We start from the raw sequence: 144,179 nt of genomic DNA on the forward strand, positions 1-144,179 counted from the left end.
GTTTTTGGTAGGCTAGTGGCTGGTTGTAAGAACTTGTTCTCTGAGCCTTCTTACTGCAGATCCCTTAGAATGCCATATTAGTTCTAATGCTTCAGTAAGGCCCTCCTGTCCTATTGCCTCACCAATTTCTGAGTCCCACCCTTTGTGCTTGCTGGTGCTTGCTGTGTTCCCCCTCCCAGTCCAGTTCCCTGGCTACTGAAGTATCCTTCGTTGCTAGTATGGCCCTAGGTAGGCAAGATTATTAATCCTTCCCTGGATTAATTCTCTCTGCTTCCTTTGAGACCACTCTTGGGTGGTCTAGTTTCCCCTTCTCCATCCTATTTAGGCCATAGCCCTTTTCTGTCTTAGGAACTGCAGTTCCTTTTGTCTAGTCTACTTACCCTAGCATTTGAGCTTCCATCATCTGCTATATGGCATAGGGATAGCGATCTCCGAAGTAGAATGAGTTGGAGAAACACATGCCTCGTCTTGTCTATTCTCGTCGTCCAGCATGCTGCAATGGAACGTCATGCATGAGTCCAGAAAGTTGCGAGGAAGCGTTACGCATGTTGCGAGGGAGAGTCATGCTTGCGTGCTTCTAGCATACCTCTAGCATGCAGCGAGAAGCGTCAAAAATGCGTCCAGCATGCTGTGAGGGAACGTCCTGCTCGCATGCGTCCAGCATGCAGCGAGGGAGCATCAACTATGCATCCAGCATGCCGCGAGGGAGCGTCAAGAACCTTGCCGCCTCCCGTAACGCGTCCCGATCGCTGCGAGGGAGTGTCGATGAGCACTGAAGATTCTCGCTGGCTGATCTTGCCTTGGTCCGATCTTATTCCTTTCCTAGGTCTGTTGATGTCCTTAGGTTCTTTCTTGCGAGCTTCCCCTGTTTGTGACTTATAGGCATCAAACAGGGACGTAATTGACCGCTTAAGCTCTGATAGGCCTGTCGCTTGTGGCGCGTCCTGCATGCGTCCAGTCTGCTGTGAGGGAGCGTCATGATTTCTATTGCTTCCTGAACTCCGCTCTGATCGCTGCAAGGGAGCGTCTAAAGTTTCGGAAAACTTTGCTGGAGTCTTCTGGCCAAGAGGAGAAGAAGTCCCTTGCGACATCTCTCAATCCGGGGGAGGGGGAGAAGCGTGAACAGATGTAAAGTGCACGTCTTCTTCCTCCGACGAACTATGTGTCCTACACGACTGCTTAGGCGCGGACACGTTGTCTTTCTCTGACAGGAAGATTTCCGGCGAGCTCCAATTACTGCACGATGGTTGCTGGAACTTAGCATGGGACCTATCTCTTTTGAGAGGTCTCGAAAGAAGAGGTTGACACCAACCGCGTCTAGGTCTTGCGTCCTCCAACGAAGACGAACACTTCCTCATCTCGCCTTTCCTGCGGCGAGGGGGAGCGTCCTGGGATGCATCAACAGGATCGCTCGAGGGGACGTCCGTTCGTTGTTTAACATCTCTCACCTCCCTTAGCCTTTCGACTTTCCTTCTCCCAGGGGTTGAGGAGCATGGAAGAGGTCCAGGGCTAGGAGTATGACAGACACGAACGGACGCACCCTCCACTGCACTATCACTATCCCCAAACTTGCGTTGTAAACCACGCACTGCCCCCCACATCACTTCCTTTTCCGAAGTAAGGGATTGCACTTGTACACCCAAGGCCGAAATTGTAGCCAAAACATCCTTCAAAGAAGGCTCACTTACCTCCAACACTGTAGCGGGGTCTGGTACTACAGCCTTAGGATTAGGAAAAGGAATACTAGTTTCATGCAAATTAGAAGGGACATGACTATCGGAAGACCTATTAGAAAGAACACTTGATGATCTAGCTCTCCTAAGCCTGTCCTTCTCTAATCGCTTAACATAGCGATCAAACTCCTTCCACTCTCTATCAGATAAAGACTCACATTCATTGCATCTGTCATTAATAGAACACTCATGCCCTCTGCAATTCTTACATATTGAGTGGGGATCAAGCGTGGCCTTTGGAAGCGAGCCTTGCATCCCTTAACACACCTTCTAATCACAGAGTCAGCCATTCTGAAAACTAGAGAAAATAGTTAACTAACTGTCCAAAAGACAAACAAAGTCTATCTTAACAGAGTGAAAAGTCAAAAGGGAAAATCCAAAAAGCAGCGAAAGCCATCAACAATAAATCAAACAAAGGGTACTTCAACAAATTTGTAGATAAAGCAAACCCACAACGTAGCGAATTTCCGACGTGTTGTCTCGAACAACGGCAGAGAATTTCTAAGGAATGTTGGGAATGGTTCCAGTTACCTAGTTAGAGGGCGCACAGGTATGACCACCTGCTCACCTAGCAGTGATTGCCGGGAAATTTGAATTTCTGCCGTGCGGGCGACGAATCGGCAGGATTAAGCTATATATATATGTAACTACCAGGGAAGTTACATATTTAAAAATATATTTTCTGTTCAAAATGATACCCTCTAGACATGTAAAACATTACCCTGATCTGAATACTGATCTCTGGCACCATCATTCAATCATTTCTTTATGCATGCTGCCTATTTTTTTTTTCAAAATTCTAATTCTTCTATAATTCTGATCATCCCTGAACATTTTATGCTGTACGTAACTCCAGGCATGCAGTTAATTCTAAGACTTGAGTTCTCCAGTATTTCAGAAGTTTAATTCCAGCTGCGACCAGATTGTTGGAATAATCACAAACAAATTGGTGGAACTTTAGAAACTCAAACTTACAGCAAATTTTTTAAGTTGAGCAGGTTGACATGTCTCTCTTCATAGTTTATAAAATTATTACTTCTATTCAAAGTCTGTCACTGCTCTTAAAAGAATATATATTATTAATTAATTACTTTTCATACAGTTTATTTCCTTTCTTCACTGGGATATTTTCCCTGTTAAAGTCCTAGGCCTGGTAATATGCTTTCCAACTAGGGTTTTAGCTTAGCTAGTAATAATAGTAACGATGATGACAATAAAGGACGATGGTTTGTATTTATGTAGAAAACAAAAGTACAACCAGCAACTTCTACTGAATATGACATGGGTAATAGGCTTATCATGAGTACATAGTTTGTTGAATGTTTTTGAAGTGATATAATATGCAGGTCAGGTTAGGGAATTAGGGGGTAAATAGGGAGAAAGCCCACAATTAAGACAGAACCTGTATTCTATAATAATTTTTTTTTTTTAATGAGGCGCATTTGCACTGACTCGCAGGGGTGCCATTTTAGCTCGGAAAAGTATCCCTCACTCTGATTGATTGGAATTATCGGTATTATTGTACTGTATTACAGGGCAATGTAACCTAGGGAAAAACTACCTTTCTCTATAGAAAAAATTCCGCTCTCTTCGAAAATGACACTCGTTCACGTCACAAATGAATAGTTTCAGAAACATTTTTGGGCTCAAGCCATGTCGTCCTGATGGAAGGTTCCTATAAGTAGCTAAGTAGCTTCCTAAGGGATATTTGACTACAGTGATATTCCTAGAGAATTTACCTTTAGGTCTCCAGAATTCTAACTCCTGGCGCGAATATCCTTAAAATTTCTCTTAAGGAAATCGCATAAATCAGGGGACGTATATCTTGATACGACACAACAATCTTCACCCCGAATAGCGTTTTCGCTTCGGGGGGAAAGTGGCAAAAATAGAAGGGGAGCCGCTATCAAGTAGGTACCCTTTTCTCCCTTACTACTACGGAGTATCTAGATGGCGCTGTATGTCAAGCTAGCGCGCTATTCCTATTGTTGTAGCGGTTTCGCACGGTGATTTTCCCTGTTGCCCTATCGTAACGCTCCGGTTTTTTGGATTTATCATGCAATCTCCAGCCTCTTCTGCCTCTGGAAAGTTGAGTATTCGATCTTTACAGTGTATAAATTTTAGCTCCTGCCTCACAGTGAAATGAGAATAATTTTAAGTGTTGGAGCTTCGCCTTCACCGGAGGTGCCATGGGCGCTGTCGTTCATAACGCATGTTAGTCTGAACGACTTTCCCGGTCTTAATAGCATGGATATTTACGAAGCTATTCAGTTAAAATATTCTAGGAAGTTATATATTATGTCGATTGTATTCTTTAGTTTCGGCGAATTAGGTAACCGAACCTCGCCCGCACTAGGCTTCCTAGCCTACGCGCTTTAGTTTACCTTCATGCATGATACAGAACGACATTCCTAGTTGTAATAGCACTTAAATATGAAGCTATTTAGGCAATTTATAATTGTAAGATATATTGATTGCATATATTTCCTCTTCCTCATCGATCGTATACGAAAGTTTCGGCGATTAAGGTAACCGAATCTCGCCTGGCACTAGGCTACTAGTCTAGGTGCTTTAGTAAGCTTTCATACATGTTCCCTGTTTACCCTCGTGTATCGTTTCATCAATTCAGGTGGAGATAGATATCTCCTTGAATTATTATAAAAATCTATACAGTGAACCCTCGCTACTTCGCGGTTCGACAATCGCGGATTCACCACTTCGCGGGGTTTTCCCATAACCCATATATATATACATATCGCGGATTTTCCGGAAAATTCGAAAATACCGCGAAATCTGAAGACAACCAAATACGATATTTTGTTACCTGTAATTCCATTAATACTGTAATTAGTAATATCTGTTCTTACTGATTGTTCATTGCATTACATATGATATATAATTCAGCACAGAAAGAAATAAAACACGAAAAGAGAATGTGATCATACGATAATTCAGTACTGTATACAGTACGTAGTAAAATTAAATCGAACATGAAACGCAAATCAGATGCAGTCATAACATATTAGAATGGTGTGTACTGTAATGGATGTGCTTCTTTTCCATGAATCTTTTGTATGTATACGTACGTAGTACAGTACTGCATCCAATAATATTCTTTGTTGCAAAAATCACATTTCGAATAAGTGTACGAGAGAGAGAGAGAGAGAGAGAGAGAGAGAGAGAGAGAGAGAGAGAGAGGCGTAAAATAGCGTACGTAAAGCTGTATTATTATTATTGTTATTATTATTATTATTGTTGTTGTTGATGTTAATAAAATTATTATTGTTATTATTATCATTATTATTATTATTATTATTACTGTACAGTATTATTATCATTATTTATTATTATTACGGTATTTACTTAATCTACGTACGTTCGGTATGCGCGGGGCATCTTCTATGAGTAGGTAACCAACGCATCATAGTACTGTAGGACGGGTTGTGACTGGTTCAAGCGCTGATAGATGACGAATCAGAACTCAAGTTTTGTTATCTAGCCTGTGATTGGTGTTTTGCCTGCATCTCCTACCCGCAGCATCAAAGTTCTCGCGGTGCTGGATCGTCCACTCTCTGTTACCGCGTATCGCTGAGTAGACGTTCTTAAGTGTGTGAATCTGTGCTGTGTGCGAATTTTTTAAGTTGAACTTTTTGTTACTGTAAATCCTACTGTAATGGCTCCCAAGTGTTCTGCTTCTCTTAAGGCTGGTAGTGAGCCTAAACGCCACCGAAGGATGATGACGATAGCTGAGAAGGTTACGCTTCTCGACATGTTAAAAGATGGTAGAAGTTACGCGGCCGCTGGCCGCCATTTTGGCATCAACGAATCTACTGTTCGCTATATCAAGAAGGACGAGGCGAACATTAGAAAGACGGCTGCAATCACCTTTAGCAGATCAGCGAAGCGAGTCGTTACAACGCGTAATAAAACGATCGTACGCATGGAAGGTGCTTTAGCTGTGTGGATTGCCGATTGCCGGAAGAAGAACATAGCGTTGGATACGAACACCATCCAAACAAAGGCTTTGAGCTTACATGAGAATTTTGCTGCAAAGGAACCTAAAGACGACGACGGCAACCATGCTGAAGATGATGATGATGCAGATGATCCTCAACCAGGGACATCCACTGATTCCCAGCCTCAGAAACGTTTTTCTGCAAGCAAAGGATGGTTCGCGAAGTTTCAGAAACGCTTTGCCCTGAAAAGCGTTTCCCTGCATGGGGAGTCTGCTTCCGCTGACACTGCCGCTGCTGAAACTTACGTGAACCAGACGTTCAAGAATATTATCGCCGAAGGTGGATACAAGCCGGAACAAGTCTTTAATATAGATGAGACTGGCTTGTTTTGGAAGAGAATGCCGTCGCGAACTTTCCTGTTCAAAGAGGAAGCCAAAGCCTCTGGCTTTAAAGCATTCAAGGATTGCGTTACCCTCGTGATGTGTGGCAATGCTGCTGGATTTTTGTTAAAGCCGGGGCTTATTTATAAGTCGAAAAATCCTCGAGCTTTGAAAAATAAAAATAAGAATCTGCTTCCCGTGTACTGGATGCATAATCAAAAAGCATGGATTACGAAGATGCTGACCTCCAACTGGTTCCATCAGTGTTTTATCCCGCAAGTCAGCAAATATCTCTTAGAGAAGGGCTTGCCATTCAAGATCCTTCTCCTAATGGATAACGCTGGTGGACACGCAACTGACCTGTCGCATGAGGGCATTCAGGTTGAGTTCCTGCCACCCAACACCACGTCATTAATTCAACCGATGGACCAGGGGGTTATCAGGGCGTTCAAGGCCCTCTACACGAAAAATACCTTGGCGGACCTCGTTGCGTGTGTGGATGCTGCCCAAGATGACGAGGATGAAGATTTTAACTTGAAGGCGTACTGGCGGCAGTACACCATAGCCACGTGCCTGCAGAATATTCAGAAGGCACTTCAAGAGATGAAACCTGCAACCGTGAATGCGAGCTGGAAGAAGTTGTGGCCCGATATTGTTTACGACGACAAGGGATTTACTCCGTCGGAAATCCAACACTCTGCAATACGCAAATCTGTGCAGTTGGCTGCCATAATTGGAGGTGACGGGTTTGGCGACATGACGACTGAAGACGTCGACGAGTTGTTGGACTGCCATTCCCAGCCCCTAACTGACGCAGACCTCGAAGACCTGACGAAATCGGCAAGTGAGGAAGAGAGTGATACCCAGGAAGAGACCCAAGAAAATGTCGAAGAAACGGGCTTAACATTAGAACGGCTTGCCAAGGCCTGCAACCATGCGAAGGAGTTGAAAGAAATGTTGCAAGAGTGGGACGAGGATATGGTTCGCTCGATGCAATTCTGCAACAAGATCGATGAAGACATGACTCCCTACAAAATGCTCTTGGATCGAAAAAAGTAGCAGCGGCAACAACTTCCGATCACAATGTTCTTCCAGCCTCGCAAAAAAGAGCCAGTTCCTCCTGCTAGTACGCCTTCGGAAGAAATTGAAGAAGTTTCCCAGGAAGAAGTTGAAGAGGTGTCCCAGGAAAAGACACCTCCGTCTGAAGAGACGTAAAATACTATCATTGGCTGCACAGTAGAACACATCATCAGCTTCATCATCATCATTTCTACTGTGCAGCAAATTCATCGCCATCACCATTCAAGTTTTTCTTCAACTTCTTTCGTGGTGAGTACAGTAACAATCTTTATTTTTTACTTTAATATTCTTACTGTACATTCTAAAACTGTATTTGTGCCTGTTTTATAGTTTAGTACTGTACGTACTGTATGCATTAAGTTAAAGGGAAGGTTTTAAAAGTCTACATGTTGTAAACTATCATATTTTTTTTGTTTAAAATTTACATTTACGTACGTAAAACAATCTCTCTCTCTCTCTCTCTCTCTCTCTCTCTCTCTCTCTCTCTCTCTCTCTCTCTCTCTCTCTCTCTCTCGTAAATTGTTTTCCTGCTTTGCTACGTACAATACTGTATGATTTATATTTGTAAGGTAACATATTTTGTAAATGCTTTTACTATAAATACTGCATGTACTGTATCATTATTTATCACTATCATCATGCGCATTAAATGCCTTGTTTGTTCTGAGCGTGGTTGTTTACTGAGCGTACACGCCGTCGTTTCAGGCGGCGTCATAAAGAAAAACATTTCATTTGGAAGTCCTAAGAAAAAAACGTAAACTAAAACATTGGTAATAAAAAAATCAACATACAGTACTGTATAATCAATATAATCGATGCAAAAACTAACCTATACATATATGTGTACTGTACACTAAATGAGTTTGTTTCTTCATTATGATCAGAGATGAACGTAAACAAAACATTGGTTGCCATTTTTTATCGTGCTTTTTAGGTGTTTAGGAAACGCATGATATAAAATCGCCTTTAATATTTGTGCCTGTTTTAGTTTAGGGTGCTGTAGTACATGCATTAAGTGTTCTGTACATTAAAGGGTGGTTTGTTAACAGTACTACGTACAAGGGAAGGTTTTAAAAGTCCGAATATACATGTTAAATAAATAGGTAAATATGATGTCACTACTTCGCGGATTTTCACCTATCGCGCCCGCGTCTGAAACCTATCTACCGCGATAAACGAGGGTTCACTGTACTTGTCTCCAGTGGAGATTTGAGGGTATTCCTTCCTTCCCTCTGAGTGCAGCCATAGGCTACAACCCTATCTTGGTCTTGCTATAGAGCAGACACTCCGGCTTGACTAGGCTAGTGTTTTCTGTCTCTTTCCCTGGCCAGCAGATAGCTCACTTTGGGTTTTCAACAGAAACTCAGAGTATTCAGTCTTCTGCCGGTGGCCGGCCAGCAGGGTGAGTAGTCACTCCCCTGCCGGCTTCAGCTGCCGGAATAGGAGGCTAGACTTACCTAGGGAGCACTTGAAGTGGTTATATGATGCCGCCACCTTCTCCCATGCGGTCTAGAAGACTAGTCCTGTGCTGGCAGACCCTAGGCTGAAGAATAGACATTCTTCTGCCGCCTAGGATGGCGCCGGCACTAAAACGATGTTTCTCCCCTGTTGAGAGGTGGCGGCAAGCCTGCCGCCTCCCCTTGACTCTATTTTGGCAGACCCTAGGCTGAAGAATAGATATTCTTCTGCTGCCTAGGACGGCGCCAATATTGCCTAAGACAGGGTCGATATTGAAATAGAGTTTCTTCTTTGTGTGGTAGGGCCAGCAACCTTGCCGCCTCCTTCCACACTTTGTACAGGACCTTTTTCCCTGTCCCCTCTGTCCTTTAGTGATGGCCTAGCCATTGCAACCCTTTGGCCGTCGTCCTGCAATCTCACCGCTTGTTGGCGGGTTGTTGGGCCGGCTGGGCCTCCTACATAGCAGCTGTTTAGTCGCTCAGTCTTCCCTTATGGACGCAAGGCTCCGGGAAAAGCTGTGTCGGCTGCCATTGGGCGACTCCTATTCTGTAGTGTTCTTCAGTCCTCTCTTGGACTGCCACCCACATACCCGGGGTTGGCAGTGTCCCGCAACGGTTTGTGTGAATGGATGGAAGCCTGAATGAAACATTCTCCCCTTCCATTTGAACCCTCTTTCTGGAAGAAGACATCACAAATTTTAAGTAATTTGTATTTTTCCTAACATACTTACCTCGAACTACTTTCTTAGGAGAGTCTGAGGATCTCTCAATCACCGACCAAGAATTTTGCGTAGTTGCCCCCCTCTCCGCTGCCTCTCAAGGGCGTTCCAGGGCATAAGGATACTCGCCCAGGTGCAACCCAGGTCACGCGTGTGGCCATGCTTGATACCCAGTAAGTATGACAAATTCTAAGATAATTTGTATTTTTCCTAACCATACAAACCTTAGCTATTTACAGAGGGTTTACCTTTTAGCTCAGCTGAAATGACGAGCCAATAGTTTTAACGAGGGTTAATTACCCCCGCACTAGTTAGCGGGGGGTGGGGAAGGATAGCTTGCTACCCCTCCCCCCTTCACACACCGGTGACTTGCTTCACTTCACTTAGAGGTAGGACTTGACTTGGGGGTCAGGGATGGCGGGCACATATGTGTAAATAGCTAAGGTTTGTATGGTTAGGAAAAATACAAGTTATCTTCGAATTTGTCATTTGTTCCGTAACTGAAATATTTACAGAGGGTGACTTACCCCTTAGGAAGGGTGGAAAGTCCCCAGCCTTACTGACTTCGGCTTGCCCGGGGGCTCGATCCCTTAGTGAGCAGCACTAGAGAGAGGGAGCCCCTGTACCTCACAAGTTCCTAGCATCGCTAGGAACGAGTGGCCTACATAAGCAGTGTGAGGAGAGTGTGACTCGTCCTATGAAGTTGACCTTGAGACCTTCAGATAGGAATTCTAGGATAGGACGTTCCCCATACCACCTCGTCAGGGTATGGGAGACGCAACAGTATTAAGCTTAATACTAGGAGCACAAAGAAGCATGGGTTACCTGCAGAGGTCGAGGTCAGCTATGCGAGGACCAGGATGCTGCTTCCCCAAGAGAGGGGAGAATGAAGAAAGAAGTAAGGGTCAGACATACTCTTTCATTCATGCAGACTAAGACCGGGTAACAACTCCCTCAACCTACAGCTACTTGTCCAAAAGGAGCCTGAGGTTAGACCAGCTGTTGTGCAGCCACCACAGGGCCGATAGAAAACGTATCGAGGCTCCTGCGGGTCACGTCTTGCAGGTAGTGGGCTGTGAAGGTCGTTTGACGCTTCGAGACCCCAGCTTGAAGTACCTGAGTCACAGAGAAGTTTCTCTTGAAGGCCAGGGATGTAGCAATACCCCTGACATCGTGGGCCCGAGGGCGACGTGACGGAGGAGGGTCAGGATTCAGGGCATGGTGGATAACCCTTCGAATCCAAGCTGAGATGGTGTTCCTGGTGACCCTCCTCTTAGTCCTGCCTGTGCTCACAAACAAAGCTCGCACATGAGGACGGACTGCAGCCGTTCTCTTCAAGTAGTGCCTCAGACACCTCACTGGACATAGTACCAGCTGGTCTGGGTCGCTTGTTACAGAACGGAGACTCGCGATCCTGAAAGAGTCGAACCGAGGATCCGGCACTCCAGGATTCTGAGTCTTGGCAACAACTCAGGGACGAACCTGAACGTTACCTCCCCCCCATCCCCTTAAATGGGCGATGTCGTACGAGAGACCACGAAGTTCACTAACTCGCTTGGCCGAAGCCAAGGCGAGTAGGAAGGCCGTCTTCCAAGACAGGTGGCGATCGGAGGCCTGGCGTAACGGCTCGAAGGGAGGTCTCTTAAGAGACCTGAAGACTTGAACCACGTTCCAAGGAGGGGGTCTCACTTTCGACTGGGGGCAGGTAAGCTCATAGCTACGTATGAGTAAAGAGAGTTCTAGCGATGAAGAAATATCCACGCCCTTCAATCTGAAGGCCAAGCTTAAGGCTGAGCGATAGCCTTTCACTGCCGAGACAGAAAGGCGCATTTCTTCTCGCAGATACACGAGGAAGTCCGCTATTGCTGGAATAGTGGCATCGAGTGGAGAGATACCCCTTCCACGACACCAACCACAAAAGACACTCCACTTTGCTTGGTAGACTCCCTCAGAGGACCTTCGCAGGTGCCGAGACATTCTCTCCGCAACCTGTTGCGAAAAGCCTCTCTCCGCGAGGAGACGCTGGAGTGGGGTTGTCTGAGAAGCTCGTGTCGTGGAGGAAGCTCCCTTGGGAGCTCCGTCAGGAGTTGCAGAAGGTCCGGAAACCATTCCGCGTGATGCCATAGCGGAGCTACCAGAGTCATCGAACAGTTGACCAATAGTCTGGTCCTGTTGAGCACCCTTCTCATCAGACAGAACGGTGGGAAGGCGTACACGTCGATGTTGTCCCACCGTTGCTGGAAAGCATCTTGCCAGAGTGCCTTGGGGTCCGGGACTGGGGAGCAGTACAGGGGCAGCTTGAAGTTCAAGGCTGTCGCGAACAAGTCCACAGTCGGGGAACCCCACAAAGTCAGGACTTTGTTGGCTATCTGAGGATCCAAAGACCACTCGGTACTCACTATCTGCGAAGCCCTGCTCAGACTGTCGGCGAGCACATTCCTCTTGCCAGGAATGAAGCGAGCTGATGGTGTTATCGAGTGGGTTTCGGTCCACCTCAGAGTCTCTACTGCAAGATGGGATAGCTCTTGCGAAAAAGTGCCTCCCTGCTTGTTGATATAAGCCACTACCGTGGTGTTGTCGCTCATCACCACCACGGAGTGACCCGCCAGGGACCGTTGGAACTGCTGAAGAGCCAGAAAGACGGCCTTCAATTCTAGCAGGTTGATGTGTAGGCACTTTTCTGATTCTGACCAAAGGCCTGAGGCCCTCTGGTTCAGAACGTGCGCCCCCCACCCTTCTTTTGACGCGTCCGAAAACAGAGTCAATTCCGGGGGGAGGACGAGAAGACTCACTCCCTTCCGCAGGTTCTCATCGGCCAGCCACCACCGCAAGTCCGTCTGTTCCAGAGACCTCATTGGGATCAGAATGTCCGGGGAATCGGATCCTTGATTCCACCGGGACTTGAGCCGCCATTGAAGGGATCCCAACCTGAGGCGGCTGTTTGGAACCAGACGGGCCAGGGAGGATAGGTGGCCTAAGAGACACAACCACGATTGGGCGGGGAGTTCTTTTCGCCTGAGGAAGGGTTCCGCCACCCTCCTCAGTCTTGCTATCCGGTCGTCTGATGGAAAGGCTTTGTGGAGATTGGTGTTTATTAGCATGCCTAGATAAACTAGTCGTTGGGACGGCTGCAGAGGACTTCTCGAGGTTTACCACGATCCCCAGATCCTGGCAAAGATCCAGAAGCCTGTCTCGGTGCCGAAAAAGGGTCGACTCTGAGTCTGCTAGGATCAGCCAATCGTCCAGGTAACGAAGAAGACGAATGCCGTTCCAGTGCACCCAAGATGAAATCAGGGTGAACACTCTGGTGAACACCTGAGGAGCTGTGGAGAGACCGAAACACAGCACCTTGAACTGGTAGATCTTGATGTCTAGGCAAAATCTCAGGTACTTCCTGGAAGACGGATGGATTGGGATCTGGAAGTACGCGTCCTTTAGATCCAGTGTGCACATGAAGTCTTGTGGTCTCACCGCAAGTCTGACCGTGTCTGCTGTCTCCATGCTGAACCGGGTTTGTTTGACAAACCTGTTCAGAGCTGAGAGATCGATGACGGGTCTCCAGCCTCCAGTAGCCTTCTTTACAAGAAAGAGTTGACTGAAGAAGCCTGGGGAGCCGTCCACGACCTCCTGGAGAGCACCCTTCTTGAGCATGGTCTCGACTTCGGCCTGAAGGGCCAGCCCCTTTGCCGATCCCGTGGCATAGGAGCTCAACGACACTGGATTCGCTGTCAGGGGAGGTTGAGATGTTGAGAACGGGACGCGATAGCCTTGGCCGATCACTGAGACCGTCCAAGCATCGGCCCCGTGTTGCTGCCACCTGCGGACGCAACTCTGAAGGCATCCCCCCCACAGGTGGACATGCAGGGGGACTGCCACCCCTAGGGCTTGCGGCCGTAGCCGCCACCCCTAGGAGTCTTGCCTCCCCTGGAGGACTTACCGCCCCTCTTGACCTTGGCTGGAAAGGGCTGGGGCTTAGACACCACCTTCTTAGCAGAAGGGAAGCATGTCGGAGCCTACACACATCCACGGCGAGGACCTTCGGATGGAATCTCTCGGACACAGCATCGCGACGCTTTAACACCGAGTTGGCCCACAGGGTGGTAACCTGGTGCGCTAAAAACTCGATGGAGCGGGTGCCCGAGAGCAAGAAGGTCTCTAGGGCCTTCCTATTGGTCTCCTTGGACAAGTCCTCCGATCGCAATAGGATGCCCAGAGATCCTAGCCAAAAGTCCAGCCACGAAGTGGCCTGCATGGCACACTTAGCGACCTTCTCGTGGCTAAGGATCTCTGCCGCCGAGAACGACACCTGCCGGGCAGAGAGTTTCTCAAGGGGAACTCCCTTCGTCAGCTCCTCCACAGAGTGATGGAGAGGAAGAGCGAGGTTGTGCTCACCCAGGATCTCGAAATACCTCCTCTGCTGAAGACGAGGAGGAGGGATGAGCTTGTTCCCGGCAGTGGAACGACTGGAGGAGGCAAGAAGTGCGAGCTGAGCGTTGGCCCTAGCCCTGGCACTCTTCAGCCCCCGAGACCAGGGCAGAGCCGTACTGGTCTTAGGGGCCTTCCGAACGTCAAACACTTCATCCAAAATCGTGTCTTTGCCTTCACGGGGGGCGATGACTGGATCCATAAGCCCGTTAAGTTGCCTTATCAGGCTTAGGACCTGCCAGAAGGCATGTTCGGATTCTTGCTGTTCTCCTCCCTGCGGGCAGGCAGCTAAGTCTCCTGCCCCAGGGATCTCTTCCTGGGGTGACACGTGGACATTCCCCTGGGTAGTCGTGGGTTCCTGACGAATCCTTGCAGAGGATTTAGGGACAGTCTTGGAGTCCTTGGATTCCCTCCTGGGAGGGATACAGGATCCCAACAACGAGGTTCGAGGGGCCCCTTCCTCACGAATCGATTCTCCTGCATGAAGCGAAGTCTCCCCTCCTGGTGCCGAGGGGAAGACTACCGCCCCACTGGACTCACCTGAGGACGGAAAGGCCTCGTCCACGGGAGAAGGAGAGAGCACTCGTGCAGGAGAAAGGACCTTCGCGACCGACCTCTTGGGAACCAACTTCGCCCTGGGGGAAGTCACCACAAAGTCCACTCCTCTCTTTCTCTTCAGCGTAGGAGAGACAGCCGTTGGTTTGTTACCCTGGCCGGCTAGTGCTGGTTTCATAACCCTCACTAACGCCCGTGCCAGAGGACCAAGGACACAGAGTCCAAAATCCTCGCTAAAGGGAAAGGGATCGGGCGATCCTTTGGAGTGGACACCACGGTACCTGCCTGAAAAGAAGGTGGGGAAGAATGATGTACTAACCTCTCCTCGTCCTGCACTACCAACCTGTGTTTGGGTGGAGGTGATCCCGAGTGCCGTCTAGGAGCACGCGTTCCTGCTGCTACCACCAGCTGCGGAATTCGCCCCGAACGATGGTCGTGCGAGGGCGAATGGTCGCGCGGGAGCGCAGGTGGATGATCGCGCGGGCGCGCAGGCGAGTGGGCGCGAGGGTGGGCAGGTAAATGAACACGTGTCCGAGGCGACGAACGCAAGCGTTGGCGCGACGGCGAGGAAACGCGCTGCCGCGTGGGTGAGGAAGACCGCTGGCGATGTAGATCCACAGGCGATCGATGATGAACTGGTGAGTGCGGTCGCTCAGGCTGGCGATGGCGCGATGTGGCATGTCGACACGTTGGCGAACGATGGCGAGCAGCATGCGCAGGTTACTGACCGCGCAATGGCAAGCGATGGCGAGCAGCATGCGCAGGTGAATGATCGCGTGATGGTGAGCGATGGTGATCAGCATGCGCAGGAGGGCAATCGTGCAATGGCGAGCTATGGCGAGCATCATGCGCAGGTGGGCGATCGCGTGATGGGGTGCAATAGTGATTACCATGCGCAGGAGGGCGATCGTGCAATGGCGAGCGATGACGAGCAGCATGCGCAGGAGGGCGATCGCGTGATGGCGAGCTAGAAGCTGGCGAACCATGTTCCTTCAGGAGCGTTGGAGAACGTTGGCGCGCCGGCTGTCGCTGTTGAATAGGCGATACTAAGATCGCCTGTGCGCGCTGGCAAGCAGGTGAACGCTGACGAGGAGGTAATCGCTGGCGCGTAGGTGATCGCTGGCAAGCTGGAGATCACTGGCGAGCTGGAGATCACTGGCGAGCAGAAGGTCGACGCGTGTCATGTGAAAGGACAGGTGGTGCGGCAGGTGGTGCGGCGCGTTCACGAGCAGGAACTGGAAGATCGCTGGCGCGTTGGCGAACGTGTTTTTGACACACGCGCAGCACAATGTTGCGTAGCCACAGGACCAGGCAGATGGTGAGCAGGGAGCTCAGCAGGAACTATAGGGTGGTCAGAGACCGCAGGGCGATGGCCCTCAAATGAGCGCTGACGCTCAGAAGAGAGCTGACGAGCAGGAGAGCGCTGGCGAGTGGGGCGAACATCAGGAGAGAGCCGACGAGCAGGTGAGCGTCGGCGAGCAGGAGAGTCTTGGCGAGCAGGAGAGCGCTGAAGATCAAGAGAGCGCTGGCGAGCAGGAGAGCGCCTGTGCGCTAGCACTGCTCGAGGAAGGGAAGGATCCCTTAGCCCCGAAGGGACCGTTGCCCGTCGGGTGACGAGTTCTCCAGAAGGCGAAGATCTGGCAGGAGATGGTGAGCGGTCTGCAGAGAGGTTTAAGGAAGGCGGAGCTGTAGGTTGAGGCTGACGAGGAGAGTCCCCCCCGGAGGATGAAGACCCAAAAAGGCGCCTCTTAGTCCCCCTGTAAGGGGAAGGGAGGCCCTTGTGGCGTAGCGGACGGTGAGCCTTACGGCGGAGGCGGCCTCGGGGAAGATTGTCGGGACCATCGGTCCTCCGAAGGGGAGTCTCCGTCAAAGCACTTGCCTCAGAAGGAAGCTGACCAGCAGCAGAGACCGAAGGACTCACTTCCCCCTTCGAAGGATGTACGGAAGGGGGAGGAGAGCCTTTAGCACCATCATCCGCAACAGCACCTGCGGCGGATTGCCCAGCCACGTCGGAGGCCTCTGTCACCACGACGTCGACAATAGACAGAGGGTCTACCTCTGCTACTGCCGGCGACTGCTTAACAGCGGCCCCCAACGAGACAAGGTCAATAAAAGCGACCCTGGAGGGCAAGCCCTTAAGCCCCTGGGACGACCAAATCTGTAAAAGATCATCATTGGTTAAGGCATTATCAATAACCTCCCCCGGAGGAGGAGGGGGAACCACCTCGCTATGGGAGGCGACGCCCTCTCCCCCCAGCATTACACTTACGAAATCTAGGTACTTGTGAAGGGTCAGCCATTTTGAATTAGTCAAAGAAAGTCCAAAAAAAAAAAAACAATCCAAGTCATCAACAATTAATCTTATTCAATAAAGAGTTCAAGAGTTTATGTTGAGGAAAAACACCTGCACTGCGAAAGCTCAAACCAAAATGAAGTACTTCACCAAATATGTTGAGAAAACTCCAGGTTCTACAGCGAGTATTGATACGGCTTGTCGTCAAGGTCGACAGAGAAGAATTGAAGGGTTTGTTTACATGCAAGAGTGGTATCTGGCCGATAGTTGGCGCTGGTGGGCACACCCGCAACCTTCATAGCGATCGCTCGCGAGTTTTTTTAGTGTGTTTTCTGTCGAGCCGCTGAGTAGCTATTATATATTCACCGGCTAAGTTAAATATTTAAAATTGCTTCATCACTGAACTTTTTCCAGTATATGGATTTTGAGCGTCTTCGCTCATACACTTCCAGAGTGTTCTACAAGCATTATGCGAAGCAAGTGCATGAACTTAAGTGATACGTGGTGGCGGCAGGTAGTGTACTAAAACCTGTCGTCTAGTGCTGTGATGAACAGTGAATTGATTGGAACCATCAATGATACGGGTGAAGGTGTTGACACCTCTCAGTGCAATACTTTTGAAGTGAGTATCACCAAGGTGACACTAAGGACTGTTCTATTTAGTTGAGGTGAAGAAACATATAGATAACACTTGTGCCGTGTGTACTTACACAGTGTGAAAAGACATTCAACATCACAGAAATGCATATTAGTAAATTTAACAAATTTTCAGATTTATGGTGGCATTAATAAGCTTTCCCTTTCAGGTGAAAACAAATATTTTCTGTGCTTTGATTGTTCCATATGTCTCTTTATTACATTTATCAACATTTATGTTATAAAAGTTACTTTATGTTAGTCATTTATTGCCAATAAAATTATCAATATGTATTTGCGACTTATTTCGCCCTACAATTGATTTTCAATGAAAATATATCAGAGTTTTATTACCCTTTAATAAACTGCATATATTTACTTATGAACAGTATGTATAGCTAATACCTTTGTTCTTATACGTGATACATACATTATCTGGTAATGCTTGTTCCAATTCGTTATACATACAGTGAGACCTGTATGTAGTTGATGCTGTTTGTTCATATGTTATATGCAAACCTTGAGGCTCCTTTCCTATGTCTAGTATGACTCTTCCCTGCCCTGCAGGGGGCAGGAAGCACTAACATGGTTTATGTTTAGCAGTAATGACGTATAACGGTAACGTCATATGTCTCATGGTCTGGATGACCAAGGAAAAACGGTTAAGTCACTTGAAAAATCCACAGATACAGTTCTTTCTAGTAATTTTCTGGTAAGCTTCCATCAGGATGACATGGCTTGAGCCATAAAAACGGATTTTGAACGAAGCGAAAAATCCATTTTTGGGTGAGATAGCCATGTCGTCCTGATGGACCCGCCCTCCTTTTCTACAAGAAAAGGCCTTGGCAAGATCCCTCCCGAAACTACTATATCTGTAGCAACTTGCTCAACGCTACAAGGAATAGCGCGCTAGCTTGACATACAGCGCCATCTAGATACTCCGTAGTAGTAAGGGAGAAAAAGATACCTTGATAACAGTTCCCCTTCTATTTCTGCCACTTTACCCCTCGAAGCAAAAACGCTATTCGGGGTGAAGATTGCTGTGTCGTATCAAGATATACATCCTCTGATTTATGCGATATCCTTAAAAGAAATTTTAAGGATTTTCACGCCAGGAGTTAGAATTCTGGAGACCTAAAGGTAAATTCTCTGGGAATATCACTGTAGTCAAATATCCCTTGGGAAGCTACTTATAGGAATCTTCCATCAGGACGACATGGCTATATCACCAAAAAATAGATTTTTTGCTTCGCTCAAAATCCGTTATATATATCTATATCCAACGATAACGGGGAACCCCCACTGGGAACTCGGGGTTTTGAGTGGGGAAATGGTATATAATGGTAAAAGAAGCCTTTTCTTCTCTATACATTACCTTCTTGGATGTATAAGAAACCAATGAAAAAATACGGTAATATTGAGCTGCGCAATCTAACATTAGTAATGTTAGCGTAAAATGCTAACATTAGTAATGTTAGCGTAAAATGCTAACATTAGTAATGTTAGCGTAAAATGCTAACATTAGTAATGTTAGCGTAAAATGCTAACATTAGTAATGTTAGCGTAAAATGCTAACATTAGCAGTTTTTCATTCATTTTTTGTCTTTCTACTGGTGGGTTGTAGTCACTCTCATTCGTTCGTTTGAACATAGCAGGTTTCGACCTTCTGCGCATAAACTCCTTCCCCCTGCGCATAGACTCCTCCTCCGCCAAATTTAAATACTGTACAGTATTCGACTTCACCCGCTTTATTCAAGTATATGACTTGATCCTGCACAAATATACCATTCCTTTTATGTAATACCCTCGTATACATATTACGTTTGCCCCCAGTATTACTCGTTTTATTATCCAATATCTTATAAAATTACCTCATTTTATATTCCAATTAAATATTATTTATCATACACTCCATTTTATCTTGCTATATTACTTTTATACATTTTGCTATTACCTTGTCACGCCCCAATTTCACATAAATACTTGCTCTGGACAAGTTTCCCATTCTAGTTCATTTACGTTTAGTCTCTAGACTCCGTTGTTTATCCGTTAACCAATCACGAACCCATACGTACGGAAAGTTAGTACGTGGGGGTTAATATTTCCCTACCCCTTTCCCTTATTTCTTCAAGTGGTCTCTTCTTACACCTTCCAGCACATCCTTCTCCGTGGAAACCTTTGTCCTAGACAGGTCTTTGTTATTTCAAGTGAGGTTTTTTCCGTATTTTGTGATGGAAGTTATAGAAACTTGTAACGGCTGCAGTATTCCATACTTAAAAGCATTTGCTAATTTTCATGGGGAATTTTTTGATATGTCATCCAGTGTGGATAATTTCCTTAATTCACATAATGTAATACCCCAATGTTTACAGTGTCCCAAGTGCCGTTCATAGAACTTAAGACGTCACAGTCTCAAGTTTCGTCGCCAGGGTCATAAAAATAAAAGTAAGTCATTAATTTCTTTAATTTAAATGTTTTTAGCGTGCGCAGCTCAACATTACCACTTGCCAGTACAAGTTTGACCTGGGAAGGGGGTCTGGGGGCTTGTGACCTGAGAAGGGAGTCCGGAGGCTTGCCCAAGGGCTAGGGATTGTGACCTGGGAACTACTGGGTGAGGTTAGGTGAGTTTGTTAGGTTCTGTACCCTGTTATATATTGTGTAAAGGGTATATAGTTGGCGTAGCATTGCTAATGTTAGCAATGTCAGCGTGCGAAGTACATATGTTCTTGATGAGTGAAGTGAGGATGTTTTTCACCTTCATTTCATCCGCAACGAGTTCAGCTACTTGAAGTTAGTTGAACTGGTTGTTCTGATTGTTTGCGGTTGAAATGAAGGTCAAATTCGGTTAAATCACATCATTTACTACGGGAAAACATATTTTCTGTCGGAAATGAGAATCTGTAATACAATACAACTTAACCGAACTATCTTGTCCATCCAATCATCGATCAGGAAACTTTTCTGAGGTAAAGCGGCACCCCTGCGAGTCAGTGCAAATCTGCTTTTTTTTTAAGAATTGACTATAGATTAGGTGGGTGTGGTTGGGTTAGGTTGCATCCCTGTAACACTCATTATTTTATCACACCCCAAAATCCTCCAAAGTTCCACATATTCTAGACGTTAATTAGGTGGGCTCTATTATAAATGAAGCCTAAGCCTTGCAGTGTCATTGCTTAGACTGAGACGACACTACTCTAGACAGAAAATGTAGACTAAAATAGTGTTATCAGTCATAAATGAATAACAATTTCCTAAACAACCAACATTCATTAAGTGCAGTCGTTCCACGGTAATTTGTAATGACCGACATAACTGGCTTATGTGTTTTCATAAAATTTGGTTGTAAACAAATGACCAATTATTGGCTGTACATTTTTACAATCATTTTAAATACAATTCATTCTCGTTATATTTCGTCACGCCATTTCAGTCTGATGCATCTTGTCAGTTCAAAACATGAAGAATATAAAATTACCTGAATCCAAGAATTTCGATGTCAAATAACGTCCTATTTTAGAGAAAAACACTTTTCGCAATTGCACTCGACAACAATAGGATCCGAAGCATGATGTTTACTGGATATCGTACACTTGTTGAAAAACTCTCCGAGTATCGACAATCGACTCCGAGTCGAAGGAAGTGGATGTGCAAAACACATGCACGTACTGTACATACAAGGTACTCACACTCACACACATACATTATAGACATCATATTACTAGGGACCTATTCTGTTATTCTTCTTGCCCATCTGGTTACCTGCCATTCTCCTTATATGCCCATGTCTATTTCTTTTTCTTAGTTTTTAGAATATCCTCTAATCTAGTTTGCTGTCATAACCATATTGCCCTTTTCTATCTCTTAGAGATATTCTCATCATTATTCTTTCATTGCCTCTTTGACATATAAGTTAATAATGGTAGAACGATCGATTAAATACTTTTCGTTTAGAGAAAGTGTCATTTCATAATCTCGTCTTATCTACCAAAAGCTTTCCATCCCTTGCTTATCCTTCTTTTGATTTTGGTTTCTTTGCCCGGGGAAACAATAATTAACAATATAATACTATAAGTTTGTTCATAATCATTATTTATTGTCTCTTTACTTTCATTGGACAATACAGTATCACAGTAGGTGTCTTAGTTTTACTCATATATTTCTGCTATTTCTATTAAAAACTTCTATCATCTTTTGCAATTTGTCCCATGATTCACTAAAGAGAACTATGTTATCTACAAATCTTGTCAAGGTATTTCCTATTAATGTTAATTCCTATATTTTCCAAATTTAAATTCTTAAAAATTTCTAGGCAATGTGTGAATCATTTAGGGTTGTTGTAGGCCTACTTCCAATAGCCTTTAGTATATATTCAATTATTCTAACTTAAGATTCATCTACTAATGGTTTTTAAATGTCTTTCCTTAATGCTGAAGTTTTGACAAAATTAAAAGCTTTCACATAGAGATGTCATATGTAGTTGTTTGTCATACTCTGTTGAAGTTTTCATTACCTGGTTAATTAAGTGGATATAGTCAGTCATGGAATACCCATTTCTAAAGCCTGCCTGTTCTCTTGGTTGATTGAAGTCTAGTGTATTATATATATATATATATATATATATATATATATATATATATATATATATATATATATATATATATATATATATATATATATATATATATATATATATGTGTGTGTGTGTGTGTGTGTGTGTGTGTGTGTGTGTGTGTGTGTGTGTGTGTGTGTGTGTAGGACAGTCAACTTCCGGATGGATTACCGGTGTGTCCAAGGGTAATTCATTATTATTTTCTATTTCAACTTTAATTTAAAAGAAGGATGGAGATTGTTAAAAAACTAAAAAGTTATCAATATTAAGAGAACATGGAACAACAGCAAAAATATCATCAACATATCTCACCCATGTAATATCAAAATCTAAAATGTCAGGTAAAAGTTCTGATTCAAAAAATTCCATAAAAATATTTGCTAAAACAGGAGACAGAGGGGAACCCATGGGAAGACCATATATTTGAAAGAAAACTGATCGTTACAAGTAAAATAAGACTCAGAAACACATAATTCTACCAACTTTATAAAAATATCATTAGGTACAGGTAGGCCTATACTTAAATCTATTAATGTATCAATTTTGTTACTCAGGTACTAAAGACATTGTTGTACTGGGACTTTGGTAAATAAGGATTCAACATCAAAACTGACTACCCATGTGGTTCACGTGACAAGGTATACATAGGAGAGTCAGTAGATTTTGAAAGAAGAAAAAGAGAACATAGAAATTCCATTAGAAGAGGAGATGAAAATAGCGCAGTTTTTAAACACACGACAAAGGAAAATCATCCAATAGATTTTAAGAATATGGACAAATTGATATCAGTGCCTGATACACATAGACGGAAACTGTTGGCAGCTGTTTTAATTCAAAATTCTAATAATTTTAATATTAATCAAATTAATTTTAAATTGGATCTGTATATAAGTAATATTATATATAAAAAAAACAATGATATTATTGTTAAGGAATTGTTAAAAGAACTTTTAATGATTGTATGAGAGAAAAAAAATGGATTATCGTAACAGAAAAAATTGACTAAATGATTAACATTGAAATATACATTAGTCTCTGTAGCAAGACGTGGGGTTGAAGGCAGCCTCGTCGTCTAGACACGAGCATTGGTGGGCCACTACCTGAAACTTGAGAATTTTCATTTTGCAATTACAGGATGCCACCCTGGTAGCAGAGCCTGGGGGGTTCGACTGCGGTGGGCGGTCTTTTTGGACCGCGTTTGATCGGTTTCACTGTGGCTTCCTTCAGTTTGTATTGGGGAGGCACTCATGGGCGACGCCCTTGTCATCAGCTTTGTCAGTGTAAGAATGTTTCTATCTATCCACGGTTAACTAGTCTTCTGCTCCGTGGACCATGATTCTGAGGGCCTTCTTTGTTCTCTCCAGCATACGATAGGGCCCCTTGTAAGGTTATGTGAGTGGGGGGCAGTGGGCATCCTACCTTACGATGTAGGGGCGGGTATACAGGGCAGCTGGTCTGAAGTGTTTTGTCCTTTCTGTTCTGTGACAGAACGTGAACTTCCCTGCCCCCTCTCACAGTTGAGCAATGCTGACGTCGTTGGAGCCTTGGTTGGAGGGGAAGAACTCACCAGGGACAACGAGCGTCTCTTCATAAACTCTTGGCTGGAGAAGCATCGCCATTGGATTTTGAAGGGGTTTGTAGACCGAGGAGGACCCAGGGAAGTTGTTGGACCCAACGCTCGTCTGTGCATCGGGCCATTAAGGCCGCTTTCAAGGAACGAGGGCTTCTCTCAACCATGACATTGGCCATCAGGTTGTAGGCTGTCATGCTGTGTAGGTTAGTTCCCATGAGGCGGGAATGGGATGCCCACAAATCCGAAATGAAAGCGGGTCCCCTGTCGGTCGTCACCTTGTCAGGGACCCCTAATCGGCTGACCCAGCTGGAGAAAAGGGCCAGGGCACAAGCGTTTGTTGATGCCTCAGCCATAGGAGTTGTCTCTGGCCACCTTGATGAACAGTCAATGATGGTTGGCAGGTACCTGGCATTTCCTTAAGATAGTAAGGGACCCACTATGTCAACGTGGATGTGGCCAAATTGTTGCTTGGGCTGAGGAAAACTGTCGACCCTTGATTCAGTGTGACGGACGACCTTGCTGATTTGTCACATGAGTCTTTCTTTGTGCCAGGCCACAGGAACTTATCCATCATCATCTTGTTGGTCATTTTCATTGAGGGGTGAGAGAGGCTGTGGATGATGTCGAATATCGATTGTTGTCTTGACGGCCGGATGAAGGGTCGAGGGCGGCTTGTGCTAGTGTCATAGAACAGCAAGGGCCCACTGTAGGGCGGTTGGAGAGGACCTTATGTCTGCTGTTGTGGGGTTGGCTGCTTGTTCCCGAGCAATGTCGACGTAGTCCACCCCGATTTGGATGGAGTTAATGTTGATCCTTGAGAGGGCGTTAGCCACTGGGTTCTTGCTCCCTGTGACATAACTGATGTTATAGCCAAACACGGAGATGGCTGCCAGGTGTCGTTGCTGTCAAACTGACCAGACATCCCCGGATTTGGTGAAGGCGTGGACTAATGGCTGGTGATCCGTCTGGATTGTGAATGGGGTTCCCTCCAGCAGGTACTTGAAGTGTCTGATAATGAGATACACCGCCAGGAACTCACAGTCGAAGGTGCTGTAGCGTGTGTCTGGTGGTTTCAATTTCCTGCTGAAGAAGGCAAGTGGTTGTGGTTCATTGTTAACCACCTGCTCCAAGACAGCACCGCAGGCTATGTTACTGGCATCTGTAGTTAGTCTAAGGGGGGCCTTGGGGTCCTGATAGGCCAGGGTTGTAGCCTTTCAGAGGGAAGCCTTCGTCAGCTCAAAGGCTTCTTGTTGAAGAGGATCCACACTGTAGCTTTTTTAGTTTCCCCTTCAGGACGTTGAGAAGGGGGGTCATCATGCCAGCAATGTTGGGAAGGAACATCCTGTAGTAATTTGACATACCGATGAATTCTTGAAGAGATTCATGGAGGCTGGTGTGGGGAACTTGTTGATGGTATCGGCCTTTGATGTCAAGGGGTGCACGCCCATTTTTGATAGTTCGTGCCCTAGGAACTCCACCATCTCGGCCCCAAAAGTGCATTTGTTGAAATGCACTACGAGACCATTTTCCTGAAGTCGCTTCAAGACCCCCTCACGTACCCTAGGTGTTCTTCCTGGGGCTTGGAGAACACGAGGATGTCGTCGACGTAGATGGTGCAGAAGGGCAGGTCCCCAAGAATGCTATTCATCAGACGCTGGAAGATCGCCCCAGCGTTTCTCAGGCCGAACATCGAGTATGAGAAGACGTAGGACCCAAATGAAGTGATGATATCTGTCTTGGGAATGTCATCGGGATGCAAGGGGACCTGGAAGTAGGACTTCAGGGACCATCTTGGAGAAGATTGTGGCCCCATGGAGGGCCCCGGTGAGATCATGCATGTTGAGCAGGGGGTAGTGGTCTAGCGTCGTAGCCAGATTCAGACACCTGTAGTCGTCACAAGGCCAGCTTCCATCGGGTTTATTGACCATGTGAATTGTGGAGGCCCATGGGCTCGACAGACACCTTTTTCCCAGATTTCCATGCACTCCCTCTCGAGGAAGGCACGCTTGGCATCTTGTAGTTTCTGTGGTTGAAGACACTCAATTTGCAGTGAGTAGGAGGGCTGGTCGTCGTGATGTGGTTGTATATTCTGTGTTTGGCTGGAATCCCCTTCAGTTGACGAAGGTCAGGTTTGAAAACATCAGGGAATTTCTACAGACGGCGGCCATACTTGTGAGGCATGACAGAGCACATCCTGGGCAGGCTGGGCGCACAGGAGAGGTGGTGGGACCGGTAGGTCTCTTGGTCGAAGAGTCGTTTGCGACGCACATCTACTAGTAATCCACGGTGGGTGAGGAAGTTGACACCCAGGAGAGGCAACTTGACGTCGGCGATCAGGAAAGGCCAGCTGTAGTCCCGGCCCATGATGGATATTTTTAATGTCCTCATCCCGTAGCAAGTGATGGGGCTGCCGTTTGCGGCAACCAGGGTGGTCCTGGCATCTGATGGGAGGCCGTGGTCGTCCTTTGGACATTGTAGCACCTGTATCCACCAGGAACCTTTTTCCTGAGTTTGTGTCGTGAATGTAGAAGCCCATATGGTTGGGCTTCATTGGTTCCACGGTTGCTAGTAGACATGGTCACCCACCTAGTTTTTTGGGTGGGAGAATGGTGGAATGCACTTTCGCGCCCTCTTCCCCCAAACTAGATGGAAGTAGCACCAACTGGGTAGGTTGGGGCTCTTATGGTAGTGGTTCTCTTGTTGATGCTGTTGCTCCTGTTGGGGTTGCTGCTGGTATTGTTGATACTGTCATTGTGGTGGGGGCAAAGGATGTGGGTATTGGGGCCTCCTGCCGTGGACCGCACTGAACCCTGCTTCTTCTGGCTCTACAGGATACTCCTCTCCCTCCTCCATGACAGTGTTGACGGGGCTGGTGGCGGCATATCTGGCAGCCTTAGCTGCCAGGTGAAGTTTCTCGGGCTTTGCGACCAAGGATGGCATGTCCAACTGTTTGGTACCCTCCAACTGGGCGCGGATGGTTTAGGGAAGGTGATGGAGGATGATCTCTCTTGACAGGCTTATTTCCTTGGGTCGCCCATTGCTGACGAGCTGGTTCAGCTGGAGGAGGTCCACCAATTCGTCCCAGGCTGCTGTAGGACGGGTGTCACCGAGAGGGGTCGTCATTAGGTCGTGGGCGCGCTGGGCCCTCAAGGTTACTGGAAGGTCTTAGATTTCTGTCAGCTTCTTCTTCAGGTCGCTGTATTTCATGGGTCCTGGTCTCTGCTTTAGCAAGGAGGAGATTTTCTTGAATACGTCTGACGTTAGCATCACCATCACCATCGTTACTGACCTTATATATCAGGATGCCAGAAAACCTCAAATTCATCAATCAATCAATCACCATCACCATGTCAGCCTTTTTTACTTCGTCGGTGATGACAGCCAACCTGAAGTGGGAATTCGCACGTTGAAACCACACTTGATGTGTTGGGTGTGAATGGAGGTAAGGGTAGTTTCTGTCCCATCGACACCTGTGTGGTCGTTTGTGTCAGTTGCGTGACAATCACGCCACGCCCCTTGGTTGCAAGGGACGAGGTACTGTTGATGTCTGAGTCTATCATCTGTTCTCACACTTTGAAACTCAGTGATGAGCCGTAATAAGTCCGTGAATGGAGTAGGGGCTACAAGCAGTCAAGTAGTCATAAATGGCTGTGGCAAAACTGCTTTGGCAATGCCAGAGCGCAAAAGTAATTTTGCACCGTAATGGGTCCGTTAGTGGCATTGGGGTGAGTGGAGTCACTAACCCAAACAATCTAATTCGAGGTCGCTGTTATAAGTTCGTTAAGGGAAACTCCATGGGTCACCAGTTGTGAGGAACGAGAGACAGACCATAGTCGAGTGATGGTTTATTCACGAGACAGGTGAATGACATAGACTTCTGCAGACGTAAAGGCAGGCAGTGTCCTACTGGGCAGTTGACTGACCGACCGCAGACTGATGAGATTGGCTGGTCATTTGTGTTTCTTTACGTTAACATTCTGATAAATATAAAAACCCAAGTTTAACATATAGTAATAAATAATATATGAGATGAAACGGCAGATGACTTTACATATGACAAAATAAACAACAATTACATTACGTTAGCAAGAAAATATATACAAGAGTAAAAGGAGAGCTGAATTGACAATGAAGCGTTGTAAGACGTCCTTACAACTACACTGTAATTATTCTGTGGCTAATTTCCTCTTGGTAAGGGTAGAGGAGACTATTTAACTATGGTAAGCAGCTCTTGTAAGAGGGCACTCCAAAATCAAACTGTTGTTCTCTATTCTTAGGTAGTACCATAGCCTCTGTACCATGGTCTTCCACTGTCTTAGAGTAGAGTTCTCTTGCTTGAGGGTACTCTAGGGCACACTAACCTATCTTTTATTTCTCTTCTTTTTTGAAGTTTTGACAGTTTGTATTTGAAAGGTCTATTTAAATGTTGTTAATGTTTATAAGTATCTTATTTTAATTGTTCATTACTTTTCTTGTAGTTTATTTATTTCCTTGTTTCCTTGCCCCGCAGGGCTATTTTCCCTGTTATTATTATTATTATTTCTATCCAAACTACACCCCTAGTTGGAAAAAGCAAGATGCTATAAGCACATGGGCTCCAATAGGGAAAAATAGCCCAGTGAGGAAAGGAAATAACGAAATAAATAAATGATGAGAACAAATTAACAATAAATCATTCTAAAAACAGTAACAACATCAAAACAGATAAGTCATATATAAACTATAAAAAAACTTATGTCAGCCTGTTCAACATAGAAACATTTGCTGCAACTTTGAACTTTTGAAGTTCTACTGATTCAACTACCCGATTAGGAAGATCATTCCACAACTTGGTCACAGCTGGAATGAAACTTCTAGAAGACTGTGTAGTATTAAGCCTCATGAAGGAGAAGGCCTTGCTATTAGAATTAACTGCCTGCCTAGTATTACGAACAGGATAGAATTGTCCAAGAGCCATTGGGCTTATGGTATCTCGCTTTTTCAACTAGTGTTGCAGTTTAGGTAATAATAATAATGATAAATCAGACACACACATGTATATATATATATATATATATATATATATATATATATATATATATATATATATATATATATATACATATATATTTATATATATATATATATATATATATATATATATATATATATATATATATATATATATATATATATATATATATTTATATATATATATATATATATATATATATATATATATATATATATATATATACATATATATTTATATATATATATATATATATATATACATATATATATATATATATGTCTGTGTGTGTGTGTCATATGTGGGGGGGGGGGGTTATAAAGTAGTTTCCTGTGACAAGGATGACTTAAAAGTGAACGATTAAGGTCACTGCCATATGCACATGGTAACTTTCATTGCTGTACCCTCAGTTTTCCATTAATCTATCCTTACAACTTTCCCTGCTCTCGCTGATCCTAAACTTTCTCCTCCTGCAAACACTTTCAAGCCCACTAGCTTCTACATTTCTTCTATATTTGCTTATATACTACATATACTGGTAATCAGTAATGCATCTCATACCACCATAAACGATTCAAGATTCCATTCACATCTCCTTTGCTTATCAGCCACCGCTGTCACAGCATCTGATGTCCTTCCTCTGACTTCTGGCGTCCCCAATCTACAAAGACAATAAAGTTTAATCAACAGAGCCATCAAAACATTTCAGACTATTGTCTCAGACTCCCTTTTTTTACGCCTAACTCTTCACCACTCTGCTTTCTACGTATCTAAACATCTTCTTTACAGCATCATAAATAAACCCTTTGAACGCTCTCAATATATGGGCTCTTTTACAAATAATTATTTTTACCTATGGGGAAATTTCTCCCCTTATTTTTAAATTTCTTACATAACTATTCCATAACAATAAATATTAGATCCATACAACTCTCAATATTCTTTAAAATTTAATGTTTTTTTTTTCTTATCAATTAAATACTGATATAAATGCCTTTCTGCTATCACCTTTTCACCTACTTCATTAGAACAATGCGCACACCATCCCATATATACTGTAATGTAACGTTCCTGTGATTTTTGGAGCGTTTTCCACCATCTTCACCTTTATACTAATTAACAATAATGGTTCTCATCTATTCTTTTGGAATATTTCTTTTTACTAAGATATACTTCACACCTCATGATCTGTGATTCACCCAAAATAGTCTCACCTTGCAACAGCATTACATTTGCAATCCCATCAGTTCCTAGTGCTTTCCATTCTTCGACCTTATATTTAATATCATGATCATTATAAATCGCTCATAAAAGCGTGAATATAAGAATAGAGAAGTAATTCTACATTAATGTTTATGTAAGAATGTATTAACGAAATAAAACTTAGAGAGTAGTTGTCAGAACTTGCTCAAGTCTTTTCGTGTCTAACTATAAGCGCTAAAACTATTTACATGGTGAAAAATATGAACAATTATTTATACATTAACATGGACAAACCAGCCTACCTTTAAAGTGGTTATTCTGCCATTTCGTACGCTTTGACAGTTATTTACAGCTTTAGCGGCTTCTTCATCCAAGGTTGCTATAATCAACTGTTATACATGAATGGGAAAGGAGAAACAATCGCATCACTAGATATGTCTAGAAAAGTGTCAACAGTATTGCGGTTTATTAAGATTTTCAATAAAGTGTCTAAGAATTTGGTTATTAGTAAATCCATCTTTTTTCGTGGGGATTAAAAGTTATATTGCCTTCTATAGAATGCTTAATGCTTATCACAGCTCCTACAAGTCTTCTGGTACCTGCATCCCTACTTTTAAAAATTACTTTAGATTCACTCCAATTTATGCTATTGTCAAATTTTTAAACTCTGGTGCACTCGCACATTACTCTTCATATGTAAATTATGAGCCCTTCAATGTTCACTGCTTCTATGGAAAAATGGCTGTCACCATTTCCCTGTAATATTTCCTTCATGTCAATCCCCGCAAAGGTATATCATATGGGGTATATGATATACCTTTGCGGGGATTGACATGAAGGAAATATTACAGGGAAATGGTCTACTGTAGGTGTTATTTTGAAAGGCTTTTTTGGTAGTTAAAATGAACGTATTAAAACAAATAACCATTTTAAACTTTAGAAAATATAGAAGTTACATTTTTTCAGAAATGGTGTACAGCAATGCGTAGAATATAGAAATCCACTTATGATGGTATTTGTGGACTATGAAAAAGCCTTTGATAGTGTGCAACGGCCAATTTTATGGAGAATCCTACGTTATTGTGGAATTCCTCTTAAATATGTAAATTTGGTTAAGTGTGTTCATGAGCATAGCAAGTGCAAAGTTAATGTTAGTGGTGTCTTATCAAATGAATTTCCAGTGAACAATGGAGTACTCCAAGGGAATGTGTTGTCACCTATGTCATTTATCCTCCTCATGGATTTTGTAATGCGTAGAACAGTTCGAGACAGTGATGAAGGATTTGACTGGATTGGTGATAGGAATTTAGCAGATCTAAAATATGCTGATGATGCTGTTATTGTTAGCAGAACACCACAGGATTTGCAATGCTTGCTTACCAGAATGCATAAAATATCACATGAGGTTAGGCTGAAGATAAGTAGAAGAGAGACAGAGATGATGAGAACGAGTATGCAATGGGAAATGAAATATCATTGGAAGGAGAAAGGATTACTGAGGTAGAATCATCTAGGTATTTAGGAACTATGATCTCCAATACAGGAGTATTTAGAATTAGGGTTTAGTGAAAGATTGAAAAAAGCAAATCAGACAATGGCTAGGTTAAGTAAAACTTGCAAATCAAATCACCTGAAATTACATATAAAAATCAGATTATATATCAGTTTAGTGAGATCGGTGTTACTTTATGGACACGAGTCCTGATACGACAATGAAACAACCTGCAATAGATTTAGTAGATTTGTGAACAAAGCCCTCGGAAGGATACTGGGAGTTAAATGGCAGGACAGGATTAGAAATGAAACTATACGAGAGATTACTCATGATGAGGGGTAGATGAAGATGGTTTGGGCATGTTCTTCGCACTCCCCAAGAGAGATTAGTTCACCAACGTTCAGCAAGGCTCCACATGGCAATAGAAGAGTTGAAAGATCCCAGGCCTACATGGCTGAGGACTATGAAGCGAGAAGTAGGAGATGATGAATGGAGAAGTGTTGAACTAAAAGCTCAAGATAGAGACGACTGGCGAGATCTAACCGATACCCTGTGCGTCAATAGACGTAGGAGGAGATGATGGTAATAAAACTTATAAGTAACGCAAACAATGAAACATGATGTTAACTCGTCAAACAGAATACTATCTGCACCAAGTCTGAACTTCTGAAATTCCAATGGTTCAACTGTTTTATTGGAAAGACCTTTACGGTCTATTAAACTTCTTATTCCTGACCTAGATATCAGTCTCTAGCACCGTCGTTCAAACAGTTCGTTGTGCATGTTGCATAAGATTTTTCATAATTCTGATCATCCTTTACAGTCATATCTTCCCGAACATTTTCTTTCAGTTCGTAAAACTGGGTATGCAGTTGATTCTCATGGTCAGGCCTTCTCCACCATGCGGCTCAATACTACACAGTATTCTAAAAGTGTTATTCCATATATGACCAAGTTATGGAATGATCTTCCTAATCGGGTGGCTGAATCGGTTAACTTCAAAAGTATAAACTTGCAGCAAATGCTTTTATGATGAACAGGCTGACATAAGCCTTTTTATAGTTTATCCATCCATATACCAAGGCACTTCCCCCAATTTTGGGGGGTAGCCGACACCAACAATGAAACAAAACAAAAAGGGGACCTCTACTCTCTATGTTCCTTCAGCCTAATCAGGGACTCAACTGAGTTCAGCTGGTACTGCTAGGGTGCCACAGCCCAACCTCCCACATTTCCACCACAGATGAAGCTTCATAATGCTGACTCCCCTACTGCTGCTACCTCCGCGGTCATCTAAGGCACCGGAGGAAGCAGCAGGGCCTACTGGAACTGCGTCACAATTGCTCGCCATTCATTCCTATTTCTAGCACGCTCTCTTGCCTCTCTCACATCTATCCTCCTATCACCCAGAGCTTTCTTCACACCATCCATCCACCCAAACCTTGGCCTTCCTCCTGTACTTCTCCCATCAACTCTTGCATTCATCACCTTCTTTAGCAGACAACCATTTTCCATTCTCTCAACATGGCCAAACCACCTCAACACATTCATATCCACTCTAGCCGCTAACTCATTTCTTACACCCGTTCTCTCCCTCACCACTTCGTTCCTAACCCTATCTACTCGAGATACACCAGCCATACTCCTCAGACACTTCATCTCAAACACATTCAATTTCTGTCTCTCCATCACTTTCATTCCCCACAACTCCGATCCATACATCACAGTTGGTACAATCACTTTCTCATATAGAACTCTCTTTACATTCATGCCCAACCCTCTATTTTTTACTACTCCCTTAACTGCCCCCAACACTTTGCAACCTTCATTCACTCTCTGACGTACATCTGCTTCCACTCCACCATTTGCTGCAACAATAGACCCCAAGTACTTAAACTGATCCACCTCCTCAAGTAACTCTCCATTCAACATGACATTCAACCTTGCACCACCTTCCCTTCTCGTATATCTCATAACCTTACTCTTACCCACATTAACTCTCAACTTCCTTCTCTCACACACCCTTCCAAATTCTGTCACTAGTCGGTCAAGCTTCTCTTCTGTGTCTGCAACCAGTACAGTATCATCCACAAACAACAACTGATTTACCTCCCATTCATGGTCATTCTCGTCTACCAGTTTTAATCCTCGTCCAAGCACTCGAGCATTCACCTCTCTCACCACTCCATCAACATACAAGTTAAAGAACCACGGCGACATCACACATCCCTGTCTCAGCCCCACTCTCACCGGAAACCAATCACTCACTTCATTTCCTATTCTAACACATGCTTTACTACCTTTGTAGAAACTTTTCACTGCTTGCAACAACCTTCCACCAACTCCATATAACCTCATCACATTCCACGTTGCTTCCCTATCAACTCTATCATATGCTTTCTCCAGATCCATAAACGCAACATACACCTCCTTACCTTTTGCTAAATATTTCTCGCATATTTGCCTAACTGTAAAAATCTGATTCATACAACCCCTACCTCTTCTAAAAACCACTCTGTACTTCCAAGATTGCATTCTCTGTTTTATCCTTAATCCTATTAATCAATACTCTACCATACACTTTTCCAACTACACTCAACAAACTAATACCTCTTGAATTACAACACTCATGCACATCTCCCTTACCCTTATATAGTGGTACAATACATGCACAAACCCAATCTACTGGTACCATTGACAACACAAAACACATATTAAACAATCTCACCAACCATTCAAGTACAGTCACACCCCCTTCCTTCAACATCTCAGCTTTCACACCATCCATACCAGGTGCTTTTCCTACTCTTGTTTCATCTAGTGCTCTCCTCACTTCCTCTATTGTAATCTCTCTCTCATTCTCATCCCCCATCACTGGCACCTCAACACCTGCAACAGCAATTATATCTGCCTCCCTATTATCCTCAACATTCAGCAAACTTTCAAAATATTCCGCCCACCTTTTCCTTGCCTCCTCTCCTTTTAACAACCTTCCATTTCCATCTTTCACTGTCTCTTCAATTCTTGCGCCGGCCTTCCTTACTCTCTTCACTTCTTTCCAAAACTTCTTCTTATTCTCTTCATATGACTGACCCAATCCCTGACCCCACCTCAGGTCAGCTGCCCTCTTTGCCTCACGTACCTTGCGCTTTACTTCCACCTTTTTCTCTCTATATTTTTTCATACTTCTCTATACTATTACTCTGCAGCCATTCTTCAAAAGCCCTCTTTTTCTCTTCCACTTTTACCTTCAATCCTTCATTCCACCATTCACTGCCCTTCCTCATACTGCCTCCAGCAACCTTCTTGCCACATACATCACTTGCAATCCCAACAAAATTTTCTTTTACTAACTTCCACTCCTCCTCTAAATTACCAGTTTCTCTTACTCTCACCTCGTCATATGCCATTTTCAACCTTTCCTGATATTTATTTTTTACCCCCGGTTTCATTAGCTGTTCAATCCTCACTACCTCCCTTTTACATCCATCTGCTCTATTCCCCCACTCTTTTGCTACAACTAATTTTCCTTCCACCAAAAAATGATCAGACATACCGTTAGCCATACCCCTAAACCCATGCACGTCTTTCAATCTTCCAAACATTCTTTTAGTTATCAACACATAATCCATTAATGCCCTTTCTACTACTCTTCCATTTGCCACTCTTACCCATGTATACTTATTTTTATCCTTCTTTTTAAAGAAGCTAGCACTTATTACCATCTTTTGTTCAACACACATGTCTACCAGTCTCTCACCACTCTCATTTTCACCTGGTACGCCATACTTCCCAATGACACCTTCTACCTCTCCAGCGCCCACTCTAGCATTTAAGTCACCCATAACAACTATATAATTCCTTCTACCCAGTCCTTCTACACACCTAGTTAATTCATTCCAGAACTCATTCTGCTCTTCTTCACTTTTCTCACTACCTGGCCCATACACACTGACAAACGCCCAACATTCCCTACCCAACCTAACCCTTACCCACATTAACCTAGATGATATCTCCTTCCATTCCACTACTTTACCTGTCATCCATTCACTCAGCAATAATGCCACACCCTCTCTCGCTCTTCCCCTTTCAATCCCAGACACTCTACCAGACATTTCACCAAACATCATTTCACCTTTTCCTTTCATCTTTGTCTCACACAAGGCCAATACATCCATCCTTCTACTTCTAAACATACTTCCAATCTCACATCTTTTACTCTCTATCGTACTACATCCACGCACATTCAAACACCCCAAAACTAGAGTGCGGGGAGCAGTCACTGTCCCCCCAGCTCCATCTCCTTGTCGATGTCTCGCAGGAATTTTATACAGGAGAGGGGGTTCCCCCGTTATAGTTTATATATGAAATATATGTTTTTATATTGTTACTATTTTTAGGATATCTTATTTTAATTGTCCATTATTTCTCATATCGTTTATTTATTTCTTTATTTCCTTCCTCACTGGGCTATTTTTCCCGGTTGGAGCCCTTGGGCTTATAGAATCTTGCTTTTGCAACTAGGGTTGTAGCTTAGCTATTATTATTATTATTATTATTATTATTATTATTATTATTATTATTATTATTATTATTATTATTATTAATAATAATAATAATAATAATAATAATAATAATAATAATAATAATAATAATAATAATAATAATAATAATAATAATAATAATAGTAATAATAATAATAATAATAATAATTGGTAGCAACCGAGATAAAATTTTTAAAATCCGATGCATGGACAAAATTATGACAAAACTTAAACAGTTTGTCCTTGTATCTTAGATTGCCCCTTTCCAGAAACATTGTTAAACTTAAGCTAGCCCCTTCTACTCTTGCGTCATTTACAACAACATTTACCTCAAAGAAATTAACTACAACTCGGTCCTGATATCTAGTAAAGTTCGTGACCTATGGGTATCTCTTGATTCGAATTTGTCTATCAGTGCTCAAATAAATAATGTAGTAAGAAACGTTGGATATCGCCTTAGAAAAATTTTTTTTGTAAAGTATTTATATGAATATTCTGTAAAGAAACTTGCGATTAGGGTGTTTTAACCAGGATTGACTAATGCTACTTCATCTATTATAAACTATCCAAAGGCCAACTTAAGAAATTACAAAATATAATAAAAGGAGAAGCAAGAGTGACCAGGGATGGCCCACCCTAAGAAGGGATTACTCATATACTAATTAACTTACACTGGCTGCCTAATGAAGCTAGAATAAAGTTTAAGATATGTGCAATTAAGTTATCAGAACCGGCCATCCAAAATATCCAAGAGAATTGCTACATATTGTGCAATAAACGAATTGTGTAGACACGAGAATAGTTACTGATAGTTTCAAAGCATTGAAGCCAAGATGTAGGTTATGTAGGCTATACTGTAAGTTTAACACATAGTTCAAGAGCTTTCAAACATGCTGGATGATGCCGCCCAGGACCCACTTAGTAGGTCCCGATGCTGCCCAAGACTATACAACAATACACCCGAAAGACTAAAGATATTGAGACTTTCAAGAAACTAAAAATATTCTTGTTTTCTAAGTGGTTTGATAATGTAGTTTTGACAATTACCACGGAATAGCCTACTCTGTGATACTCTAAATATCTAAGAATGTATTGTGTAAACGAAAAACAGATCTTGTAGGTCCTATAAAACGGATTTTGAACAGAGTGAAAAATCTATTTTTGGGTGAGAGTGCCATGTCGTCATGATAGAAGGTTCCATTAGGTAGCTTTCTAAGGGATATTTGCTACAGTGATACTCCCAGAGAATTAAACCAAAGGTCTCCAGGATTATAACTCCTGGCGCGAGTATCCAGTAAAGGATATCGCATAATATTAGGGGACGTATACTAAATATGATACATAACAATCGTCACCCCGAATAGATTTAACTCTTTGATGTAAGGGGGAAAAGTGGTAAAAGAAGGGGGTGCCGTTCTAGGTACCCGGTGGATCTCCATCCTTACTACTACTGCGACGCCATTCCTTTTCTTGTCGTTAAGCAGAAATGGTCGCAGATAAAGTAATTTTGGGAGGGGTCAGCAAAAGGGTGGGTCCATCAGGACGACATGGCACTCTCACCCAAAAATGGATTTTTCACTTCGTTCAAAATCCGTTTTTTGGGCTCGGGCCATGTCGTCCTGATGGAAGCACACCAGAGAATTATCTTGAAATTACTATTAGCTGTGGGTGTGTGTATGTGCCTTCCACCTTGAATAGATTTCCCTATCTGGTCTATTAGACCTGTATGTGAGATTCCAGAGCTCTGTCATTTCCACTAAGCCTGGAGCTGGTTTAGTGCTTCCTGCCCCCAGCAGAGAAAATGTCGACATCGACGATAAGGATTCAAGGTTTGTATTTTCGTAGGAACAAAAAAGGGAAAACTTTGGAGCTTACCTTTTTTACTTACCATGAGAATGTAAGATTCGTTCTTTGGGAAATCTTTGTCTTAATTTCATGTTATAAGCCCTTTACAGGGATTAAATAAAACTCTAGCATACTTTATTAGTCTGTAACTGAGGCACCAGTAATAAGATGCAAATACGCTTTAGTATTTTATTTTGCAACTAAATTATCAAATGTAGTAACAATAGAGTATGAATCTGATCCAGCATTACAACACATCAAATCCATATTTTCTTGTGCAGAAAAAATATATGTAATTTCATTATCGGAATAATGCCACTCAATGGAGATGTGAACCAAAATCCATCTGACATGTTCAGATGTTCGGAAATGCATAAACACTGTGATGCAAACGTTCACTCGGCACTGATGTTATTGGTCAGATATGCACCTATATGGAACAGTATGTTAATCATCGCTGTGATTTGCACTAGAGTGTAAGTATACCTATGCACCCGATGCACTGTAAAGTCCCAAAACAGTCCACTGTTTATCGCAGCACTAGACGACAGGTTTTATGACACTACCAGCTGTCACCACAAAATGTTTTATTTTGTGTACTTGCTTCGCGTAATTTTTATAGAAGACCCTGGATGATCTCCACCAAGTGTATGAGCGGAGACTTTCAAAGCCCATATGTTGAAAGAAGTTCAACGAAGAAGCAACTTTCCTGCGGGTGTACTGTCAGGATCCGCTCTGCAAATAAAGTAGGTGAGCTTTGCTCTCAGTTGTCGTAAGGATAGTTTTGATCCTGAGGTTTCGCCTTTGAAGAGCTGTCCTCCCTTGAAGTCTGAAGTTCTTCAAAGATAGACCTTAAGACAATCTACTGGGCACAGAGAGGCATCTTCCTTCAGTGGGCAGATTCTCCAAGGACCCCACCTCTTAGTGGGTAGCTCATTCTTAGCAAGAAAGGCAGGATCAGGAAAAATGTTCTGTTCTCCTGAGTCTAGGAACTGAATGAGGCCTTCGTTTCTAGATAAGGCTACTATTTCACTAACTCTAGACCCTGAGGCTATTGCAAACAGAAAAATTACTTTCTGTGTTAAATCCTTTAGAGTATAATCCTCATTGTTTAGGTTCGAAGCATAGTGCAAGACTCGTCCAAAGACCACGTGATGGATTTTGGTGGGGTTGCTGGCTTGAGTCTAGCGCATGCTTTTGGGATCTTATTAAAGATTTCACTAGAGAGGTCCACCTCAAAAGCGTAAAGAAGTGGTCGAGCCAGGGCCAACTTACACGAGGTGATTGTAGTAGAGGCCAGGCCTTGTTCGTGTAGGTATATGAAGAATGAGAGACGGATATATATCGATATCTCTGTCGGTATCCTTGTTTTCACAAAGGAAACCCATTTCTTCTATGACGATTCATGTTTTCTCCTAGTCGAACTTGACTTGTACTCTTCGATGAAGTCAACTTTATCCTTCGAGATTCCAAACTTTTTGTTTGCAGCTAGGGCGAGAAAATCATGAGATGTAGGTTGTTGGTTCTCGATGATGAAGCATAGACTGTCGACTTCTGGACCAGTTGAGATAGTACTGAGTCCGACAGAGGAATCAGCTACAGTTGTAGCTCTAGGACTAGAGGGAACCAATTGCTTTTGGGCCACCTGGAGGCCACTACTGCTGATGTCCCTCTGAAGGATTTTAGCTTGTCGAGGACTCTTAGCAAGAGATTGGTTGGTGGAAACAGGTAAATGCGATTCCACCTGTTCCAGTCGAGGGACATGGCGTCCGTCACCTCTGCTTGAGGGTCCATGTAAGGGACTACGTAACGAGGTAGCTTCTTGTTGTCACTCGTTGCGAAGAGGTCGATCTGCAGTTCCGGGACTTTTTCCGAGATGAAGGAGAATGAGTCTGCGTCTAGGGACCATTCTGTCTCTATGGGCTTTCATCTGGATATAGTGTCTGCTGTCGCATTGTGGAACCCTTGAAGGTGAACTGCTGATAGGTGCCATCCCTTCCTCCTTGCCAGGTAAAAGATGGCTAACATCACATGGTTGATGTGGGGTGATCTCGAGCCTTGTCGATTTAGACACTTTACTATCACCTCGTTGCCCAGGACCAATCTGATGTGAATTGATCTACGAGGGGATAGTTTTTTCAACGTCAGGAAAACTGCCGTAGCTTCCAAAATGCTGATATGAAAGGTTTTGAATTGGTGGGACCAAGTCCTTTTCACTCTTTTGTCGTGAGAATAGCCTCCCCATCCTTCCAAGGAGGCATCCGTGTGTATCACCACTGATGGTTGTGGTGGTTGCAGGGGAATTTTCCGTGCTAGGCACTTGGCTAATACTCTTTCCTGTTGGCGTCCTGAAATCCTCTTGTGACGGGTTAATCTCCTGACAGATCTCGCTATTTCTCTCCTCTTCTTGGATGGAATGGAGAGGTGGTGTGACTTTAAGTCCCATTGGATTCCTAGCCACTGGAACTGTTGAGCTGGAGAAAGGCGAGACTTCTTGCGATTGATCTTAAAGCCCAGGTGTTCCAGGAACTGGATCACCGTGTTGGCTGCTTGCAGATAAGTAGTCTTGGATGCTGCCCATACCAGCCAATCGTCTAAATATGCTACCACTTGAATTCCTTCGGAGCGTAGCTGTTGGACGATTGTGTCTGCTAGCATCATGAATATCCGTGGGGCTATGTTCAGTCCGAAGGGCATTGCTCTGAAGACAAACTTCTTCTGTAGTTTGCATCCTAGGTAGGAGGAGAAAGGGTGACTCATTGGAAGATGCCAGTAAGCTTCTGCTAGGTCTATTGAGACTGTGTACGCCTCTTTTGGCAGAAGGGTCCTTGTATGTTGCAAAGTAAGCATCCGAAGCTTGTTGTTCTCGACGAACTTGTTGAGTGGAGACAAGTCTCGAATGACCCTGAGTTTGTCTGAGTCTTTCTTGGGAACACAAAACAGCCTTCCCTGGAACTTTGTGGACTTCGCTTTCCTTATTACTTACTTGTTTAAGAGTTCTGAGGTATATTCTTCTAACAAGAGGGTAGAGTGTTGGAAGAATTCTGGAAAATGGGGTGGAGTTCTGCTCCATTTCTACCCGAGTCCATTTGTGATTAGGCTGTGGGCCCAGGGATTGAAGGTCCAGCGATCCTGAGAGTGATGCAGATTTGCTTCCGCAACCACGTCCTCCTCGGCCCGAGAGGAGTTACCTCCAGGAGAACTTCTCTTAAGGCCTTTTTCTTTCTGACTAGGGCAAAAGGAAGTCAACTGCCTCTCAAAGTTATGGTTAAACACTGGCGACTGGGCTACCAGCTATTGAGGGACCATCTGGAAGGTGGTCTGGGGGCATCGTGGTCATGGTCACGGCAGGAAGTTGTGCAGGTCTGCGTGGTCTCCTTGCCTTTTTATTCTTAGGCTGGGGACCTCCATCCGAGAAAGATTTCCTCTTTGAGTTCATGCCCCACTTTTGGAGAAGGTTCCTATTCTCCATGGCTGCTCTGGCAATAATCTCTTGGACCAGTTCCTGTGGGAAAAGGTCTTTTCCCCAGATACTCGAGGTAATCAGCTTCCTTAGTTTGTGTCTGACGGTTGCTGAGGCCAAAACGAACTCTCTGCAGGCTTTCCTTGCTCTGAGGAAAGCATATAAGTTTTTCACAAGGGTACCCATGTGAGACTTAGCCAGGAAGATGAACATTTCTGGGGCGTTGTGTTGACCTGCACACATTTCCAGGCAGTTCTGATGAGAGAGGGAGGCCGCAAGTCTCTCCTTCGAGTCCTGTTCCCTCCTCAGAAGATGATCTGACAACTTCGGAAGGTTCTCATTGAACTGTTGGCCTGCTATCTCTGGATCCAATTTAGAGATGGAGAAGGTTAGCTGGACATTCTTCCACTTCTCCTCGCAGGTAGGCAGTGCTAGAGAGAATGATTTACATTCCTCTAGGGTTGGGCAGGGTTTGCTCTCGTTGACTGCCTTGACGGTAAAGTCTAGTGCTTTCTCCGAAAAGGGGAAAGAGATGGAAGAAGGGGCAAGAAAGATGGGATGTTTCTTGCTCAGTGCTGAGACTTTGGAGTTGGTGTACCCGGCTCCCTTGAAGGCTTTCAGGAGGATGGCTTGTGCCTTGTCATGTTCAAAGACAATGACCTCTTTGGGTACTGTTTCCTCTCGGGCTGCATGTTCACCTCGCAGTCTCACGTAACAGCCTGGGTAGGCCGAAAAGTTAGGCCAGAACTCAAGGTCTTCAATCAGTCTAGCCACCAACTTCTCCAAGACGAATAGCTTCCCATTCATCATGGCCATATGCTCCGCATACCTCCAGGGATTAGTTTCGGAGCAGTGATGGAGTTCCAACACTTTAAGTGGTGCCCTTGGTGGATCAATAAATGGCATTGATGTCACTGCTGAAAGTTTAAGCCAGATTCTTGACAGTGTTAAGGAATGGATGAGTTTTAACAACTATAAAACTAAATAAAAAATAAAACTGCGTTTATGGTAATTAGAAGTAAAGACAGCTTAAACTTGGGTGACATCCAAATAAGTATTAATTACAACTCGGTCCTATTATCTAGTAGGGTTCGTGACATAGAGTTATCTTTCGTCTGTAACGTGTTTCTCAATCTCTAATAAATAATGTAATAAAACCGTTGGATATTATCTTAGAAACATTGCTTTTATAAAATATGAGGATGAATATTCTGTAAAGAATCTTGTGATAAACTATGTTATTACCAGGATTGACTACTGCAACTTAAGAAATTACAGAACATAATGAACAGAGGAGCTAGACTAAAAGGTGTCCCAACGCCTACCCCGAGAAAGGATTACTCCTATCCTATAATAATTAAATTGCATTGACTGGCTGCCGATTAAAGACAAAGAACAACAGAGTAGGCCACCAGGCATCAGCTTTTCCCGCGCAGTCGGTTAGAGACAAAGTCAAGTTAAATCCTTGACCTCAAATTCTCGAAATAATTGGAGTTACAAAGTCCTAAAATCACGACAATATTTTTTCTTTTTTAAATTTCCATATATCAGGATACAAAATGTTCAATAGAAATGACACCGGGATATACTTGAATTCTGTCGACTGAAGATTAAAGACATACAATACTGATTGTGTTAAACTTAAAGGAAATTCTCCCTGTAGCTTTTATAAGGTATCATATATATATATATATATATATATATATATATATATATATATATATATATATATATATATATATATATATATATATATATATACATATATATATATATATATATATATATATATATATATATATATATATACATATATATATATATATATATATATATATATATATATATATATATATATATATATATATATATATATATAGTATATATATATATATAGTATATATATATATATATATATATATATATATATATATATATATATATACTGTATATATATATATATATATATATATATATATATATATATATATATATATATATATATATATATATATATACATATATATATACAGTATATATATATATAAATATATATATATATATACAGTATGTATGTATATATATATATATATATATATATATATATATATATATATATATATATATATATATATATATATATATATATATATATACCGACCTTAGTAAGCTGTGGAAAAGGGGGTTTTAGACTTACTGTACATTAGTCTAAGCAGCATTATCAGAAAAAAATTCTGCAATGTGACTGACACTTTAATTACCTGGTAAAGGGGAAAATGATGACCACACACCCTGATTGCTCAGATGGAGCTTCACCCCAGGTGGAGGATGTCGCCAAAGAATAGGCCTATCTAACGCACTGGGAAATAGTACAATAGATTTTGAATTTTCCTCTGAGGGCAATATGACATCTAATCAGAGTGCTAGAGGAAAATAAGGAAACAGCCGTATTGCGTTAGTTCTATTCAAATATTGAATTCGTAAAATGATGAAAAAAAATGTGCAAATACTAGGGCTATGGAAATTGTTTGACAGACTATTTAATGGTCTATTTCCTTGGGTGCTTACCTATATAACAATGCCTTGTTAATGGCTTAATTATTACGCAAATTAAGATCCATATTTTTTGTTGCCAATGTAATTTAGTTTGTAGTCTGCCAATACTGATGGTAAGATAATTAAAGGAGCACATGCTCATGCGATGTGATATTACTTACTTTTACTTTTAGGGGTTTATTTCTCGCCCTCCATCAGACACTAAGAGTCTGTTCAGGCGGCCCTTGATGTGTGAAAATAATTTTTTTTTCCAGTTTATATTTTACTCTGTATCTTTTCAGTTATTCGCTAGCATTTGTATTCAGGCTTAATAGTTTTCTGATCACTATTATAACACTTTCCAAAGAGATAAGTCTTCAGGTTTTTCTTGAAAGCTGCCACATTTTTGCTATTCTTGACATTAAGTGGAAGGTCGTTGAAGAGTCTCGGTGCAGCATAACAAAAAGTTCTTCCTCCTATTGCATGATTCACACTAATTTCGAATAGTCTACATGGGTCATCAACATGTCTAACTTACAGCAGTGCTAGTAGCTTGATGGTAGAGGACCAAGCAATCACAAAGATATTTAGGCTTATCACTTGTAAGTGCCTTGTGAGTCAACAAACAAATCTTAAATTCAATTCTAGCCTCAACAGGTAATCAATGTAGATCGATCAGTGCAGGAGTTATTCTCTCCCGAAATTTAATGCCTTTTATCAGTCTAGCCGCCCGATTTTGCACATTTTGAAGCTTTCTTAGTAGTGTATTGTGCAATTTATAGTACAGAAAATTGCAATAATCAAGCCTTGATATTGCATGACTCATCACTAAAATTTTTGTACTGCCCTCTGTTAAATATTTTCTAATAAATGCTATGTTTCTCAGGTGATAGTTACATACTTTGACTGTATTCACTATTTGATCCCTCATTGACAAATTACAATCTATCAGTACACCCAAATTTTTCACAACAGGCACAATCCTAACATCAGCGTCACCAATTTTTATACTTTGAAATAACTGGTAATTTTTCAAAGCCACCTTTGTGCCAAAAAAACATACTATACATTCTGTTTTATCATAATTTAATTTAAGCTTTTTCCTCTGCATCCGTGTTTTTATTTCAGTCATTATCTCATCAATTTTCTTCTTTGTATCTTGTGTTGTTGAAACTGAAAGGTAGAACCGAGTATCATCTGCATATAGTTTAAAGCCCACTTTTTGTTTTTTCAAGATGTGTGATAGCTCGATAGTATATATGTTGAACAAGATAGGGCCCAGAACACTACCCTGTGGTACACCTTTCATAAGAATTCTCTCATTAGATCGGTTTCCAGAAAATTCTACAATAGTCTTCCTGTTCGTTAAGTAGCTTCGCAAAAATTCCAGTGCTTCCTCAGTCACTCCAATGGACTTTAAGTCGTCAAGTAAGTACTCATGCACAACAGTATCGATGGCAGCACTAAGATCTAACATAATCAAAATTTCACACTTTCCCTCATCAAGAAGACCTATCAAATCATTCATTATTGAGCATAAGGTAGTTTCTGTTGAGTGATTAGCTCTGTAGGCCGATTGATTTTCCGGGAATACCTCTAACTCATCAATATGCGCCCATAATTGCTCACTTATGATTTTTTCAATAAGCTTCAACATGTAGGATAAATTTGAAATGGGCCTATATGAATTTAATTCGTTTACATCACCTTTTCCTTAGTAGGCTATATTGGTTTGATCAACGCAGTTTTTTTCACAGCTAGGAAAACTAGATTGTGATATACTTAGGTTAATCATATTTAGGTAAATATTATATACAACTTGCTTGTTTGGAACTTCACTTATTGAACTATTTGTGGAAGGGTAGTTTCCACAATATGTATTCTTAATCTCTCTCATAACCTTTGACAAGTCACGCATATTTATTTCCTTAAATTTTTTTTAACTTCTTACCCTCCTTCACTGGCATAACTGACTGTCCTTCTAGCTGATTTTGGGGGAAACTTCTATAAATTTTATCATTTTTTTCATTGAAGAATATAGCAAATTTCTCTACACAGACATTTTCAGGCAAGACATATTTTTTATTTAATCCCATCAAATCATCTAGGTTTTGTGAATCTCCCTCGTGTTATTAGTATTTTACTTTCGCCGTTGTAGAATTTTCTTTTTGTTTTTTCTAACAGGATGTTATAGTCATTTCTGGCCTCATTATATAGATTTCCGGCTTGTGAGGATTTGGCTCTTTTCCATTTTACGTCTATGTCTTTTTTCCTTTAATAGCTCACTATTATATCATCTAACATTTTCGTGTACAACTATTTTTTTGCTCATTATAAGACACTTGGTATCATACATTTTTCCAAAATTGTCATTATATATGTATATTTTTTAATATTTTGGTATAACACTCAACACATTCTCTATCTACCATATGTTCACATTGTATGTTCTCACAAGACATTTGCGCAACACTAACTTCAATAAAATTCTCAGCATCGAATTTTTCCCGTTCCCTATATGAAATCAATTTCTTCAATACTCTAATGCAATTTATATTAATATCAAAAGTGATGAGTTTATGTGTTTTTGAGATCTCAAAGTCTGGTTCAACTTCAAGGTTTCTTATTAGGTCAGAATCTTTCCCACATATGACCAAGTCGAGTGTATGACCACCTTATGACGTTTATACTGTTTATTAAATCAAACATCTCAAATACTTCCTTGAGTTCTTTAGCCTTATTATCATTTTCATCATCTACCTAACAATTAAAGTCTCCACCAATTAATGTATTTTTAATATCATCCACCACACCCATAAGAGCACTAAATTCTTCAATGAATTTCTTCATATTACTCCCTGGTGGTCTACACAATGATATTATATTTAATACCTTACTGTTTCTTGTCAGTTTTAAATAGATATATTCAAAGGTTTCAAATACTATTTCATTCATGATAGAAACCCTAGAGAAGGTTTTCGTCACGAAGACACCTACTCCTCCTCCAGTCTTATTCTTTCTTGGTCCGTGGTAGAAATCATGAGTACACGGCGTCATCTCCTGAATGTTTGAGTTATCACAAATATTTCCCTCCAACCAAGTCTCAGTTAATAAGCATAAATCTAATTCTATTTCATTAATAAGATTCCTAATCTTTATGGTTTTATTCCCCACCGATTGAATATTTATCAGACCACACTTAACCAATGGGCTAGACTCCATGATCGGTTCTATTTTTTATCCTGGTAAGCTCCTCCTTGTATACTTTACAGTTTTCATCGTATGTCTTATGATTCGTATCACTGTAATTCCTCATTGAGCAGTTGTGACACTTTATCGTATTAGCACTACAATCCGTGATTCGGTGTTCCTGGCTACACTTGGCACATACCTGAGTCTTGCTACAACTATCGGCAGTATGACCAATTCTTGGCATTTATAACACGGAAATACACTGTAGGAATCATAAATTTTACAGCATCCTCCATACGTGGTATATACTCTATCGTCCTTTTTAAGGAAAGCTTTCCTGATACTTGGACTACACTTAATAATGACATGTGATTTACCGATATGTCTTGATTTAAACTTCCTGATCAATTTAAAGTCCTCTCCATTTTCACACATATTCAACCATTCATTCTTTTCCTTTATACTAGCAATTATATCATCTTCATTTTCATCAATATTGCAGACCTTGATCTTCGGTTTAAGTAGATCCTTTTTATCCACTTCTACCTTAATGTCTTTCTTGACCTCTTCCAAGTAATTTTTAGCCTTAAAAACCCAGCTTTATCCGCAAAATTAACTACCAAGTGGCCCTGTTTAGAGGTTTTGACCTGTTCAACATCCGTGGTTATTTTCTTCATGATTGTTTTCTTGATCTCTGAAACTTTCATATTTTCCTCAGTAGATTTTATGACCAAAAGTATTCTTTGATTTCAGCTTACTTGCATATGTGGTCTTGGTAACATTCTCTTGTTCGTATTAGTAAACAGTAGCCACCTAAAATTTTATGAATAGGTAAGTAATATAAAATACTTAGTGTGAAGTTTATTGGTTAGATATAAGGTAAAATAAAACAAAAAACTGGAAAACACGATCTCGTATTGCCGCTTAATTGGACCCATTCCGCAAGCTTTTCATTACAATTCCATCCGCTCTGGAGTATCTATTTACCATTCACTTAGTTGGGTGTACATTACTTTATATTCACATAACTAAAATGTCTGGAGCTTTACACACTAAACAAAGGCCATTGCTATACCGGTCGGTTAAGGAAGCATATACAATAGATGCACATATTTGGAGTGTATTCGAACTTGCAAATGAACGCAGTGAGCACAAACCCGAGAAGATATAAATTACAAAATTGAGTCCCAAATAAATGAACTAATCCGGGTCGGCTACGATTTCCGAAGTCTATTTTCATCAAAGCTAATATGACTGAAATTAATCATTGTTTCTATTTAGCATAAATGTATAATGCCTAGAGCCATAATTGCTGTTAACATGGTCGACAGTATTAAAGTCACTTTGCCTTTTTTGTGTGTAGCGAAAAGCCTTTGTCTGCTGCTCGTGACAGTTCTTTCTTTAAAGAAGTAGGATATGAATGATTCTGAAATATTAATTGACCTCAATGGATGTTAACAGTTACTGCTATATGTTGCACATTGCTACACGTTCTCGAAATGATTTTAATTAAAATCCAGTATGTTTTACTTGTATTTTTTCTCTTATGGCATCAGCATTGTTACTTATACCAGTATAACCCAAATTGTTAGATGGTAAGAATATTATCTTGTTGCAAACAATGTCTGTTCAATGGTCATAAATTAATTTCGATAGGAAAACTAGTAATTTTAAAGGCAACAGGCCAATTGCGAAAAAGCAGTATCAATAACATGTTCCTCATCAGAACCTGAATAACAGACTCGGAGCTCCTCGGTATGACTAGGTCCATAGTTGAATAATAAATTAAATCTTTTTACGATATCTAGAAAGAGATTTCTGTATCATGGGAATGTAATTATGAGGAAAAATATTAATCTGACTTAAGAAATTAATGTATGTAATTTGATTAACCAAATTTTGTTTAAAAACAGCAGCTTTACACAACCTTTATGTGACCCGACTCTAAGGAATTGCGGTCATTGCAGCATTAGTGTTTACAAACGTACCCATCGTCAACGAGAGTAGCATTACTAAAATCCACTAAAATGTCAGAGGAAGCAAAGGTATTTCACGTTGTATCCAAAAGTTTACAAATAGTCACACATAGTAATACAATAAACTTACTGAAAAGACATAAGAACAGTGACATGTTACCCACAGGTGGAGTTGAGTAAAGGTGATAAATCATCCCTCCAAAATTGGGGTAGGCTCACTTTTCCTGCTTGCAGCCGTTTCAGGCGACTGCATCTTTCGTGTGGCACCATTAAGGAAACGATATCATGTGGCCCATCGTGCTTATTAGTCATGTCAATAAAACCGTTATGTCATACATCTATCGTACTGCGAATGTTTCTCATAGGACTAGGCACTACTGACCGTAGATGGAACGAAACCATCTTTGTGAAATGGGCAGAGTACTTAGGCTAAGGTAGAATTGAGATAGCGATGTCATATATACCGTAGGTTATATAGATACTTTAAAAGGTAATCTGATATTGAACGGAATTTAGGCTACTGCACTGTAGGACTACCCATTGCCAAATTGTTCTCTCCAAAATACAATTTTGTAAGGCGGTAAATACTGTATCTGATACTTTAATTTCTAGCCAAAGACACAAACCATAAATTTTTCCTATTATCTTAGATTTTAATCGTTTCAGTCTATGGATATTGTGGCAAACCACCCATTTATGAGTTTTCCTACCCTTATGAAAACGATAATGGGGTATCTGTGGGAAACGAATTTTTGGATGGGTGAAATACCAACCAAAAACGAGTGATTTGCAGCAAGGAATTTCATTAAAAACAAAATAAACAGTTGGAAAATATATGGTTCCTGTAAGTGGCAGGAAATTAAAGTATTATACTGACCTATAATTTATATAATTTCCCTCAAATGGTTTTTGCTCTGCCATGTCTCACTTCTCTTGCAAATATATAATCATCATCTCACTGCTTCTCTGTTATGAGAATTGTTGCATGGATGAGCTGTGGACACCAATCATGTGGGTCATTATCTCTGATATTTTTCACTTTTAGATAAATAACAATAGTGATATAATGAAGGGACAGCATTTTCAACATAATTACTGAACTAAATGAATTTACACAATTTTGAAATACATGTCTTCTGACTGCAGTAGGTGAAGTGACCTAGTGCAGAAATATTTGGGAGCTTTAATTTGTTAAAAGAAAAAGCCAGGGAATGATCACATCATACTAAGAATAGAACAGCTGGCAAAAGCGAATGCTAAACAACACAAGGGCAATTAACCTCCATCAGTCTCCTAAAAGTAAACAGTAGACTTAGACAATGAAATGGTGTTCATATTTTAGTCAATTTACTGTGCATAAGTTATAATGCCCCATTACCATTAATCATACATAGAAGAATGCCAACTACGTCTACCCAGCACTCGTCCATTTCTTATAGCAAATTCCAGTTTCTCTGGAAGTTAATGTCATATATTAACTAAGAAGGTTAATGGTGTGATCCTCTACTTTATTTTTGCCTAATAGACCATATATTTTTCATTTATCTAATTATTTCACTAGTGTTTTTTTTTGCAGATCTGACCATCACTGTATATGCCAACCACTTTTTTTCAATATTAAACTTACCCGATAATCATGTAGCTGTCAACTCCGTTGCCCGACAGAATTCTATGGAGGGATACGCCAGCTATCACAATACTAGAAGGGGGTGTACTTACCAGCGCCACCTGTGGCCAGGTACTATAGTACTTCTTGTTGACACCTCCTCAATTTTTCCTCTGTCGTGCTTCCGGCAAGACGTTCTGGGATACGCTTATGTTCTTGGAGTATTTTCACGACTTTGGTGAAGTATTTCTCTTTGATTTCGGCTGTCGCTTTACTGGAACCTTCTATATTAGCTTAGTTACCTTTTGGAATTTGATTAATTATGGTGACGAAGAGAGTATGAACTCTCTTTCACCTTTAAATGGCCGACCCTTCCCTTAGACGGAAGTGTTGGTGTCTAAGAGAGTATAAACTCTCTTTCTTAATTTTGCTTAACAAAAGTTATAGACTTATTTTATATCTCTCCGCCTCTTATAGGCCTCTTCGATTAACTTCCTTTTATTATAAACTTATTAAAATTAATTTTTCAATATTAAACTTACCCGATAATCATGTAGCTGTCAACTCTGTTGCCCGACAGAATTCTATGGAGGGATACGCCAGCTATCACAATACTAGAAGGGGGTGTTCTTACCAGCGCCACCTGTGGCCAGGTACTCAAGTACTTCTTGTTGACACCTCCTCAATTATTCCTCTGTCGTGCTTCTGACAAGACGTTCTGGGATACGCTTATGTTCTTGGAGTATTTTCACGACTTTGGTGAAGTATTTCTCTTTGATTTCGGCTGTCGCTTTACTGGAAACTTCTATTTTAGCTTAGTTAGCTTTTGGAATTAATTTGATTATTTTTGGTGACGAAGAGAGTATGAACTCTCGTTCACCTTTCAATGGCCGACCCTTCCCTTAGACGGAAGTGTTGGTGTCTAAGAGAGTATAGACTCTCTTTCTTAATTTTGCTTAACAAAAGTTATAGATTTATTTTATATCTCTCCGCCTCTTATAGGCCTCTTCGATTAACTTCCTTTTATTATAAACTTATTAAAATTAATTTTTATATTTGTTTATATTCGACCTTCCTAATAGTAGGCGGTCTTTTCTTGGTACCGAAGTTAATTATCGTGAGCCCGTCATTTCGGTTTTACCTGTTAACATATTATGCTATTTTAAGGTCTTTGAAAGAATTTCTTTGATAGTCTCGTACTTTTTCAAAGTTGAACTAACGTTTTGTTTGTCTCGGCAGTTGTTGACGTTCAGAACGTTTCAACTTGCACTCTATCGTTACGATAGAGAAAGAATGTTCACGGTTTCACATTGCAGTAAAGAGTAACCGTTTCTAGCGTTTTGTTCATTCTTTCTTAACTTAATGGTTTTGATCCTAATAAGGAACTTTTCTTTTTGGGAAATATTTCAGTTTTTTCCTTTAACAATAATATGTTTTAACGATATATATGATTGGGCTCTTCTCTCAGGTTCTAAGTCAAGAGAGAGAGAGAGAGAGAGAGAGAGAGAGAGAGAGAGAGAGAGATAGAGACGGAGGGAGAAAGAGGATAAACGTTTCCCTCAAGCCTGCCAGGCGTACGAGTAACGTCGTTATCGTTTTGCTCTTATCCCTAGTCTCTTTAGGGGAAGAAACTAAACGTTTCTAGAGTGATCTAGTGTTTAGTCTCTTTCCAGCCACTGAATTTTCTTTCATTAGATTTTTCTGTTACATTGTAGTTCTGTTTTCGCAATTACTAACTTTTGAGAAGGATAGAATTGCGTGTTTCAGGTACAAACCACTTAAAGTTTCGAGTTCAGTGAAATAAGTGCAAACAGAAATCAAAGTGATAAGTGATTAGCGCAAAGTATGTCAGTGTTATGCGTGAGGGTACTTTTGTGCGCGCCAGTCGTCCTCCCAGTCCGGGACCTCTTGCAAGCTCCCAAGCCCAGGGGAGAAGCAATGTCGAAGGGCATAAGGGTTCGGCAGGCCTTGATCGGCGCACAGAAGTATCCTCGGTGGTTGTGGGCGTGTCTTACCGAGACCGTCACTCCCACCCGCAGACGATTGAGCCCTTATTTTGCTCGTCTGCAGAAGAGATTTAGAGGAGAAAATAAAGGCAGAGTTACGCTGGTCTCAGGTCTCAAGACCTCTTAAACGTAAAGTCCAGACCTATGCCAGACGTACGAAGTAAAGTTCAACAACCCGGATGCAGTCATTGGGTTAGCTCTGTCTCTCCTCAGTCATTCAGTTTGTGGACTCTACTACAGTCCATGCAAGCACAGCTTTCGGACCTGATGCGTGAGTGTCGTGCTGAGAGTGTTGCACCTCCTCCTCCTCCTGCACCGGTGGTGCACCAACCGCCTGCACCCGTTCAGCCTGTGCTGCACCCGCCTGCACCGGTGGTGCACCAACCGGCTGCACCCGTTCAGCCTGTGCTGCACCCGCCTGCACTCGCTGCACCCAGTCACAGCACCATCTGCCAGGCGTACGATGTTGTAGACTCTACTACAGTCCATGCAAGCACAGCTTTCGGACCTGTTGTGTGAGTGTCGGGCTGAGAGTGTTGCACCTCCCCTGCACCCGTTCAGCCTGTGCTCAACCCGCCTGCACTCGCTGCACCCAGTCGCAGCACCATCTGCCAGGCGTACGATGTTGTAGACTCTACTACAGTCCATGCAAGCACAGCTTTCGGACCTGTTGTGTGAGTGTCGGGCTGAGAGTGTTGCACCTCCCCTGCACCCTTTCAGCCTGTGCTCAACCCGCCTGCACTCGCTGCACCCAGTCGCAGCACCATCTGCCAGGCGTACGATGTTGAACCTCTTTCTGTGTTCGCTGTTCCCAGTGTTGTTCAGCCTCAGCCTTCTTTAAGGCAACCTTCGGTTTGGGATCAGGAGGATTACCCCACTCTTCCTCCTCCTCCCCTGGCTGCTCCACCGGTGGTGCAACTCTCGGTGGAGGTACAACCTCTTCCACCTGTGAGTCAGTCTCCTCAGCTGCTGCACCGAGCTCAACCTGTGCACCCTGATCCTGCGCCTCAGACACCTCTGCTTGCGGGAACTTTACCTTGTTCTGCGCAACCTCGGTCTCTTCACGCTCCACTCATACCACAGGAACAGGAACTTTCTGCACCTTCCACTGTTGTTGTTCCAGCTCGTTCTGACTCTGCTGTTCAGCATACCTTACCTCCATTTTCTAACCATGGCAAAAATATGAATCATGAGTTATGAATGTAAGGTAAACATTATGTTGATTTTTAAACCCCATGCAAGCATGCATAAAGCACTCTAGCACTGGTCATGGAATTTCTGAGAAATGTTAAACGCCATGCACACGCTCTGCTTTCCTTACAGCAGGCTCTGCTTACAGCAGGCTCTGCTTACTACATGCTCAGCATTCAGCATGCTCTGCATTCAGCATGCTCTACATACAACATGCTCTGCATACAGCATGCTCTGCATTCAGCATGCTATGCATACAACATGCTCTACATACAGCATGCTCTGCATACAGCATACTCTGCATTCATCATGCTCTGCATACCTTACCGCATGCTTCTCAACATATCTTGGGTTGTTGCCAACTCACTAGACTGTCAAGCAGTTTCATAACGTTGCCTTCTAGTCTGCTGCTTTTGCACCAGTGAACCCTCACTCAGAGAACTTAGCTTTTCTAGGATAAGGTCCCTGTAGATGAGAAAGTTCTTTTCTCCCTCCTTCTGATATTCCCTTGAGGACTCTGTCATTTGGAGGGAGCCTTTAGCTGCATAACCTCTTATGGACTTTTATTTAAGCATAACATGCTTACAGGGAAGGTAATGGTTCCACTTCAGCCGCTAATCCCGTCTGTTACCACACCTGCTCCCATAGACCTTGAGCTGTGTTGCATGACATGCAGTCCAAGCTTAGTCCTTGTTAGAGGATTTTTGTTTACGGAGTCAATGTGTCACGGGGAAGACGTTCAACAACCAACAGAAGGGACTTGTTGTGACGCAGTGCGGCAACCTCAGCAACCCGTTAAGGAGTTGTCTGTACGACCCAGATAGTCTAGACAGATTCGGGTTGTCACTGTACTTCCTCGCTTGCCCATGATTGTCAGTTTACAGACTGTGCAGCAGTATCATGATCTTGTGTCCGGCTCCGTCAGACGACTGGCTTTTAAGAGCTTCCACAAGTCGTCGCTGTCTGGAGATTTTCAAATGGACTATGGATCTGACCAAGGAACTGGGCCTCCTGGTCAATTTTGAGGAGTCTCAGCTCGTTCCATCCCAGACCATTGTTTCCTTGGGTATGGATCTTCAGAGTCGAGCTTTTCGGACTTGTCCGTCGGCCCCAAGGATCTTCCAAGCCCTAGAATGCATCCAGAGCATGCTGAGAAGGAACCGATGCTTAGTCAGGCAGGGGATGAGTCTAACAGGGACACTTTCATCGCTGGCCCTGTTCATCGAGTTAGGGAGACTCCACCTCCGCCCCCTTCAGTATCATCTAGCTGCTCACTGGATAAAGGACATGACGCTAGAGACGGGCTCAGTTCCTGTTTCCGAAGAGATGAGGTCTACTCTAACGTGGTGGAAGAACAGCATTCTTCTCAAGGAAGGTCTACCTTTGGCTGTTCAGACCCCCGACCACCGTCTCTTCTCGGACGCATCGGACACGGGCTGGGGTGCGACACTGGACGGACAGGAATGCTCGGGAACATGGAATCAGGAGCAAAGGACACTTCACATCTATTGCAAGGAGTTGTTGGCAGTTCATCTGGCCTTGATAAACTTCAAGTCCCTCCAGCTTAACAAGGTGGTGGAGGTGAACTCCGACTACACCACAGCCTTGGCTTACATCTCCAAGCAGAGAGGGACTCATTCGAGGAAGTTGTTCAAGATCGCAAGGGACCTCCTCATTTGGTCAAAGATCGAAAGCTCACGCTGGTAACGAGGCTCATTCAGGGCGATATGAATGTCATGGCAGATCGCCTCAGCCGTAAGGGTCAGGTCTTCCCCACAGAGTGGACCCTTCACAAGAATGTTTGCAGCAGACTTTGGGCCCTGTGGGGTCTGCCAACCATAGTTCTATTCGCTACCTCGATGACCAAGAAGCTCCTCTTGTATTGTTCTCCGATTCCAGACCCAACAGCAGTTCGCGTGGATGCCTTTCTGCTGGATTGGTCCCATCTCAACCTGTATGCATTCCCGCCGTTCAAGATTGTCAACAGGGTACTTCAGAAGTTCGCCTCTCACAAAGGGACACGGTTGACGTTGGTTGCTCCCCTCTGACCCGCGAGAGAAGGGTTCACCGAGGTACTGCAATGGCTGGTCGACGTTTCCCAGGACTCTTCCTCCTAGAGTGGACCTTCTGCGTCAACCTCACGTAAAGAAGGTACACCCAAACCTCCACGCTCTTCATCTGACTGCCTTCAGACTATCGAAAGTCTCTCAAGAACTAGAGGCTTTTCGAAGGAGGCAGCCAGAACGATTGCCAGAGCAAGGACGACATCCACTCTCAGAGTCTATCAGTCTTAATGGGAAGTCTTCCGAAGCTGGTGCAAGGCCAATGCAGTTTTCCTCAACCAGTACCACTGTAACCCAGATTGCTAACTTCCGGTTACATCTAAGGAACGTAAAATCCCTATCAGCTCCTACGATCAAGGGTTACAGAAGTATGTTGGCAGCGGTTTTCCGCCACAGAGGCTTGGATCTTTCCTCCAACAAAGATCTACAGGACCTCCTTAGGTCTTTTGAGACCTCAAAGGAACGTCGGTTGTCCACTCCAGGCTGGAATCTAGACGTGGTCCTAAGGTTCCTAATGTCATCAGGATTTGAACCGTTCCAATCAGCCTCTTTTAAGGACCTCACATTAGAAACTCTTTTCCTCGTGTGCTTAGCAACAGGTAAAAGAGTAAGTGAGATCCACGCCTTCAGCAGGAACATAGGTTTCACATCTGAAACGGCTACATGTTCCTTGCGGCTCGGTTTTTTTGGCTAAAACGAGCTTCCTTCCCGTCCTTGCCCTAAGTCGTTCGAGATCCCAAGCCTGTCCAACATGGTGGGGAACGAACTAGAGAGAGTACTTTGCCCTGTTAGAGCTCTTAAGTACTATTTAAGAAGGTCAAAACCATTACGAGGACAATCAGAAGCCTTATGGTGTGCTATCAAGAAGCCTTCTCTACCAATGTCTAAGAACTCAGTTTCTTACTACATCAGGCTTCTGATTAGAGAAGCAAATTCTCATCTGAAGGAAGAAGACCTTGCTTTGCTGAAGGTAAGGACACATGAAGTGAGAGCTGTGGCTACTTCAGTGGCCTTCAAACAGAACCGTTCTCTGCAGAGTGTTATGGATGCAACCTATTGGAGAAGCAAGTCAGTGTTCGCATCATTCTATCTCAAAGATGTCCAGTCTCTTTACGAGTACTGCTACACCCTGGGTCCATTCGTAGCAACGAATGCAGTAGTAGGCGAGGGCTCAGCCACTACATTCCCATAATTCCATAACTTTTTAACCTTTCTCTTGAATACTTTTTATGGGTTGTTCGGTCGGCTAAGAAGCCTTCCACATCCTTGTTGATTTGGCGGGTGGTCAATTCTTTCTTGAGAAGCGCCGAGGTTAAAGGTTGTGATGAGGTCCTTTAGTATGGGTTGCAGCCCTGTATACTTTAGCACCTTTGGGTTGATTCAGCCTCCAAGAGGAACGCTGCGCTCAGTAAGGAAGACGAACTTAAAAAAGAGACAGAGTAACGGTTCAATTCGACTTCCTTACCAGGTACTTATTATTTCATTGTTATTTGAGATAACTGTTATATGAAATATGGGATACTTAGCTATCCTTTAATCTTGTACACTGGTTTTCACCCACCCCCCTGGGTGTGAATCAGCTACATGATTATCGGGTAAGTTTAATATTGAAAAATGTTATTTTCATTAGTAAAATAAATTTTTGAATATACTTACCCGATAATCATGATTTAATTGACCCTCCCTTCCTCCCCATAGAGAACCAGTGGGACCGAGGAATAATTGAGGAGGTGTCAACAAGAAGTACTTGAGTACCTGGCCACAGGTGGCGCTGGTAAGAACACCCCCTTCTAGTATTGTGATAGCTGGCGTATCCCTCCATAGAATTCTGTCGGGCAACAGAGTTGACAGCTACATGATTATCGGGTAAGTATATTCAAAAATTTATTTTACTAATGAAAATAACATTTTTATATTTGTTTATATTCGACCTTCCTAATAGTAGGCGGTCTTTTCTTGGTACCGAAGTTAATTAACATTGAGCCCGTCATTTCGGTTTTACCTGTTAACATATTATGCTATTTTAATGTCTTTGAAAGAATTTCTTTGATAGTCTCGTACTGTTTTCAAAGTTGAACTAACGTTTTGTTTTTCTCTGCAGTTGTTGACGTTCAGAACGTTCAACTTGCGCTCTATCGTTACGATAGAGAAAGAATTTTCACGGTTTCACGTTGCAGTAAGAGTAACCGTGTCTAGCGTTTTGTTCATTCTTTCTTAACTTAATGGTTTTAATCCTAATAAAGGAACTTTTCATTTTGGGAAATATTTCAGTTTTTTCCTTTAACAATAATATGTTTTAACGATATATATGATTGGGCTCTTCTCTCAGGTTCTAAGTCAAGAGAGAGAGAGAGAGAGAGAGATAGAGACGGAGGGAGAAAGAGGAGGATAAACGTTTCATTCAAGCGAGTAACGTTGTTATCGTTTTTGCTCTTCTCCCTAGTCTCTTTAGGGGAAGAAGGTAAACGTTTCTAGAGTGATCTAGTGTTTAGTCTCTTTCCAGCCACTGAATTATTTATCTTTCATTAGATTTTTCTGTTACATTGTAATTCTGTTTTCGCAATTACTAACTTTTGAGAAAGGATAGAATTGCGTGTTTCAGGTACAAACCACTTAAAGTTTCGAGTTTAGTGAAATAAGTGCAAACAGAAAATCAAAGTGATAAGTGATTAGCGCAAAGTGTGTCAGTGTTGTGCGTGAGGGTACTTCTGTGCGCGCCAGTCGTCCTCCCAGTCCGGGACCTCTTGCAAGCTCCCAAGCCCAGGGGAGAAGCAATGTCGAAGGGCATAAGGGTTCAGCAGGCCTTGATCGGCGCACAGAAGTATCCTCGGTGGTTGTGGGCGTGTCTTACCGAGACCGTCACTCCCACCCGCAGACGATTGAGCCCTTATTTTGCTCGTCTGCAGAAGAAATTTAGGGGAGAAAACGCTGGTCTCAGGTCTCAAGACCTCTTAAACGTAAAGTCCAGACCTATGCCAGACGTACGAAGTTAGAGTTCAACAACCCGGATGCAGTCTTTGGGTTAGCTCTGACTCTCCTCAGTCATCAGTTGAATGCACTCCGCCTAAGAGGAGTAAGGTTCTGCCGCAACAGATCTCTGCTGTTAAGGCTTTACCTCAGCAGACCTTAGTGTCTGCCGACCCCAAGTTGACTCTACTGCAGTCCATGCAGTCACAACTTTCGGTCTTGATGCGTGAGTGTCGGGCTGAGAAGGTTGCGCCTCCGCCTGCGCTCGCTCCGCCTGCGCTCCCTCCGCCTGACCGCAGTACCGCCTGCCAGGCGTACGATGTTGAGCCACGTTATGAGTTTACTGATCCCAGTGGTGTGCAGCTCCCTCCGCCTTCCTTAAGGCAACCTCAGCAATGGGAACAGGAGGCTTATACCTCTCTTCCTCCGCTTCCACTTGCTGTTCCACCAGTGAGGCAACACTCGCTTGAGGTACAACCTCTCCCATCCATGAGTCAGTCTCCTCAGCTCTCGCTGCAGCGAGCTCAACCCTCCTCAAGGCAAGCACCTCAACACCTTAGCCTTGCGCCTCAGGAGCCTCAACTTGCGAGATTTTTACTGCGTTCTGCGCAGCCACTACCTTTTCGCTCTCAGCTCACACCGCAGGAACCTCAACTCGTTCCTCAGGAACTTGCTACTGCGCATCCGCCAACCACTCAGCAAGCGCAACCCTTGAGTTCAGCCACTCATGCCAGGAGTCAGCCTCCTCCAATGCGCCTACCTTCTGCTACTTCCTTTGATCAGCCTTTGCAGACTGAGCCTCAGGTGTTCCCTCAACAGAGTCTTGAAGAGGAAACCACAACTATTGTTGTTCCAGCTTGTTCTGACTCTGCTGTTCAGCATACCTTACCTCCATTTTCAAACCTTATGATAATGGAGGTTATTTGTATTACTTATAAAAATATATTTGTATTCCTTGCAATATATTTTTAACAATATCGCAAAATATGGCAAAAATATGAATCATGAGTTATGAATGTAAGGTATATATTATGTTGATATTAAACCCCATGCAAGCATGCATAAAGCACTCTAGCACTGGTCATGGAATTTATGAGAAATGTTAAACGCCATGCACACGCTCTGCTTACCTTACAGCATGCTCTACATACAGCATGCTCTGCTTACAGCATGCTCTGCATACTACATGCTCTGCATACAGCATGCTCTGCATTCAGCATGCTCTGCATACAACATGCTCTACATACAGCATGCTCTGCATACAGCATGCTCTGCATACAACATGCTCTGCATACAGCATGCTCTGCATTCAGCATGCTCTGCATACAACATGCTCTGCATACAGCATGCTCTGCATTCAGCATGCTCTGCATACAACATGCTCTACATACAGCATGCTCTGCATACAGCATACTCTGCATACAACATGCTCTGCATACCTTACCGCATGCTTCTCAGTCACACATCTTTGGTTGTTGCCAACTCACTAGACTGTCAAGCAGTTTCATAACGTTGCCTTCTAGTCTGCTGCTTTTGCACCAGTGAACCCTCACTGAGAGAACTTAGCTTTTCTAGGATATGGTCCCTGTAGATGAGAAAGTTCTTTTCTCCCTTCTGATATTCCCTTGAGGACTCTGTCATTTGGAGGGAGCCTTTAGCTGCATAGCCTCTTATGGACTTTTTTTTTTTTTTAAGCATAACATGCTTCCAGGGAAGGTAATGGTTCCACTTCAGTCGCTAATCCCGTCTGTTACCACACCTGCTCCCATAGACCTTGAGCTGTGTTGCAAGACATGCAGTCCAAGCTTAGTCCTTGTTAGAGGATTTTTTGTTTACGGAGTCAATGTGTCACGGGGAAGACGTTCAACAACCAACAGAAGTGACTTGTTGTGACGCAGTGCGGCAACCTCAGCAACCCGATAAGGAGTTGTCTGTACGACCCAGATAGTCTAGACAGATTCGGGTTGTCACTGTACTTCCTCGCTTGCCCATGATTGACAGTTCACAGACTGTGCAGCAGTACCATGATCTTGTGTCCGGCTCCGTCAGACGACTGGCTTTTAAGAGCTCCCACAAGTCGTCGCTGTCTGGAGATTTTCAAATGGACTATGGATCTGACCAAGGAACTGGGCCTCCTGGTCAATTTTGAGGAGTCTCAGCTCGTCCCATCCCAGACCATTGTCTCCTTGGGCATGGATCTTCAGAGTCGAGCTTTTCGGTCTTTTCCGTCGGCCCCAAGGATCTTCCAAGCCCTAGAATGCATCCAGAGCATGCTGAGAAGGAACCGATGCTCAGTCAGGTAGTGGATGAGTCTAACAGGGACACTTTCATCGCTGGCCCTGTTCATCGTGTTAGGGAGACTCCACCTCCCCCCCCTTCAGTATCATCTAGCTGCTCACTGGATAAAGGACATGACGCTAGAGACGGTCTCAGTTCCTGTTTCCGAAGAGAGGAGGTCTTCTCTCGCGTGGTGTAAGAACAGCTTTCTTCTCAAGGAAGTCTATTTGGCTGTTCAGAAACACGACCGCCGTCTCCTCTCGGACGCATCAGACACGGGCTGGGGTGCGACTTTGGACGGACAAGAATGCTCGGGAACATGGAATCAGGAGCAAAGGACACTTCACATCAATTGCAAGGAGTTGTTGGCGGTTATTCTGGCCTTGATAAACTTCAAGTCCCTCCAGCTTAACAAAGTGGTGGAGGTGGACTCTGACAACACCACAGCCCTGGCTTACATCTTCAAGCAGGGAGGGATTCTTTCGTGGAAGTTGTTCTAGATTGCAAGGGACCTACTCATCTGGTCTAAAGATCGAAAGCTAACTGGTAACGAGGTTCATTCAGGGCGGTATGAATGTCATGGCAGATCACCTCAGACGGAAGGGTCAGGTCATCCCCACAGAGTGGACCCTTCTCAAGAATGTTTGCAGCAGACTTTGGGCCATGTGGGGTCAGCCAACCATAGATCTGTTCACTACCTCGATAACCTAGAGACTCCTGTTGTATTGTTCTCCGATTCCAGACCCAGCAGCAGTTCACGTGGATGCTTTTCTGCTGGATTGGTTCCATCTCGACCTGTATGCATTCCCGCCGTTCAAGATTGTCAACAGGGTACTTCAGAAGTTCTCCTCTCACAAAGGGACACGGCTGACGTTGGTTGGCTCCGCTCTGGCCCGCGAGAGAATGGTTCTTAGAGGTACTGCAATGGCTGGTCGACATTCCCAGGACTCTTCCTCTAGGAGTGAACCTTCTAAGTCTTCCTCACGTAAAGAAGGTACACCCAATCCTCCACGCTCTTCGTCTGACTGCCTTCAGACTTTCGAAAGACTCTCAAGAGCTAGGGACTTTTCGAAGGAGGCAGCCAGAGCGATTGCCAAAGCAAGGAGAACATCCACTCTCAGAATCTATCAGTCTCAAGGGGAAGTCTTCCGTAGCTGGTACAAGACCAATGCAGTTTCCTCACCAGTACCACTGTAACCCAGATTGCTGACTTCCTGTTATATCTAAGGAAAGTAAGATCCCTTTCAGCTCCTACGATCAAGGGTTACAGAAGTATGTTGGCAGCGGTTTTCCGCCACAGAGGCTTGGATCTTTCCACCAACAAAGATCTACAGGACCTCCCTAGGTCTTTTGAGACCTCAAAGGAACGTCGGTTGTCCACTCCAGGCTGGAATCTAGACGTGGTCCTAAGGTTCCTTATGTCATCAAGATTTGAACCTCTCCAATCAGCCTCTTTTTAGGACCTCACATTAAAAACTCTTTTCCTCGTGTGCTTGACAACAGCTAAAAGAGTAAGTGAGATCCACGCCTTCAGCAGGATCATTGTTTTCACATCTGAAACGGCTACATGTTCCTTGCAGCTCGGTTTTTGCTAAACGAGCTTCCTTCACGTCCTTGGCCTAAGTCGTTCGAGATCCCAAGCCTGTCCAACTTGGTGGGGAATGATCTGAAGAGAGTACTTTGCCCAGTTAGAGCTCTTAGGTACTATCTAAAAAGGTCTTAACCTTTACAAGGACAATCAGAAGCCTTATAGTGTGCTATCAAGAAACCTTCTTTTCCAAGTTCTAAGAACTCAGTTTCTTACTATTCAGGCTTCTGATTAGAGAAACACATTCTCATCTGAAGGAAGAAGACCTTGCTTTGCTGAAGGTAAGGACACATGAAGTGGGAGCTGTGGCTACTTCAGTGGCCTTCAAACAGAGCCATTCTCTGCAGAGTGTTATGGATGCAACCTATTGGAGAAGCAAGTCAGTGTTCGCATCATTCTATCTCAAAGATGTCCAGTCTCTTTACGAGTACTGCTACACCCTGGGACCATTCGTAGCAACGAATGCAGTAGTAGGCGAGGGCTCAGCCACTACATTCCCATAATCCCATAACCTTTTAACCTTTCTCTTGAATACTTTTTATGGGTTGTACGGTCGGCTAAGAAGCCTTCCACATCCTTCTTGATTTGGCGGGTGGTCAATTCTTTCTTGAGAAGTGCCGAGGTTAAAGGTTGTGATGAGGTCCTTTAGTATGGGTTGCAGCCCTGTATACTTTAGCACCTTTGAGTTGATTCAGCCTCCCAAGAGGAACGCTGCGCTCAGTAAGGAAGACGATCTTATTAAAGGCAGAGTAACGGTTCAAGTCGACTTCCTTACCAGGTACTTATTATTTCATTGTTATTGTGGATAACTGATTATATGAAATACGGGATACTTAGCTATCCTTTAGTCTTGTACACTGGTTTTTCACCCACCCCCCTGGGTGTGAATCAGCTACATGATTATCGGGTAAGTTTAATATTGAAAAATGTTATTTTTATTAGTAAAATAAATTTTTGAATATACTTACCCGATAATCATGATTTAATTGACCCTCCCTTCCTCCCCATAGAGAACCAGTGGACCGAGAAAAAATTGAGGAGGTGTCAACAAGAAGTACTATAGTACCTGGCCACAGGTGGCGCTGGTAAGTACACCCCCTTCTAGTATTGTGATAGCTGGCGTATCCCTCCATAGAATTCTGTCGGGCAACGGAGTTGACAGCTACATGATTATCGGGTAAGTATATTCAAAAATTTATTTTACTAATAAAAATAACATATTTTTAGATTTCCTGTTCCTTTTAGCCAGACATTGGATCGGCTCTTTGTACCGACCACTCATTTTTTATCCCTTGTAGTAAACAATTATGAGGAATTCCTCTGGGAAACCTGGGGAATTTGAAAAAAAAATATTACACCAAACATAAATGACAAAAATACATAAATCACTAAAACTAATTTTAAAAAATGTGTAGCTCATATTTGTCACTGGAAACCAGGATTATCGGGCTGTGGTGGACAGCTGGGACCTCCTGTATATATATTGAGGAGGAGAGGGCTTTGCCTTACCTGTGACCTCTCCCAAATACAGTTAGATACATGACGCCATATCCATTTGCATAAATTATAGATGCAATTCTCACTTACGTTGAATACCTTTGTAAGTAGATTGTGTTCTGGTAATTATACATGACAGAAATTTAATAAAAGTTTGATATGATTACTACTAATTACATTGATTGAAATCTGCATTGTGACTTTTTCTCTGTACGGCAGCCATCCATTAACCCTTTTACCCCCAAAGGACGTACTGGTACGTTTCACAAAAGCCATCCCTTTACCCCCATGGACGTACCGGTACGTCCTTGCAAAAAAATGCTATAAAAATTTGTTTTTCAATATTTAACTTAGCCGGTGATTATATAGCTGCAACTCTGTTGCCCGACAGACAACTCTATGGTAAAAACTCGCCAGCGATCGCTACACAGGTTGCGGGTGTGCCCAACAGCGCCATCTGTCGTCCAGATACCCAGTACTCAATGTAAACAAAGACTCAATTTTTCTCTCTGTCGAGCTATCGACAAGACGTACTTACTCGCTGTTGCTAAACTGGAGTTTTTTCACAACTAATTGGTGAAGTACTTTATTCTAGTTTTGAGCTTTCGCTATGCAGGTGTTTTATCTTCATCTTAAATCTTGAACTCGTTTTGGATAGATTTAATTATGGTGACAAAGAGAGTATGGACTTTCTTTCACTTTTAAATGGCCGACCCTTCCCTTAGATGGAAGTGTGTTTAGGCTTTTAGTAATTATATCACGTTATAGATTTTCCTCTATGTATTTTATATCTCTCCGCCTTTATTAGGCCTCTTCGATTAACTTTCCATTTATTATAAACATATAAAAATAATTTTAATGTTTTGTTTATATAGACCTTTCCTGAGAGTAGGCGGTCCTAACTTGGAAACCGAAGTTAATCAACGTTGAGCCCTTTATATCGTAATTAGCTTTTAAAGAGCTAAGGATTTAAAACTTTTTAAATGTAATATTTTATGAAAGAATTTCTTTGATAGTCTTCGTACTGTTTTCAAAGATGAACTAACGTTTAGTTTATTTATGCTACGCAGTTGTTGACGTTCAGGACGTTCAACATGCGCTCTATCGTTACGATAGAGAGAGAGTGTATCACGGTTTCACTTTGCAGTAAGAGTAAATCGATTCTGACGTTTTGTTCATTCTTTCTTAGCTTAAATGTTTTAAATTCTATTTTAAAGGAACTTTTTATTTGAAAAACCTTTCAGTTTTTTCCTTTAGTCAAATAACATGTTTTTTTTTTGACGAAATATAATTGGGCTCTTCTCTTAGGTGCGAAATCAAGAGAGAAAGAGAGAGAGAGATAGAGACGGAGGGAGAGAGAGGAGAGAAAACGTTCCGTTCAAGCGGGTAACGTTGTTCTCGAGTTACTCTCGTCCCTAGTCGCTGTACGGGGAGGAAGGATAAAACATTTTAGTTTTTTATTCTCGTCCCCAGGCTATGTGCGGTGAGAGATTGAAAACGTAGTTATATGAACTAGTGTTTAGTCTCTTTCCCAGCCACTGATTTTTTTATCTTAAAATATGTTTTCTGTTTTTGCTGGTATTAATGAGCTTGCATTATACGACTGATTTCGCAATTACTACCTTTTAATGAAGGGTAGAATTGCGTGTTTCAGGTAGAAATCAGTAAAAGTTTCGATTTCAGTGAAATAAGTGCAAAACAGAAAATCGAAGTGATAAAGTGATATGCGCAAAGTGTTACAGTGTTGCGTCCGAGGGTTCGTCTGTTCGTGCCTGTCGTTCACCTAGTCCGGGACCTCTTACATGCTCTCAAGCCCAGGGGAGAAGTAATGTCAAACGACTTATGGGTTCGAGAGGCCTTGACCAACGAACAGACGTTTTCCCTCTATGGTATCGGGTGTATCTTACCAAGATCTCCCCTACCATAAGACGAGAGAGACGTTGTTTCTCCTCGTCATCCGAAGGCTTTTCGCATAAGAAACCTGTCACAAGGTTTCGAAGCCCTTAAGCGAAAGTCAGTCCTTTCAGGACAGGTCCAGCGTCCTGGTTACAACCATTAGGACAGCTCTGACCCTATGCAGTCATCGGATAACTGCTCACCGCCTAACAAAAGCGTAACACAGACTCCGAGAGTCTTTTTTTGTAGGCAAAGTGTTGCGGTCACAGACGTTACCCTCGTCTCTTACCACAACCATTTCCGTTGATCCTTAATGGGTTGTATGGCAAGACATGCAGTATATGCTTGCCTCCCTTATGGAAGACTATTCTGCCGATTAGTCCGTTGAGTCTAGCCGTTTATCTCATCGATATCCTGGCTTTCAGCCAACCTAACGTTCCTTTGTGCTTACTGTTGACGTTGGCGTAGCTTAGTCACGTCAGTCAGGTTGTTTAGAACCACACTCGATGCGGTCTCGTGTGGTTTTTCAGCCGCATTTGGACGTTAGGCCACTTGCTGATGCTCCTGTTGACGTTCAAGACGTTCACTAACAATCGGAGTTGACTTGTTTTGACGCTGTGCGTCAACCTCCGCATTCTAGAGTTGTTTTGACTGCTCAGTCTAGGCAGTCAAAGCAGTCTCGAGTGGACGCTGTGCGTCCTCACGCACCTGTTGTGGTTGACAGTTCAGTTGTTGACAGTTCACAGACTGTCAAGCAGCGAGCCAGACGTTGCCCACTCCGTTGCCGTTTCCTCATCAGTTTTCGGATGAGGAACCCTCTGATGAGGACGTTGCTGAACAACAAGACGATCAGCCCCCAGAATAGATCAAGCCCTGCTATCCATCCAGAAGATGCTGAAGAAGGAACGCTGCTCAGTCAGGCTGTGGATGAGTCTGGTAGGGACGCTGTCATCCGTGGAACAATTTGTGTCACTAGGAAGACTACACCTCCGTCCTCTTCAATACCATCTAGCTTTTCACTGGAAAAAGGACAAGACGCTAGAAGCGGTCTCGATCCCGGTTTCCGAAAAGATAAAGTCTTGTCTGACTTGGTGGAAGGACAATATCAACCTAAGAGAGGGTCTTCCCCTGGCTGTTCAGACTCCTAACCACGTTCTCTTCTCGGACGCATCGGACGTGGGCTGGGGCGCGACACTAGACGGTCGGGAATGCTCAGGACTGTGGAACTCGAGTCAGAGGAGCATGCATATCAACTGCAAGGAGCTGTTGGCAGTACATCTGGCCTTGAAAAGCTTCAAGTCTCTCCTTCGAGGCAAAGTGGTGGAAGTTAACTCGGACATCACCACGGCCTTGGCGTACATCTCCAAACAAGGAGGTACCCACTCACTGACGTTGTACGAGATCACAAGGGACCTGCTCATCTGGTCAAAAGGTTAAGACATCTCCCTAGTAACGAGGTTCATCCAAGGCGACTTGAACGTCATAGCAGATTGTCTCAGTCGGAAAGGGCAAGTAATTCCAACCGAATGGACCCTCCACAAGGATGTGTGCAAGAGACTTTGGGCCACTTGGGGTAAAACCATCCATAGATCTCTTTGCAACCTCGCTGACCAAGAGGCTTCCAATCTATTGCTCTCCAGTCCCGGACCCAGTAGCAATACATATAGATGCTTTACTCCTAGATTGGTCACATCTGGATCTCTACGCATTCCCACCGTTCAAGATTGTCAACAAGGTACTGCAGAAGTTCGCCTCTCACGAAGGGACAAGGTTGACGTTAGTTGCTTCCCTCTGGCCCGCGAGAGAATGGTTCACCGAGATACTTCGATGGTTAGTAGACGTTCCCAGTAGTCTTCCTCTAAGGGTAGACCTTCTACGTCAGCCACACGTAAAGAAGGTACTCCAAAGCCTCCACGCTCTTCGTCTGACTGCCTTCAGACTATCGAAAGACTCTCGAGAGCTAGAGGCTTTTCGAAGGAAGCAGTCAGTGCGATTGCTAGAGCAAGGAGAGCTTCTTCCATTAGAGTCTACCAATCGAAGTGGGAAGTCTTTCGAGGCTCGTGCAAGTCAGTTTCTGTATCCTCGACCAGTACCTCTGTAGCTCAAATAGCTGTTTTTCTCTTATACCTGAGAAAAGGACGATCCCTTTCAGCTCCCACTATCAAGGGCTACAGAAGCATGTTGGCATGGGTCTTCCGGCATAGAGGCTTAGATCTTTCCAAACATAAAGATCTGCAAGACCTCCTTAAGTCTTTTGAGACCACCAAGGAGCGTCGTTTGGCTACCCCTGGATGGAATTTAGACGTGGTACTAAGATTCTTCATGTCAGACAGGTTGGAGCCGTTACAATCAGCCTCCCTGAAAGATCTCACTCTTAAGACTCTTTTCCTGGTATGCTTAGCCTCGGCTAAAAGAGTCAGTGAGATTCATGCCTTCAGCAAGAACATAGGATTTTCGTCAGAAAAAGCCACTTGTTCGCTACAACTTGGTTTTCTAGCCAAAAATGAGCTGCCTTCTCGGCCTTGGCCTAAATCTTTCGATATCCCCAGCTTATCGGAGATCGTAGGCAATGAACTAGAAAGAGTCTTATGCCCTGTTAGAGCTCTTAAGTTCTATTTAAAGCGTACTAAACCTTTACAAGGCCAATCGGAAGCTTTATGGTGTTCAGTTAAGAAACCATCCTTGCCTTTGTCAAAGAATGCTTGGTCAGACTTTATCAGATTGTTAATACGAGAAGCTCATTCACATCTGAGTGAGGAAGACCGAACTTTGCTTAAGGTGAAGACGCACGAAGTTAGAGCTTTAACAACTTCCGCGGCCTTTAAGCAAAATATATCTTTGCAAAGTATAATGGACGCAACCTATTGGAGAAGCAAGTCAGTGTTCGCGTCATTTTACTTGAAAGATGTCCAGTCTCTTTACAAGAACTGCTACACACTGGGACCATTCGTAGCAGCGAGTGCAGTAGTGGGTGAGGGCTCAACCACTACAATTCCCTAATTCCATACCCTTTTAATCTTTCTCTTGAAATGTTTTTATTGTTGTTTTTTGGGTTGTCCGGAAGGCTAAGAAGCCTTTCGCATCCTGGTTGATTTGGCGGGTGGTCAAAGTCATTTCTTGAGAGTGCCTAGATTAGGGGTTTTGATGAGGTCCTGTTGTATGGGTTGCAACCCTTGATACTTCAGATCCTAGGGGTCGATCAGCATCCTAAGAGGATCGCGAGGCTCCGTAAGGAAGACGTACTTAAAAGGCAGAGAAATTGTTCAAGTCGACTTCCTTACCAGGTACCTATTTATTTTGTTTTTGTTATTTTGATAACTTCTAAAATGAAATAAAAACTCTTAGCTCATAAAAGTGTAAACATATATTGCTGGTCTCTACCCACCCCCCTGGGTGTGAATCAGCTATATAATCACCGGCTAAGTTAAATATTGAAAAATGTTATTTTGATAATAAAATAAATTTTTGAATATACTTACCCGGTGATTATAAATTAAAGGACCCTCCCTTCCTCCCCAATAGAGACGCAGTGGGACGAGGAGAAAATTGAGTCTTTGTTTACATTGAGTACTGGGTATCTGGACGACAGATGGCGCTGTTGGGCACACCCGCAACCTGTGTAGCGATCGCTGGCGAGTTTTTACCGTAGAGTTGTCTGTCGGGCAACAGAGTTGCAGCTATATAATCACCGGGTAAGTATATTCAAAAATTTATTTTATTATCAAAATAACATTTTTCATATTTTTTGATAATTTTTTGAGAAAATTCAGGCATTTTCCAAGAGAATGAGACCAACCTGACCTCTCTATGACAAAAATTAAGGTTTTTAGAGCAATGTAAAAAAAATATACTGCAAAATGTGCTGGGAAAAAAATAACCCCCTGGGGGTTAAGGGTTGGAAATTTCCAGATAACCCGGGGGTAAAAGGGTTAAATGAAAAGACATTAAAATAATAGACAAGTATGAAACCATCCAGGGACTACTGTAAAGCACAAAAATTTGGCTAGTTTTAATAGGTTCAAAATATTGGTAATGATTGTGTTAGAGAAAAAAAGATAATTACCCTGAAAAGTACATGTGAAATGAAACACCATTACATTCTCAAATGTATACAAAGGACCTAAAGCACTGCCATACAGTTAATATTTTTAGTCGCTGTATGTATAATTTATTATTTGCCTGTATGTTTTGATTTCAAACAAAACATGTTAAAGTGAGCATCACTAAACATATGGTGAATTCTTTGGTGGTAAGAAATTGAACTATCATGCTACAATTGTTAGGAAGGTTTTTGCTCACTTTTGAGGCCCTCCAGTTTTGTATTTCTCTATTGTCATGTTTAGATTTCCTGCTAAATTCTCACTGATGAGTAAGGGGTAAAAGCTTTCCATTCACAGTGAAGTTTGTACTCTTAACATGAAAATTTGATGAATAGGGCAGATAGGCCTATTTACCTGTGTTCCACCACAACTAAATATCAACGCTTCTGTTCTCCTTAACTTTAGCTACAACACGCACACCCCACTTAACTAAACTAACCTAAGGCTCTGTCTTCTTACTGAATATAAACATGCAGTATTGTATCTCTGAAGAGTGCTTTGGTTAATCTATTTTCTTCATAAGATGAATTACTGTCCTTCCAGTATCATAATTTGGGCAGGTACCGTTACCTCAATCGTGCAGGCTTCATCACTATCGTATGCCATGAACTCAATAGGGAACTTTTTAGTTGTTCCTACACAAAATACAAACCTTACGTTCTTTGCATATAAGAAGTAATGAGTGCAAGCTGGCATATGGCTATAAAACTTTTAAAAAGGTGTCAAATGATGTTAACAGTGGTAGCGGTGGGAAGCACTGCCCTTTCCCACTCCCAATCACTCATATCTTCTCCACTTTGATCTCAACCATGGTTAAAGACAGATGCCTACATGTACTTCCACATTCTCACTGGCAGGTTAGAATTTAAAACTTTTCATTTTTCTTTTCAGGTGTGATTCGGGGTGTGTTTCCTTAAGGACGCATGGCTTGTGAGATTGCTGAAGCAAGGCAGGACGTCACTCCTGCCCCAGAGTTTAGGGAGTGGTTATCCTCCTAGGGGTAGTGACATGGCTGGAGGAGGAAGGGATTCTTTGCCTTCAGGATCTTCGAGGTCTAAGAAATCCCGACTAATTTCACTTTTCCCTGACACTCTCCTCTCTGACTCTGGTTGATCAGTCTCCTCCGGGGAACGGTTGAGTTAGAGGGATAGCCATTTGACTCCGCTGTGGCCATCATTGGGACTCTTGGAACTGGTTTTGGAGGCGTTTGCTGGGTGTGCACAGCAGGAGAGGATTTCTGCCCCTGCTGGGGTTGGCTTCAGTGCCGATAGAAGGAAGTCCCTTTTGCATGGTCACATTGCCCTCTGTTTGTCCTCGTTGCGGTGAGGATCCGTAGGGTGGTTTTCGTTCAAGTTCCTCCCTGGCACACTCCATCCAAGGGTCAGTACGCACACTGAGCTTGCTCAACTCGAGGAAGATTTAGGCCTATCTAGCGCGCCATCCCTCCAGGGTTTTATGACAGACACCATTGTAGGCATGAGAGATTGTCTTCACCTGGGAGTCCACCTTAGCAGGATACTCATGAGTACGAGTGTGCATTAGCTTTTTGGATTTCATCATTCGGAAGCTCATAGATGATTCACACGATCATCCTGCAACCTAGCTTGCACCTAACCTTACCGCTTGGGTCTTGTCAGACTTCCGTAGTCTCCAGCGTGCCCAGTTACCTATGGTTGCTTGCCAGACGCTCTCTGCTAGTCCTATCTTGCATGGTAGGTTGGTGAGAGTAGGATAACACCTGCTTGAACTCGTGAACCGACCTATTGTGTCTCGCTTATGCACAGGTGAGCGCAATCAACCCTACCCCACCAAGTAGCTCACAAGACACAGTCGTGTGCACCTGTCTCTTGCTCTCTTTTGGCGAGCAGTGTTCCATTATGTAATTGGGTAAGGGTAGCTACGCAACCTCTAGAAGCTTTTGATAACCTGTTTCTGCTCTAGGGGTTGTGTGTGAACCAGTTTTGCTCACCTCAAGCGCCTCCTGAGCAAGCTCGCCCTCCAGTTTAGAAGCAATTCATCTGCGAACCAGCTGCGCTAGAGTTGTCTTGTGAGGCTCTCTTGCAGCATCCTTGCTTCAAGGAATGAAGGCCAAACCATCTGGCATTGATCCTATTGAGGAGAAATAGGGAATTGTTCTCATTAGATTTAGTCAGAGGCGGCATCTTCTTAGACAGATCATGCCTCCAACTGGGGATAACTTCTATCCCAAGTCCTATAGGGGATCGAGATTAAGGAATATTTCGATTGTGGACTCTCTTAGGCTCTTGCCTATGGAGATCATTTACCCTTCCACTTCTGCGGCACCTCTTGTCATGGTGTCTATCCCATTGAGGGAGCAGAAAGAGTCGTTGTTCAGTCCCGAGTGTGGGAGGATGCCAACACTCTGTCAAAGAATTGGGCATCCAAACTCACGGAGGATTCAGATCTGTGGTGTTAGCTTAGGAAGTCAGCATAGACCCTCCTGTGCCTCGTTCCCTTATGAGAAAACCGGATGACGACTTTCAGATTCTGATGATTTGATTGGCGATCTCCATCCAGCTGTTAGGCGTAAGGCTCCCGACAATGAGGAGGATGGGTCTAAATCTGCATTCATGTAGTAAAAGGACTCGGTGAGGCCACTTACTCCTCTCTTCAGGGGAGATGCAACCATAGACTTTCTATGCTGTGCTCTTGGAGCTACCTTGGTTTAAGTTGGTTGCAGGATCCATTGCTAAGGTGGACTTGCATATCTTTGCAAGGAAGAACTCCCTTATGGCGAGCAAATCCTCAGAAATTACTTCCTCCGCTCGTGAGATGAAGAAGTACAGTGGAACCTTTACATATGATCTTAATTCGTTCCTGAAACTGCTTCGTATGTTAAAACAATCGTATGTTGGAGCAAATTTTCCCATAAGAATACACTGTAATTTGTATAATTCGTTCCACAGCCCAAAAACCTATGATAATTCCTTAATGAATTACACATAACAATAATACAATTGCATTATATAAGAAAGATGTAAAAAAGAATAATTATAAAGAAATGATAAATAAAAAAGGGGTGTTTATTGTCGCTCTACCTTAGAGACAGGCCAACGCAGGTGTAGGAATTACTATGCAGGAAGAGACGGATGGTCGGCAAGGAGGTAGAGATGATGACTGGGATAACGTACCGTAACTTACTCTAACTTACACTACGTGAACTTTAACCTAACTTAGCTTATTCGTTTTTTTTTTTATTTTCATATTTTATATTTTTTTACATTTTTTTTTTATTTTTGATTTTAATTTTCATCACTCACTCAATTCAATCTTAGTTTTCTTTGTTTCACTTTCCTTCTCTTCATCACAATCACTAGACCGCGGCTTCGTAGATATTTTAAAGAAACTATCGAGAGAAAGTTGCTTGGTATGGCTTTTCAGAATTTTTCTGAAATGAGTTAAGCAGACATCATCAAATTGCGAAACTTCACGGCAAACCAGAAGTTTCTGTGGGTGATACTTATCAATGAAATCAACCACACGTTGATGATGTTCTAACATGTCTTTTATTTCAGCCGAACTTAAGATGTGCTCTGACCCCCTCAACTGCACTTGGAACTCATCATGCTGCATGGCATGCAGTTCCTTGAGTTCCTCGGTGGTGAGCTCTTCATGATGCTCCTCAACGAGTTCGGTGATGTCATCTCCATCGACCTCCAGACCCATGGACTTACCAAGGGATACAATCTCTTCTATGTCTTCCGCTACGGCAATCACAGGTTGAGGCTTGGGGCCAAAACCTTCAAAATCTCTGGGAGAAACAGCATCAGGCCAAAGCTTCTTCCAAGCTGAATTCAGTGTCCATCGAGTTACTCCCTCCCAAGTCTGATCTATGATCTTCAAGCTGTGCAAATTATTGAAATGGCTCCTCCAAAATTCACGCAAAGTTAAGTTGGTGTTTTGTGTGACATTAAAGCACTACTTGGATATGTGCTTGGTGTAGAGCTTCTTAAAATTAGAGATGACTTGCTGGTCCATGGGCTGGAGGATAGGGGTGGTGTTAGGTGTAAGATACAGCACTGATGAATTTGAACTGGTTGATGATATCATCTTCGAGTCCGGGGGGTGAGTGGGAGCATTATCCAAGCAAAGCAAGCACTTTAAAGGTAAATTCCTCTACTGAAGGTACTTCTTGACAGCAGGACTGAAAACTTGGTTTACCCATTCAACAAAGAAATGTCTAGTAACCCAAGCCTTAGAATTAGCACACAAGAAAACATGCAGCATGTCCTTATTGACTCTGTGTCTTAAATGCCCTAGGGTTTTTGGGATGATAAACTAATAACGTCTTTATTTTGCAGTCCCCGCTGGCGTTGGCATATAGGGCAAGAGTCAACCGATTCTTCATCGGCTTATGTCCAGGCATTTTCTTCTCTTTGGCAGTTATGTAAGTTTGACTTGGCATCTTTTTCCAAAACAGATCGGTTTAATCACAATTGAAAACTTGCTGCTCTACGTAGCCTTCATCCTCCACGATCTTTTCAAACTTTTTAACAAAATCGTTAGCAGCCTTGGTGTCCGAACTTGAAGCCTCTCCGTGCCGATCAAGTGAATGAATCCCGGTCTGTCTCTTAAATTTCTCGAATCAACTGCGAGACGCCTTGAATTCCTCCGTTGTAGGATCGGTTGAACTCTCCCCCGCGTCATCCCCAGAGCCCGCCACCTTCAAGTCACAATAGATAGCACTGGCCTTCTCACAAATGATCGTTTCAGGTATTGTATCACCAACAATCTCTTTATCCTTTATCCATATCAACAAAAGGCGTTCCAACTCTTCCAGGGTGGGGCTACGACATTTTGAAATAATGGTGATCTCCCTTCAATGGTTTTACTGCTTTAATGGCTGCCATCTGCTTGATGATCGTCGAGATCTTAGACATATTCTGGCCATATTGTTTAGCCAGATCACTCACACGCTCACTGCGCTCATGTTTTTCTATAATTTCTTGCTTCAATTCTAATGAAAGCATTGCCTTCTTCCTTTTCTCACCACTACTAATACCTGTACCGAAACTAAGCTTTGTAGGACCCATGATTATACGTAAAATAAAAAAGGAAACGTGAAAAAAGGAAGATAATAAGCACTGTTAATAACGGATCGAACAGAGGACAACCACACGATGCGCACGAGAACAGAGAACTGACCGACGCGACGCTGAGTGACGTCCCTCCGATGTGCTGCCGTCTACCGGGCGTATACAAGAAACTACAACTAACGCTTCGAGAAAATTCTACGTGTATGATCTACATCGGATGTTGGAGCATGACTTCGGGTGTCGAGACGAAAATTTGATCGAATTTTACTTTGGGAGGCAATTGTGTGTAGAGGTTCCACTGTACTTTAATGTACAAGACAACTTCCCTTCTTCATTGCCATTAGACCAACCAGCGTTGGTCTTGTTCCAAGGCTCTACCATGTAGAAACTGGTATTGTAGTTACGTTCTTCACTACAGAGGCTTTAGATATGGAGATGTTGGCGAAGGTAACCCTTCAGGCTTCCTTGTGGATGGACCATTGGTCTAGGACCGTGGGCTACTTAGCCACGACCGAGGATCTCTCTGATCCCCAGAAGTGTTGGGCATTTAAGAACATGGTTTTCACGGGTGCTAGAGTTCTTAACATATGACGCTACCAACCAGGTGGCCAACTGGATCCTGAAGAGGCATGATGCCATCATATCCAGGTTTCAGTAACTCCTCAGTCACGACCCCGTCCTTGTTTCTTCATCGGGGTGTACATCCATACTCACCTCCTTGCACCTGTAGTACTTAGAGCTTCCCCTGTGGTGAGGCAAGCACACAAGACTGTTATGGCACTTCAAGGCAGAATACCACTTAGAAGTCTGTACCTTTCAGACCACCCTTTCAGAGTAAAAAGCAGAAAGGACGAGGAAAGTTCCTTGTACGGTGTCTGTTCTTTACAAAGTTAAAGTTGTCCCATTCAACAACTCGCTACCTCCCCCGAGATCTCCATCCTTTGCAAAGGAATCGATAAAGAACGTTAGCCTTTGGTCTGAAACCCAGACTATAATAGAGAAGGGTGCTCTCCAGGAGGTTTTCAATGAATCTCCATGATTTTTCATTCAACTCTTTTATGTAGAGAAGGCGTCTGAAGGCTGGAGACTAGTCTTACATGTATTGGCCTTGAACGAATTTGTCCTTCAAACTCTGTTCAAGATGCAGACTGCAGCAACAGTCAGACAAGCTGTCAGACCGAGAGATTTTATAATCACGATGGATTTGAAAGATGTGTACTTCCAGATCCATATCCATCTGTCATCAGGGAAGTACTCAACCTAAGATTCATTCTGCTTAAAAAGATACAGTATACCAGTTGCAAATATTGTGCTTCGGTCTGTCATCGGCACCCCAAGTGTTCACTTGAGCGTTCACTCTGGTCTCAGTTTGGGCACGCCAACGGTATTCATCTCCTTCACTATTTAGACAATTGTTTTGTTCTGGCAGACTCAGTGTAGACCTTTCTCCAACAATCTGGGGATTGTGGTAAACTTAGAGACGTTCTGCTTGGATCCCAAACAGAATCTAGGATATCTGGGTCTGTAAATGCACATCTTATGAGGAAAAGTTTTCCCATTGCAAGAAAGAATTGTAAGAGCCATGGAAGTGGCTCGCCAGTTCCTGTCGTGAAACTTAGCACAGGTTCATCTGGCCAGACAGTATTACATTGGATTACTCTCTCTGGTTACTGCTCATTTGCCCTTCGGCCTTCGCCTACACATACACCGAATAGTCTAGCATATTCTTTCCATATTCTCCTCTGTCCTCATACATTTGGCAACACTGAGATTACCAGGGGTTAACTACTGCACTGTAATTGTTCTGTGGCTACTTTCCTCTTGGTAAGTGTAGAAGAGATTGTTTAGCTATGGGAAGCAGCTATTCTAGGAGGACACTCCAAAATCAAATTATTGTTCTCTAGTCATGGGTACCATGGTCTTCCACTGTCTTTGGTTAAAGTTCAAGTTCTCATGCTGAGGGTACACTCGGGCACACTATTCTTTCTTATTTCTCTTCCTCTTGATTTTTAGAAGTTTTCATAGTTTATATATGAAAGATCTAATTTAGCATGGTTATTGTTCTTAAAATATTTCCTTTTGATTGTTCATTACTTTTCTTGTAGTTTATTTATTTCCTTGTTTCCTTTCTCACAGGGCTATTTATCCCTGTTGGAGGTCCTGGGTTTTTAATATCTTGCTTTTCCAGCTGGGGTTATAGCTTAGCTTGTAATAAAAATAATAGTAATGATAATCTGTAGCAGTGCCTGCTGGGTCACCTGGCCTTCTTAAAGTGCCCATAAGTCACCTTTGCATGTAGTCATTTCAGTGACAACTAAAGACCTTTTGGTCTCAAGGCAGTGGATCTCAGATTCAAACCTTCCCAGAGGGGTAGATAATTTTTCTCCCCTTCCTGAATTGATGCTCTTCATGGATGCATCAAAAGTGGGTTGGGGCACTTGCATGCTACAGCACATAACCACCTATTTATGGTTCTATTGTTCTAGTCAGATCAGCAATGCCACGTAAACTTCCCTGAGTTGAAAGCAACTTACCTTGCTCTACAACATTTGTAGCAGGTCTTTTCAGGTCACTTGGTAGTGTTGATGAGCGAGAACACGACCGTAATGGCATAAGTAAACAAGCAAGAAGGTAACATTTCATGGCAACTTTGACAATGAACCATCAGAATCCTGCATTGGCAAAAGACAAGGCAATCTCCCTGTCTGCCTGGTTCACACCAAACATATTGGCTGATAATTTGAGCAGGAAGACTCGGATAGTTGGTTCCAAGTGGTCTTTGGACACTCGGATAGTGAACAAAGTGATGAATTTTTGGGGTTTGCCGACTGTAGACCTGTTCGCAATGTCCCTGAACTGAAAGGTTCTATTGTACTGTTTCCAAGTACCGTACACACAAGCAGCCTTGCAGTCCGCCTTTAGACACTTTTTGGACCCATTTGGGTGTACAGTATATGCATTCCCCCATTCTGCCTAGTGAGAAAACCCCTCAAAAGGGTACGATTGTCAACCAACATATCCCTGACCTTAATAACTCTACTTTGCAACAAGGAGGATGGTTCTCGGACCTTCTACTACAGCTGGTGGAAGTTCCTAAGGAGTTGCCTCTCCTCCATGACCTGCTATGGCGACCCTATTCACAGATTTACTATCAGGCTCTCCTGATCCCTACATCTTCACGCGTGGAAGTTATCTAGCATTGCCTCACTGAGAAAGGGTTCTTGGAACCAGTGGTGAAACAGATGTCTGTACCTCAAGAGGTCTTCAACCTCAGTATACCTAGCAAAGGGGCAATCTTTAGTTGATGTTGCGGAAGGGGTGCCTCTCCACTCAGAGCTACTATACCTTTAATTCCCGACTTTTTACCTTATCTCCAGGAGGAACAAGTATGCTAAGTCTTGGCGATAAAAGGCTATCACTCAGCCTTGATCCAAGTCTAGGCTGAAAGGGTTAGACATTTCCTCTTCAGTAGAGCTGTCTATGTTCGTACAAAGTTTTGAACTGGCTTGTCCCAAATAAGAAGTGAGACCACCCCCATTGAACGTTGTAAAAGTTCTTCAATTCCTTGAAGGAGCACCTTATGATCCGTTACATCAGGCCTATCGTCTTTGGAATGGTAACAGATCAGATTTGACCTTGAATAACTATACTCATCTTAGAGCTTTTGCTCAGAGAGTTTATGCTTCAACTGAAAAAGAATACAATATAACCATAAAAGAAACCCTTTCTGGTACAACCCAGGAGCATAAGTGGTGGACTAACCTTAATTCTACACTCTTTGGTGTAGATGCAACAGTTCCTCCTTTACTTAAACCAGATGGCTCAGTCACTCACTGTCCAAAGGAAAAGGCAACCCTTTTGGATGATGTGTTCGACAGTAAGCAGAGTAATGAGAAACTCGAACTTCCTCATTCCTGTTTTCTTGAGGCTAAACTAACTAGTTTAGCTTTTTAATCTTGTGAGATTAAAGCTCTGTTGATGGACCTTGATGCTTATGGAGTATAGACCCTGATGGTATTTTTCCTTTGTTTTTTATAGACTGCCAATTTCTTAGTTCCAAAGTTATCTGTTATTTTGCGCAAGTTAGCAAGAAGAGGAGCTTTTAGCACTTGTTGGAGAATTGGCAATGGTACTCCACTATGTAATTGTGTTTGTGATAACTCAAATCCAACTGATTACTGCCCAATTTCCATAACTTCCATATTATCTAAAGTTTTTGAACATCTTTTGGCAAAACGTCTTAATAGGTTTGCTGAAGGTAATCATCTGTTCCCTAGCTTGCAATTTGATTTTCGTATAGGCCTTGGAGCATATTAATGCCCTTCTAACAGTCTCCAATGCTGTACAGAAATCCCTCGGTTGTGGTCAGGAAGTTCGTATGATTGGCCTTGATTTTAGTGCTGCCTTTGACCGTGTTAATCATGAGGCCCTTGTTTTCAAACTCAAACAGTTGAGAATGAGTGGGTTGTTTCTTAGCATCATTATTAAATTTTTAAGTAATAGATCTCAAAGAGTTGTTGTTGATGGGCACCATAGTGAGTATAGGAATGTGATGTCTTTTGTTCCTCAGGGTAGTGTTCTTGGCCCATTACTTTTCATACTATATACACATGACATGTGGTTTGGCCTAGAAAACAAGCTTGTTGCATATGCTGATGATGCTACTCTCTTTGCATCAATTCCATCTCCTGAATGTAGATCTGGGGTTGGTTGCTGAATCCTTTAATAGAGATGTAGCTAAAATTAGTGCATGGTGCAAATTATGGAGTTTGAAGTTGAATCCTAACAAAACTCAAAGTATGATTGTAAGTAGGTTAAGGACCGTGGCTCCTCAACATCCAGATCTCAGCATTGATAATGTTTCTTCAACTCTGTATGACTCTTTTAAAACTTTAAGCGTGGTTCTCGACAGCAAATTTACTCTAGAGAAACACATTAGGTCTGTGTCACAGACGGAAAGACCCCGGGAAGAGAACACCGTTTCACCTTCAGTTACTCAGCATCTCCTTGCCAAGAAGGTTGCTACACCTAGACCTTCTGTCTTGGAATCTTTGTTTTTTCCCAAAAATGGAATCAGGGGATGCCAAGACAGTGTCAAGAGTCCTCTTCCAAAACTTAGAGACCCATGAAGTGCGTCAGGAGCAGAATCAGCCTTCCCGTTAACAATTATGAGGGCCCTTAATGGGTTAAAAGACCCAGGGACAGCCCCGCAAGAAGGCAAAGACACGATTCCAGACCGTGTCTTAGGCACCCAAGTCCTCCGAAATTCAGTGCAGCTCAGCTCTGGCCTGGTCCCAGGGGTTTAGGCTGCTCGACGTAAGATCGCTTCTCAGCTTGCAGACTACTTTTTGACATACCAATCAGACTCATTTGCCAAACTTCTCCCAACTTCGGGTGTCAACCAGAGGAGGTACCATAAGTTCTGGAGGAGGAAGTCCAACCAGGACTCCCTCCTTCATAGAGCCTTGACATCACAGCCCTACAGACCTCCAGCACCTCCAGAGAGAAGATGGCAGCGAAAAGAGAGGTGGTGCCTTAAAAGTCCTTTCCTTAGGGGATCCCCCTGCCTGTCCACCAATGGACGTATACCTACAAAGCTACTGGTTCGGGTGGATGCAGCTCGGGCTAATACTTGGACGGTGTCCTGATTCGTTCAGTGTATCGTGTCCTATTCAACTCTTCTCTCCCTCCACTGACCAAGTATCCAGTACAGTACTTGTTAATCCTTTGCGATGGGTTCAGCAAAGGGGCAGGCCCTTTGGGCTGAAGTCCAGACCATGTTGGACAAGGGGCCTCTCCAGGAAGTCCTTGATGTGTCCCCAGGCTACTGTCAATTTTTTCCTTGTGAAAAAGGCGACTGGAGGCTGGAGACGAGTCATCAACCTCTCGGCTCTGAACAAGTTTGTCAAACAGACTTCGTTCAGCATGGAAATGGCAGACACGGTCAGTCAAGTGATAAGGCCGCAGGACTTCATGGGTACACTGGGTATAGGACACATACTTCCAGTTCAGGGTGCTGTGCTTCGGCCTTTCCACAGCACCTCAAGTCTTCACAAGTGTGTTTGCCCTGGTGTCATCCTGGGCACACAAGCTCGGTATTCATCTCCTTCATTACCTGGATGATTAGCCAATCGTATGCAGACTCAGTGGCAACCCTTCTTCAGCACCGAAACAGACTTCAGAGGCTTTGCCAAGATTGGGTGATCATGGTAAACCTCGAGAAGTCATTACTGCTTCCCACTCAAAGACTGGCATATCTGGGCATGATGTTAGACACTAAACTACATGAACCTTCCCATCGGATGAGAGGATAGCGAGGCTGAGGAAGGTCACAAGACCCGTTCTCAGAGTAGAAGATCTCCCAGCTCAGAAGGGCCTATGTCTCCTCGGACACCTATCTTCCTTGGCCCGTCTAGTTCCCAATGGCAGCCTCAGGATTTGATCTCTCCAGTGGCGCCTGGAGTTCATTTGGAATCAGGCCTTCGATTCCCTGGACTTTCTGATCCCTATAGGACCAGAGGAAAGGACAAACTTCAGATGGTGGCTGGCAGACAAGAATCTGCTGAAGGGCATCAATCTTTTCGTCCTTCCACCCGGTTTGATGCTGTTTTTGGACACATCAGAAGAAGTGGGTGGGGTCCCACATGCTGCACCACTTGTCCTCAGGCCTTTGGTCAGAGTCTGAAAAGTCTCACCAGTTCCTTACAGGTCTCTCGGTGGTGGTACTTTTTTTGCAGCCCCTGTCCCACTTAGTACAGTGAACCCTCGCTACTTCGCGGTTCGACCATCGCGGATTCACCACTTCGCAGATTTTTTCCATAACCCATATATATACAGTAACATATATATATATATATATATATATATATATATATATATATATATATATATATATATATATATATATATATATATATATATGTATGCATGTATTTATGTATATATGTATGTATGTATATATGTAGGTATGTATATGTGTATACATATATATATATATATATATATATATATATATATATATATATATATATATATATATATATATATATATATATATATATATATCTAAAGTAGGAAGATGTGATGTTCTAAGGGAATAGTATGGGAAATATGTCTGGGTAATAAGCAAAGCTCTACCTCCAGTTTGTTTCTTCATTATGATCAGAGATAAATGTAAACAAAACATTGGTTGCCATTTTTAACGTGCTTTTTAGCGTGTTTAGGAAACGCATGATATAAAATTGCCTTTAATATTTGTGCCTGTTTTAGTTTAGGGTACTGTAGTACATACATTAAGTGTTCTGTACATTAAAGAGTAGTTTGTTAACAGTACTACGTACAAGGGAAGGTTTTAAAAGTCTGAATATACATGTTGAATAAATAGGTAAATATGTTGTCACTACTTCGCGGATTTTCACCTATCGCGGCCGCGTCTGGAACCTATCTACCGCGATAAACGAGGGTTCATTGTAGTAGAGATACTGAGATGGGCGGAAGTTCACTCGGTCTGACTATCAGCTCGCTTCATTCCCAGCAAGAAGAATGTGCTTGCCGACAATCTGATGAAGAGGAGGATCATAGCATCACGCAGAATGGCTCTCGGACTTTCTGCTGCTCTTATAGAGCTACTAAGATAACTTCCTCCACGACACAATCTACCCATCCAACCACGTCAACTCATTAACCACAAGGCAGTAGCTTCTTAACGCCTTCACGCCTGGAGACTATCCAGCATCTCCTCACTTAGAGAGGTTTTTTGCAACAAGTCGTGAAGGGGATGTCTGGATAGCTGTGAAAGTCATCATCTTCATTCTACCAGGCAAAGTGGAATGTCCTCTGTTGTTGGTGCCGCCGTGGAAGGGGTCTCAATCCACTCAATACCACTATTCCAGCAATAGTGGAATTCTTCATGTATTGAGGCAAGAAATGCATCTTTCGGATTCAGCGGTTAAAGGCTATCGCTCAACTATGAGTCTCGCCTTTAAACTGAAAGAATTGGGCATTTCCTCATCTCTAGAACTTCCCTCCTCATACGAAGCTAGGAACTTTCCTGTCCTCAGTCAGAAGTGAGGTCTCCCCCATGGAACGTGGTTCGAGTTCTTTGGTTTTAGAAGGATCCCCGTAAGAACCATTATGACAGGCAACAGATTGCCTTCTAACATGGAAAACGGTGTGCCTGGTCGCCTTGGCCTCAGCGAAACAAGTTAGCTAACTCCATGGTCTTTCGTTTGACGTCACCCATTCAAGAGGATGGGGAGAGGTAAGCTTTAGCTTTGTCTCTGAGTTTGTTGCCAAGACTCAGAATCCAAGGTTTCTGATCCTAGATTTGACTCCTGTATAATGAGTCTCTGCTCTGTAACTGACGACCCAAATCATGTTTTACAGTACTATGCCCAGTAAGATGTTTGAGGCACTACCTCAAGAGAATAGCAGCAGCTCGGCCCAGAGTGCCCTCACTGATCGTCAGCACAGGCAGAAACAAAAGGAGGATTACGAAAAACACAATCTCCGCATGGATTTGCAGGGTCATTGACCTTGCTCTGATTCCAGATCCTCCTCCAGCATGTCGTCCTGGAGCCCACAATGTCGGGCGTAGCTACGTCTTTGGTCTTATAAAAGAACTACTCTGTGATGCAGGTATTGCAAATGGGCTTGTTGAAACGTCAAACTATGTTCACCGCCCACTACGTGCAAGACGTGACACACAGGAACCTAAATACGTTTTCTATCGGTCCTGTGGTGGATGCACAACAGCTGATTTAATACCTCAAGCTCCTTATCGGACAAGTAGCAGAAGGTTGAGGGTATTGGTTACCTGGGTTTTAGTCTGAGTGAATGAAAAGAAAGGTCTGGCTCTTTTCCTTTCTTCATCCTCCCCTCTCTTGGGGAAATCAGCATCCTAGGTCGACTGCACAAGGTGACCTCCAACCTCTGCAGGTAAAGCATTGCTCCCTTGTGTAACCTTGTATTGTCTCAATACTGTTTCGTTCCTATACCCTAGCGAGGTAGTATTGGGAATGTCTCGGTCTCCGTGCGGCCACCTTCCTGATGGGTGAGTCTCCCCTATAAATAGCGTTGATTTGTATTCCAGTTACGGAACAAATGACAAATTTAGAGGTAATTTGTATTTTTCCTAGACCTGGATCGTGGAGACGAGGTCATAGGTCGACAACCATCTGCCCTGTTTCCCATGAACTTGATGATCTCGTTTAATGGCCTATTTAGAATTTACTAATCTTTTAATTTGTGACAATACATTGATTTTATTTGTTTAGAAAGGCACTTAGTCAGCTGATGACGATCAAACGAAAGAAAACGGGATCATTTTCACTTGTTTAATCATGCAAGTTTTAGTCCATTCGATAGGAGTTTTCATGAATACTCCCACCATTCTTTTCTCTTCCATTGGAAGAATTAGTGTTTTCCAGCCTAAAGTTGAAGACAAAGAAACTACATTCTGACTGTGATCTTTTGGCTTAACGGTCTTTTTCTTGGTAAGCAGATGTTGAATCGACTTTTTGAAGTGAGCGACCTCGGAAATTTTCACGCAACTGATGATGCAACATTTTTGGAATGTTTCCACATTCTTTTTATCGTAGATTTATTCAGCAATTCTTCGCTATTTCAGTAGCTCCTTTTTTTATCGAACTGGGCTTCTGTGCTTAGGCGAGATTTCCTAGAATCTCCACCCTTTGCAATCATAGGACTCTTATTCAAATATCTAGAGAATTGCTACCTGTCATGCAGCCAACAATCATGTTGACACAAGAGTATCTACAGATTGTTTTGAATATGGGAACCAGGATGTATGTCCAATGTAGGTTCTAGAGCTATCAAATAAGCAGTTCCAAGTCTACAACAAATTCATGCTAGACATCTGAAGCGGTCTAGTTAGGAAACATACATATTAGAATAAAGAGTATGGGATGGTTAGAGTAAGTTAAAAAATAACATACAAGAACATTTACATTAACTTCCAAGACTTAAAACAACCATACACGATTATTTATTGTAACTCCATGGATTTAAAAAGAGACTAATAAGGGCAAATAGGGGATAAACCATACAATAGTGTTTACAGTAACTTCCAGAAGTCAAGATGACTTACAGACTTCTAGGAGATTGTGGGTGTATGCCTAGTGATCCTTGTATTCTGTTGTATGAAGGAGACAGAGTGGTGTTGTATGCTAGTCATAACCTTTAGCCACACTTTTGGAAAGTAAAGGGGTAATCTTCCCTTTTGGAAACACGGAATAAGATAAGAAAAACACTGCAGGTTACAATAAATTGCCATTCACATGTTATGTAATACAGTAGTTAGGAAAGAATATTTCCTTGGTATGATAACAATTTTGCTTTTATTCAGATATAAGTTGAAGGACTTTATGATAGTGATTATTGTATTTAAATACCACAAGCTTGCCAAAATAGCAATGGCAGATTTGTACATAAACACCTAAATCTCATTCTAATATCCCAGATGTGGAATAAAAAAAAAAAAAAAAAAGAGTCACAATCAAATTAAAATTTCATGACCACACCATAGTAATTAAGATATTGAGCCTCAATGGCAGCCAATAGTGTTTTACCAGTGCCCTCTTCTCATGTTTAAAAGGCCTTGTTAACATACTTCAACTACTGAAATCACTTTTCATCGAAGGATACCTTGTGCTCCTATAGTAATACGAAGGTTTGTTTTCTTATGGTAGTAAATCAATTTACTTTTAAAGATTGTTACTTCTGTTCAAGTAGTGCCTGAGATTATTTTATTTATACTTTATCTTAGATTTTAATGTTTCAGAAGGAGGAGAAGCCGACAGAACACATCAATCTGAAAGTGCTGGGTCAAGATGGCCAGATGGTTCACTTTAAAATTAAAAAACATACGTCATTGAAAAAGTTGATCAATGCATATTGTGAAAGATCAGTAAGTAATATTACTTGTATTTTTTAGATGTTTATTAATATGCGTAAGTTATCCCTGAACCTCTTCACTACGAGGCCGTTACTCGAGCTATATACGATAATGTCTCCATCGAATGTATTTGGTCTTTTACTTTAGAATAATCTACATTTCCAGGTTTATTTGTTTTACTGCTGATTGCAGAATAAATATTCCAAAAGTTTGCTTTATTTTCTAAACAACCAAAATATTTTTTTCATTCATTATGAAGTGATTATAGAATAATTTTTCAGCAATTTGTTTTATATATTATATAATTTTCTCTGAATAATGGTGAAGCTCTGATTTTTGTGTAAATGGAAATTTTATATTCATTGAATTGTCTATGTTATTCTGTAATAATTTCACGATAAATAGGTGTCGAATGACATAAAACTACCCCTCATTACTAATGAGAGAGAGTGAGTGAGTGAGTGAGTGAGTGAGTGAGTGAGTGTGTGTGTGTGTATGTGTGTGTGTGTGTGTGTGTGTGTAAATTTATTATGCCCATTAGCAGTTACATGCAGTACATCAGAAATCAACAGAAAAAAAAAAAATTACAGCATTGAATCATCAGTGTATCAGTCACTATTGCAGGAGAATGATCCTCATTCCCTTTGCCCTGGATGCAGACGACACTCGTACCCATATCTATCGCTATTACTCAAGATCCAACATAGGTTTGTAATCTCCCTAAGGAATGTCCATCTCCATGCCTCCTTCTTGGTCAAGCCCTGGGAGCTGAATGACTTGAAGACCCTTCCGAAGAACTGGGCCATGAAATTTCTCCTTTTCGCCAGAGGGGCATTCTTAGTTCGGTTTCTACCTCGGTGTTACCAACATTGCCAAACCTCCCCTCTAGGTCTCCGGCCTCGGCAAGGGATCCCGTTGACGAACCTGACACAGCTTTAGCTCCTAAGGGTGGGAGTTCAAGCCTGGATGAGTCGCAAGACAATGTTTCGGACCATTCTTTCATTGAAGGGTTAGGCTGCATAAGGAAGATCAACAATTGGGCAATCCTTCCTATTCCCCCCAGATGGAATTTACTCTCGTTATACAGAGTTTTGAGCTTGCTTGTCCTCAGTCGGAAGTTAGGCGGTCTCCCTTGAATATATTGTGTGTTATAATGCATGAACCACTGCCTCAGTGCACGGATTGTGACTTGACCCTTAAGACGGAGTTTTCCTCCACGGCCAAACGAGTTGGTGAGTTGCATGGTCTTTTATACGTCATGCCCATTCAAGGGCATGGTGGCAGGTACACTTAACTTCATCCCTGAGTTTATTGCTAAGACTCAGAATCTGGCTGTAGTGGACCCTAGGTTTGGGACCTTCTGGATTACGAGTCTTTGTTATGTAACCGAAGATCCTGATCAACTGTTACTATGTCCTGTGAGAGCTTCTTAGGCGCTATTTTTAACGAACTTCTGGAGCTCGCCCACACATCAAATAGCACTTTGTTAACATGGCAGGTGCAAATGGAGACTCACAATCTGAAACTTCAAGGCCATGTTTACTGCACATTACCTGTAAGATGTAACCCACAGGAACCTGAATACATTTGGTGGCAGCACAACAAGTGCTGTAAGTTACCTCTGCTCCCTTACAGGACAAGTAACAGTTGGTTGAGGGCAGACATTACCCAGTGTTAGTCGGTGATGAATGGTTAGATTGGCTGGCCTTTTCTTCATTCATCTTCTCTCTTGGGGGGCAGCATCTGGACGAATCTGCAATGCGGCCTACCTCCGACTGCTGGCGATGCTCATTTCCCTTGTGTACAGGCCTCAAATATGTGCTATATATTTTTCTATGTTCCCATCATCCCTGCGAGGGAGTGATGGGCAATGTCTAGGTTAAGTGAGGGAAGTGCTACACACTCCGATAATCTTACCTGATCAAGTCACAGTGCCTAAAGTTTCCGTACACTTTCTCCACTATTGCCCAGGCCGTCAACTCTTGTGTATGACATTCTGAAAGTTTGTGGGGGTAAGAAGTGTGCCCCTCTTACGTTCACATGAGCTCAGAGTTGCACCCCAGGTCAATTTCCAGGCCAGCTGTGGTTTGTACTTTACCTACCTAATGGTGGATTTCTCATAGTAAAGAGCAAATGGTTTGTATTTGTGTATGAATAAATTACAAATTGCAAGTACAGTAATATATACAGGAATGTGTCAACTACAGAGGCATAAAGCTGATAAGCCATACTATGAAAATATGGGAGAAGATCATTGAGAAGAGACTCGGAGATGAAACAAATTGGTGAGGAACAATTTGGATTCATGGCAGGAAGAGGGACTGTAGAAGCAATATTTGCTTTGAGGCAGGTGATAGAAAAACATCGGGAGAAACAGAAAAGATTACATATGGTCTTTATTGACATGGAGAAGGCATACGATCGAGTACCACGTCAGGAGCGGTGGAGATGTATGAGAGAAAAGGGAGTCCCTGAGAAATACGTAAGAATCACCCAAGATATGTATGAAAGGGCAGAAGCAAATGTTAAGAGCAGTATAGGCCTAACAGAAAGTTCCCCAGTAAATGTGGGACTACATCAGGGGTCTGCATTGAGCCCTTGCCAATTTGATCTGGTCATGGATGTATTAACACAAGGTATTAGAGGTCAGTCAGTCTCCTTGGTGTATGCTTATTGCTGGTGATGTTATACTGTGTAGCACTAGGCGAGAGGTAGTAGAAGAGAAGCTGGAGGAGTGGAGAAGAGAAATGGAAAATAGTGGATTGAAGATCAGCAGGAAAAAGACAGTATTTGAGATTGAAAAATGGCAAGAATGAGGAAGTTAGTTTACAAGGAGAGAGATTGAAAAGAGTTAAAAATTTCAGGTATTTGGGATCAACAGTTGCAGAAGATAGTGATCTGAGGGTAGAAATAAACTACAGAATACAAGCAGGATGGAAAACTTGGAAAAAAGTGTGTGGAGTACTATGCGACAGGAAAATAGGGGCTAAGTTGAAAGGAAAAGTACACAGGACAGTTGTGAGACCGGCAATGATGTGTGGAGCAGAGACGTGGACAATAAAGGAGACAGAGGAAAAGAAGATGGATGTGGCAGAGATGAGAATGTTGAGATGGATGTGTCGGGTGACAAGAAGAGATAATATACGTAATGAGGTAATTAGGAGTACCACAGGAGTTAGAAACTATCAGATAAGATCCAAGAAAGTAGACTGAGGTGGTATGGTCATGTCATGAGAATAGATGAACAGTATATTGGGAGGAGAGTGATGGAAATGGAGGTACAGGGAACGAGAAGGAGAGGGAGACCAAAGTGAAGGTGGGTGGACTGTATCAAGGATGACCTTCGATCTAAGGGATTAACCTGTGATGAGGTGTGGGACAGAGGTAGATGGAGAAAGCTGACCAAAAACATCGACCCCACATAGAAGTGGGAAAAGATGTAGACAAAGAAGATTTTTTTCTAACCATACAATCCTGAGCTCTACTCATACTTGGCCCTCCATCACTCATTATTATTATTATTATTATTGTTGTTATTATTATTATTATTATTATTATTATTATTATTATTATTATTATTATTATTATTAAGGAAGGCTGGTTCAAGAATTGAAGAGACAGTGAAAGATGACAATGGAAGGTTGTTAAAAGGAGAAGAGGCAAAGAAAAGTGGGCAGAATATTTTGAAAGTTTACTGAATGTTGAGGATAATAGGGAGGCAGATAGAATTGCTGTTGCAGGTGTTGAGGTGCCGGTGATGGGAGATGAGAATGAGAGAGAGATTACAAGAGAGGAAGTGAGGGGAGCACTAGATGAAACGGGAGTAGGAAAAGCATCTGGTATGGATGGTGTGAGAGCTGAGATGTTGAAGGAAGGGGATGTGACTGTACTTGAATGGTTGGTGAGATTGTTTAATATGTGTTTGTTCCAACACGAATACTTACCTCGAACTACTTTTTTAGGAGTTACCTGTAATCTCCTCTCTACCGACCAGAGTTTTGTGTAGTATACCCTAAAACCCGTTTTCTATGGAGGGCTATCTCGGGCGTAAGAGAACATGCCCCGAGGGTAGCCTTTGCGCTAGGTCGAGGTCCGCCTGGGTCGTGAGCGTCAGTAAGTTCTCTGGTCGCGACGTGTCACCACGTCGCTCTCGTCTCTCTCGACCCTTTGTGTGCGCCGCGTGTGTCCCACGTGTTTACCGCGTGGTAACTTGTGCTTATCCCTTGTGTTCCTGTGTGTTCACTACCCTTCCTTGTGCTTCCCAAGTGTATTCCTTTGATTCCCTGCGTTCCTGTGTCTTGTGTTTGTGCGTTATGGAGCAGATCCGCCGTTGTCCTGGGCCTAGAGCCGGAAAATCGTGTGGAGCGTTCCTCTCCAAACCTGAAGTGGACCTTCACTCCCTTTGCTCTTCCTGTAGGGGCAAAGTTTGTTCGTCTTCGGATACGTGCCTCGAGTGTGTTGGTTGGAGTGATATTCAGTGGGTGCGTTACGGCACGAAGAAAAAGAAATCGTTGAAGCGTTCACCCAGGAAAGCTAGTGTTTCTTCGCCGCTACCGTCGCCCAGTGAACGGTCCGACGGGACTTTTGTCTCTCCTTCCCCTACCCAGAGTAGGGGACGAGGTAAGTCCATTGTGGGGAAAGAACCGAGCGTTCTTCCCCAGGAGCCTGGTGAATGTGAAGTGGGGGTTGCGGGGCCTTCTCGGGCTAGTGAGGAGCCTGGTAGTGCTGTGTCAGGGAGCTCTGGAGACTCGGCCCTTGTGCTTGGGGGGCACGTTTCCTCCGATGACCCCTTGTGGTGTAGCAATGTTGTTTCTGTGTCTTCGACCTCTTCGTGGGCCTGTGTTTCAGGTTCTTCGGCAGGCGGCGACAACCAGGGTAAGTTAGGTTCCGCAGGGAGTGATGCCTTCGGATGGAAGCTTCCTAAGACACCAGGTAGGTCTCCTATGTGGATGGAAGAGGGCCTGGATTCCTGGTTCCCTAGTGTTGGTCGCCAACCCTCGTTTCCAACCCCTCTCACGGAAGTTCCTGAAGCCTTCCTGCAACCCTCTACCTCGGGTACACAACGAGTCGCGAAGTCCCCCGCGGCCCCCGCTACCGCCCCCCGTACGGTAGGTACAGTGACGTCGGGCTCTTCGGAGGAGTCTTTCTCGTCGGGAGAAGAAGCCAGGAGGAAACATCGACGTCGGAAGGAGCAGTCCAGGAGCAGGCGTTCCCGCTCAAGATCACGTTCCAGGTACAGCAGGAGGCGCTCCCGTTCTCCACGGAGGAAACACAGGAGGAGTACGTCACCCGATGGTGATTGGGTTTTCGTACCCCGTAAGTCGGAGATACAGTGTTCCATTTCTCGCCAAGGAGACCATCCTCCAAGCGTGGTTATGACCCTTGCAGGGAGAAACGCGAGAAGGCCTCTGCAGGCAGGCGTAAGACCGCGAAGCCTCCGGTTCACTCCGCCCAGCGGGGGGAACCGCGCTTCCTTACGGGCAGCCTGGCCGAACCAGCCCAGCTGGTGTGGCCCTCGGACCTTAAGGAACGGTTCCCGCTGTCGGGTCAGCCCACAGGATCCGCGTCCTCGTCCCCCAGGGAACATGATCGGACACTAGTCCTCGTCGGTTCGGCGATGCCTGTCCTAACCCCCGCCCCTGGTGCGGAGACCTCCGCCGGGGAGGACCAGTACCTCTGCAGGGGAGTGCCTGTTGTGCCAGGACCAAGGCGCCCGGTGACCCGGCTCCCCGGGCTCAAGCCAAGGCTTCGGCCGACGGTAGAGAGGGTTCCCCGACGGAGGACTCAGCCTATAGAAGAGTAATTGGCCTAATCAGGAGACATCACAAGATCGAAGAACCGGCGGCTACCGACAAGGACTATTGGAGGTCCAGCCTTATCCGGTTGATGCAGGCTCCTGCCCAGCCACAAACCTCCCTGGCTCTTCCTGTAGCCCGGGATCTCGTCCTGGGACAGGAGCACGTGGATAGAGTGGTGGCAGGTAATGCCAAAGCTCCCAAGACTCAGAGCTCTTCTAAGTTGCTCCAGGGGCTCAAAACGCAGAGCAGGGTCTATGTACCAGAAGGACGACGGCCGGGAGCCTGCAAAGTAGAACCTTCTCTCGACATTTTGGGGCAGGGCGCCTCGGAGGACAGAGCCTCTTCAGCCCCGGTCTGTTTTTCTCCATCGGAGGCTGCGATGATGGAGGAAATGTCTAGGGACCTAGTACACGTCTCTTGGCTGGACTGGTGGGCTTCCACAATAGTAGGGGTGCAAGCTACTTTCGACCCTAAAGACCCGGAACAGCAAAGCCTCCTGAGGGAGTTTATCACCTCCGGGGGCAAGACTCTTAAGTTCCTGACTTACCAGTCCCTCTCCCTGACAGCGAATTGGGTGCTTCGCAAGAGAGACACCATCCTGGCGAAGGTGTCCCGGAAGGTCCCAGACAGAGAGGCGAGGGCCATGAGGAGCCTTCCTTTGTGGGGTGACTCCTTGTTCCCCTTAAAGGACTTGGAAGCGATCATGGAGAAGGTGTCTAAATGGAAAGAATTAAACACGCCCAGGCCTACGCCGGTAAGGAGACCGCCCTACAAGAGGTCAGTCTCAGACAGTGCCGCAACGTCTCAGGCCCCTCCTAGCATGACGAAGAGAGAAGCTCCTTCTTCCTCCTAGGCCTCAGCCCCCCCGTAGAGGAGCCCCGGCAGCTTAGGCCTACTTTAGGAAAGGTTATTCTGCCTCCAGGAGAGGCCGTTCAGGCCGCTCCTCCAGGAGGAGATAGAGTGGGAGGCCCCCTATCCCTGCCCAAGCCTCAGGTTGGGGGATGCCTCAGACTATATTGTCAAGCATGGAAAGCTCACGGAGCAGAGCCCTGGACAGTGTCCGTACTGAAGGAGGGCTACAGGTTACCGTTCTTAGCAGAACCCCCCCCCCCCTCTAATTCCGCCCATCCGGTCGGAGTGGCTGGTACACAAGGATCCGTTGAAGAGGGCCGCCCTTCAAGAGGAGGTGTCCTCCATGTTGGAGAAGGGCGCCATGGAGGAGATCCTACACCCAGGTCCAGGTTTCTACAGTCGTCTGTTCCTGGTGGAAAAAGCGACAGGGGGGTGGAGGCCGGTTATAGATCTGTCGGCTCTCAACAAATTCATAAGGAAGACAGACTTCAAAATGGACACTCCGAAGTCAGTCCTGCTGTCCTTGAGGGAGAAAGATTACATGATGACCATAGACCTCAAGGACGCTTACTTCCAAATTCCGGTCCACCCCTCGAGTCGAAAGTTTCTCCTGGTGAAATGGGGTATCCAGATCCTGCAATTCAAGACCCTTTGCTTCGGATTGTCAACAGCGCCCCAGGTATTCACGAGTCTCCACGACAGTCTCAGTGTGGGCTCACGAACGAGGCATTTGCCTCATCCGGTACCTGGACGACTGGTTGCTTCTTTCCTCCTCGAAGGACGTCTTGAAGGAGCAAGGGATGAAACTTCTCCAGTTTTGCAAGGATCTGGGTATCGTGATCAACCCGGAAAAATCGAACCTATCCCCCTCCACCAGAATGACCTATTTGGGGATGACACTAGATACCCTTCTGGGAAAAGCATTTCCTTCGAAAGACAGAATAAGCAATCTGATGGAGATCCTTCATCCGTTCCTATCGGGGCAACCCAGGAGAGCGAAGGACTGGCAAAGACTAATAGGGCATCTGGTGTCGTTGGAAAAACTGGTTCCCCAGGGGAGACTTAGGCTCAGAGCCGTCCAATGGAACCTGAAGAACCTCTGGTGCCAACTGGACTCGCAACAAGAACTAATCCCAGTCCTGCCAAACACAATGCCCTCCCTGGAATGGTGGCATTGCCGATCGAACTCGCTCAAGGGGATGCCCTTCGCGAACGACCCTCCCGAGTTACTTCTGTTCACAGACGCCTCCAACCAGGGATGGGGAGCCCATCTCCTCGACGAGACAGCGAGAGGAACCTGGATGGACGGGGAAAAGAACCTACACATCAATGTCCTAGAGTTGAAGGCAGTCCAGAAAGCTTGCCTACACTTCGTCGATCTACTAAGGGGAAACACTGTGGCGTTGATGTGCGACAACGCCACAGTGGTAGCGTACATAAAGAAACAAGGAGGTTTGAAATCAAGGGAATTGTGCGATCTCGCCCTAGAGATACTAGATTGGGCAGAAACGAACCAGGTTGTGTTATTAGCAAGGTTCATCCCCGGGAAAGAGCATGCTGGCCGACGGTCTCAGCAGGGTGAGTCAAATAGTAGGGACAGAATGGTCCCTCCTTCCAGAAGTAGCCAAGCTCATCATCCAACGTTGGAGTTCCCCGGTGATGGACCTCTTTGCAACCAAACTGAACGCGCAACTTCCCGTGTATTGTTCTCCTGTCCCAGACCCGAAGGCAGCCTTGGAGGATGCCTTTCAGCACAGGTGGGACAACCTAGACGTGTACGCTTTTCCCCCCTTCACGTTGATAAGGCAAGTACTCAACAGAGTAAGGACTGCCCAGAACTTAAGGATGACTTTGGTAGCGCCCTGGTGGCCGGAGAGAGAGTGGTTTGCAGACCTAAAAGACCTGGCGAGTCAACCTCCGTGGCCACTCCCCGACAGGTCAGATCTTCTACAACAGCCGCATTTTCTCAGATTTCACGACAACCCACAGTCTCTACGTCTTCATGCCTGGAGACTATCGAGTTACTCCTGAAGAAGGAGGGGTATTCATCAGCTACTGCTAAGAGGATGTCGCTATACCTGAGAAGGTCGTTGGCAGCAGTCTACCAAGCTAAGTGGGCCTCCTTCACGAAGTGGTGCGCTTCGAGGCACATTAAACCCCTCAAAGCCTCGGTCCCAGACATAGCGGACTTTCTGGTATATCTCAGGGACAAAATAGGAATGTCAATCCCAGCTATAAAAGGAGTGCGGGCCGCCTTGGGTCAAGTCTTCCTCCTGAAGGGCATCGACCTGGGTTCCTCTAGGCACAGCTCGATGCTTGTCAGGAGCTTCGAGCAGTCCTGCCCCCCACAAGCAGTTAGGGTGCCTCAGTGGGACTTAGCTAGGGTCCTGAAGATGTTAAGTGGCCCCCCCTTCGAACCAATGAAAGATATCGTAAACAGGGATCTCACTCTCAAGACAGTCTTTTTACTAGCCTTGGCTTCCGCTAAAAGAGTAGGGGAGATCCATGGGCTTTCTTATGACGTCTCTCATTCGAGGGGGTGGAAGGAAATATCTTTCAAGTTCGTTCCTTCTTTTGTGGTGAAGACCCAGAACCCAGCTGTCTGGGATCCGAAATTCGAAGGTTTCTCTCTGCCAGCTATCCCTAGGACGGGGAATGCTGAGGATTTGAAATTATGCCCGGTCCGTGCCATTAGAAAATACCTTGAAAGGACGGCTCATCTCCGGCCAGGCGTCAAGAGCCTTTTTGTCTCCACAGGTGTTACTAAGAAACAGGTATCCAAGAATACCATTTCCTTCTGGTTGAGACAAGTTATTGCCAGGGCCTACAGGGAAGAAGCTCTGGCCTTACCAGGCGTCCCCAAACCCCATGACATCAGGGGTCTGAGTACGTCCTTAGCCTTTGAGAAAAACATGGCAGTGGGTCAGATCCTTCGGGCAGGTACCTGGTCTAACCAGTCAACCTTTACTGCCCATTACCTCAAGGACTACTCGAGGAAGTCCTTAGACGGGTTCTCCATTGGAACAGTCATCTCCGCGCTCCAAGTGATTTAACGGTAAAAGCCCCAGGCTCAATCGTGGATAGCAAACCGGGAGAAACAGGTTCGTTCCCTTTCACCCTATTCCCCGTTTTTCCCTATCCTTATTGGAGATAACCCTCTTGTAACCATTGGATAACACGTTCTCCGCAACTGCGTTACTGGATTCAACATCAGAAGAAGTTTTTCAAAGGGTGAGTACTTAGACACTAACGTGAGCTCTTTGTGTAGTTACCCTATCGTCCGTTTTCCTAGTATGTTTTGTTTATACCTAGGCCTCTTGGCTTCCGCTTACTGGGTCTGAAGGTCAGAAAGGCACTCCCACCTCCTAAAGTGTAAGTCTCCTAAAAAAGTAGTTCGAGGTAAGTATTCGTGTTGGAACAAATCAAAAATTTTAAGTAATTTTTATTTTTCCTAACATATATACCGAGAACTACTTTCGGGTAATGTCCCTCCCTACCTTCCCCGAGTGCCTCTCTGCCCTTGCGAGAATTGTGCAACATCTGAAGAACTTACTGACGCTCACGACCCAGGCGGACCTCGACCTAGTGCAAAAGCTACCCTCGGGGCACGTTCTCTTACGCCCGAGATAGCCCTCCATAGAAAACGGGTTTTAGGGTATACTACACAAAACTCTGGTCGGTAGAGAGGAGATTACAGGTAACTCCTAAGAAAGTAGTTCTCGGTAAGTATGTTAGGAAAAATAAAAATTACTTAAAATTTTTGATTTTGTGTTGTCAGTGGTACCAGTAGATTGGGTTTGTGTGTGTATTGTACCTCTATATAAGTGTAAGGGAGATGTGCATGAGTGTTGTAATTGAAGGGGTATTAGTTTGTTGAGTGTGATGGGAAAAGTATATGGTAGAGTACTGATTAAGAGGATTAAGGATAAAACAGTATGAAATCTTAAAAGTACAGGATGGTTTTAGAAGAGGTAGGGGTTATATGAATCAGATTTTTACAGTTAAGATATGCGAGAAATATTTAGCAAAGGTAAGGTGTATGTTGGGTTTATGGATCTGGAGAAAGCGTATGATAAGAGTTGATAGGGAAGCAATGTGAAATGTGATGAGGTTATATAGAGTTGGTGGAAGGTTGTTGAAAGCAGTGAAAAGTTTCTACAAAGGTAGTAAAGCATGTGTTAGGAAAGGAAATGAAGTGAGCGATTGGTTTCCGGTGAGAGTGGGGCTGAGACAGGGATGTGTGATGTCGCCTTGGTTGTTTAACTGTAAGTTGATGGAGTGGTGAGAGAGGTGAATGCTTGAGTGCTTGGACGAGGATTGAAACTGGTAGACGAGAAGGACAATTAATGGGAGGTAAATCAGTTGCTGTTTGCGGATGATACTGTACTGGTTGCAGACGCGGAAGAGAAGCTTGGCCGATTAGTGACAGAATCTGGAAGGGTGTGTGAGAGAAGGAAGTTGAGAGTTAATGTGGCTAAGAGTAAGGTTATGAGATGTACGAGAAGGGAAGGTGGTGCGAAGTCGAATGTCATGTTGAATGGAGAGTTACTTGAGGAGGTAGATCAGTTTAAGTACTTGGGGTCTGTTGTTGCAACAAATGGTGGAGTGGAAGCAGATGTACGTCAGAGTGAATGAAGGATGCAAAGTGTTGGGGGCAGTTAAGGGAGTAGTAAAAAATAGAGGGTTAGGTATGAATGTAAAGATAGTTCTGTATGAGAAAGTGATTGTACCAACTGAGATGTATGGATCGGAGTTGTGGGGAATGAAAATGACGATGAGACAGAAATTGAATGTGTTTGAGATGAAGTGTCTAAGGAGTATGGCTGGTGTATTTCCAGTAAATAGAGTTAGGAACGGAGTAGTGACAGTGAGAACGGGTTTAAGAAATTAGTTGGCAGCTAGAGTGGACATGAATGTGTTGAGGTGGTTTGGCCATGTTGAGAGAATGGAAAATGGCTCTCTGCTAAAGAAGGTGATGAATGCAAGAGTTGATGGGAGAAATACAAGAGGGAAGGCCAAGGTTTGGGTGGATGGATGGAGTGAAGGAAGCTCTGGGTGATAGAGGATAGATGTGAGAGAGGCAAGAGAGCGTGCTAGAAATAGAAATGAATGGCGAGTGATTATGACGCAGTTCCGGTAGGCCCTGCTGCTTCCTCCGGTGCCTTGGATGACCGCGGAGGTAGCAACAGTAGGGGATTCAGCGTTATGAAGCTTCATCTGTGGTGGATAACGGGGGAGGGTGGGCTGTGGCACCCTAGCAGTACCAGCCAAACTCGGTTAAGTCCCTTGTTAGGCTGGGAGGAATGTAGAGAAGAGAGGTCCCCTTTTTTGTTTCATTGTTTAGTGTCGGCTAGCCCCCAAAATTGGGGGAAGTGCCTTGGTATATGTATGTATGTATTATTATTATCACTATTACTATCGAAGCTACCACCCTTGTTGGAAAAGCAGAATGCTGTAATCCCAAATGCTCCAACAGGGAAAAAATAGCCCAGTGAGGTAAGGAAATAAGGAAATAGGAAAACTGCAAGAGAAGTAATGAATAATTAAAGTAGAATATTTTAAGAACAGTAACAACATTAAAACATCTTTCTTATATAAACTATTAAAAGAGGGTCGTGGCTGGTGATCGCCAGACTTGGGTTCGTCTTGCTCAAACTCGTCAGTTCCTTTAGTAGCTGCAACCTCACCATCCTTGTGAGCTAAGGATGGGGGCGTGGGGGAGCCTATAGGTATATCTGCTGAGTCACCATCGCCACTGGCAGGCCCTCCCTATTCCCAGCTTGTATGGAAAGCGCATGGTCGCTGATTATATGTATATATCGTAAGTCTCTAGGGCAGTGTCACTGTCCTTTGCCTTTGCTATTAATAAATGGCCTTTAAACCTTTATGTCAGCCTGTTCAACATAAAAACATTTGCTGCAAGTTTTGAACTTTTGAAGTTTTACCCGATTCAACTACAGTACCTGATTAGGAAGATCAATTTGCAACTTGGTCACAGCTGGAATAGAACTTCTAGATTACTGTGTAGTTTTGAGCCTCATGTTGGAGAAGGCATGACTATTAGAATTAACTGCATACCTAATATTACAAACAAGATGATACTGTCCTGGAAGATCTGAATGCAAAGGATGATCAGAATTATTAAAAATCTTTTGCAATATTCATAACAAACTAATTGATCGACAGTGCAGGAGATTAATATCTAGATCAGGAATAAGAAAATTGATAGACTGTAAGTTCCTGTCCAACAAATTAAGATGAGATACAGCAGCTGAATACCAGACAGGAAAACAATACTTGAAACAAGGTAGAATGAAAGAATTAAGACACTTCAGAGGATTGATCCCAGAAAATCTGAAAAGACCTATCCCGCTAGAAAGTCCTGCCATCATCAAAAGTGGATAGATAGTCTAGCTAACTAGGGGTTGTTGTTGTTTACCGTGCGTTAAAAGTTTATGGCTCGTTTTCCAGTAAGCCGGAACAATATATACATAGTAAAGAGCTTAGGTTTGTATGGTTAAAAAAAGTACAAATTACTTCCAATTTTGTCATACTCCAGGTGAGATTTTTCTGGATGGTCATTACAGTATTTTAAAAAGAAACTAAGGTCTATTTTAAAACAACACTAAAACTAAAGTTTCTTTTATATTTTGAACATCACTATTCAAAAGCTTGGATTTGGAATTGGTGTATTTAGATGAAATTATTAAAGGAGTAAACTAAGAAAATTTTAAAAAATTATTTGCTTCTAAAGTAAAATTAAAGAAAAAACTTGTCCTATAATGGAGAAAAAGAAATAAAGGGGTCCAACACAATTGACATGCAAACAATTATTATTCAATTTAGCTTGTATGACAATAAGCCACTCGCACATGAAAATTCAGTATTCTGAGTCTAATGTACAAGACAAAGATCTGTTGCAAAATTACGCCAGTGACAGCTCGGACCCTCATTTAGGCCTTTATGTGGTATTACTCTTTATTGTGAATTTATATACTTCCCTTGAAGTACGATGGGAAAACTCATATCCGTTACGTTTCTCCTAAAAATGTTTTAGTACTGGAGCGTTTACAACTTTTACAAAGATTCTTTATGCTCCATAACAATGTATTGAATTACAGGATATTCTCAATATCATAAAACACCACATTACCATAGAGTATCTTATCTGTTATTGCAATTCAAGCAATTGTTATTAGCTTACTTAAACATAGATGTATGCCAAACCATGAATGCAAACAGAGTTTGGAGTGAAACACCTTAACTTTGTCACTAACTTAAAGATTACTAAATCCTAAAGTTTTGAAGGTGTTGTCTATAGTTAAATAAACATTATCAATGGAGAGATCTGGATATTGAGAAACCACTGTCCTCAACATCCTTACAATCATAGTTTCAGTTTTGTTACAGTTTAACTTCATGCCCCATAATTTGCACCTTGCCCTAATTTTAGCTAATCTTTATGAAGGTATTCAGAAACCCCAGATCTAAGAGCAGGAGATGGGATTGATAAAAAGAGGGTAGCATCATCTGTTTATGCAGTGAGCTTATTTTTTTAGACTAAACCGCATATGTTTATATAATATGAAGAGTAATGGTTCAAGAACACTACCCTAAGGAACACCAATATCACATTTCTATACTCTCACCGGTTACCATCAACAACAACTGTGCAATCTATTACTTAAGAATTCTATAATGATGTCAAGAAAAGATCGACCTACTCCTATCTGATTCAGTTTGAAAACAAGGGCTTCGAGATTAGCACAGTCAAAGGCAGCCCTAAACTGAAAGCCAATCATACAGCAATACAGTTCAGACTTTATATCTTGAAAACTATTTAAATTCCTTTTGTGTCTGTAGATTTCCTGTCAGAAACAGCCTTTCACCCCAGAATCTTTTTCAGGTTGGTGGGAAGTGGATTGGAGTAAGCACTGTTGCACCTCTTCAGGTCAAAAGTCGTGACATTCTGGGATTTTAACCCAGGCAGTTTGGTAATAGGAATTTCCTCCCTCCCTAGGATAAGACTCCTATTAAAGCCTAAGGGTTTGCATTCTGGTAGGAACAAGTCACAGATTTTAAAAGTAATTTTTATTTTTCCTAAATACAAACCTTAGTCCTGTAAGTCACACTTCTGGCCTCATCCACGCTACAATTCTTAGATGAAGGTCAGTGGCCTAGCAGGATGCAGGGTTTCCCAGCCAGGAACTACCAAAACCTTGTTAAAAGTTTTAACAGTAGTAGAGTTCCAATTTTGCTGAAGTCACACTCCTATTAAAGGACTCGGTTTTGTAAAATTAGGAAAATTACAAATAACTTTTTAAATTTGTGATATGAAGCAATTTTTAAAAAATACAAGTAAATTCCAGTATTAAACAGTTCAAACCCATTAATCATGATATAGCATTCCTATTCAATCCTCCAAGGAGGACTATGAAATGAAGCATTAGCATTCATCTGGTCACGTCAGGCCAGACAAAATAGGCGTTTGTTATCTTTTCCTCAGTGTGATTGGCCGAGTTTCGCACCCGATTTTGGAAAAATAGGATTATTGGGTTTGCTTTTATCCTATATGGAAAATGGGTTTCTTGGCTTGTGTTTAATGTAATTGTTAATTCTTAAATCTTGACATTTTTTCTTTTAGTGTTCTATCTCCACAGAAACTTGCCCAGACGACAGTAAGATTTAGATTTGATGGTCAGCCAATATCAGAAAATGATACTCCCCAAGGACTTGAAATGGAAGATGGTGACACAATAGAAGTATTTCAGCAACAGACTGGAGGAAGACCCTGCCGAAGAAGCCATCATGTGCAGTTGTGACACTATCTTTTTATGAATTGCATGGATTAAATCAGAAACTTTTTCATCTGCTAATTGAGTAAAAGCAGGCAGTGGTAAATGTTTTGTACATTATGAGTTTAAGTTTTGTAAAGGAATTATCTGTTAATTTTACCCAAACTTTTGAACCACCATGATCTTTCCATTGTAGTCCCTTTTCTAAACTTAAAAGATGAGTTAAGTATGGGAAGTCATTTATTTTTTATTTGCTCTCTTCCTCTTTCTCATATCCCTTACGTATAGCAATTTCTAAGGATGAATTATCATAATCTGTGGTCATTAGAATATCATTCATTTTCATAAACTGCATTGATACTTTAATCTGCTTTTGAATTCATATATTTCTTCATGGTTGTATTGCTGTCACAGTCCTTTAAGCAAGGTCAGTGTACTCATCAGTTTACTTAATTTTGTAATTTGCTGTGTATTTTTTGAGGAAAGAGGATATCGTTGTAGGTACAGTACAGTTTAACTTTGCTATAATATGATCTTTGCTGACGCTACGGAGTTATTAATCATTACTGTAATATGCATCATTCAAAAAGATTCATCTTTTTTTTGGGATAAGGTTTTCAGCTGGTTAAGCTGCATCACTTACCCAAATATGCACATTGATATTGTTTGAATAAGAAATGAAGTACAGTAGTTTCAGTTTTGTTTTTTCAAGTGGCACTTATTTTAACTACTTTTAGAAAGATTTGCAAATGGCTCTTATTTTGACTACTTTCAGAAAGAAGTGGATAATTCTCTCACCTTGAAGTTTATTGTTCATACATAACAAACAACAATGCTACATCTTATGCAATTCAGCTTTTTAAACTTTATTTAATACTACAGTATACATTAATTTTATTGGCATTGAGTCTACAGACTCTTGAATCATCTGTTGATCTTCAACTAGTTTGGTATATAGAATGCACTCTTGAACGTAAGTTCTTGTTGTTCAGAATATGTAGAATGTATCATTCACACACTGGGAAGTTCAGTACTGCAGTTTGTAACTGTAGAAATAAAATAAAGTCTGAAACAGCTGAAATATTTATTTTAAAGGAAGGAAAATATGAATATAGTACATTGTATTATAGAAAAGATTTTTATGTGTAAAAGTGGATCAGAATTGCTTTTCCTCTAAAACCAATTTGGAAAAAACCAGAATGTGGAGTTGAACTGTACTTTACAATTATTCCTATAGCAATAACGGCATGTTGGGCATTGCCAGAAATTGCTGTATGAATGTTAGATTACAACTGCTTTTGCTCACAGACAAAACTGCTCCGCATAGATTACATATGTGAACTTGACGGAGAGATATTCAGGCCTACCTGACTGACATGGCCTAATGACTTTGGACTCAAAATAGTTTATAAGAATTTTTTTCCTGTAATGTTTTATACTTCAGATGTAGCTGACAAAACTATATTCTTGACCCCTTGATACTTTATGATGGAACCTTCAACCTTTCCCCACTGTGTGGGATGGCATGATTGCCATGTTATACAACATGTACACTGGTCACTACCTAGTTCTTGATAATGGTGAGAGAAAAATAAATTGTTATTTGATTAACTATCGTAAATTTTATTTCCCAATGTACTACAGTGAAGTTCTTTCAGACAATATTTATTAGAACTCATGTTTGAAGGAGTTAATGCTTTTAATTTTAAATCCCCAGAAAAGGAAGAAATCTGTTGAAATGGAGAAGTCCTTGTTTTTTTGGTTGTATTGAGAGGGAGTTTAATATTGCAGGATTTCTGTAGAGTATTTCCAATTCAAAAGTTCTTGGTTTTCAAGAATAAGGTGCTTTCAAATAATGGTAGTTGAATTAGAAAATGCATGGTTTCACTTACTTTGGTACTGGATTATTTAACATAAATGTATAAGGTATTGGTTTCCTTTACTTTCATCTCAGACACTATATGGATTATGAACCGTAGTTGCAAAGTAACAAGGTAATTTATATCAAATCTAGTTGATTCCATGGGAATTTTTAATTTGGTTGATATTGATCAAAATTTGAATTTACTGCATTTCAATTGCCTTCTTGGGATTCGCGAGGTAAAGTGTATTGTTACAAGTCTGACTGCAGTGTTGATTATTTCCCTATAGTAATGTTTTTAAATAGTTTTAGTATTTTTATAAATAAATCATTGTGAGACAACTCTGATTTCTAAATAAGGATTGGTAGTGGCATGGTCTGTTATTTCATTAAAATTCCTTATATACTGTAAGGTTTTGTGGAAGAAAATACCAAAGCCCATAAGAAAAGTTTTATAGTTGAAATAGAGCAGAAATTCCCATGTGGTATATGAACTTTTGAAAATTTTTTCACGATCATGAGTGAAACATGTTTAAAATAATGCTGTTTATTTTTGCAGTTCCAGTGTAATTGCTGAAAGTCAACTTTCTTTGAATAATTTTTTGCCTTTTCTGTATGCTTTTCTAAACCTTGATAATGGAAATTGAGAGCTATGATTATACAGTATATGAAGTAATGGTAATACAAATTAAATGTTATTTCAGTAGGGTACTTTATTTTTTTTCTCTCTTCCACGTGTTTACCTAGTAGTTATTTTCAGCATGTTAAATCCGTGAATAATTTGTGTTTTGAATGCTGTGTCATAGTTTGAATAAAACAACTATATTGTTTTTATGTTTCATATATTTAAAGTTTAGTTATTTTTTAACAGTTGTAAATTCATCAAGACATTCCTTTATGATAACTGATTGTCCTGTCTTATGGGTTAATCATTAAGAATGGAAGGAGGATTCAGTTTGCAGACTTGAGATGTGCAATTATTCTACTACGTACTCTACATCCTAAGATATGGATATTAGATGTTAAATGGAACTGCTGTTATTAAAGAAGATTAGTGGACGAGTCAACATTCCTCATTTAGGGTAAGTCATCAATTTCCATTTTGTAGAATTGACAAAGAAAAGAATACAATCATAAACTTTGGATGTCTGTTTTAGTAGCCAAAGAGGTTAGAATGAACTGAAAATATGAAAATTTAAGGGTCTTCGAATAGTTATAAAGAACTTTGAAGAACTTCACAGATCAATTTTTTATCTTACACTAATAGCAAAGTTATGTTTAACCCGACCACCAATTTTAAGATTCAACCTATAGGTATCTTTTTCAATTTAAATTGCCAACATACAACAGAAATTAGAGGTGCAATGATACGGTGAAAGTTTCCAATGTTGTGGTTGTGATTAAGTACAGGACACAAGAGTCCAAGTTGCAGGTATTTCATTATGTTGAAAGTGTCAGTACATACCCAGACATTAGAATACATGATATATCTTTCATATTGTTTTTTATTAATATCTGTGATTTTGCATGAATAGATTTAAAATTTTGGGCACGAGTTGGTTTATGAATAGTGAAAAGGTTAGTTTTCATATTCCCTCCCCACCCTTTCACTGGTACTCCCGTCCCCATAAGATTATTTAAAAAGAAAACTCTTCCATAACTTTTGCAACCTAAGAGCTGAAATCTATGTGGTAGAGAGGTATTAGAGATAAAAGAATAAAGTAAGAGCAATTTTCATATTTTTACCATTATTTTGATTTTTACAAATATTTTTAAATTTTTGAAAAATCTTGGATCAATTTCTTGGAAAAATGGATCCCAAAATTATTTTTGGGACAATGAAAAATCTCTCTAGTTTAGTAGACAATTTATTTAACTTTCATTTGGTTTTTGTTTCATTATGATCTGTGAATTTGTTACATATGAATTTCCATTTGAAGGTTGATAAGTAGTTTGAGAAATCAGCCTCCAAAGTTTTAAGATGATATTTTTTGTTACTGTCCATTTATTTGCTTTTTGTCCTACATTTCGAGGGATTTATAACAAATTCTATCTGGTATATCATATTTGTCCTATTTGTAATTATTACTTATATATAATGCATTATATTTTATATATTTAGACTCCTGGTCCCCCTCTCCTTTCACTGAGCGGCACAGGTCTCTCGCCCAGAAATAGATTTTTCCTACGTCAAAATCCCTTATTTAGACTCCTGGTCCCCCTCTCCTGTCTCTTGGAAAAAGTATCATCCCAAATTTTGGGGGTTGTCAGAGTTTCCCACACTTTCTCTAGGAAAGTAGATGTTGCATACATTTTCTTGATATTGGCATTGTTTCTTCTTAACAAATATATATTCAAAGCCAAAAGAAATAACTCTGCAAAAGGAAAAGTTAAAACACGGGAGCGGTTGAAATGATAAGTCTTACGGAATTGAGTTCAGGCAAGCACATCTACGTTATTGCCGAATCATAGTGTTGCCATATACTGCAATTAGATATTTTTATTTTGATAGCTTAATTGAAATTATTACTGATAAAGTAAAGTTACCATTAGATTATACAAAAAGTTACCATTTACTCAATGATATTAGGGTTATGTTTTTGTCTTTCACCTCCAAAGCTATTACAAATTTTTCAATAAAATTTTATGAGACTGTAGACAAGTGTACAAGTCCGTATGTGAAATATCGCTGGATTTTTTCTTTTTTTAATTCATCAAATGGTCCTCTTAAGCATGTTAGATCTTATGACTATATGGATTTTTTCCTTTTTATTTTAGTCATCAAGGCTATTTTCCTGATTCAGATTTCTTTAATGGCTAGTGATTTTGTTACCATTTAGCAACTAGGTATATACCAGTATTTTTTTTTCTTTTTTTTTTTTTGCAGTTAATATGTTGGAATTAGTTTAACCGAGCCACTGAGAGATTGCTTTTGGTAAAGCTTGGGGTGTGAAGGTAAATCAAAATTGAATTTCAATATACTTTACTTTAGTTATTACAAGATTCTCATCAAGGTGTGGAAATTGTCTAGTCCATAACATTCATAGAAGGCAACTGGTATGCTTAGTCTTATGAATAGAATGGTGTGATTGTTGCTTGCACACAAGGTATCTGGTCATATTAAAGTAATAGGTTTAATGATTTTTATTTGACGTATTCCGTCCTTCCAAAATTTCTAACTTGTGCCTTGCAGAGTATCACATATTTTGCTAAATAGGGTATGCATGATTGTGGCTATAGACTGTGTAGCAAGGAAGACATGAGTCTATTTAATAACAAACCCATAACTTGTAATGTCATTATGCTTGCCTGAATCTCTGAAGGAAAAATGCCATTTCCAATTCTACTAGGTGACTGACATACCTGTGCCATAGATTTGGTAAGTTTCATTAGTTATTTGTCGTACAAGAAGCTTTAAAGAAAATTATTTGCCTGCCAACCTGCTGCATAGGGGTTCAATAATTTCTAGTAGTGTGTGCAACCTCACTATTCTAGGGGGGAGCTTATAGGTTTACCTGCTGAGTCATCAGCAGCAATTGCTTGGCTGTCCCTGATCCTAGCTTGATGGAGAGGGGACTTGGGTGCTGATTGTATTTATGTATGGTCAGTCTCTAGGGCACTGTCTCTGTCCCTTGCTTCTTCCATTCATGAATGACCTTTAAACTAGAGGGGGGTGTTGGTAAAATAAGCCTAAACCAAGCTCCAGTGACTGACTACGGCTGTGTTGTTGGTGCTAGACGTCTATAACTGTCCATAATAAAGTTTATAGACCACACTACTGCAAAGAAAACAGCACTCTTGGTATTTTCCTATAAATGTAGTGCATCCTAGAAAATACTAAAGAGTAATTGATGAGTTGGACTAGAGTCCTCAACAATGAATCCATAAAACAATTTGCCATTAAAGTGAATCATTGTTGTAGTCATTTGATTACGATATAAATAATGGATAGAATGTTCCTGCTTCTAGGATTCATTTATTGGCTGCATGGGTGAACTTTTTGGTTTGAAAAACTGAGTGCAGTATTGTCAACCTATAAAAGCAAGCTTTGTATTAAAGTAGATCAACTATAATGTTTTAATATCGTTTTCCCCTATTTGGTTAGATTAGGTGTAGGACAGCTTTCCTTGATTTCCTTGGAATTCATATATAGTTTTGGCTTGCTGCTTCCATTTCTACATTTTTTTTTCATTCAAATAACTCTTCCTAGTCTGTTCTTGTTTACAGTACAATCATGGCTTTTTTTTAAGCTTTCCAAGCCAGACAACTAATACTGTACCTAGAACTCTGATGAGACTGATGCTTGTACAAAGAGGTCGGATTGAACTTATCTAAATAGTATTAGAAACCATTGTGGAAAAGCTAGACCTAGCTGAGTGTAAGATCTGTCCGTTCCATTATAATATGTCTTATTCCTTCTCATAGTCAGCCTGATAATTCATGAGAGTAAAACTAATTTTGAGTTTCATTGTTATTTCTTTTCCAAGGGAGGGTCAGGATCAAAGGAAATAGAGATAGTTTCTTGGGTGACATCATTCAACCCCTTGATGCCTGAACACAGGAGTTTCACACACAAGTTGAGGACTGCTGAGACACTTCACTATGCAGCTTCCCAATGTAATTTCCATTGGATCAAAATAGTTCGGAGATGTTTATGACATTGTTTAGTATCAGTCAGTTATTTTATGAAATGTAGGAGATTAGTAACATTAGGTGCTAGTCGGGTTCTGCGGTCACTGATTTATTGGTCTGAGAATTGTATAAAAATGGATAACGCTCATCATCACTGTAAGGTTTCTCACTCCAGAATGAAAATGTGATTTGTTCCATCAATCAGATGATTTTATAGCTTTCAGTCTATGCATCACTGACTGCTATCTTGTATGGGAGACTGGAGTTTTATTAAGGTTACTCACTCTCATCTGCTCCTTTGGTCTTTATCAGGGTGAAGGTTCACTTATTCCTTTTAACTCCTGCTGCATATAGCTTGGAAACATGACTGATCATATTTGTAAGAGCACTTGTAGCACCCATTTGAAGTGCATACTTCACTGTAGCAACAAGAACACAAGTAACCGAGAGTGGAACTCCTTTGAAATACACCTCTTTTTTTTTTTTTTTTTTTTTTTTTTTTTTTTTTTTTTTTTTTTTTTTTTTTTTTTTTTTTTTGGTTTGTTAAACTTGGTGCTTTCTGAATCCTTAATTGTTCCAACACAAATACTTACCTCGAACTACTTTTTTTGGAGTCACTTGTGATCTCTCTCTTTCGACCAAGGTTTTCGCGCCGTTACCCCCTACTCCGTCCTCTACATAGGCCTACCCCCGCCTCCAAGGAATGCGCCCCGAGGGCAGGATTAGGGCAGGTCACTGCCTCTCTGGGTCATTCTCCTCATTAAGTTCCTTGGTCGTGAGCTGTTCACAGCTCACTCTCGTCTCTCTCGATCCTTTGTGCGCGTTTAGTGTTCCACGTGTTCCCAGCGTGGGGACTTGTGTTTTTTCACAGTGCGTGCTTCTCAAGTGTTACCGTGCGTTCACCCTGTGTGTATCGCCAGTGTACTTAATAGCTCGCTTAGTGTTGTACCATTCGTGTGCGAACGATGGATCACGCTCGCCGTTGCCCTGGGCCTAGAGCCGGAAAGTCGTGTGGGGCTTTCCTCTCAAAGCCAGAGGTAGATCCTCACTCCCTTTGTTCCTCGTGTAGGGGGAAAGTTTGCTCCTCCGCGGACACGTATCCAGAGTGCGTAGGTTGGGATGATATTCAGTGGGTACGCTACGGTACTAAAAAGAAGAAAGCTTCGAAGCGTTCCCCCAGGAAGATTAGTGTCGTATCTTCGTTACCGTCAGCCAATGATCGGTCCGACGAAGCCTCGGCTTCTCCGTCTCCTTCGCAGAGGAGAGGGCAAGAAGTCTCTAGTGTTGTAGAAGATCAAGGCGTTCTTCCCAGGGAATCCAGTGCGAGGGAAGAACCAAGGGCGGGCCCCTCTAGGGCTAACGAAGGGCCCGATAGTGCTTCGGGTGAGTCAGGCCTTGTGATGGGGGGCCACGCGTCCTCTGAAGACCCCTTATGGGGCAGTGTTGTAGTTTCAGAGTCCCCTCCACCCTCGTGGGCCGGTGCGTCGGGCTCTCCCCCGCCAGGGGACAGCCAAACTAAAGTTCGCCATCCGAGTAGCGATGCCTTCGGATGGAAGCTACCGAAGACGCCAGGGAGGTCGCCGCTGAGAATGGACGTGACCCTGGACCCCTGGCTCCCTAGCATGGAACGGTTGGACTCTTCCGACGATCTCCACGGCGGTTCCCGAGTATTTTCTCCAGCCCTCGATCTCGGGCACCCAGCGTCAGAGGAAATCCCCCGCGGATCACGCAAACAGCCGTTACGCGAGAAACGTGGCGTCGTCGGACTCGTCGGAAGTGTATTCGTCTTCCGAGGAGGAAGTCAGGGTGAAGCGTCTCAGGCAAAGGGAGGTGTCCGAGAGCGAACATTCCCGCTCTAGGTCAAGGTCGCGGGTTAGCAGGAAGCGCTCCCGCTCCCAGTCTCGTAAGTATAAGAGAAGTGTTTCTCCCGGGGGCGCCTGGGTCTACGTGCCTTCGGGAGAGTCCAAGATTCTTCATTCACCAGACCATCGGTCCAGCGAACGTGCGACTAGGCTGCCGCCCTCTATGCACAGCCTAGAACCGCGCGATCTGGCACACAGAAAAGACCTCTTGAAGAGGCATAAGTCCTCGAGGCCTCTGGTTCACCCCGCCCAGCGGGGGGAAACGCGCTTCTTAGCAGGCAGCCTGGCCGAACCAGCCCAGCTGGTGCGGCCATCGAGTAGGAAGGAACGGTTCCCGTTGTCGGGTCAGCCCACCGGGACCGTGACCTCCGCTTCCAGAGCCTTAGGGCAACCGAGGGCCCTCACTGAGCCGGCGGTACCCGCCTTGCCGCGGGATCCACCCACTTATGGAGCTCACTACCGTTACAGGACTGCCCCCCTGGACCCAAGGGCTGGACGGCTGGTCTGCCTGACCAGCAACCCAGCGCCCCCACTCCAGGCCGAAGCCTCGGCTGACGGAGGAGAAGCTTCCCCGTCGGAGGACTCCGCCTATAGAAGAGTAGTGGGACTCATTAGAAGGCAGCATGGGATTACGGAACCCTCGGCTCCGAAGGGCGATTCCTGGAGGTCAAGCCTCCTGAGGATTACTCATCACGCCGCCCTTCCAAAGTCTTCCCTGGCCCTTCCTCTTGCCCCAGACCTGGTACTAGGGCAGGAGTACATAGACAACTTGGTAGCCAGCAATGCAGAGGCCCCCAAGTCCCAGAGTGCCTCGAAACTGCTCCAGGGCCTCAAATCGCAGGGTAAAGTGTACATTCCGGAAGGGCGTCGCCCAGGCCCCTGTAGAGTGGACCCGGCCTTGGACGTCCTAGGACAGGGCGGCTCAGACAAAAGGGCCTCTTCAGCCCCAGTTTGCTTCTCTCCTACGGAGGCCGCCATGATGGAGATGTCGCGGGACCTAGTCAACGTCTCCTCATGGCTGGACTGGTGGGCCTCCACGTTAGTAAACGTCCAAGCCTCCGTCGACCCCAAAGATCCTGAACAGCAAAGCCTCCTGACGGACCTTCTCACCTCCGGGGGGAAGACACTTAAGTTTCTCTCGTATCAGGCGCTCGCCCTTACGGCCAACTGGGTCCTCCGTAAACAAGACACGGTCCTGGCTAAGGTATCTAGGAGGATCCCGGACATAGAGGCCCGGGTCGTACGTATCCTTCCCTTGTGGGGTGAGTCACTATTCCCATTGAAAGAACTGGAGAGCTTGATGGAGAAAGTGTCTAAGAGGAAGGAGGCCAACGTCCCCAGACCTGCGTCGTCTAAGAGACCTCCCTACAGGAGGGCCGCCTCAGGTAGCGCCGTGACATCTCAGGCCGCCCCGTGACATCTCAGGCCGCCCCCAGCACTTCGAGGAGTGCTTTTCCTCCTGGGCAACAACTCCTCAACCCTCCTGCAGAGGAGCACCAGCTTCGTCTAGCTCCTTCAGGTCGGGTTACTCCGCCTCTAGGAGAGGCAGGTCAGGCCGCCCCTCTAGGAGAAGGTAGAGGGAGAGGCCCCCTACTCCCGCCCAAGCCTCGGGTTGGGGGATGCCTCAGACCACATTGGCAAGCATGGAAGGCACAAGGAGCGGATCCTTGGACGGTGTCCGTCCTGAAAGAGGGCTACAGGCTTCCCTTCCTAGCGGATCCACCCCCTCTTATTCCAGCCAGCCAGACAGAATGGTTGGCCCCCAGGGACCCGATGAAGAGGGCCGCCCTTCAAGAGGAGATTTCCTCCATGTTGGAGAAGGGTGCCATGCAAGAGGTCCTTCTCCCAGGCCCAGGCTTCTACAGCCGCCTGTTTCTGGTAGAGAAAGCAACGGGGGGGGGGGAGGGGGGGGGGGGGGTTTGGAGACCCGTGATAGACCTGTCGGCCCTCAACAAGTTCGTCAAGAAGACGGACTTCAAGATGGACACCCCAAAATCCGTCCTGCTGTCCTTGAGGGAGAAAGATTATATGATGACTGTCGACCTCAAGGACGCATACTTCCAGATCCCTGTCCACCCGTCGAGTCGGAAGTTCCTCCGGGTAAAATGGGGTCCCCAGATCCTGCAGTTCAAGACCCTTTGCTTCGGCCTGTCGACGGCCCCTCAAGTGTTCACGAGGGTCTTCGCAACAGTCTCCGTGTGGGCTCACGAACGGGGTATCCGCCTCATCAGATACCTGGACGACTGGTTGCTCCTTTCCACCTCAAGGGCCCTCTTGGAGGAGCAAGGGAGAAGCCTCCTCCAGTTTTGTCGGAATCTGGGGATCGTAATCAATCTGGAGAAGTCGAACTTAACCCCATCCAACAGAATGGGATACTTGGGGATGACGTTGGATACCGTGCAGGGGAAGGTTTTCCCCTCGCAGGACAGGATACGGAACCTCAAGTACATCATTCAGCCGTTCCTGTCAGAACACTCCAGGAGGGCGGGAGATTGGCAGAGACTGATAGGTCACCTGGTCTCATTAGAGAAACTGGTTCCCCAAAGGAGGATGAGGCTCAGACCCATTCAATGGAACCTCAAGAGCCTCTGGTCCCAGACGGACTCGCAGAAAACGTTAGTTCCAGTCCTTCCGGACACGAGAACCTCCCTGGAATGGTGGCACTGCCAGTCGAACTCCCTCAAGGGGATGCCCCTCGGGTCCAGTCCCCCCGAGTACCTCCTGTTCACAGACGCCTCCAACCAAGGGGTGGGGGGCCCACCTTCTGGAAGAGACGGCACAGGGTACCTGGTCGGAAAGCGAAAAGCGTCTACACATCAATGTCCTAGAACTAAGAGCAGTTCAGAAGGCGTGTCTTCACTTTGCAAGTCGTCTAAAGGGAAACACCGTGGCGTTAATGTGCGACAACGCCACGGTAGTGGCCTACATAAAGAAGCAAGGGGGCATGAGATTGAAGGAGCTGTGCGACCTCACCATAGACATCCTGAATTGGGCAGACGAACAACAAGTGGTGCTGCTGGCAAGGTTCATCCCCGGGAAGAAAAACGTTCTGGCCGACGGCCTCAGCAGAATGGGTCAAATTGTGGGGACAGAGTGGTCTCTACACCCAGAAGTAGCCAGTCTCATCATTCAACGTTGGGGCTCCCCGGTGATGGACCTCTTTGCAACAAAGCTCAATGCCCAACTGCCGGTCTATTGCTCCCCGGTCCCAGACCAAATTGCAGCCCTAGAAGACGCCTTCCAGCACAAGTGGGACAACCTGGATGTGTACGCTTTCCCCCCCTTCACGTTGATAAGACAGGTGCTCAACAGAGTAAGGGCCGCCCGAAACCTAAAGATGACTTTGGTAGCGCCCTGGTGGCCGGAGAGAGAGTGGTTCGTGGACCTAAAGGACCTAGCGAGCCAACCACCTTGGCCTCTGCCCGCCAGGTCAGACCTCCTGCACCAACCGCACTTCTTCAAGCTCCACGACAACCCTCTCTCTCTTTGCCTTCACGCCTGGAGACTATCGAGCGGCTCCTGAAGAAGGAGGGGTACTCCGCCACCACAGCTAAGAGAATGTCCCTATACCTGAGGAGTTCCTCGACCGCGGTATACCAAGCGAAGTGGGCCTCCTTCACGAAGTGGTGCTCGGAGAAACACATTAGACCTCTTAAAGCTTCGGTCCCGGACATAGCGGAGTTTCTGGTGTATCTTAGAGATAAAGTGGGAATGTCAATTCCAGCCATTAAAGGAGTTCGAGCCGCCTTAGGCCAAGTCTTCCTCCTGAAGGGCATCAACCTGGGGACCTCGAGACACATAGCGATGCTCATCAGGAGTTTCGAGCAGTCCTGCCCCCCTCAAGCTAGTAGAGTACCCAGGTGGGACTTAGCCAAGGTCTTGAAGATGCTAAGTCGTCCCCCCTTTGAACCCCTGAAAGATATCGGAGACAAGGATCTCACCCTCAAGACCGTTTTCTTGCTAGCCTTAGCTTCCGCTAAGAGAGTGGGCGAGATCCATGGTCTGTCTTACGACGTTTCGCACTCCAAAGGGTGGAAAGAAGTATCCTTCAGGTTCGTACCCTCCTTTGTGGCTAAGACTCAGAACCCAGCAGTCTGGGACCCGAGGTTTGAAGGTTTCTTAATTCCTGCCATTCCCAAGACGGGCATTACGGAGGATTTGAAGTTATGCCCAGTACGGACGCTCAGGAAATACCTGGAAAGGACAGCTCATCTCCGACCAGGTATCAAAATCCTCTTCGTTTCCACAGGTGTTAATAGAAAGCAAGTTTCCAAGAACACCATTTCCTTCTGGCAGAGACAAGTCATCGCTAGAACCTATGAAGAGGATAAAATGGCAGTGCCAGGCACTCCCCGGCCCCATGACATCAGGGGTCTGAGCACCTCCTTGGCCTTTGAGAGAAACATGGCGGTGGGGCAGATCCTACAGGCAGGCACTTGGTCGCACCAGTCAACCTTTACTGCCCACTACCTCAAGGATTATTCAAGGAAATCCTTGGACGGGTTCTCCATTGGGACAGTCATTGCCGCCCTCCAAGCTGTGTAGCGGTAAGGCCAGAGGCTGTCCCCAACAATGAACACATTCTTCGCGACTACACTTCGGAGGAAATCGACAGAAGAATTTTTTAAGAGGTGAGTCTTAGCTAATAGCGTAAGGTTACGCAGTTACCCTCACTCCCGCACTCTGATAGGCCCCCGCATTCCATAGCCCTCTAGGCCCTACGTGCCAAGTCAAGTGTCAGAATAGCACTCCCGCCTCCTAAAGTATAAGTCTCCAAAGAAAGTAGTTCGAGGTAAGTATTTGTGTTGGAACAAATCAAAAATTTTAAGTAATTTTTATTTTTCCTAACATACTTACCGAGAACTACTTTAGGGTAATGGCCCTCCCTTCCGTCCCTGAGTGCCATCCTTCCATTGCCAGGTTGGGCTATACGACGAACTTAATGAGGAGAATGACCCAGAGAGGCAGTGACCTGCCCTAATCCTGCCCTCGGGGCGCATTCCTTGGCGGCGGGAGTAGGCGTATGTAGAGGACAGAGTAGGGGGGTAACGGCGCGAAAACCTTGGTCGAAAGAGAGAGATCACAAGTGACTCCAAAGAAAGTAGTTCTCGGTAAGTATGTTAGGAAAAATAAAAATTACTTAAAATTTTTGATATTTGATTACCTTTAAGTTTCATATTCGAGAGAAAAGACAGTAGCTTTTGATTACGCAACTTCTTTATAGCAAATTTAATATCAGTTTTAGCATTTAACCATCAATTTAAGTAGGGATAATGTAATATTGTAATTTTGAAAAAGGAGTAATGTTGCAAACAATATGGGTATACTCAGTGCAACAAAATAAACATTGTTTGGAGCTTCACTGTTAAGTAACAGTAATCATAGGAGAAGGGTAGTCATACACCACAAGCAGAGATGTAAACAATCCAGTTTTACCAAGTGTAGATTTATCATCTTGAAAAGCACCATGCAGAAGGGAAATTCTTTAGTTTTGATGTTTGGTTTTTATCTATCTTGAAGTTTTTTTATTTTAGTTAGCTTCATCGCAGAAAATGATTATGATATACTGAAACTGGCGATGAATTTTGAATAAATATGGGATTTTATCAGAAGAGATTTATGTGCTTCAATTCCTGTCTAGAGTAATATTCTATAGATCTTTATAAAAATATTAGACTTTCCAATAAAATTTAACGACTTAAAGGCCAGTAAGACACATTGTTGAATTCAAGTTAAAGTGACATTTATTGATAATAGTGTTAATATGGATGTCTTTTACCTAATTTAAGTTCCCACTATACAGTATATCAATAACCATTAAGATTTATAAATAGTACCTGGAAATTGGGATACTCTTACACTAGCTCATAAAAATGTTTATAGTTACTACAAATTATTCTAAGATTTTATTGCATTGAGAATTTGGTTTATCAAGTAATGCTCTTAATTCATGGTTTCCACATATTTATATTAATGACACATATTTTGCTTCTGTGATTCATTTAGAACATCATCTAGATGAAATGTAATACATGGGAGAGTTGCAATGGACTAATGTTCTGTACTTATGCAAAATGTAACCATCCATGTAAAACTTTGAAAATAATAAGTATACAAATCTTTATACAATATAGTGTAAATTTTCCCAGAAAATCTTGTTATACTAGAGCCCATCAATTGCAATTTCTTCTTTATAATTGTGGTTCCATGTCACCCGTACATTTGAAATTTCAATGTTAATTTTAGAAATTTTTCTACAAGTTAATACTCCTGATTTTATACAGCTGTTTAAAGCTATTTTTTGTTAATAAGTACAAGAATTGAATAAAGAAAACTCATTAATTATCCTTGTTGTTATTCACCAGGTCATTAAGGACCACTCCACTCATAAATCATACCCTTAAGTTTGTTCCTGCAAGAATCCAAACAGTCTTCTAGATTCTGCATTTTACATTTTACATTCAACTACCATCCTGTTGTCATTATTATTATTATTATTATTATTATTATTATTATTATTATTATTATTATTATTATTATTATTATCATCATCATCATCATCATTGTGAAAAAATTAATACTATCGTTAGGAAAAATACAAATTATATTTTGATGCATATTTTTTTTAATGTATTGTTATATTTTTGGTCCCACCCATTGTCTAACAACATTTTTCTTTTTGCCACATGCCCTACTCTCTGTAGGGTTTGGAAGGTGCTGCATTATTCCTGCAACTGTTTATATGGCTAGTCAACTTGATAACCAAAAAAAAACTGGTATTATAAATATTTCTCTCCTGCTACATGAGTCACTTCCCAAACTTGTAATTGACGTTAGTGTTTTCTGAAAGTGACCAGTGACTTACCTAGAGTTTTAGAAAAACATTTTGACTGGTGTCATAAACATTAATACTGTAGTTCACAGGAGCTATTGAAATGTCATATCTGGTCGTAGGCCCTAGAAACGAATTCAGATGTTAGGAGGAGAGTGACTGTGTTCGAGTTTAGTTTGAATTGTTTCAGACTTATTCAAAACCCCTTCCAAGAATGAGAGATTTAGGCTCTATTGTTGTTGACAAAATTTTCGAGACATTGTTATTGTGGGCCCACAGAGACCTGCACGGCATCGTAGGCGGCCGTACTGTTCAGAATTTGATAATTTTAAGTGAGGCATCGTAGGCGGCCGTACTGTTCAGAATTTGATAATTTTAAGTGACTTTGCAGCTTAGTGGTGAACAGGATATTGAAGGGACAGTATTGATTCAGGGAAAATTATTGTAGTACAGTATTTTCACAGATTTATATTTTCTTATGGGTGGTTGGTTTGAGATGGCTTAGGAAACTTGAGTGTCCCACATGTGAATAGTTTTTATTATTTGTGGAGCTGGAGTGTAAAGGGATAATAATTTTGCCTTTAATTGATTATTTTAATTGACAAAACAATGTTAATGTATTCTTAACAGTTTTTTTTCCCCTTTACAAATAAATATTTTTAGCTTGTTTTTTATGAATACAGCATTTCATTTCAGAACCTTTCACCATGATGTCCTGTTCTCAGCCACTTTTTTTTTTAAAAAAACAACTTTTTAAGTTATTTATAATTTATTTTCCCACACCGTGTCCAGTTATCAGTACAAACAATATTTCCTTTCACCTAATGTTCTAACATTTTTTCTTGAGCTTAAAACCATCTTACCTAAAGAATATAGAGATATATACTGTACATAAATTCTACTGATTTCCCAGAAATGAATCAGTGGTCAAGCTACTTGTTAATTCAGCACGTTAAATGAAAGAAGATAAAAAGGAATATTCTAGCTGGGTCCCCTTGCCCAGTATAAACCAAGGGGTGGTGCCCAGAGGTCCGTTCTCTTGACCTGTTACTTAGGTTTTTGGGTATTCCACCGTTATATATTTGTTGTGATGTGAACGTCGGGTTGTGGTCGGCATTCGGACACTAGGCAGTTCGGGTGCTACTTCTGGCCACAGTCCGCAAACCACTACATAATTTTTGGTGCCCAGACCCGGGAAACACCAACCTTTGGTAGGGATGGCATCGTCATCCAGTAAACGCCAAAAGGCTAAGAAGAGCCTGAGCTGGGATGTAACGAGTCTTATCCAGATTGTCAGTGACCTGGCAACTCAGGTCCAGTCCATGACACTTCAAGTGGCGGCCCTGAAGACCGTTGAGACGTCATCAACGTGCCACGTTGCCAGGAGAGTCACAACCACAGTGACCACCAGTGCTCCATCTACGTCCCCTGCTTGGCCAAATTACAATGGTCTGGCAATCCCAGTGACTGGAGCAGAGCCGCTGGTTGGAGGTCTCCAGCCCCCTCCAGGGTTCACACCGTTACTCCCCCCTGTACCAGGCATCTGGGAGGCTCCTACTGCGAGTGGACTGCTCGCTTCCTCGTCTGTTCCGGCAACTAACCCAGTTAGTCCACAGGAGCCTGCAGCCAGTAGACTAGGGGAGCAGTTCCTGGACAACTCGGCCGAAGCCAGTAGGCCTGAAAAGGCTCCAGCAGCTATGGCTAAGGCAGTTCTTGCCAAGACAGGGGCCATTCTAAAGCACAGGCGCCAGGCCAAGAACACCACCAGACCAGCCATACCCGAAATGACTACACCCCAGGAGTCAACCAGCTACGATTCTGGCAGCAAGACTTCTGGTGACACTTCTAGTTCCTGTCTCAGTGTCAGCTCAGCTTTCACTGTCTCCACCGGCCACGTCCAGTCCCTCTAGACAGAACGCAGTCTGTCTGATCTGCTTAAGGTCCTCGACTCCCGGAGGAACCCCAAGCCTGGAATCTTCCAGCTGGAAACTGGCCAGAGTTTTGCCCGATTCCTGAGGGATTTCGAGGCTTACTGTGCAAGTAAATATACTGCAGGAAGCTCTGGCCGCTGGACTGTTGACCTAGGAAAATTTCTAAAGGGAGAAATCCATGAGGCGTTCTCGGCCATGGGGGCTCCCGAGATCCCATACCCCGCCATGAAAGAACGCCTCCTCGACTGGTGCCGAGAAGCCCGAAAGAGGTGTGATGCGGGCAGGAAGGCCCGGTTCAGCAATGCCACCTGTGGCGAGGGCGAACTGCTGAAAATATACGCCGTCCGGTTGGCCTCCCTGTATAGGTTGGTCTATCCTCGCTGTAGTTTGGACCAGAGGGAGCTTAGGCGGAAGCTCTTCAGAGCTGTTCCGAGCAAAGCTGTGAGTTGGCTGGAACAGTCTCTGGCCACCATTAATGTCTCCGCTGGCTGTCAGGCCACTTGGCAGGATGTTCTACACCTGTTAAGTGTTCTCGACGAGGCATCCTGTCAGTGAAATCAGAAGGCAGAGGATTTGGCCATCAGTCGTGTGGGACAGTCATGGCACGGCTCTTATGCCGACAGGGTTGCCATGGTTGCACCCAGCCATGCACCTGGACCTGACAGAGTGTATTTACGCACTCCTCCTCGACCTGTCCCCAAACCTGCACCTGTGGAAGTGCGCCTGCCACCATCGCGTACCCTGGATAGATCTCCTCAATTCCAGAGGAGGTACTGTGCATGGTGCCGAAAACCAGGGAACTTTATGGACGAGTGTCGCAGACGCCTCAACCTCTTCCTACGTTGTGGCTCATCCCACCATCATGTCGCACAGTATGGACGACAGGCGCCGTCTATAAGTATATCACCGGTTCTGAAGACAGCCAATGCCCGCAGCCCTGGGAGGGAGACTACCTCTGTCCAGACTCCTTCAAGGTGGAGAGCAGTACCGGTGAGTCCTATTCTAGATCGACCAGTTGCCGGGAGACCTGAAATGGGAGCGAGTCCAGTGCTCCTTCTAGGACTGTGGGAAAGAAGAAGAAGAGGAGCAAGAAGCAAAGCCCAGGAAGTCAAGAACTGAGGAGTATCATAGGGCTTTAAACACCAGGCCTTCGATATAGAAGATGGGCCTACATCAAAGGAGGGTGTGAGTGCTAGGGCGCGTACTCCTAGTATTCCGGTGGCAGCCTCGGAAATCTTGATTTCCAAGATTACCCTTCAACCTGAAAAGGTCATTGCATCTCCAATGGCTCTTTCAGGATTGCCCAGTAATAACCTGTCCTCTACACGGTCCAGAGCTTCTCCAACTGACTTCTCCAGGGAGGAAGCAGGAACTGAGGCTGTATTAAAAACCCTTCGTAGGGTTAACCTGGCGCAGTTGGCTCCTGTACCACTCATGGTTGTCCCAGTGACCATGTCTGAGTTTCCATCGGAAGCGTTGGATGGTCTCATTGACTCCGGAGCTAAGGTCAACCTTCTGTCATCAAGAGTAGTACAGGATTACCAAGTGCAAATGGTACCCAACACCATTGGTGTGAAGGGTTTAGGGCAAACAGGACCTAAGACCTTAGGTACTGTACTGTTGATCCCTATACTGCATGGAATGACATTCGCCCCGGGTGTGTTCCATGTAGTGCCTTCAGGGACTATGGCTGAGCACGTAGTGCTTGGTTACCAGTTCTTGAGAGCAAATGGGGTAATAGTTGACGGAGCCCAAAATCGGCTGAGCGTTGGCAGTACTCCCCAAGAGCCTTTTTGGGAGTATTATGTCCCGATACGTGGAGCCTGTTGTCAGCAAGTGCTTTACGCACTTGAGGTCCACGCAGCCGATTCAATGAGGATTGCCAGTATTGAGCCAGTACTTTTTCCAGTTACTGTAAACTTTCCTGAGGGACTTGACACCTCGTCTAGGTGCCCTGCTTGTCCAACCAACTGTTGGCCGGAAATGTATTATGATGGCGACATCATAACCCCTGGTCTGTCAAGGAAAGTTACAGCAATCCCTGGCATCCTTGAACTGAAAGACAGAAAAGCCTCAGTTTTAATCAAGGGTTCATCTGAAGAAACTGCCAAGGTCAAGAAGGGCAATCTCTTGGGAAAGGTGTTCACCATGGCAATGGTGGATGCTCCTCTATCCTGCCTGATAGCACAGGAGTGTGACCTGACTCCTAAACTGAGCGTATTGGAAGAGATAGACAATCTGTCTATCTCCGACGAACTGGACTCTTCTCAGAAGGACCAGTTTTGTCAAATGCTTCGGCGTCATCTTCCAGTCATCAGTACTGGTGATGATGATGTGGGAGAGTGCTCAAGCACACCAATACGCATCCACCTGTATGACGAGACACCCATTTATCAGAGAGTTTGGTGGTTTGCCAAACCCGTCGCTGACGCCATCGAGGAACAGTGCAAGGAGTTGCATGAACTGGGTATTGTTGAACCCAGAATCTCTCCTTGGTCTTCACCCATTGTTCCAGTCCAAAAAAAGGACAATAGTATACGGTTGTGTGTGGACTACTGTAGACTGAATAAGGTGACTGTCTCTAATAAGTTCCCGATGCCTAACAGGGCCGATTATGTATTTGGACTTCAAGGAGTCAAATACTTTACAACCCTTGACCTGGTTCATGGATACTACCAGTTACCGTTGGCAGAGAACAGTAAAGAATACACGGCTTTCTCTACCGCCTTTGGACACTGGCAGTTCAGACGCTTATCGTTTGGACTGAAAAATGCACCTGCAGTGTTCCAGAGAGAAATTCAGAGTATTCTCCAAGAGTTCCCGAAAGCCAAGGTTGTTGTCTACATTGATGACATCTTGATACTTGGGTCTTCTTTCGAGGAACACCTGAAACTGGTAGAACGAGTTTTGGCTACTCTCCAGAAGCACGGACTCAAGATAAAACTCGGGAAGTGTTCTTGGGTTCAAGACGAGGTCCAGTATCTTGGTCATCTGGTTGGACGTTCTGGTATGCGTAAGCTACCAGAATACATCCAGCAAGTGGAGGACTTCCCTAAACCGACCACTGTGCGTGAGCTACGGGGATTCCTGGGACTGGTAAACTTCCAACGGAAGTTTATCCCCATGTGCTCACAGATAGCCAAACCATTATCTGCAAAGACTGCTGGACAAAAATCCCAAGGGACTAGGAAACTGAAGTGGACTGCAGGAATGGACAGTGCCTTTGTGCGCTTGAAGTAACTGATCAAAGAGGACATTATGTTGTCATACCCTGACTACTCCGCTGATGCTAAACCCTTGGAGTTGTTTGTTGACGCTTCGAGTGAGGGTGCTGGTGCTTGTCTGTCAGGAGTCCTTGGAGCGTCGGGTGATAGCGTACGACTCCATGACTTTCCTTGACTGCGAGACCCGTTACTCTACCATTGAGCGTGAGTTGGCTGCTCTGCGATGGCGAGTGAAAACCTTCAGGGCCTTCCTATATGGTCAATTCTTCATGATCTATTCTGATCATCGTCCCCTGATGTACCTTCATGACATGAAGATGGTGGACAGTCGTCTAGCACGGACACTGGAGGACCTGTCCGAATTTAACTTTATTGTTAATTATTGTCCAGGTGATCAGAATGCCGCAGCTGACTGGTTATCCCGCTAGCCCGCATTAACTGACTGTCTGTTTGCTACTGAACCCAGCACTCCCAAGTTGCCTACTGGCCTGGCCTTGTACAAGGAGGTTCGTGGTGGTCCAGATTCATAGAATCCTTGGAGCTAGTTGTGAACTGCGGGGTGGAAGGGTCAGGTGTCACACCCGACTCAGCTGAAGGGAGCCAATCTCTGGGATGCCTTAGTTCAGCAGTTTCTGAAAGATGCCTGTCGACTAGGCTTTAAACTGGACAAGACTACCAGGAACAGGATCAAGGCACTGCGTTTTCCAGGTACAGTCCCAGCTCTGGAGTTGCTCTTGGCAGCATCTAAGCTATTAAACCAGGAAATCTGGGTCCATTGGGGACCCACTTGTTCCGTAGTCTATCGCAATCCATCCGTGACCGAGCCTCAGTGTGTGCATCTTCAGTGTCTGTCTGGAGTGCATTTTAACCCTCTGATGGAGCTCCGCAATTACGTTCCTCCAACTGACGGGATTCTGGGCCATAAGGCGTAGGTAAAATCTCGTGTTCCTGACGCTGAGGGCTTGGTCACTGATGATCAGGAAGCACCGGAGGATTGTCCTGTAATCTAGTACGTAACAGAAAAGGCACCTCGTCAGTCCAGTTGTACACATGTCTCTCAACACTCGAAAGTAGGTATAGTAATGATGCATGAGACCTTATTTTGTGCTCTTGTTGATACAGGAGCACAGGTTTATCTTGTTAGCAAATCTGTACTGAGCCAACTTGGCATAGAGTACCAGGTACTGTCAGGAGAACAGCTAGAGGGGTTGACTGGTTCATGCACCAGCATTCTAGGCTACGTCCAGTTAGAGGTGAAGTGTCCTTCTGGGTGGAGGCTACCGCTGTTTAACTATGCAGTGGTAGCTGCAAAAGACATTAACTTTTGTTTTGTTCTTGGTAGAAATCTACTAGACGCAGCCTACCTGACACTGGATTCACCCCGAGAACAGTTGGTGTATCTCCCTGCATACCGAGACCACTGTTATGAAGGTAACTGATCGTGAACCTGATCGGGGAGTGTTCTCCGAAAATGCTCTTCTGTCTTTTAGTAAGATGTCCAAAATCCAAGGAGATCATCGACAGATTCAATGTGTCATTAAGATGATCTACTCTGGGGTTCCTGCATCTCGAGTTCCACGCTCCTATATACCCTATAGGAGATGTTGGTCGGACCTGGAAGTTCACCAGGGTTTGCTAGTGAAGTGGAATCCTGACGGCTCAGTAGTCCCAGTAGTCACCTTCAATGTCCTGATTGACCTAGTTGCTGAGAGACACCTCCAGAATGCTCACTGGGGGATCGGAAAAATGATTGCAATGCTCCGTTTACTCGTCTGGCACAGATCTTTGATTAATGTAATCAGAGATATGTGCCGGACATGTTGGGAATATCAGACTTGTAAGGTCTCAAGGGAGGTGGTTGCCCCGCCGACCTTGAAAATAGTGACCTCTTCTCCTTTTGAATTGGTTGCTATGGACCTTGTGAGTCTCCCAACAACCAGTACTGGTTTTATTGGGTGTCTGATGGTAGTCGACCATTATTCCAAGTGGGTGACGGCAGTAACCATAAGGAATAAGAAGAGCAGTACGATATGCCAAGCACTTGAAGACCGTGTTTTTCCTGTTATTCCTCGTGTTCCAGTCCGGATATTGACTGATGACGGCCCTGAGTTTATTTCCCAGGAATTTACTGAGTTGTTGGAGTGGTACAATGTTGTACATGTGAAAACAACTCCGTATAAACCCTCTAGTAATGGTGCAGTGGAGCGAGTGATTCGTACCATTGGTGAGTTACTGAGGGTGATTTCTGGGGAATCTTGGAAATGGGACCAGTACTTATCCCGATCAGTTCTCTCAGCTACAACCATTCTCACCACACTGAGATTGGCTGTACTCCAGCTGAGAACATACTGAAGGGTGCTCATGATGTTGATAGTATCCCGTTGCTGTCAGCAGAAACGAGAGATCCATGGGCTGAAGAATATCCTCGGTACAAACCGTTTAAAGAGGGTTCTCTGGTGATTAAGAAGGTGCACCTGTTGGGACACCTTCTGACGAACAAGCTCATCCCTAGGTTTGAGGGGGTATTCCATGTTACTAAGGTAAACAAGAATAAGGTCACCTATGAGCTGCAGACTGCCTGATGGTGAACTGATAAGAGCTCACCATATCCAGTTAAAGGCCTGGTTTGAACCTCCAGTTCATCTTAGGAGGCACTATCTCTGGTTTCCGAAGGATCCTGATCCTGTAATAGAGACTCTGAATATTCCAGGACTCGTGGATGATAGTCCAACTTCCTCTGAAGTCTCTGAAAGTTCTGGTTCTAGTAGTGATGTCGACTCCTATGGGTTGGCTGCAGTAGTGGCGTCCTACCTTTTGTCCCGAGATTGTAACAAGTCCCGACGACAGAGGAAAAGTCACCATTCTACAAGAGCTATTATTCAGTCTAAGCCCATTCTTAAGCCAGCTAGGACTTACGAGAGAAAAAAAGCACTGGATGCTTGGTAATATCCTCCTGAAAATTTTTATGAGACTCCTGTATTAAAGCCTGAATCATTTCAAGATCGTTTGGTCCTCCAACTGTGGGAGAATAGCCCCACTGAAATGTGTGAAACTCCAATTTTGTCTCCTGAGTCAGTGGTTCACTCTCCTTTGCCTGAATTTCCAACGCCCCAGTTCTTAGTTTCTTCTTTCCGAGAGGAAGGTGTCGTTCATCCTCCAGGGAGTTGGGAATTCTGGGAAGTTTCCAGTATTCCATTATTGGAACTACTGTACTTTCTGTTGGCTCTAAGAGTTCCAGTCCAGATTGGTCAAGACGTGCTACTTTAGAAAGCCCTGTTTCTGAATCGGCAGTGTTTATTCATCCTGATTATGACTTCCTCGGCTTTGTGACGACCAAGTGTTGTCTGAAGATTCCACCTCTAGTGGATTTAGTTCCCCATGGACTAGGTCAAAAGGTCCTGTTTTTGACTTACCTTTAGTTCAGCCTCAAGTCCTGGAGTGGAGACCTCGTCTCACTGACCAGACAAATATTATAGAGGGAACCATCCTCCATTCCTGAGCCACTTCAGAATTTAAACCCTTTCCTACATTCTGATGGTAGAATAAAACACCGGTCAGAGCTCAAGGCTGAAGTGGCACAGTCAGGTGTATCTAACCTGAACGCTACAACACTGTTTGGGTCGCCCAAAACAACTTTGCCCCGAGTCATTGCCTGATTTTTCGGGATGTCCAGATTGTCCCACAGATGTTGAATGGCATCCTAAAGCTTGCCTGGGGGTCTGGTACTGGTGAGCAGTACACTGGAAGTTTCCAGTTGAGAGATGTCGCAAATAGATCTACTAGCGTTTTAACTCTACAAAGACAGTACTTTCGTGGCTTCCTGGGGATGTAAGACCATTCGGCACCCACTATCTAAGTCTTCCAGCTTGGATTGTCTCCCAGAATGTTCTTGTATGAAGTGATCTTTGCTGAGAGAGAGATTGCATTATCTTCTGTCCATCGCAGGATCTCGATTGCTAGATAGCATAGCTGCTGTGAAAAAGTACGTCCTTGCTTGTTTAGATACGCCACCACCATCTTGTCGCTCTTCAACACTACAGAGTGGCCTGAAAGGACTGTTGAAGGGCCAGGAAGGCTGCCTTCAACTCCAGGAGGTTTATGTGACATTGCCGATTTAAGTAGCACCATAGCCTGGATGCCCTGTGCTGTAGCAGGTGAGTCCCCCACCTTTTTTTTATTTGTCTGGGAAGAGCATACCACAACAATTAAAATAGTGCCTGTGAGATATCAAGGAAGAGGACCAGGGGAAGAGTGACTGCTCCCTGCACTCTAGTTTTGGGGTATCTGAATGTGGGTGAATATAGTACGATAGAGTAAAAGATGTGAAATTAGAAGTTTTTTTAGAATAGAAAAGATGGATGTGTTGGCCTTGTGTGAGACAAGATAAAAGAGAAGGGTGAAATGATTTTTGGTTAAGTGACAGGTAGAGTGTTTGAGATTGAAAGGGAAAGAGCAAGAGAGGGTGTGGTTTTATTGCTGAGTGAATTGATGACAGGTAAAGTAGTGGAATGGGAGATATCATCTAGGTTAATATGGGTAAGGGTTAGGTTTCATAGGAATTTTGGGCTTTTGGTATTGTGTAGTGGCTAGCCTGTGAGAAAAGTTAAGAAGAACGGAATGAATTAATAGGTATGTAGAAGGAATTGTGTAGTTGTGATGGTTGACTTAAATGCCAGAGTGGGTGTTGGAGAGGTAGAAGGTGACATTGGGAAGCATGGCATACCAGGTGAAAATGAGAGTGGTAAGAGATTGGTAGATAGTATGTGTGTTAATTAAGAGCTGGTGATAAGTTGTAGTCTTCCCAAAAGAAAGGTACTGATAAGTGTACATGGGTAAGACTGGCAAATGGAAGAGTTGTAGAAAGGGCATTAATGGATTATGTGTTGATGATAAGAAAGATGTTTGAAAGATTGAAGGATGTGCATGTGTTTAATGGTATAGCTAACGGTATGTCTGATCACTTTTTGTTTGGGAGAAAATTAGTTGTAGCAAGAGTGGGGAAATAGAGTAGAGGGATGTAAAAAGGATGTCGTGAAGGTTAAAGATGAAAAAAATAGAGGTAAAATGTGAATATCAAGAAAGGTTGGAAGTGGCATATGACAGAGTAAAAGCGAGAGACACTGGTGATCTAGAGGAGTGGAAGGTAGTAAAAGAAATTTTTGCTGTGATTGCAAGTGATATGTGTGGAAAGAGGATCGTTGGAGGCAGCATGAGGAAGGTTAGTGAATGGGGGAAGGAAGGAGTGAGGATGAAGTGGAAGAGAAAAAGAGGGTATTTGAAGAATGGCTGCAGAGTGATCATGCAAAGAAGTATGAAAGGTATAGAGAGAAAAATGTGGAAGTAAAACGTATGGTAGCTGAGGCAAAGAAGGCAGCTGACTCTAGATGAGGTCAGGGATTGGGTCTTAATTATGAAGAAAATTAGAAGTTTTTGAAAGAATTGAAGGGAACAAGGAAGGATGGATCGAGAAATGAAGAGACAGTGCGAGTTGAAATTGAAGGTTGTTAAAAGGAGAGGAGGCAAGGAAAGGTGGACTGAAAATTTTGAAAGGTTGCTGAATGCTGAGGATAATAGGGAAGCAGATCATGCTGTTACAGGTGTTGAGGTGCCAGTGATAGGAGATGAGAATGAGAGAAAGATTACAAGAGAGCACTAGATTAAATGAGAGGTGTGAGGGCTGAGATGTTAAAGGAAGGGTGAGTGACTGTAATTGAATGGTTCGTGAGGTGGTTTAATATATGTTTTATGTTGTCAATGGTAGGCTACCTCTGGACTGTGTGTGTGAGTGTATTGTTCTGCTATACAAACTTGAGGGAAATGTACATGAGTGTTGTACAGGTAATTCAATAGGTATTAGTTTGTTGAGTGTGGTTGGAAAAAGTGTATGGTAGAGCGCTAATTAAGATGAGTAAGGATAAAACAGGGTATGCAATCTTAGAAGTACAAGGTGGTTTTAAAAGAGGTACATGATGTATGGAGCAGATTTTTACAGTTTGGTAAATAAGTTAGTAATAGCAAACAAAAGGTAAGGAGGTGTATGTTGCGTTTTTGGGCTCAAGCCATGGCGTCCTGATGGAAGGTTCCTTTTTGGTAGCTTGCTTGGGTATATAACTACTAAATATTCCCAGAGAATTTAACCACAGGTTATCACAGAATTCTATCTTCTGGAGCGAGTATCCTAAAGGTTTCCCTTTAAGACATCGTATATCAACAGGGGACGCATGTATTAACGCGCCACATAGCTATCTACACCCCACACAGAGTTAACACTTCGATGTGTAGGGGCGGAGAATAGCTGGGGAGCCGTTCCACAGCTAATCTCGTTCGTGGCTACTTTTGGTACTCGAGACGTAAACAAACGGGCGCCATTGCTAAATGACGTCACGTCCGTCCTCATCCTTCGTTTAGTAGCTTGCCTTACTAGTCGGATTTTTCCCTGTGCGTACTTTATTGACTTGCATCTTAGCCATGTCTCTACCCTCGGCCTCGCCTTCTTCTGGAAAGTTGAGTACAAGGTTCCAGTATTGTTTAAATAAGCTCTGACCGTAAAGTAACTTTTACTTTTCGAGATATTTGATGTTTTGTGGCAGAGCTGTGCCTCGACCGGACCCGCCATTTTATGGCGTCGCTGTTGTTTTGCATGCCTTATTTAGCTAGCCTCAACAGCGTTTTCCGGCCTCATTAACTAATCGATACTATTAGTTATTTAGTCTTCATAGCTAGGAACTTTATATATCGTGTTTTAACGCCTTGTTATCGGTCATCATCTGACCCCATACCAGTTCGCTAGTCTAGCCCCTAGGCCAGAGCGCCTAACATCAGTGTTCATGCATGATATATTTCAGTGATCCTAGGTTTAATTATGAAGATAGTGGCATTATTTTACAATACTATTGACTGTGATGCAAGTGTTTTCGCCTTCAGGGACCATATAGGGGATAGGTTAGATAGTGTGCCTTTCTAACCTAACCTACAAGTAGGACCCCTATATGCTTCCTTCATCCCCTGCCTTAGGGCATCCCCTCTGTGTAGCCTTGCTCCCCCTACCATGTAAGGGGATCAAGCTCATATCAGAGTATATATCGCTTCTCTGTCCTCCCTAAGAGAATGATCCCCCCTTAGGGTTGCGTCCGAGAATGAGGAACGGCACGTCCTTCCTCTATTGCTGGGGCTAGGTCTCCGACCTTTCCTGCAATAGCGATACGTCTTCCATCCTTCCTAGTTCAGGGTGTAACATCCCTGCTCTAGGTTAGGTTTGGGGGGAGTTAGTTCTGTACCTTGCTGAAACGATACCCATGCACCGTTCTCAGACAGGCTGTCTTACCTTAGGCTAGGGAGCGTCCTCCCTTCCTTGGTGGCCGCTTTGGTACAGAGCCTCCTCCATAGAAGACCCTTCTCTTCTCCCCTCCCCACCTATCTCTTGTATGGCCTAGCCTATACTTAGGTTAGTCTATACCCATCTGTCCCCTGTCCTACAACTCCTCCTTAGGGTGGAGTGATAGGGCTACCTTGAGCTCCTGTGTGCAGTCCGCTCTGGTACATATACCCTTCATAGTGTCCTATGGGGTTAGCCACTTGATGTGTTTTGTCCACAGGGGTTCTCCCCCCCTCTTGGGTGTTCCCTAGCCCTCCCTTGGGCTACCCTGGCTCCCGGTCCTCTGCGGCTCCTGCTTCTGGGTGATAGGGCTAGCCTCTATCATGGGTACACCCACTCAGGTGGGATGTCTTGGGGTCCGTGGCCGTACCCCTACATCCCTCCTTCTGTCTCTTTCACTATCCTGGTGCCGGTCCCTTGCTGCCTCCCCTGTCGATGATACCCACCTCCTACCTTGGTGGCATATCCCTTGCCCTCTGGGCCGTCAGTCGTCCGTGTGCCGGGGGACTGCCGCCTCCCGTCAGCGTCCAGCCGATGGCCTTCCCTCTTACCTCATAGCTTCGGTCGTCCGTCCACCGGTCCGGCCCCCGGAGTGCCGGCATCCACTGCCGGCAGTCCGGTTCTGCTATACCCATCCTTGTCCCTGTCACCAAGCCGGCAACCTTCGGCTGCCGGAGCCGCCGCTCCCCGCCGGAGTGCCGCCGCTGTGCCGGCAGCCGCCATCCTGGTATTACCCCTGACTTTTATATTTGTCTTCCCTAATGCCAGAAACTCTGCTGGAGCGTCCGTCGGTCTGCTGGAGCGGCCGTCGGTCTGCCGGAGCCTTCCGGAGGTGTCAAGCGACTTGCACCCCTTCTACTAACTATCATCTCATGTTGATAGCCCTACATCGCAACCAGATGGTTTGATTACATAAATAGATAGGTATTATCATACCGTTCTATTAGTAACCATGCTGTCTTCTTGCATATCACAGATTTCCAGCATGCTGTGTGTATCTTAGCACGGCTGGTTGCCGGAAACCGTTACCCTATGGGATCTTCTACGTTCCCAATTCTTGGGTCTGAGTGGCCTCAGTCCCAGTTTTATATCCTTGGCAATTCCCAATAGAATTCCTACTGCCTTCCTGGCATTCTATGTTGAATTCTGTCCTGTGCCCTCAGTCACAACAAATTGTCTATGGATAAGGTCACGGTAACCAGCCGGGCGGGTTACACGGAGTATGTGTCTATCTCCTTCTTTTCCGCCCATTCTCTGATCATCACACTTAATATTAAGTTAAAGATTAATCATTTAATATTTAACTTTGGAATAGAAGTCATTCTTATGACTCCCCCATACTCATGTTCTTCTCTTACAGGAGGAGCACGTGAAGTGCGACCACGGCTTCTGTGCAGTGAAGCGCTCGCACTTTTATGGGCACACGGCGTGTAGGACTCACGCCCCTTGTGCCAACAAGAGAGGTGATCTGAAGTTCTGGGACCCGCAGAACTGTACGGTCTGCCAGGAACGCCTGGTCGAGGCGTTCAATAACCCTCCCTCAGTGGAGGTTAGGGACGCTTCTCGAGAGAAGCTACGCAAATGGGTGCGTGGCTTCCAGAAGAACGCCACTGGACCGTACCTTGCCACTGAAGACTTGAGGGCCTTACTGTTCCCAAAGGCATCCCCAGACTCTGTGGTCCCCAAGGATCAGATCCCCACCGTCCAGAACACGGTGGAACCCGATGTTGTCATGGCCCAGTACATGCACGAGTGTCGCCTGGATACCGACAACGCGGAGCGTATGTCGGAGGTGTCGGAGACAACGGAGAGGAACCTCATTGCCGAAGAATTGGACTATGAGGAGGACCAAGTGGAATACACCGATTCGGAGCAGGAGGTCGCTCCGCCTTCCACCACCGCCCCAACTCCTACACCGACGGAAGTATCTCTCCCGTCTACCTCCGCCACCCCGGACCCCATCCCACCCAGCGCCCAGGAGATGTTCCGTATGCTTGAAGCCCTTATGGACAAGAAACTCCGTGAGACACACGAGTACATCAGGACCATAGGAAGTTCCAAAGAGCCGAAAAGGATTTCGGTTAAGGACCTCCCGGCATGCTCGCACGCCAACCCCTGGATGTATGCTGAGCATATGCCTATCGCAACGGGCAGGATCTTCGTCAGTGAGAAGGTCGGCTCGGTTGCCCTGGAAGAAGTGGAGTTCTTCCCTAGTTTTGAGGCTTATCCGGACTGTTACGTCCGGCTTCGATCCGAACCTGCCTCTAAAGAAGAGACCGAACCTAAGGAGATGATAGTGTTCGATCTCCCGAAGGCCCAGGCTATGCTGGCCAAGGCTTTTAAAAGTAGGGGTTTTACCTGCTCAAAGCTTCCGGCACTGAGCAAGAAGCACCCTACCTACGTTGCACCTGATGATGCGATCCTCCCCTTCATGGAAAAGGCCTTCGCTGCGGTACACAAGGCAGTGGAAGAAGGGAAACCTTGCCCTGCACTGGAGGAATGCAGACCCTTCTCCCTGGTGACTCCCCCCGATGTTCGACACTGGAAGGACATCCAGCATACCTTCGTGGTGGGAAAACTAGATCCTGACGTTGCTGGACGTCAGTTTAATGAAGACCTCCCGAAACTTAATGACCATCTCCTTCGTCGGGAACAGAACACGAAGGAAAGGCTCGCCGCATCCATGTCCCTCCAGGTACAGCTTGACGTCATGGCCGGTGACACTAGAGTTCCTGACCACTACATGGTGCTCGCCAAAACGCATCTGGCAACTGTAGTTGAGGACTTGTACAGCTTCATGAAGGCTCGGAGAGCCTGTCGTGAATTCGTGTTGTCAAGTGCCACAGTGAGACACGAACCCCGGAGGCTGATTTCCTCCAACATCTGGGGTAAGCACCTCTTTCTCTCTGATCTTGTGAAAGAGATCACCGACAAGGCCGCCACTGAGAACAGGAACCTTCTCCACAAGATGGGCATGTCGAAGAAGAGGAAATCCTCTCAGGACGATGGCCCTCAACCTAAGAGGAAATCCTCCAAGCCAAAACCCCAGCAACGTCGACAGAGACGGCAGTTTCCGGGACCCGCTACTCCCCATGTGGCTGCTCAGCCACAGCAGACCTTTCAGCTGGTCACCCAACCGGTCTTGTCCCAGTCACCGGTTTTCACCCCTGCCTTCGAGCAACAGACGACTACCTTTCGTCCCAAAGGTAGAGGCTCAAGCAGAGGTGCAGGCAGAGACGCATCTCGCCCTCCCTCCAGAGGCAGAGGAGGAAGGGGAGCTAGCGGCCGAGGCAGTAAACCCTCGGGACACCAGAAGCAATGAAGTGCTTCCGGTGGGAGGAAGACTCCGCCAATTCCAGGATCGTTGGACCTTCGATCCCTGGGCACACAGCATCGTCAAGAAGGGTCTAGGCTGGAGTTGGACTCAACCACCCCCAACCTTCCAGCAATTCTTCCAACAATCAACCCCCCTTCTGGAAGAATATGTCCTAGATCTCTTGAACAAGAAGGTGATAAGGAGGGTAAAGTCAACCAGGTTCCAAGGGAGACTGTTTTGCGTCCCCAAGAAGGACTCCGACAAGCTCAGAGTCATTTTAGACTTATCCCCCCTCAGCAAGTTCATAGCGAACAACAAGTTCAAGATGCTGACTCTTCAACAGATAAGGACCCTTCTGCCTCGAGGTTCTTACACGGTCTCCATAGACCTGGCGGATGCCTACTGGCACGTTCCAATGAACCACCACGCTTCCTCCTACCTAGGATTTCGACTCCAAAGGAAAAGCTACGCCTTCAGGGCCATGCCCTTCGGCCTCAACGTGACCCCTCGGATCTTCACAAAGCTGGCGGACGCCATAGTACAACAGCTCCGCCTCCGAGATGTCCAGGTGATGGCCTACCTCGACGACTGGCTAGTCTGGGCTCCATCGCCCGAGGATTGTTTAAGATCCTGCAGCAAAGTCACCCAGTTCCTAGAACACCTGGGATTCAAGATAAACGCGAAGAAATCTCGCCTCTCTCCAGCTCAGAAGTTCCAATGGTTAGGAATCCAGTGGAACCTTCAGTCACACCGCCTTTCCATCCCCCAGAAGAAAAGGAAGGAAATAGCAGGGTCTGTCAAGCGACTGCTGAAATCCAAACGGATCTCAAGACGTCAGCAGGAACGAGTTCTAGGCTCTCTACAGTTCGCCTCAGTGACAAACCCAGTGCTACGTGCACAGCTAAAGGATGCCGCGGGAGTCTGGAGACGTTCTGCATCCATCGCTCGAAGAGACCTCAAGAGATGGCTCCCAAACAGACTTCGGCTTATCCTCAAGCCGTGGTCGGAAGCAATGGCCCTGAAAAGGTCCATCCCTCTTCAACACCCACCTCCATCACTCAACATCCACACGGACGCTTCGCTGGAGGGTTGGGGAGGTCACTCCCACCAAAAACCGGCTCAAGGAACATGGTCTCCCTTATTCAAGACGTTTCACATCAACATCTTGGAGGCCATGGCGGTCCTTCTAACGCTGAAGAAACTCTTCCCGCCTCCCTCGATCCATATTTGTCTAACCCTAGACAACTCAGTGGTAGTTCGATGTCTCAATCGCCAAGGCTCAAGATCGCCCCAGATAAATCAGGTGCTTCTGACAATCTTCCGTCTGGCAGAGAAGAAGAAATGGCACCTGTCTGCAGTTCACCTACAAGGATTCCGCAACGTGACGGCGGACGCTCTATCCCGGACAAGCCCGATAGAGTCAGAATGGTCTCTAGACGCAAGATCATTCTCCTTCATCTCTCACCAAGTCCCAGAACTTCAGATCGATCTCTTCGCAACGAGCGACAACAATCAACTTCCTCGATATGTGGCCCCGTACGAGGACCCCAAGGCAGAAGCGGTGGATGCCATGTCACTGGATTGGAACAGATGGTTCAAGATCTACCTGTTCCCTCCCACCAACCTTCTGCTGAAAGTCCTCTCCAAGCTGAGAACCTTCAAAGGGACAGCGGCCCTAGTGGCTCCCAAGTGGCCCCGGAGCAATTGGTACCCCCTGGTCCTGGAGCTGCAGCCCACGCTGATCCCTCTCCCGGGCCCAGTTCTCTCCCAGCGAGTACAGAAGTCGACTGTCTTCGCTTCATCATCGAAAATCAAGGACCTTCATTTCATGATTTTCTCTTCCTAGCCGCGAAGAAAAGGTCTGGGATCTCGAAGAAAAGTCTAGACTTCCTCGAGGAATACAAGACCGAATCCACAAGACGGCAATACGAATCATCCTGGAGAAAATGGGTATCATTCATCAAGGCAAAAAATCCTACAGAAATCACCATTGATTTTTGCATGTCCTTCTTTATTCACCTTCATGGACAGGGCTTGGCAGCCAACACGATTTCTACTTGCAAATCGGCTTTGACTAGACCACTGATGTATGCCTTCCAGATTGATCTGTCCAACGACATCTTCAATAAACTGCCGAAAGCATGCGCTCGTCTAAGCCCAGCACCCCCACCAAAACCGATCTCCTGGTCTCTGGACAAGGTGCTCCATTTTGCCTCCAACTTGGACAATGATTCGTGCCCTCTCAAGGATCTGACTCAAATAGTGGCATTATCAAGGGACGAGGGCCACATTCTGCATACAGATTCAGGTGACCTTACCCTCTTCCCGGCTCCGACGTTTCTCGCCAAAAACGAATTACCCACCAAAAGATGGGGCCCTTGGAGAATATGCCCCCTGAAAGAAGATGCCTCTCTATGTCCAGTAGAGAGCCTCAAGGTCTATCTTCGTAGAACTTCGGACTTTGGTGGAGGCCAACTCTTCAAAGGAGAAACATCGGGCAGCAACCTGTCACTGAAACAACTAAGAGCGAAAATCACCTACTTCATTCGCAGAGCGGATCCTGACAGTACACCCGCCGGTCACGATCCTAGAAAAGTTGCATCGTCTCTGAATTTCTTTCAGAGTATGGATTTCGAAAGCCTTAAGAGTTTCACAGGCTGGAAATCCTCGCGTGTTTTCTTCAAACATTATGCGAAACAAGTGCATGAAGTCAAACATTTTGTGGTAGCCGCAGGTAGTGTTATGAAACCTGCACCTAACTCTGCATAGAACAGTGAGTTACTTGGGACTCTAACTCCTCGGGTGCCTATGTTGACCCTCGCGTGATACGTAGTGATTCCAAAAATACTTAGTGCTTATTCATATACTGTTCTTCTCCCAGGTGAAATGTCATAGTCGTCACATGAGTGCCGCATGCCTAGAGGATGATGTGTTTTAATTTTAAAGACTGACGTTCCTCTGGAACGATTGCCTACTAATAATTTGAAATTCTCTTTCAGATTCAAGAGCAAGTCTTTCATTACTATGTACTTTATAATTTGTTGTAAATTACTTTTACATATCTATTGCATTTATTTAACATATTCTGCAATTGTGAAATAAAATTTCTCTTTTATTACTTGTGCGTCTCAATCCGTGACTGTCATAGTTTTATCATCCCCTTCCTCTTATAGTCGATGAAGATTACTAAGGATTCAACCCTTGTGATATACTCACCTCTGCAATGTAATATTCCTACACCAATACTTACTTACATCATACCTTAGAGACCAGACCATTCTCTATTCACATATAGTGCCTAACCACCACTTGTCTGCCCTTGAGAATGTTCCTATATGAATGCCAACCATTCAGTCTTGTCTCCGAGTTCTTCATGTTCTCCTAGCAAGGTGGGTAGCCCTTCGATGACCACTTTGATCTTCAGCATGGCCCGTGGGGACTTCACTGCCAGGGGGGCAGGAAGGTCTCTTCCCTATGGTTCTTCTATTGAGATTACTATGCTAACCTGTTCAAAGCCCTCGGCACTTACACTAAAAGGGGAAAATCTACCACGATACATTGATTCTCTGGTATTCTTCCATCAGGACGCCATGGCTTGAGCCCAAAAAACGGATTTTGAGCGAAGCGAAAAATCTATTTTTGGGTGAGATAGCCATGGCGTCTTGATGGACCCTCCCTGCTACTTCGTCCAGTTTTTCAGGTCCCACCCTGCTCTGCTGTATCATGGTGATCGGCAAGCAACTGGCTTCAGGATGCGGACGGACGTGACGTCATTTAGCAATGGCGCCCATTTGTTTACGTCTCGAGTACCAAAAGTAGCCACGAACGAGATTAGCTGTGGAACGGCTCCCCAGCTATTCTCCGCCTCTACACATCGAAGTGTTAACTCTGTGTGGGGTGTAGATAGCTATGTGGCGCGTTAATACATGCGTCCCCTGTTGATATACGATGTCTTAAAGGGAAACCTTTAGGATACTCGCTCCAGAAGTTAGAATTCTGTGATAACCTGTGGTTAAATTCTCTGGGAATATTTAGTAGTTATACACCCAAGGAAGCTACCAAAAAGGAACCTTCCATCAGGACGCCATGGCTATCTCACCCAAAAATAGATTTTTCGCTTCGCTCAAAATCCGTTTTATGGAACTGTAGAAAGCTTATGATAGAGTTGATAGGGAAGTTGTGTAGAATGTCATTGTGAAGGATTAATTTTATTTCATTTACTTTTTGTTTTGCCAAATCGCGAGAGAGAGAGAGAGAGAGAGAGAGAGAGAGAGAGAGAGAGAGAAAGAGAGAGAGAGAGAGAGATTTTATTTGCTTTAGTTTTGCCAAATAGAGAGAGATTTTATTTGCTTTAGTTTTGCCAAAGAGAGAGAGAGAGAGAGAGAGAGAGAGTGTGTGCATGTGTTTGGTGCGGGTATGTATGTGTGTTTGCATGTGTGTGTGTCCGCGGTGCGCGCCGCCGAACAAGTGGTAGTTAGCGTACTGATTGTTTGTAGTGGGAAAGACTGTTGGTAGAATTGAGGTTGTTTGTTTACATTTTTAGCTAGGTTAGGGCGGTAATGAATCTCTTGGGCGAAAGCATTTTCTATTTGACTGTATCAGGAGTCGGTTGTGTTTTTGTGTTCATCGAACAGCCGGCTTGGAAGTAATTTTTTTTTTTTATCAGCGTAAGTAATGTTTTTATTTATATTTGTTAGGCGCGATCATGAGTGATAGAAAGTTTATTATTTATCTGTGATTATAGTGCGATAGTTTAGTTAGCTAGGAGTGTTCGAAGGCGTTTTTCTTTTTTATTGCAGGCCGTAATTCCTCCTTTGGAGAGTTATTCTTTGAATGCCGATTTATAGTTGCTGGCCTGAAATTGATTATATTTAGACTCCCCTTTTGGATTGCTAAACAGTTGATGATCTGGCTTGTGTATTACGATTACGTATGATGAAGATGATGACAAAAATCAATTACTACAATTGTGTATTGAAATTAGTCAATGTCCCGGTGGCTACAGAGTTGTGGTTGGGCTATAAAAGGACTGTTGGCCCTTGTGTGGACAAAGAGTTGAAAGAGGTCCACACACAAACACATACATATTTTGGTGTTGTGCGGGTTAATTATAAGTTCTGTTTGGGGTTTTGCTGATTTATTTGAATGGTATAGTTGATGTCTGTTTTGTTTTAAGTGTATGATTAGTGATAAGTGCAATTTTTTATTCATTTTTATGTTAAGCGTTTTAGTTTGTAAGGAAATATAGTTTTAAGGGGAAAGTTTGTTTTGTTGAGGCAGGTGTGATTCTGGGTGTAGGGTTTTTGTTTATATCCCGCTAAATCATGAGGTTTTATGGAATTGGTGGAAGGTTGTTACAGGCAGTGAAGAGTTTATACATAGGCAGTAAAGCATGTGTTATGATAGGAAATGAATTGGGCGAGTAGTTTCCATTGAGAGTGTGGCTGAGACATGGATGTGTGATGTCGTTGCCATGATTATTCAATTTGTTTAGTGATGGATCTATAAGAGACGTGAATGTTCGAGTATTTAGTTGAGGATTGAAATAGCTGGATGAGTGATCGTGAGTGGGAGGTGAATCAGTTATTTTTCTGCGGATGATGCTGTATTGGTTGCAGACTCCAAGGAGAAGCTGGATCGATTAGTGACAGAGTTTGGGAGAATGTGCTAGAGAAGGAAGTTGAGCATTAATGTTGGCAAAAGTAAGTTTATGAGATACACGAGGAGGGGGGTGGTGCTAGGTTGAATGTCATGTTGAATGGAGAATTCCTTGAAGTAGACCAGTTTAGGTACTTCGGGTCTGTTGTTGCTGCAAACGGCAGTGGAAGATGTATGTCAGGGAGTGAATGAAGCATATAAAGTTTTGTGGGCTGTGAAGGAAATTATAAAGAATAGAGGGTTAGGAATTAATGTAAAGAAAGTTTTATGAGAAAGTGATTGTACCCACTATGAAGTATGATTGTATGGATCGGAGTTGTGGGGGATGAAAGTGACGGGGAGACAGAAATTTAATGCGTTCAAGATAGTGTCCGAGGAGTATCACTAGTGTATCTCTATTTGACAGGGTTAGAAACAAAGTAGTGAGGGCGAGAACGGGTTTAATAAATGAGGTGGTTTGGCCACGTAGAGAGAGTGGAATATGGCCGTCTTCTGAAGAAGGTGATGAATGCAAGAGTTGGTGGAAGAAGTACAAGAGGATAGCCAAGGGTTGGGCTGATGGATGAAGTGAAGAAAGCTCTAGGTGATACGAGGATAGATGTGAGAAAAAGGCAAAAGAGAGTGCCAGCAATAGAAATGAATGGCGAGCGATTGTAACAGTTCCGATAGGTCCTGCTGCTTCCTCTTGTTGCCTTGGTAACCGCTGAGGTAGTGGTAATACGGGATTCAGCATGTGAAGCTTCATTTTATTATTATTATTATTATTGTTATTATTATTATTAATTGCTAAGCTACAACTCTAGTTGGAAAAGCAGAATGCTATAAGCCCAGGGCCTCCAACAGGGAAAGTAGCCCAGTAAGGAAAGGAAACAAGGAAAAAATAAATATTTCAAGAATATTAAAATAAATATCTATGTAAACTATAAAGATTTTGTGGTGGATAACATGGGAGGGTGGGCGGTGGCACCCTAGCACTACCAACCAAACTTGGCTGAATCCCTCGTCAGGCTGGGAGGAGCAAAGAGAAGAAAAGTAAGTTTTTTTATGTCGGCTACCCCCAAAAATTGGGGCAAGTGGCTTGATAGATAGATAAAATAGTGAAGAGCATTAAGTCCAGGGAGGGGAAAGAAGATCTAACCCTTCGAGAAGGATGGAATTGACAATCCTCCAACTCTAGTCTTTCCAGTGCTCCAACCCTATTGGAATGAGCATTCTGGAAGGGTTCCTGCTCTGAGACCATAAGGTTTTCAACTGCCACTGGAAGTTACCAAATATTGAGACAGCTGTTGGGGACTAGATGTTCCAGTGATGTCAGGTGCCATAGTAGGCATTGCCACTTAGAAAGCAATGAGCAACTTCCTTGAATCTTTTGATTCTGCTGTGCATTGGAAATACCTTTCCTAGCCAGGTGTTTATCTGCATCCCAGATTTTGTTTGGGCTGCAAGGACGACTTTTTGAAGTTTATCACAACCCCTAAGTCGAGGAAAATTTTTAAAGCCTGTCTTGGTGACAAAGAAGGGTCTCTACTGAGTCTGCTAGGATCAACCAGTTATTTAGGTAATGGAGAAGACGAATGCTGTTGGCATAGGCCCAGGTTGAAAGCAGAGTGAACACCTGAGGTGCAATCCACAAAAATGAAGCCTAGCACCTGAATCTAGAATATCTTTTTCTGCAGAACAAATCTTAGTTACACCCTTGATGACAGATGCATTGGTATCTAGAAGTATGCATCTTTCAATTCCACTGTGATCATGAAGTCCTTTGGTCTGACAACCTGTCTGACTGTGGCTGGGGTCTCCATATTAAACGGAGTCTGATGCATAAACTCATTCAAGGCTGGGAGGTCTATAACTCCACTCCAGCCTCCAGATGCCTTCTCTGCAAGAAAGAATCGACTGAAGAAGACTGCGACCCATCAACAACCTCCTGGAGAACACCCTTTTCGAATGTGGTCTGGACTTTTGCCTGAAGGGAGAAGTGATAAACGTGATGATATAACACACTGTGAGGATGCTGACTGCCCATAGTTCTGGCCTGGAGTACTCCCATCTATGCTATCTGTGCCTCAGACCTCCTTCCACTGGTGGTATTGTGGGAGGAATACCCCTCTAGTGAGGGCGCTGTCCACGTTTTGCAGTTTTCCATCCCCTTCCTTGGGGCTTCTTGTCCTGGAATTGGGATCCTTCTTGACCATGGTCTGCCAAGGAGGCTCCTTAGATGTCTTGTGTGCTTGCCTTCACACAGGGGACATTTCCGGTACAACCGGTCCTGAAGAGGAAGGACGAAAAGTAAGTTTTATGGAGAAGGAAGTAATGACTTGCCTTTTTCCTTCTATCTGCAAGTGTCTACATCTGTGTTGAACAGGGACGAGAAGGCAACAGAGGAGTTGTGGAGACCTAGTGTTTCCCTCTTTGGTACCTGCCTCTTGAACTAGGAGATGATGGCATCTTTTCTCCAAGATCCAGTTGGCCCACTGATGCGCTGAATTATGAGCCAAGAACTCGATTGCTCTTACTCCAGAAAGCTCTTATGTTCTTAAAGACTATGATTTTTTGTATCCGACAAATCTTCTCTGTTGGCCAGATAACCCACAGTACCAGACCAGTAGTCCATCTATTAAGAGGCTTGCAATGGGGCCTTCGCAACTCTCTCCATGTTGGTAAGCATCAGGAGCCGAAACCACCACCGGCTGTGTTGCAAGCTTCACTGTTAAGCTTTGGGCCAAGGCTCTCACTGCCAGGTATAATGGCAGGGGAGAAGGTTCATCATTCAGGATGTTGTAATACTCCCTATGTCTTACAAAAGGCAGAGGAAGTAAATGGGACAAATTTTTGGCCTTAGAGAGTCTTTCTTCTCAGATCTGTGATCACCTGCTTAATGGACTCTTGACACCATCTTAGGGCATATCAGCACAGTCTCTCTCCCCTTGGGGGTGGGAATACGTGGGTTCCCCCAGTCCAAGGGTGGAAATACGTGGGTTCCCCCAGTCCATTAACTACAAATACAGGACAAGACATGTAAGAAGGAGAAATCAGATTTCCCTTGTTTGTTGACAGGAGCCTTAAAACTAACCAGAGCTGCCAGCATGCATTCGGAATCGTCAGAATCCAAGTCCAAAACTTCATTCTATTAAGCCTGATTTGGGTCAGGGTCGTTATTGTGTACCCTAGCAGGGAGCCAAGGTATAGGAGGATCCTGGGCCGAGGAAACTGACAAGACAACCACTGCCTCCTGAATTTTCCCTTTTAGAACTACATCATTCACAATCTTAGATGCCCAGTTCTTAGGAAGGGAACTAAAGTCCTTCTGCCCTCAGGGCTTATAAGTGAAGGAGGCTAGGACTGTCAGGCCGTGAATACGCCGGAGGTTCAACAGAAGCAGCAGCTGGCTCTGGTGGCAAAGCACTGTAGGCAGAGTGAAGTTTCTTTAATAGGCGACGGTCTATTCTTGTCTACAAACGAGACCCCTCTCGATGATCTCAATTGTCTGCTTGTCCTTGGGTGGAGGCGGTCTCCTGGAGGTGGTGTAACCTGGCCTGAGTTCCTATGTCTCTTGCTGACCTTAACAGGGGCAGGTTTAGAGTGATCAGCAAGATACCTCTGATACCTGGATACGTGTGCAGATGACCTGCGCATGGTAATTGGGACTGGGTAAGAGACTAGGGCATGAACAGTGGTAATTGTGCTCCTACGCCTCAGATCAGAGGGAGCCCTAGGGTTCCCTGGAGACCCTGACGCTTTCAGAGAAATTTTAACGGGTTCGATAAGTTAAACAGTTGATCATGTAGTCATGGGAGCAGTCGTGGCCTACGTGACTGCTTTCATGAATTCCTGTATCCAAACGGAGTCTTTAGAAAATGAGGGTGCAGCCGATTGGGCTCGGGCCCCAAGCAAGTGCACACACTTCCTCCTCCTGAGACAAGTGGTTTGCTGATAGTGCACAAGGTGTTGTGGCAGAATGTGCTAAAAGAGGTATAACAGGAGCACTTATGGGAGCAGGAACGTTTGTCGAAGACTCGCAATAGGTGGGTACGTGAGCCTGTACTGCACATGGCTGATCACTATTTGATCGTATAAGGTGGGGACATGACCTCGTGTTGCATGTGCTGATGCACAAGCTTGTTTCATGCACTGGTGCACGAACACTCACCAGACCTTTCTCAAGGCTCGCAGATAGCCTGTGTTTCATGTTCTCCTGACCAGAGAACAATGGTTTGATTTTAGTGTGTCCTTCTTATAGAGGAGCTGCTTCCCATTGCTAAAGAGCCTCTTCTCCCCTTACCAAGAAGAAAGTAGCTACTTAACAATTACAGTGCAATTGTTAACCCATTGAGCAAAAAAGAATTGTTTGATAATCAGTGTTGTCAGGTGTATGAAGACAGAGGAGAATGTAGTGGAATAGGCCATACTTTTCAGTGTATGTGTAGGCAAAAACAAAATGAGCTGTAACCAGAGAGCGGAATCCAATGTAGTACTGTCTGAAAAGTCTTTAACGGTAGTAACTCAGTGGCTGGCTGGTACCTGAGTGGTCCTCTAATTAGTTACTATAAGCAATCCACCCTTGCATGACAAAACAGCTTTGTAATGAAAATATTTCCCTATTATATAATCTTATTTGAAAAATTGTAAAATTTTTAAAATACAGTGAATATTTAAATCTTAAACAATGAAATATTAAAAAGAAGGAAGCCTTCTCTAGGCCCTAGCTTACCGGACAATATTTAACTACCTTGTTACTGAATTTCATATGCCATACAAGCTTTCACTTAAGCATACTAATAATAAATACAGTACATGGGTTTGAAAGCCTGAAGAACCAAACAGTAATGGTCCTATGACATGTTAACAGAATAAATTTTGTTTGCTACTACCATTCCTTTATATTTTAGAATACTATATAAACAGCTGGTTTGGTTAAAGTGAGTTACCAACAACATAAAAAATCTTTTCTTTGCCCTTATCTCAACTTTACCTGCAGTTTTCTTATCAAAATCTACTGTAGTTTACTGCTTTTCTTACATTTAAACTTTTCTTGTAACGCAATTTCTCCTTCCACTTCTGTAAATGCTAATACTGTACATAGAATAGGTCTAATTATACTTTAACTTTTAATATATACTTTTACTAAAATCAATCATATAATATGACAGAGAGCACTTCAAGTTGGAAATAAAACAAAAAAGGAAAAGCTTCCTTTTATTCTTTCTTTCATTTGTTATAACACTACAAATTTAACTGGTCCCCTCCTCCGACAACCAAAATATACATATACAGTATTGTACTTTTTGTAATAATCACCAGTTAAAGAATAAAACTTGCATCTTTGTATTTAATAATTTACTTTGCACAGTATTCCAAGAGTATCCATTATCAGTCGAGTATAATCATGCAACTTCTACTACACTTATGAGAAATATTGTAGCTGTTTATATCGGTAATTAACTACAACAAAAATATAATACACTAAAAACATTTACATATTCTTAAATAATACCATTAATGGCCCAAACTAAATTCTACTCTGCCACAAGGAAAACTGCTTTAAGAAATAGCAATACTAAAGTAACTTCAAAGGCACAAGAGTCAAATTAATCTGTCTTCTTGTGTCCAGTTCCCAAAACTTTACGACGCTGTGCCAACATATGAGAGTATAGCATTGGGAAAACTGAAATGAAAGAGCAAAACATTAGAACTTATGTACTATACAAAGGTTTAAAAGACATGATGGATACTTTCAAGTCACTATACAGTATACTGTATGTTACACAATAATAAAAAGTTTCAAGGAATAAAGTTCCTATATGAATTAAAATTTTTACTGCATTAAAGTTTTCTGCATTGAAGCTACAGTAGGGTCCCGAATTATGCGAGAATTTGGTCGATCAATGACCCCGTATAAATGGAAAATTGCATATTTCGAAACTAACAGAAATAATTCCATTAGGGCCATAGCAACCAGCAACTTGCCTATTCAAACGTGTTTACTTCCCATTTCTAATACTTTCTATGTACTCTACTGTATTTTTTATAATACTAAATTGTTCTTGTAAATAAATCAAACATTTAATATACTTTGAAGTTCAGATAACTTGATAAAGGTTAAAATTATCAAATGGAAAGATAAGAGATTGCTGAGGACGAAACCACAGTTCTGTTTACATTTTGTCAGCTGGACTCGCAAAGTTAAAGTTGATTTCATT

The 144,179-nt window shown here is 43.6% G+C and overlaps 3 protein-coding genes across 3 annotated transcripts in view; 2 read left to right on the plus strand and 1 right to left on the minus strand.

Moving 5' to 3' along the window:
* The first annotated feature begins 48,615 nt into the window (after positions 1 to 48,615).
* LOC137645953 (small ubiquitin-related modifier 3-like) lies at positions 48,616 to 102,900 on the plus strand. Its single transcript, XM_068379026.1, has 3 exons — positions 48,616 to 48,749; positions 85,730 to 85,855; positions 101,154 to 102,900. The coding sequence occupies exons 1-3, from the start codon at positions 48,732 to 48,734 to the stop codon at positions 101,313 to 101,315; spliced, it is 306 nt and encodes a 101-aa protein (XP_068235127.1). The 5' UTR covers positions 48,616 to 48,731; the 3' UTR covers positions 101,316 to 102,900.
* A 14,792-nt stretch (positions 102,901 to 117,692) lies between these two features.
* On the plus strand, positions 117,693 to 118,385 carry LOC137645458 (uncharacterized). Its single transcript, XM_068378263.1, has one exon. It carries the CDS (start codon positions 117,693 to 117,695, stop codon positions 118,383 to 118,385), a length of 693 nt encoding a protein of 230 aa, XP_068234364.1.
* Positions 118,386 to 143,162: 24,777 nt separating this feature from the next.
* LOC137644992 (very-long-chain (3R)-3-hydroxyacyl-CoA dehydratase hpo-8-like) overlaps positions 143,163 to 144,179 on the minus strand; it is a 26,619-nt gene continuing 25,602 nt past the window's right edge. Inside the window, exon 6 of the mRNA XM_068377859.1 lies at positions 143,163 to 143,644. Coding sequence (XP_068233960.1) covers positions 143,568 to 143,644 — 77 coding nt within the window. The 3' untranslated portion in view covers positions 143,163 to 143,567. The remainder of the gene's footprint in view (positions 143,645 to 144,179) is intronic.

The sequence above is a fragment of the Palaemon carinicauda genome, chromosome 8 (genome assembly GCF_036898095.1).
Source record: "Palaemon carinicauda isolate YSFRI2023 chromosome 8, ASM3689809v2, whole genome shotgun sequence".
Lineage (NCBI taxonomy): Eukaryota > Metazoa > Arthropoda > Malacostraca > Decapoda > Palaemonidae > Palaemon > Palaemon carinicauda.

Bases quoted from the DNA above. Each gene is read 5' to 3' on its own strand.
- LOC137645953 (XM_068379026.1), top strand. The intron at 85,856-101,153 runs GTAAGTAATATT...CTATCTCCACAG, and splicing joins ATGCATATTGTGAAAGATCA to AAACTTGCCCAGACGACAGT.
- LOC137645458 (XM_068378263.1), top strand. From the start codon at position 117,693: ATGGCATCGTCATCCAGTAAACGCCAAAAGGCTAAGAAGAGCCTGAGC.